The sequence below is a fragment of the Lepidochelys kempii genome, chromosome 14, assembly GCF_965140265.1.
Source record: "Lepidochelys kempii isolate rLepKem1 chromosome 14, rLepKem1.hap2, whole genome shotgun sequence".
Lineage (NCBI taxonomy): Eukaryota > Metazoa > Chordata > Testudines > Cheloniidae > Lepidochelys > Lepidochelys kempii.
Genome location: NC_133269.1, coordinates 31,016,499 through 31,155,557, shown reverse-complemented (window position 1 = coordinate 31,155,557; position 139,059 = coordinate 31,016,499). Strand labels below are relative to the sequence as shown.

The following is a 139,059-nucleotide window of genomic DNA, read 5'->3' as shown; positions in this document are numbered from 1 at the left end:
AGGTGGAATAGCTAGACATTAACCCTTCATCGGGGGTTTAAAAAACGCCATGGTTTGCTTCGAAAAAGCTCTAAAAGTCTTGAGCAGGTTTTGCAAAATAATGCCCAGAGTTCGGCTCCTAAATCCAGGTATAAATGGGCAGCGCCCTGCAAATCTGCAGAGATCCGCTTCGTAGCCGTGGATCGTGTGCAGAAACAAATGTTGTACTCGCACAGGGCTCTATAAACGTGGCCTGATGCACAAGAGTGTGAGACCCTCTCGCTCTAACTGCAGCTGCTGAAGGCCTGGCACTTCAGTGTCCTTACAGGACCAAGAATGGACGGAAAGACATGAGAATGATTGCATTGCATGCTTCCCGTTGTGCTGCCCTGCAGCAGAATTGCATGAAGTGCAATGGGTGGGGAGTGGAGGGTTGTCAAGGGGAGAGGTACCTTCAGGCACAAGACCACTGATGTTCCTGGGGTACCCATGCCCTCTACCTCCACAGGGGGAAGAGCTAAAGAGCCTAACGATGCATTAATTAGAGGATTCCCTACAATTAGTTCCCTGTGACTTAGGCAAATATTCCTCATTCCCACTGTTGGCAACTCCCCTGATCTTTGTCATGCATCTCACGGTATTTGGTGTTTGATTTTGTAAAAGCCCCAGAGACTGGAGTCCTGTGATAAGCACATCCATTTGTTTAAACCAAAATATGGGGTTTATGTAGGACAACTTGAAAAAAGTGACTTATAGAATCATAGAATCATAGAATATCAGGGTTGGAAGGGACCCCTGAAGGTCATCTAGTCCAATCCCCTGCTCGAAGCAGGACCAATTCCCAGTTAAATCATCCCAGCCAGGGCTTTGTTAAGCCTGACCTTAAAAACCTCTAAGGAAGGAGATTCTACCACCTCCCTAGGTAACGCATTCCAGTGTTTCACCACCCTCTTAGTGAAAAAGTTTTTCCTAATATCCAATCTAAACCTCCCCCACTGCAACTTGAGACCATTACGCCTCGTTCTGTCATCTGCTACCATTGAGAACAGTCTAGAGCCATCCTCTTTGGAACCCCCTTTCAGGTAGTTGAAAGCAGCTATCAAATCCCCCCTCATTCTTCTCTTCTGCAGGCTAAACAATCCCAGCTCCCTCAGCCTCTCCTCATAAGTCATGTGTTCTAGACCCCTAATCATTTTTGTTGCCCTTCGCTGGACTCTCTCCAATTTATCCACATCCTTCTTGTAGTGTGGGGCCCAAAACTGGACACAGTACTCCAGATGAGGCCTCACCAATGTCGAATAGAGGGGAACGATCACGTCCCTCGATCTGCTCGCTATGCCCCTACTTATACATCCCAAAATGCCATTGGCCTTCTTGGCAACAAGGGCACACTGCTGACTCATATCCAGCATTTCCCCCTCCTGCTCTGTCAGGCAGAGTTTTTAGTAGGTATAGACTTTTGTATTGTGTAAGTCCCAGCACGAGCATGGGCACAGAAGTGTTATAGAGGTAAAAGAGATTTATAAAGAAATATGTTTAGGCGAAAGGAGTCCCCTAAGGACAAAGCTCAAGAAGCGCAGAAAAAACTACCATTCATACAGGAAATGACTTCTTTTAAGACAATTTTGGAAAAGTTTGGGCAGAGCTCATGGACTGAACAAGCATTAGCTGATGTCCATACTATAGCTGTTTTGGAAGATAGATTGGCAAAATATCTGTTGGTCTACAGGCCATCGACCCCGATAAAAAGAGACTCGACTGCAATCTGGCTATTGTGAGAAGCATGCAATGAGGCATTCCTTCGCTTGGCTAGCTGCCAGGAGGAGCACGCTGCACTGCATGAGAAAATTGATGTATCTGAAGGAGAAACTGATAAATGGAAAATACTGGCCGCTGGAGTTCAAAGCCAGTTAGACATTCCCAAAGATACCCTAAGAGAAGTTAAAATAAAAGAGAGGGGATTATCTTAACAAATAGAGGGAAAAGATAAAATACAAAGAGAGAATCAGGTTTTGTAGGGAATGAAAAAGAAATTAACATTAGAACAAGGTTGAGCCCCTGCCCATCACAACCACTGTGAATCTATTATTAAGCATCTTAAAACAAAATTGGGGTTTGCCACCCACCAAGTAGCGGCTGTGACAGTAGGAGAATGGGGCCAAGCCCAAGATAGTGAGGTCCCCGAATGGGAGGGAGAATGGGACCGTAGTAAAGCTTGGAATGGAGATATATGGGATGAGCCCCAGGGATTGAAACCTATTGAACAAAACCCTGTCACAGCCATACGACGAACTATAGTCACAACACCCGCAGAGGGAGGGGGAAGTACAACTGTTACCACTGTCCCTGTATCAGCCTGACTTAAAAGCATGGCTGTTAGTTTGGGACCCCTAAAAAAGGACAATTTCTCTGGATGGTGTTCTAATGTGTTTTTGCTTGCTATAAGGGAAGAGCTGAACGCCATTGAAGTCCGCCGCTTGATGGGCGTCTGTGTGGCTTCAGAGATTTGGCGGGTCCTAGATAGGATTAGAGTCGATGAGAATAACAGCATATTGACTCTAATGGGACTTTTTGGAGAGCAAATAGACAGGGGCAATTTTACAGCACCAGCTGTAGCCACAACCCAGGAGCCCAATGAAAACCCCGAGAATTATTTAACCCGATGGGGTCTGATGCAGATAATGGCCGGCTTAACACCGTTGGGAAAGGCCATAGCGCTGGATATAGTGGCATTCAGTGTACAGTCCTTAAGAGACTGTGCTGCTTCCCTAACCCCCTACTATTCCAGGAGACTTGGAATTTGGCAAGAGGGTCGCCACCTCACACCACCTGGGACAAAATGGCTCCTAGACCCACATCCGATGCATCAGTCTGTAGCAGGAACTCGGTGAAATCGGGGCTGTGCAAGACGGGTTCTTCAGGGCTTGAAAAGCCTCCTCACAAGCTTTGGTCCACTGGATCATGTTTGGGCTGCTGTTCTAGAGCAGATAAGTGAGAGGGGCCACAACGGTTGAGAAAACCAGAATAAATCAGCAGTAGAAACCAAGCTAGTCCTAAAAACTGGTGTACCTGTTTCCTCAAGGAAGGGGCATGGCACGTCTGGAGGGCCTGAACCTTATTGACCAAGGGTTGCACCGTACCTTTTCCTAAAGTGTACCCGAGGCAGGTTGTTTCATCCTTGCCCAAGTGACATTCAGCAGGATTTGCTGTCAGGCCAGCCTCCTGGAGGGATTGTAACATGGCCATCACATGCTCTAGGTGGTCCTGCCAGTTTCGACTGTAGATACCTGCAACATCGTCTAGGTATATGGCAGCATATTGGCTATGGGATTGGAGGATCCGGTCTGCTAGCCGCTGGAATGTTTCCAGAGCCCCATGCAACCCAAAGTGCATTGTCCAGAACTGAAAGGGGACGGAAAAAGCTGTCTTTTCCCTGGATTCTGTGAGGGGGATCTGCCATCACCCCTTTGTCAGATCCAGAGTAGTGATGTACTCTGCTTCCCCTTGCTGGTCAAGAAGTTCATCAACATAAGGCATCAGGTACGCATCAAATTTTGAGACTGCATTGAGCTTCTGGAAATTGATACATGACCAGGTGGTCCCACCAGGCTTGAGGAGCAACATTACAGGGCCTTTCCAGTTGCTGCATGATTCTTTGATTACTCCCAGTTCTAGCACTGATTGGAGTTCTCACTTCATGGTTTCCCTCAACTTCAAGGAAAATTGTCGAGGGTTTTCTCTGACTTTAAGCCCTGGTTCCATCTGACTGTTATGGGATATTAAATGGGTCCATCCAAAGTAGGTAGAAAACATGGAAGAGAAGGTGGTGATCACCTGTCGAGCCTGGGTTCTCTGGTTTGGGGTGAGGGTGTTTCCAGTCTTGACCATCCCTGGCTCCGAGTCTTCGACAACCTGCAGGCCTAATTGGGGTTCAGGTGCGTAGGGGGCAATTAGTAGACTTCCTTGGGCTTTCCATGGTTTTAAAAGATTCACGTGTGCCTGTCACTTGTCTGGTTGTCAGATTTCATAACTCACCTGCTTCACTCAGCACACCACCTCATGGGGCCCTTCCCAGCGGGCTGGGAGTTTTGATTTGGAGCTGGGTAATAACAAGAGAACATGATTGCTGGGTTGGAACTCCTGGAGGCCAACCCTTTAATGATAGGTAAGGTTAAGGTTTTATCACGGACAAACATGGGGACTGCTCCAGCCTGGGCCCACCGAGCCCTGGGGGGCTGACCTAGCCCCAGCTGCTGCTCCGGCCTAGTTCCTTCAGCTCCTCCATCCCTATACTCATCCCCAGCTACTGCTCTAGTCCTAGCTCTAGCCGCTGCTCCAGCCCCAGTGACAGACTGCTGGCCACTGCTTCAGCCCCAGCCTCTGCCCCGGCCTCTGCCCCAGCCCTGGTGGCTGACCACCAGCCACTACTCCAACCCCACTACTACTCCTGCAGCGGGGCCAAGCAGGGGGCTGAAGCCAAAGAAGTCATTGAGGTCCATTAAAGTCACAGAAGCCCGTGATCTCTGTGACAAAATCATACCCTTAATTATAGGCTGAGTCCTGGGTGCTCTGGGTCTGTAGAAGGTTCTCCCTGGCAAATGAGCCCAGGGTGTCAAGCTTCTCCCATAGGGCCAAGACATATTGTATGATGTTACTGGCCCAAGATGGTTGTTCTTCCCACATGTTTTGAATGCTGGGATCCACACTAACGCAGGTCATTGTGTCTTTGCTTTTTTCACTGTAGTATCTGAACACCTCTTACCAAAAGGTGTGTTCACTCACCACACCCCCTGTGGGGCAGGGAGCGTGCACTGTCCGCACAGAGCATTCAGGGACCTTGCCCAAGGTGATCCAGGCAGTCTGTGGCAGAGACTCAAAATGCGGGGAAATAGCCACTGGGGGGCAGCAGAGGCTAAGGAAAGCGAAAGCGAAAGTTACATTTGTAACCAGAGGGGAACCGCCCCAGGAACTGCAGTGGGGTTGCTCCTGATCTGTGCGAGGTGAGTGCGGGAGAACCAGCCCCAGGGACTCCAGTGGGGTTACTCCTGATTTACACCAGGTGAGTGCGGGAGAACCAGCCCCAAGGACTCCAGTGGGTTACTCCTCATTTAAACTGGGGGGAGCGAGAGAGGAGGGCAGGACTGCCACGGCCCAGTTGCGTTCCACCCCTGAGGGCATTTGCTGAGGCTGGAGCCCACTTTCAGGACAGGCTCAGCAGGTGCATATGATGGGAAATCCTCCACCCGGTTCACAGGGATGGAAGACAACTGGCTGAACTGGGAGTCCTGGGCCCTCGGAGTGGCTGCAGACAATAATCGCCCCAGAGCTAGGCCTGGCCAAGAGTGGCAGTGGGGGACTGGGCGCACCCTCTCACGCACTAGGGGATCAGCTCCACTGCACTGCCAGGGGCTGCAGGTGCCGAGAGGGACTCCTGGATCACTCCTGATACTGTCTGTGCATCCCATACACCCGTCTGTCTGTCTGTGAATCCCATACACCCTGTCTGTGCATCCTATACTCCCCTCTGCCTATGCATCCCATACAACCATCTTTCTGTATGTGAATCCCAAACACCCCTCTATCTGTGCATTTGAAACACCCCTCTCTCTCTGCATCCCAAACACCCCCCTGTCCATCTTTACATCCCATACACCCTGTCCCTGTTTGTTAATTGAATACACCCCTCTGTCCATCTGTTCATCCCATACACCCCTCTGTCTGTCTGTGCATCCCAGACACCCTCTGTCAGTCTGTGCATCCCATGCACCGAGTCCCTGTCTGTGCATCGAATACACCCCTCTCTCTGTGCATTCCATACAACCCTCTGTCTGTGCATACCAAACATTCTCTGTCTGTATGTATATCCTATCCAACCCTCTATCCATCTGTGCATTCCATACACCCCTCTGTCTGCATGTATATCCCATACAACCCTCTGTATGACTGTGCATCCCAGATACCCCTCTGTCCATCTGCACGTCCCATACACCCTGTCCCTGTCTCTGTATCGAATACACCCCCCGTCTGTGCATCCCATACACCCTCTGCCTCTCTGTGCATCCCATACACCCCTCTGTCTGTCTGTACATCCCATATTCCCCTCCATCTGTGCATCCCATACTCCCCTCTGCCTATGCATCCCATACAACCCTCTTTCTGTCTGTGCATCCCAAACACCCCTCTGTCTGTGCATCTGAAACTCCCCTCTGTCTGTGCATCCCAAACACCCCCCTGTCCATCTTTACACCCCATACACCCTGTCCCTGTCTGTTAATTGAATACACCCCTCTGTCTGTGCATCCCATACACCCTCTATCTGTCTGTGCATCCCAGATACCCTCTGTCGGTCTGTACATCCCGTGCACCTAGTTCCTGTCTGTGCATCGAATACACCCCTCTCTCTGTGCATTCCATACAACCCTCTGTCTGTGCATACCAAACATCCTCTGTCTGTATGTATATCCTATCCAACCCTGTATCCGTCTGTGCATCCCATACGCCCTCTCTCTGTGCATCCCATATGACCTCTCTCTGTGCATCCCATACACCCCTCTGTCTGCATGTATATCCCATACACTCTTTCCCTGTCTCTGCACTGAATACACCCCCGTCTGTGCATCCCATACACCCTCTATCTGTCTGTGCATCCTATACACTCTATGTCTGTCTGTGCATCCCATACAACTCTCTGTCTGTCTGTGCATCCCAGACATCCTCTCTCTGTCTTTATATCTCATACACCTTCTGCCTCTCTGTGTATCCCATATGCCCTCTGTCTGTGCATCCCTTACACCCATTTGTCCGTCTGTACATCCTATACACCCTCTTCCTGTCTCTGCATCCCATACACCCCTCTGCCTGTCTGTGCATCCCATACACCGTCTTTCTGTCTGTACATCCCAAACACCCTCTGTCCGTCTGTTCATCCCACACACACCCCTGTCTGTGCATCCCAAACATTCCTCTGTCTGTGCATCCCATACACCAGTTTGTCCGTCTTTACATCCAATACACCCTGTCCCTGTCTGTGCATTGAATACACCCCTCTGTCTGTGCACCATCTACACCCCTATGTCTGTCCGTGCATCCCATACTCCCCGCTGTCTGTGCATCACATATACCCTTCTGTCTGTCTGCACATCCCTCTGTTTGTCTGTGCATCCCATACACGCTCTTCCTGCCTGTGCATCCCATACAGCCTGTGTGTGTCTTTACAGCCCATGCACCCCTCTGTCTTTCTGTTCATCCCATATACCCCCGTGTTTGTCTGTGCATCTGAAACACCCCTTCTGTGCTTCCCATACACCCTTTGTCTATTTGTGCATCCCAAACACCCCTCTGCCTGTCCGTGCATCCCAAACACCCATCTGCCTGTCCGTGCATCCCAAACACCCCTCTGCCTGTCTGCGCATCCCAAACACCCCTCTGCCTGTCTGCGCATCCCAAACACCCTCTGCCTGTCTGCGCATCCCAAACACCCCTCTGCCTGTCTGCGCATCCCAAACACCCTCTGCCTGTCTGCACATCCCAAACACCCTCTGCCTGTCTGCACATCCCAAACACCCCTCTGTCTGTCTGTGCATCCCAAACACCCTCTGTCTAACTTGCATCCCGTACAACCTCTGTCCATCTGCGTATCCCATACACCTCTCTGTCTGTGCATCCCACTCACCAATCTGTCTGTCTGTTCATCCCATACAACCTCTCTCTGTCTGTCTATGCATCCCATACACCCCTCTACCTCTCTGTGCATCCCATGCACCCTCTGCCTGTCTGTGCAACCCTATATTCACCTCTGTGTCTGTCTGTTCATCCCACAGATACTCAGCCTTCACGATACCACGCTCTGCCCACACAAGGGTTGAGAATCATGGCCCCAAACACAGCCCCACACAGCAGATTTGTTCTATCCATGGCTCCTGGGCCCCGTGTGCCTTCAAAACTCTGCAGCCACTCCAGCACAAAAGGCCGTCCAGCATCAGGCCTGGCTTAGCCCTTCCTGAAATCTGGGCACGCTGACAGGCCATGCGGTGGGGCTGGTTCGGGAGCCAGAATTTCCTTTCCATGGGGAATTCTGACAGGCTGAATAATGTTTCTGATCTAAACTGGTGTGACACCCCCCATTTCTCCCCTGCCCCAAAATCCCCATGAAATGAAAATTCTGCAAAATCTCGATGTGGGACTGTTGAAATATTTTGTTTCGTTCATCATTTCTTTTCTATACAAATGCCTGCATTTGGGATGTAAACTGGTTCATTTCAACCTTATTGTTTCAATTTGTTTCATTTAGAGTGTCCTATTGTATATTAAATTGACTATTATAAATATTGTTAGATTTATTATGATATGTATACTATGGTCTAGATTATATTATATTGACTAATATATAGTGCATATTACATTGATTATTATAATAAATGCTAAGTAGGCTCAGAAGGATTTGATTTGTAACTGTAAATGTCAGTAAACGTCGATTCACTAAACACACACACACTTATGAAAAAATATTTCCCTCGATGATACTGGAAATTTGCAGATAGGCAAAATAAGAATACTGCTGCTTGAGAACTTATTAGAGTTATTTAAACATGCTTACTTTGTATGTTTTGCCAAGTGATGTGAACAGTTTGTGTTTTACCAGTTATAAAGTGTTCACTTGCTATATCTCAGTGCCTACTGTCGTTAAATAATTATCTGACCCCGTCCCCAATAATTTCCCATTGCTGTGAAAATTAAAATAAATAAAAATGGGGAAAAATGTTTAAACCCATGATTTGGCACAACTGTGAAAAGTTAAATCGATAAAAACTGAAAAAAAATGCTTAAAAGGAACTTTGATTTCATCCATCGAAATTATAAAAGCAAAAATTGAATTGTCCCAAGCCTATATAAGTATTATTTTATAATATATTACATTTATTAATCTGTATATGATATACATTATTAAATACTGTGCATTATATGGAATATTAAATAATATATATTTGATTTCAGACTTTAATGTGATAAAAGTCATAGTGAAATTAATTGAAACAAAACATTTCCAAGGCAGTATTTGACATGTTGACGTAGAATCATAGAATCATAGAATATCAGGGTTGGAAGGGACCTCAGGAGGTCATCTAGTCCAACCCCATGCTCAAAGCAGGACCAATCCCCAATTAAATCATCCCAGCCAGGGCTTTGTCAAGCCTGACCTTAAAAACTTCTAAGGAAGGAGATTCTACCACCTCCCTAGGTAACGCATTCCAGTGTTTCACCACCCTCCTAGTGAAAAAGTTTTTCCTAATATCCAACCTAAACCTCCCCCACTGCAACTTGAGACCATTACTCCTTGTCCTGTCCTCTTCTACCACTGAGAATAGTCTAGAACCATCCTCTCTGGAACCACCTCTCAGGTAGTTGAAAGCAGCTATCAAATCCCCCCTCATTCTTCTCTTCTGCAGACTAAACAATCCCAGTTCCCTCAGCCTCTCCTCATAAGTCATGTGTTCCAGACCCCTAATCATTTTTGTTGCCCTTCGCTGGACTCTCTCCAATTTATCCACATCCTTCTTGTAGTGTGGGGCCCAAAACTGGACACAGTACTCCAGATGAGGCCTCACCAATGTCGAATAGAGGGGGACGATCACGTCCCTCGATCTGCTCGCTATGCCCCTACTTATACATCCCAAAATGCCATTGGCCTTCTTGGCAACAAGGGCACACTGCTGACTCATATCCAGCTTCTCATCCACTGTCACCCCTAGGTCCTTTTCCGCAGAACTGCTGCCTAGCCATTCGGTCCCTAGTCTGTAGCTGTGCATTGGGTTCTTCCGTCCTAAGTGCAGGACCCTGCACTTATCCTTATTGAACCTCATCAGATTTCTTTTGGCCCAATCCTCCAATTTGTCTAGGTCCCTGTGTATCCTATCCCTGCCCTCCAGCGTATCTACCACTCCTCCCAGTTTAGTATCATCCGCAAATTTGCTGAGAGTGCAATCCACACCATCCTCCAGATCATTTATGAAGATATTGAACAAAACCGGCCCCAGGACCGACCCCTGGGGCACTCCACTTGATACCGGCTGCCAACTAGACATGGAGCCATTGATCACTACCCATTGAGCCCGACAATCTAGCCAACTTTCTACCCACCTTATAGTGCATTTATCCAGCCCATACTTCTTTAACATGCTGACAAGAATACTGTGGGAGACCGTGTCAAAAGCTTTGCTAAAGTCAAGAAACAGTACATCCACTGCTTTCCCTTCATCCACAGAACCAGTAATCTCATCATAGAAGGTGATTAGATTAGTCAGGCATGACCTTCCCTTGGTGAATCCATGCTGACTGTTCCTGATCACTTTCCTCTCATGTAAGTGCTTCAGGATTGATTCTTTGAGGACCTGCTCCATGATTTTTCCGGGGACTGAGGTGAGGCTGACTGGCCTGTAGTTCCCAGGATCCTCCTTCTTCCCTTTTTTAAAGATTGGCACTACATTAGCCTTTTTCCAGTCATTCGGGACTTCCCCCGTTCACCACGAGTTTTCAAAGATAATGGCCAATGGCTCTGCAATCACAGCCGCCAATTCCTTTAGCACTCTCAGATGCAACTCGTCCAGCCCATGGACTTGTGCACGTCCAGCTTTTCTAAATAGTCCCTAACCACCTCTTTCTCCACAGAGGGCTGGCCATCTATTCCCCCATGCTGTGCTGCCTAGTGCAGTAGTCTGGGAGCTGACCTTGTTCGTGAAGACAGAGGCAAAAAAAGCATTGAGTACATTAGCTTTTTCCACATCCTCCGTCACTAGGTTGCCTCCCTCATTCATTAAGGGGCCCACACTTTCCTTGGCTTTCTTCTTGTTGCCAACATACCTGAAGAAACCCTTCTTGTTACTCTTGACATCTCTAGCTAGCTGCAGCTCCAGGTGCGATTTGGCCCTCCTGATTTCATTCCTACATGCCCGAGCAATATCTTTATACTCTTCCCTGGTCATATGTCCAACCTTCCACTTCTTGTAAGCTTCTTTTTTATGTTTAAGATCCGCTAGGATTTCACCGTTAAACCAACGTTCCTGCAAAATATTTCAGTTATGATTAAACTGCTTTTTTCTATGGAAAAGGCGTCCCTCCCCACAAACTTCCCACCCACTTTTCCGCTCAGGCCCCTGATTCCTTTCTGCTTCTTTGAAACATGCAGCCCGTAGTCCCAGACATGCTGCCTGCCCAGCACGGCTGTCCAGCATCCCCCAGCATGTAAGTGGACTGTGGGGTTTGACCCCCCCGGCCTTCATTGCTCGTAGCAGGAGCCTCATTTGCTGGAGCTGAAGGAGTAGCTCCTCCAGGTGGTGGCAATAGCAGGCTATTATCCTATTCCATGAAGCGGAGCCCAAAGGGACACATGCCCAGTGCTTGTGTGGGATCCCCGTGCAGCAGCTTTCCCTTGTGGGATGAACTGCCCTCCTGGTTCCCACTGGCACAAGAAGGAGGTCTTTGGGTGAGCAGCTATTCCCCTTCTCATCCCTTGTCTCCTTGGTTTCCCTTTAGTTCATTGGCTTCTGTCCAGCCCTGAGGCCAGGAAGAGCCGCCCTGCCAGATGCTGGGAGCCCGTCGCCCACACTGCAGTGCTGCCCTGCTCTCAGCCATCCTCCTCCTGCACGTTCAGGCTGCAGCGACCGGTAAGGAGGCTTTGTCCTTAACAGTGCTGGGTGGTCACAGGGCCCCAGCTGGCTCTCACGTATGGCGGGGACAGTCTGGGGTGACTGCCCTGGTAATGCACCAGGCTCGGGGGTAAGAGCGCAGGATCTAGTGCTCACTCATATGCACAGTAACATGTGACAAATGGAGTCTCTGTCCATCCCTCCTCCCATCCCCCCCACATCCATCCCCATACACACTCCTCTATCCATCCCCCACATTCATCCCCATATACACTCCTCTATCCACCCACATCCATCCATCTCTCCATCCATCCACCCACATCCATCTCCATACATACCTCTCCATCCATCCCCCCACATCCATCCCCATACACACCCCACCATCCATCCCCCACATCCATCCCCATAGACACACCCCACATCCATTCCCATATATACCCCTCTATCTACCCACATCCATCCATCTATCCATCCATCCACCCATCCATCTCCCCACATCCATCCCCATACACCCCTCCATCCATCTCCCAACATCCATCCCCATACACACAAGCCTCCATCCATCCCCATACACACCCCTCTATCCATCCACCCGCATCCATCCCCCCATCAATCCCCCCACATCCATCCCCATACACACCCCTCCATCCATCCACTCCTTCATTTCCCATACACACACCCCTTCACCTTGGCCTCCACATACACACCATCCCTCCCTCCCTGCCTCCTTCCCCCCACTCTACCCCTCCCCCTCTTGCTCACAGCTCTCCCTGAGCCCCTCTCTCCAGGATCCGCTGGGGTGGCAGGTCTGGGGTCTGAGTTGTGTGAGAGGCAAAACCACTTCCCGCCAGTCCCCTCTGACCCCAGGCTTGTCTCTCTGCCCCTTTCCCCAGTGAGTTTCCAGGTTCTGGTTCCCGCCGGTCCCCTCTCTGCTCCACTGGGGGGCACCGTGCTGCTGCCCTGCCACCTCTCCCCCGCACTCAGTGCCCAGGCCATGCAGGTGAAATGGAGCCGGCCCCAGCTAGGCCAGGATGTCCACGTGTACCTGCCGGACGGGAGCGAGGTGCAGGGTGAGAGGTACCGGGGCAGGGCAGAGCTCCTGCGGGATGGGATCCAGAGTGGTAGCCTGGCCCTGCGGATCTGGAACCTCACCCTGCGGGACGAAGGACACTACCTCTGTGACTTCCAGTCTGACACCTACTTCAGCGTTGCTGCGTTGGAGCTCCGCCTGATGAGTGAGTGATCCTGGGGTGGGGAGAGCCGGATTCAGCCTGCGCAGCTCTGTGATAGGGAGGGGTGGCTGGCGGTGGGGACCTTCCCACGCAGCCTGCTGCAGTCACAGGCCAGAAAACTTCCCCCAGTGACTCCTCCGTCCAGCCCAGAGCAGAGTCTGTGGGGCAGAGACATCCAGGCTGCATGTAAGGACCCCGAGGTATGTGGGCTCCACCACAGCCCAGCAGAGCCTCCTTCCATAGAGGACGCGCTGCAATGGCAGATATGTGCCCCCTATTTCCAGTGTGGATGTCTCAGCTCCAGTGCCCAGTCATCGGCTCACCCTCTCCTTGTGTCTGAGGAGCCTTCTACCCTGAGAAACTCTTCCTTGGGTAGAGCCCAGCAAGAGAAGTGTTGTAAGCCACGGGAGGTAACAGTCCCGTTCTCTGTGGCGCTGGTGAGGTATCAGCTGGAGGCCTGTGTCCAGTTCAGGGCGCCGCAAAACCGTGGACAAGCTGGGGAGAGACCAGAGGAGAGCAACAAAACAATCAAAGATTTAGAAATCCAGCCCTAGGAGGAAAGGTTGAAAGAACAGGGCATGTCTGATCTTCAGAAGAGAAGACCGAGGGGGACCTGATAACAGCCTTCAGATACGTGAAGGGCTGTTACAAAGAGGACAGGGATCAAGTGTTAGCCATGGCCACTGAAGGTAGGACAAGAAGTAATGGGCTTAATCTGTAGCAAGGGAGATTAAGGTGAGATATTAGGGAAAACTTTGTAACTCTAAGGGGAGTTAAGCTCTGAACCAGGCTCCAAGGGAGGCTGCGGAAACCCCATCACTGGAGAGTTGTAAGAACAGTTGGACAAACACCTGTCAGGGATGGTCAAGGTTTGCTTGGTTCTGTCTCAGCGCAGGGGGCTGGACATGATGACCTCTCAAGATACTATCCAGCCCTACATTTCTGTGACTCTAAGTCTTCTCTTGGGTAAACTAACTTACACAGGGGTGAGCGAGAGGGGAACCAGGCCCTGGTGTGACCAGAAGGAATGAGGAGAGAATGAAATCAAGGGAGAATTCCTGTTGATTTGTTTCCCCCAGACTCTGGCTCGGATCCTCTCCTCCACGTCAGTGTGTACAAGGACAAGGGGGTCTCGGTCACATGTCTCTCTGCAGGGTGGTACCCGGAGCCCAATGTGCTCTGGAGAAACAGCCATAAAAAAATCCTGAGTCCCGAGTCCGAACAGAAACTGCGAAGTGACAATGGCTTATTCAACGTCTCCAGCACCATGGTGATGACCAAGAGCTCGGATCCAGCACTGACCTGCGCCCTCAGCCCTGGCTTGCCCGGCCCAGAGAAAGTATCGGCCATTTTCATTTCCGGTGAGCTGCTGATGGAACAAGGAAACACAGAGCTGGAGCCAGATCTCCACTGGTGGAGAATGGCATTTATAGATAGTGAGAACTTTATGGCAGGGGCAATCTCTTACTGCGTATCAGTGCAGCGCCTGGCACAACAGGGCCTTGATCTCGGTCGCTGTGTGTCTGGGCAGCATCTGGCATGACGGGGCCCCGATCTTGGTCGCTGTGTGTCTGGGCAGTGCTTGGCGTGACAGGGCCCTGATCTTGGTCACTGTGTGTCTGGGCAGCGCCCAGCACAACAGGACCCTGAGCTCAGTTAGGCTGCTGGAGCCCTGGGACCCTCATCTATCATGCTGACCACTGTTGTCTCATTGTTCCATTGTATTCCACATCTGTCTTATCCATCTGTTTTGTCCTGTCTTATTCTTAGATTGTCAGCTGTTGGGGTAGAGACCGTCTTTTGGTTCCCGAGTTTGTCCAGCCCCTAGCACAGGAGGTTCCTGGTCCATGGCTAGGGACCCGAGGTCATATGAATAATAAATAATAATAGTGGAATATCCTGATTAGAGCTGGCTTGAAAATGTTCAAGGCAGATGCATTTTTGTTGGAAGCAAACTTTTACTGGGAATGTGTCTATTTCAACCAGATATTTGACTGGAATTAGTCAAATCGAATCATTTCAACATTCTCATTTTGTTCCAAAAATGTCAAAATGTTTCATTTCAGCGTCATCCTTTGGATTCAGTTTGTTTGGACTTTGATATTATATTGGCATATTCATACTCTACTAGATTAGAGTATATTTATATATTTTATATTAAACCCATAGGATATATTTGTATTTAATAGTTTGTATTGTAACCTTTTGACATTACCAAAACCAAAATGGTTTGACGTCATTGAAATGAAACATTCTGAGGGCTCAGAACTGGATTTTTTAAAATTTTCTTTCCGACATTTCACCGTCCATTCCAACCAGGAACACCATCAAATTTTGATATATCGAAATTTCCGGTGGAATGGAAAGTCCATTTTCCAATCAGTTTGCCGATATTTCTAATGTTAACAAACAATCTCAGGGAATAAATATTAACAAAAAAACTGATTCCGGCCTTTTCTGTCTATCACAAAGGAGCTAAAAGGGTCCCACCATCTGTTACTAGGTTTGTTAATTATTTTGTGTCACATCTGCATGGGGCAGAAGGGGTCATGAGAGTTAACCTGTGTTCTTCTCTTCCCCTGCAGACACTTTCTTCCCCAGAGTTTCCTCTTGGCGGGTCCCCCTCTATCTCATCCTGACGATATGCGTTTGCTTCCTCCCCTTGGCTTCCCTCTACCTATGGAGGATTCACAAAGAGAAAGGTAAAGCCTCCTGTTTAACCCCTTTGCCACCAGAAAGAAAGAAACGAGACATCCTTCAATAGATCTGCAGGTCCTTGGTGCTGTAGACCACATAGATCCTTGGATGCTCACATGATTTGACCCTCCCTCTTTCTACCTGGGCATATTTTTCCCATTGCCGGTAATTCATGTTAAGAGAGGAAAAGAAATTAATCTTCACTTGGGTGTCAAATGTTATAACGTTTCCCAGCCCTTCCGTTATCAGTATTTTCCTTGTGTGTACCCAAAGGCACTGACTTTTGTTTTTGTTGGTGGATGCTCCACCCCCTCTCTGCCCTGAGGACCCGCCCCCACTCTGTCCCACCTCCAAGACCCCCCGCCCCCCCGTTCCTCTTCATACCTTCCCCCGAGCACCTCCTGCCCACTCGTCTCCACCATCCCCTAAGTCCCCCTGCCTGTTCCTCTCCACCCCCTCCCCCAAGTGTCCCCCTGGCCACCCAGCCACTGCTTGCTCCTCTCCGCCCCTGAGCACTTCCCACACACGCTCGCTCATCTCTTCCCCTTCCCCGAATGTCCACCCATCTGCTACTCGCTCCTCTCCGCCCCCTCCCCCAAGCGCTTCCCACCCACTCCTCTCCGCCCCCTCCCCCTAGTGACCCCCTGCCCGCCCACCCACCGCTCGCTCCTCTCCGCCCCTGAGCGCCTCCCGCTTGCGCTGGCTACTCTCCGCCCCGCCCCCTAATGTCAGCCCACCTGCCGCTCGCTCCTCTCCGCCCCTCCCCCGAGCACCTCCCACCCACTCCTCTCCACCCCCTCCCTCGAGTATCCGCCAGCCTGCTGCTCACTCCTCTCCACCCGCAAGTGCCTCCTGCCCACTCTTCTCCGCCCCCTCCCCCGACTGTCCCCCTGCCCACCCGCCACTCTCTCTTCTCCACCCCCAAGAGCCTCCAGCCTATGCCCGCTCCTCTCCACCTCCTCCCCCGTGTCCCCCCATCCACCCACCACCGCTCACTCCTCTCAGCCTCCAAGTGCCTCCTCTCTGCCCCCTCCCCGGAGTGCTTCCCCCCTGCCACCCACACGGTGCTCCTCCTTTCCATCCCTGAGTATCTCCCACCCGCGCTCACTCCTCTCCGCCCCCCTCCCCCGAGAGTCTCCAGCCCACTCCTCTCTGCCCCCTCCCCTGAGTATCCCTCTGTCCACTCACCCACCGCTCGCTCCTCTCCACCCCTGAGCACCTCCCACCCACTCCTCTCCACCCCCTCCACCGAGTGTCCCCCTGCCCTCCTGCCACTTGCTCCTCTCCACCCCCAAGTGCCTGCTGCCCGCGCTCGCTCCTCTCCACCCCTCCCCAAGTGTCCCCCTGCCCGCCCACCCACTGCTCGCTCCTCTCCGCCCCGAGTACCTCCTGCCCGCGCTCGCTCCTCTCCGCCCCTCCCCAAGTGTCCCCCTGCCCGCCCACCCACTGCTCGCTCCTCTCCGCCCCGAGTACCTCCTGCCCACGCTCACTCCACTCCGCCCCGAGTACCTCCTGCCCACGCTCACTCCTCTCCGCCCCTCCCCCAAATGTCCCCCTGCCCGCCCACCCACTGCTCGCTCCTCTCCGCCCCTCCCCAAGTGTCCCCCTGCCCGCCCACCCACTGCTCACTCCACTCTGCCCCGAGTACCTCCTGCCCACGCTCACTCCTCTCCGCCCCTCCCCAAGTGTCCCCCTGCCCACCCACCCGCTGCTCGCTCCTCTCCACCCCCGAGTGCCTCCCACCTGCGTTCACTCCTCTCCGCCCCTCCCCAAGTGTCCCCCTGCCCGCCCACCCACTGCTCGCTCCTCTCCGCCCTGAGTATCTCCTGCCCACGCTCACTCCTCTCCGCCCCTCCCCCAAGTGTCCCCCTGCCCACCCACCCACTGCTCGCTCCTCTCCGCCCCTCCCCAAGTGTCCCCCTGCCTGCCCACCACTTGCTCCTCTCCACCCCCAAGTGCCTCCTGCCTGCACTCGCTCCTCTCCGCCCCTCCCAAGTGTCCGCCCACCCGCCGCTCGCTCCTCTCCGCCCCCTACCCCGAGCACCTTTTGTTTCCCCCACATCCACCCACCACCGCTCACTCCTCTCTGCCCCTAAGCACTTCCTGCTCACTCCTTTCCATCCCCTCCCCTGAGTATTTCCTGCCTGCCACTCACTCCTCTCCACCCCGAGTGCCTCCCACCTGCGTTCACTCCTCTCCACCCCCCTCCCCTGAGCGTCCCCGCCATCCACCCACCCACTGCTCGCTCCTCTCCACCCCGAGTGCCTCCCACCTGCATTCACTCCTCTCCGCCCCTCCCCAAGTGTCCCCCTGCCCACCCACCCACTGCTCGCTCCTCTTCACCCCCAAGTGCCTCCCACCCACACTCGCTCCTTTCCGCCCCTCCCCCGAGTGTCAGCCCGCCTGCCTACCGCCACTCACTCCTCTCCGCCCCCAAATGCCTCCCGCCCACGCCTGTCTGCTCTCCTGCCATGAGGGCAAGTGACGGGGGGAGAGTGCGGAGGGGAGCGAGTGGGGAGGCAGGAAGAGGTGCAGCACAGGCGGGGCCACGGGGGAAGAGACCAAGTGGGGGGCAGGGCCTTGGGGTGGAGTGCGGGTGGGGCCTCAGGGCAGGGCCACGGTCTGTGGGTATATTTTTTTTCCGTGGGCGCTTGAGCCCCGGAGCACCCCCAGTCATCACCTATGTGCGTACCACAGTAGCCTCTAGATACCCCTCCTGAGATCTGTGCCCCCTTGTGTCGGGCGCTGCACAGACACCCCGGAAGAGATGGTCCCTGCTGTCTTGAGAGTTAACAGCACCCTCAGGTGGCCAGTGCCCTGTCGGTGAATGTGTTTCTCCGTTTGTTTTACAGGTGCCATGTACACACTGCTAAGTAAGTTTCTTCTTCACTGTCAGCCATTCCAGGGGGTTGGGCCGTGTTAGCTCAGACTGGGTAATGACTCCTTTGAATCAGGCTCCACCCGGCGAGGTTTCTGGTGGCACCGGCGCAAGTGGCTCGGGGAAGGCAAAAGCCCTAGAAAATCTGGGGCTGGGGTATTACACCCAGAGAGGCAGTGAGTGGGTCCCCTAGGGCAGGGGCGGGCAAACTTTTTGGCCTGAGGGCCGCATCAGGTTTCTAAAATTGTATGGAGGGTCAGTTAGGGGAGGCTGTGCCTCCCCAAACAGCCAGGCATGGCCCGGCCCCCACCCTCTATCTGACCACCCCCTCTGCTTCTCGCCCCCTGACGGCCCCCCGGGACTTCTGCCCCATCCAACCCTCCCATTCTCTGACGGCCCCCGGGGACCCCTGCCCCATCCACACACCCCCGGTCTCTGTCCCCTGTCCATCCCCGGACCTCCCGCCCCATTCAACCCCCCCTCTCCTTCCTGACTGCCCCCTGGGACCCCTGTCCCATCCAACCACCCCTTTTCCCTGACCGATCCCGGACCCCCCACCCCTAACTGTCCCCCACCGCCCCATGCAACCCCCCCTCCTTCCTGACTGCCACCCCTGGGACCCCTGCCTATCCACCCCCCATGCTCCCTGTCCCCTGACCACCCCCGGAACCCCTGTCTCTGACTGCCCCCCGCCGCCCCATCCAACCCCTCCTCTCCTTCCTGACTGCCCCCCCTGGAACCCCTGTTCCCCGCCTTCTGACCGCCCTGACCCCATCCACACCCCCAGCCCCTGACCAACCCCCGAATTCCCCTGCCCTCTATCCAACCCCCCACCCCCCAGCTCCCTGCCCCCTTACTGTGCTGCACAGGAGCACCGATGGCTGGCGGCACGGCTGCACCAGGACAGGCAGCGACGCTGCGCAGCACAGGTACAGACTAACACAGCTACCCCCTGATACTTCCTGATGTGATCCGCGTGGATTTTTCCTCTCAGAACTGCCTTGAATTTCAAGTATACAAAAATAAGTTCAAAAAGGCTCGAATCCGGAACTGAAGGTTTTGTTTGGGTCGAGGAGGTTCTTCTGATGGGACAAGGGAGGTGGGCAGACCTTGGCTGCCCCGGGTATCTCTGAGCATTGGTTCTCCCAGCGGGGTGGGTTTAATGCTGGGCCCAGAGCGAGAAATGAACAGGTTTGGAACCCAGGCCCCTGATAACGTGCTGTCTCTTTGTGTCCACAGAGGGAAGCCACGGTAGACCAAGTGAGTGTGGATTTGATCTCTAGACTATATGTAACTTAGCTAGGCAGCTCTGCCCTGGCCTAATGTTCTCTTCTCATTTCAGGTTGGAAAGAAGCATTTCTCAAAGCCGGTAAATCCAAAATGGAGAGTTAAGTCTAGCAGGATATGGGTGGGCAACTAGGAGTCAGGACTCCTGGGTTCTAAGATTGGCTGTGGGAGGGGAGAGGAGTCTAGTAGTTAAGAAAAAGTGGGGGCTGGGAATCAGGACTCCTGGGCTCCATCCCCAACTCTGGGAGGGAAGTGGGGTCTAGTGGGTTATGGGTGGGCAACTGGGAGTCAGGACTCCTGGGTTCTATCCCCAACTCTGGGAGGGAAGTGGGGTCTAGTGGGTTATGGGTGGGCAACTGGGAGTCAGGACTCCTGGGCTCTATCCCCAACTCTGGGAGGGGAGTGGGGTCTAGTGGGTTATGGGTGGGCAGCTGGGAGTCAGGACTCCTGGGTTCTAACATTGGCCATGGGAGGGGGGAGGTGTCTAATAGATATGGGAAAGTGGGGGCTGGGAGTCAGGACTCCTGGGTTCTGTCCCAGCTCTGGGAGGGGCATGGAGAGTCGTGGTTTAAGCAGGGTGCACCGTGCTCCTAGGCGATGTTTCTCCCTGACTCCCAGCTTTTGCTGGAGTTTTGCTTTAAAACGTCTCATTCTCCAGCTGTACCAATTTAAGTCTTTGAAATGAGCAAACTGCCTTCCCTGAAACTGTCCCCACCCCCCGTCCCGCATCTGTCTGTCTCTAGCGGACGTGACCCTGGACCCAAGAACAGCTCACCCCAGTCTGGAGCTGTCTGCAGACAGGAAAAGCCTAAAGAACATAGGTACAAGACAATCACTGCCTAATGGCCTGGGGAGATTCGACGTTTACTCGTGTGTGCTGGGCTCCGATGGCTATGAGTTGGGGACACATTACTGGGATGTGGAGGTGGCCAGCACAGGGGGCTGGGCTCTGGGTGTCACCAGGGAGTCTGTCAGCAGGAAGGGATGGTTCAATTTCAGCCCCAAGCAAGGCACGTGGGCCATCCAGCTCTCCAGGGGCCAATACCGGGTAGTCACTGCAGAATGGAGCCCACTGGACCTGCTGCAGAGCCCTGGCAAGATCAGAGTGTATCTGGACTATGAAGGAGGGGTTGTGTGCTTCTATGATTCTGACACCATGGCCCCCCTCCATGCCTTCACTGCCCTCTTTACGGGGAAGATCTACCCATTCTTCTGGGTCTGGTCTGTAGGGACCTCCCTTAGACTATGTTCCTGAGCCTCTCCCAGCCAGATCTCTGCACATGCAAACCTGCCAATGCATCACACCAGCCACCACAATTGGGGTGGGGGGGGAAGACGCATGTTGTGTCAGTATGGGCTGTTGGCCATGTTTTATTAGTGAGGATCCCTTGCTGAAAGGCAGTTTTCACACTATATGAATGGAAATAAACCTGTTCTTCAAAAAAGAAAAGCAAATTTCATCACACGCAAATTTCATCACACACACAAGGTAACATCCCCCTCTGACAAAGTGGAAATCGTCTGTGATATTTTTATGACACCTTTTTGTACTTCAGTTTCCCCTCCATGTTGCATTGTTACCCAGTGGGGGAAAAAGGCTATTTGCTCTCAGGGCAGGCTAAGAGACATAGGTGTGGGTATCGCCCGGCTGTCTGGGCCTCAGTCCACATACCAGTGGAGTATCTGGGAAGACCATGGCAAATCCAATCACCAGGACATTGGCACCTACCATCCAAGGACCCAGAGGGAGATGGATTCCGTCTCTGCAGGGAGCTGAGCAACATCCACCAGCTGGAGAACAGAGGACTGAAGAGTGGGGAGGTGTGGGTATAAGTTGGCTGCTCACCTGATGTCTGACTAAAGAGGTCAGAGGGGAGACAAATGGAACTTGACCATGGGGGTTCACTACAGCTTGGCTGGGCTCTTGGCTGACCAGAAAGGTCTATGCTTTAATGTTCAGTTCTCTGTGCTAGCCTAAGGACTTCTTAGGCTGTGTCCAGCTGACCAATAAACCCGACTTCTTTGGACAATGCTATGTGAGTGTCACTGCAAATCCTGGCTGAGGTGCATGAGTCCCTGAAGCATGGACAAGTCTCTACCACAGGGCTGGATCCAGTCCACCAGCTGTTTTAATCCGGGCCTCGATCTCCCACTGTGGTGCGGGGTCTGAGGCTTGTCGCACTCCAGCCAGTGAGCAGGGTCGGGGGCTGCTCCACACAGCTTCCAGAAGCAGCAGCATGGCCCCCCTCCAGCTCCTATGTGTAGAGGCAGTCAGGAGGCTCCACTCTTAATACTGCCCCCGCCCCAAGTGCTGCCCCCTGCAGCTCCTGTTGGCTGGGAACCACAACCAATGGGAGCTTCAGGGGCAGTGCCTGCGGACAGGGCAGTATGCAGAGCTGCCTAGCCATGCCTCTGGGTAGGAGCCAGAGAAGGAACATGCTGCTGCTTCCGGGAGCCGCTTGAGGTAAGCGCTGCCCAGTGCCTGCACCCCTGAGCCTCTCCCCGTGCCACAACCCCCTGCCCCAGCCCTGATCCCCCTCCCACCCTCCATACCCCTCGATCCCAGCCCAGAGAACCCTCCAAACCCCTCATCTCCAACCCCACCCCAGAGCCCGCACCCCTTGTACCCAACTCTCTGTCCCAGCCCTGAGCCCCCTCCCACACTCCAAACCCCTTGGCCCTACCCCAGCCACATGAATTTTGTTATCTGCACCAATATGGAGGTGATGTGTCACACATCACCTTCATATTGGTGCACATAACAAAATTCATTCCACACATGGCTGGGAAAAATTAGCGGGAATGCTGGCCAGGTGCCCAGGTAACGGGATTCAGTACCCAGACTGCAGCGGGTCTGCACTCAGTTTCTCTCTTCTTTTTGCTGCTCTGTCACTTTTCCAAAGCTGGAGAAGTTTGGTACAGAATTGACAAAGATAAAGAACACCCCTGCCGCCCAGCTATTACGTGATTATATTTATGGCTGTGTTTGTAGCATGGCAGTGCCTAGGAGCCCCTGACACAGACCAGACCCTGTGATGCTAGATGCTGTCTGCAAAAAGACAGTGGAAAGATAATCAAAGAAAGTTTTAAGTGAGTCGTTTGGGCTCTTACATTCAGTGGCAAGAGAGGTGGTGAAACCTGGGAAGAACCACCCCCCCAAAAGTCTAAAATATTTTACAAACCCAAATGAAAACCGCCATTCAACACAACAGGAAAAGGGCTTCATTCCAAAATTCCCCATGGAAAACATCAACGACGACACCTTTTTGGGTGGGTTGAAACATTCCCAGTCATGGGTTGTACTAGCCCAGCCATGGAGTGAGGCCCACCAAGGGACATCTACACTGGAATAAAAGACCCACGGCTGGCCCAGAGCAGCTGACTCACACTTGTGGGGCTCAGGCTGTGGAGCTAAAAGTTGCTGTGTAGACGTTCAGGCGGGGGCTGGAGCCTGGCCCCTGGGACCATGCAAGCAGGGAGGATCCCAGAGCCAGGACGCCAATCCAAGCCTGAACATCTACACAGCAACGTTTAACCTCCAAAGCCAAGCCCTGTGAGCCTGACTCAGCTGACCCAGGCCAGCTTCAGCCATGCAGTGGGGCTTGTATTCCAATGTAGCTGAAGTCAATGGGGCTACAGCCGGTGTCAGTGGGCTATAGCTCCATTGGAGTCATGGGGCCAGATCCCCAGCTGGGGTCATAAAATCAGAGAACTGGAAGGAACCTCGAGAGGTCATCCAGTCCCCTGCACCCATGGCAGGACTAAATATGATCTAGACCAGTGGTTCCCAAACTTGTTCCGCCACTTGTGCAGGGAAAGCCCCCGGCGGGCCCAGCTGGTTTGTTTACCTGCTGCATCCGCAGGTTCGAGCGATCACGGCTCCCTGCGGATGCAGCAGGTAAACAAATGGGCCCGGCCCACCGGGGGCTTTCCCTGCACAAGTGGCGGAACAAGTTTGGGAACCACTGATCTAGACCATCCCTGACAGGTGTTTGTCCAACCTGCTCTTAAAAATCCCCAATGATGGAGACTCCACAGCCTCCCTAGGCAATTTATTCCAGTGCTTAACCACCCTGACAGTCGCTGCAATTTAAGCCCATTGGTTCTTGTCCTATTCTCAGAGGTTAAGAACAATTTTTCTCCTTCCTCCTTGTAACAACCTTTTATGTACTTCAAAACTGTTATCATGTCCCCTCTCAGTCTTCTCTTCTCCAGACTAAAGAAATCCAATTTTTTCAATCTTCCCTCATAGGTCATGTTTACCTATGTTTCATCATTTTTGTTCTCTGGACTTTCTCCAATTTGTCCACATCTTTCCTGAAATGTGGTGCCCAGAACTGGACACAATACTCCAGTTGAGGCCTAATCAGCGCGGAGTAGAACGGAAGAATTACTTCTCATATCTTGCTTACAATACTCCTGATAATGATGTTTGCCTTTTTTGCAACAGCATTTACACTGTTGACTTATATTTAGCTTGTGATCCACTATGACCCCCAGATCCCTTTCTGCAGTACTCCTTCCTAGGCAGTCATTTCCCATTTTGTATGTGTGCAAATGATTGTTCCTTCCTAAATTGAGTACTTCGCATTTGTCCTTAATGAATTTCATTCTATTTACTTCAGACCATTTCTCCAGTTTGTCCAGATCATTTTGAATTTTAATCCTATCCTCCAAAGCACTTGCAACCCATCCCAGCTTGGTATTGTCTGCAAACTTTATAAGTGTACTCTCTATGCCATTATCTAAATCATTTATGAAGATATTGAACAGAACCGGACCCAGAACTGATCCCTGCGGGACCCCACTCATTATGCTTTTCCAGCATGACTGTGAACCACGGATAACTACTTTCTGGGAACGATTTTCCAAACAGTTATGCACCCACCTTGTCGTAGCTCCATCTAGGTTGTATTTCCCTAGTTTGTTTATGAGAAGGTTATGAGAGACAGTACCAAAAGCCTTACTAAAGTCAAGATATACCACTTCTACCGCTTCCCCCCTATCCACAAGGCTTGTTACCCTCTCAAAGAAAGCTATCAGGTTGGTTTGACATGATTTGTTCTTGACAAATCCATGATAACTGTTATTTATCACCTTTTTATCTTCTAGGTGTTTGCAAATTGATTGCTTAATTATTTGCTCCATTATCTTTCCGATTGCAGAAGTTAAGCTGACTGGTCTGTAATTCCCCAGGTTGTCCTTATTTCCCATTTTATAGATGGACATTATATTTGCCCTTTTCCAGTCTTCTGGAATGTCTCCCATCTTCCATGACTTTTCAAAGATAATTGCTAATGGCTCAGATATCGCCTCAGTCAGCTCCTTGAGTATTCTAGGATGCATTTCATCAGGCCCTGGTGATTTGAAGGCATCTAACTTGTCTAAGTAACTTTTGACTTGTTCTTTCTCTATTTTAGACTCTGATCAATGGACCGTAGCTCCATTGGAATCAATGGGGCCAGATCCCCAGCTGGGGACAATCAGCGTCACTCCACTGGAGTCAGCATCCCTCTGATCAGAGCTTCCAAGCTTGCTCTGTAAGTGAGCTGGAGCTTGCTAGCTAGCAGCCGTCTCCTTCCCACAACCCTCCACCATCCCAGCCCTGCCCCAAGATTGCCACCAAGAGAGCGAGATACCATGCCCATTGCTGCAGCAAAGGCTCAAAATTCCACTGGGCAGGGGCCGTCGGGATCCAATCCCAAGGGGGCGGTGCTGCCCGTGCCCCTGCTCCAGAGGCAGCCCACAGGGAATGGAGCTGAGAGTGTGGTGGTGCTTTGCAGGACAGTGGGAAAGGTAGGTGCATCCAGCACTATAGCGCCTGCCTTGAGGATATTGACCGGGGTCCCGGAGGGGAGAGAAATTGCCCCAGGGCTAAAACCTAGTACAAGATCTAGTCTCCATTTACACACCCCAGGGGTGTGAGAATTCACTGCCCTGATACCTCCAATCTGCCCATCTAATTTGGGAGTACTCAGAAATCCCCTTTCCCTGGGCCCGCCAGAGGACCCCAAGATAATGAGTGATGCCCAAGACTGACTGCTCCCAGCCAGGAGACGGGTCGGTGGAAATGGAAGGGGGAGACATTCAAAATGCAGCCTGAGCAGATGGGGTGGCTGGCTCTCACTTTTCCCTCCTATTTCTGACATCTCCGACTCAAGGAATATTTCCAACACTCCTCTGAACAACATACTAATCCACAGAGACCTTCCTACCAACACTACAAAAAGAAGGATTCTGGGTGGACTCCTCCTGAAGGTTGAAACAACAGATTGGACTTCTACATAGAGTGCTTCCAGCGACGTGCACAGGCTGAAATAATGGAAAAGCAGCATCACTTGCCCCACAACCTCAGCTGTGCAGAATACAATGCCATCCACAGCCTCAGAAACAACTCTGACATCATAATCAAAAAGGCTGACAAAGGAGGTGCTGTTGTCATCATGAATAGGTCGGAATATGAACAAGAGGCTACTCGGCAGCTCTCCAACACCACTTTCTACAAGCCATTACCCTCTGATCCCACTGAGGGTTACCAAAAGAAACTACAGAATTTGCTCAAGATACTCCCTGAAAAAGCACAAGATCAAATCCGCACAGACACACCCCTGGAACCCCGACGTGGGATATTCTATCTACTACCCAAGATCCATAAACCTGGAAATCCTGGGCGCCCCATCATCTCAGGCATTGGCACCCTGACAGTAGGATTGTCTGGCTATGTAGACTCCCTCCTCAGGCCCTACGCTACCAGCACTCCCAGCTATCTTCGAGACACCACTGACTTCCTGAGGAAACTACGATCCATCGGTGATCTTCCTGAAAATACCATCCTGGCCACTATGGATGTAGAAGCCCTCTACACCAACATTCCACACAAAGATGGACTACAAGCCGTCAGGAACACTATCCCCGATAATGTCACGGCAAACCTGGTGGCTGAACTTTGTGACTTTGTCCTCACCCATAACTATTTCACATTTGGAGACAATGTATACCTTCAAATCAGCGGCACTGCTATGGGTACCTGCATGGCCCCACAGTATGACAACATTTTTATGGCTGACTTAGTACAACGCTTCCTCAGCTCTCGTCCCCTAATACCCCTACTCTACTTGCACTATATTGATGACATCTTCATCATCTGGACCCATGGAAAAGAAGCCCTTGAGGAATTCCACCATGATTTCAACAATTTCCATCCCACTATCAACCTCAGCCTGGACCAGTCCACACAAGAGATCCACTTCCTGGACACTACTATGCTAATAAGCGATGGTCACATAAACACCACCCTATACCGGAAACCTACTGACCGCTATTCCTACCTACATGCCTCCAGCTTTCACCCAGACCACACCACACGGTCCATCATCTACAGCCAAGCTCTATGATAGAAGCGCATTTGCTCCAACCCCTCAGACAGAGACAAACACCTACAAGTTCTCTATCAAGCATTCTTACAACTACAATACACACCTGCTGAAGTGAAGAAACAGATTGACAGAGCCAGAAGAGTACCCAGAAGTCACCTACTGCAGGACAGGCCCAACAAAGAAAATAACAGAACGCCACTAGCCATCACCTTCAGCCCCCAACTAAAACCTCTCCAACGCATTATCAAGGATCTACAACCTATCCTGAAGGACGCCCCATCACTCTCACAAGTCTTTGGAGACAGGCCAGTCCTTGCGTACAGACAGCCCCCCAACCTGAAGCAAATACTCACCGGCAACTACTACCACACAACAGAACCACTAACCCAGGAATCTATCCTTGCAACAAAGCCCATTGCCAACTGTGCCCACATATCTATTCAGGGGACACCATCACAGAGCCTAATCACATCAGCCACACTATCAGAAGCTCGTTCACCTGCACATCTACCAATGTGATATATGCCATCATGTGCCAGCAATGCCCCTCTGCCATGTACATTGGTCAAACTGGACAGTCTCTACGTAAAAGAATAAATGGACACAAATCAGATGTCAAGAATTATAATATTCAGTCAGAGAATCTCTCTGGTCACGCGATTACAGACATGAAAGTTGCGATATTACAACAGAAAAACTTCAAAACCAGACTCCAATCAGAGACTGCTGAATTGGAATTCATTTGCAAATTGGATACAATTAACTTAGGCTTGAATAGAGACTGGGAGTGGCTAAGTCATTATGCAAGGTAACCTATTTCCCCTTGTTTTTTCCTACCCCCTTCCCCCTCCCACCCTTCCTCAGACGTTCTTGTTAAACCCTGGATTTGTGCTGGAAATGGCCCACCTTGATTATCATACACATTGTAAGGAGAAAAGGAGGACTTGTGGCACCTTAGAGACTAACCAATTTATTTGAGCATGAGCTTTCGTGAGCTAGAGACGCTGTCTCATGCTGGGGAGCGAGGAAGGAATTAACCCACATGGGTGGTTTATCCTGCTAGAGCCCCGTCACCGGGCTGTTACAGCTGCCACTGCACAGCTGGCACTGTTGGAAACTAGACACCAGGCTGGCTGGACCCACTGATCTGTTCTGTGGAAGCGGAGGGTGAGATACCAGCTGGCTGGACCCACTGATCTAATGTGGGGTGGCAAGGGGGGCGGTACCAGACTGTGGGTCTGACCTAGGGTTGCCAACAGTCCCTTATTACAAGGGGCGCCCCTTACTTCGTCATCTCTGTAAAAGAAGACCGGCAGTTGCCAGCGCTGCAGAAAGCAGCAAGAAACGCCTCTGAGGAAGGGGAACGTGCTGCATCGTACACAGGGCTCACAGCTTGCTCCCTGGCTCTCAGCGCCCCCACCCCCATAGTCCCAGCGCCCCAGCTGCTCGGTATTCTCATTAATGGTCATAATCCTAGCGCGGAGAGGAGGCTAGAAAACAGGCCCTTGGTTTTGAAACCCAGCGTTGGCGCCGCTGGGGGCAGGGAGGGGGCAGAGTCCGCTGGGTGCAGCCCAGCCCCAGCCATGCGTTATCTGGCTGTCCCGGGGCGGGGCTCAGTGGCCAGGCGGGGAACGCCCCGGGGGGAGGGGAATTTCCTTGCCCTGCAGCGGAGTGGGCGGTGTCGGGGCCCTCTCCAAAATGCTCCGCCTGGTTCCCGTCCGGGTCTCGTGTTCACAAAACCCCAGGACATCCCGCCTGCTCCTGACCCCATGAAACCGCCCCCTGGCCCTGAGCACCCGGACACACTTCCTGGGCCAGCTGCTTCCAGAAAGGGGAGATTCTGAGACAACCCGGACAGCTGGCACCCCTGCTTCCCAGCCCCCCCTCCGCCGGTAGGACTGCGGGAGCCCTTCTGTCAGGCAAAGAAAGGGGGGATCGCTGCCCAGAAAGATGGGGGGCTGCGGGGGACAACGACAGGAAACGATTTGTTGCAGTGGCAACAAATGTGTCCAGTGGGGGTGCTGAGAGCTATGGAACCAAATTGTAAACCCTGAGAAACCACTTCGGGCCAGGGGTGCGGCAGACCCCCCCTCCAGTTCCAGCCCCTGTGCTTTGTTGATACATTATTCACCAGCCCCTGGGAGGAAAGGGCGATTTCTCCATTTCCCCACGTTTTAATGAGTTAATTAACTAGTTTCTCTCCTGCTGAATTATTTTTACCACCATGTTACTGTGTGTCACTTCCTCCAACTCAGAGAGGGAGATAATTAACGGCTGGGACGCAGTGCGGGGTGACTTTCACTTGAACATTTCTTCTTTCTTTCTTTCTGTACTAGGGAGGGGAAAAAGTCTGAAAAGCAGCCAAAAGCTGGGCTTTTTTTCTGCCGTTTCCAAGCAAAACACATTGTGGAAAAGCCAGGTAAACGCGGGGAGGAGGCGGTTCTTTCCTGGCAGGTTTTGGATCTGACAGTTTTATTTCCTGTGGAAAGCGAAAATAATTTCTTAGGAGAAAATGCTGATTTTGCAGGAGGCCCTGTTGTTTCAAGGAGAAAGCTTTTGGTTGAAGAACTGACCTGTTGGGGGGCTCACGGGTGTTTTGCCTTCCCAGGTCCCACGCGGATGAGGAGCCCGGAGCCCGATGCCCCCTCTGCACGGTGACCAATGTTCTGTGGTGGTGCCGGGAGACATCTCCCAGAGGCCCACAGGATGGAGAGCACCCAACGCCGCTATCAGGCCATACCAGTTGCCCTCTGCCTCCTCCTGGGCATTGGGATGGCAGCCCCAGGTGAGACTGGCGTGTGTGCAAAGGGGACACCGTCAGGATGTGATCCAGTCTGTTCCAAACCAGTGCTCCCCCACATCCGGTGCAATTTCACAACTGCTGCATCTTAGTTCCACATCCCATCGGTAGCACAGGGCACAAAACAACTCGGGTGGCCAGTGCCCACCGAGCCATGGGAGGCTCGAACCCTCACAAGGTGTTGGGTGCTAGAGAAGATGACCTGTTGGTTAACACGGGGCAGCTCGTCTACACCTGATTCACCAACGCAAATGGGTTAAAAGCTTTCTAGTTTAACTGGCCCTATCACCAGTATGGGCAACTCTCTGGTGGCTTCCCACTAGTTCTCCCAGTTGGCCTCAGGCCTGGAAATTGATGAGTGTGAGCTACGTGGCTAAGAGCCAAGTTTAAATCGGTTTAAGAGCATGAACACATGCAAACACACACCCGCTGGTCCAGTTAAAACTATTTCACATCACAGCTGTAGCTAGACCTCCTCTTTCTGGGGTTGGTCTGTAATAACACTCTTACACACTGGTTTTACACTTCTTCAGGATACGCCCAAAAGGGGAGCAGAGTTGAGGTTGTTCAAGCCTTCAGAAATCTGACAGCTCCTGGCTTTTGAATGCTTGATTAGCTACCTAGTGTTCTTTTGATGTAGTGTCATTGGAGGTAATTTCTGTTACAGTACCGCCTAGAGATGCCATAGTGTCTGGCACGGCACAGATGCACCGTGACCGAGATCAGGGCCCCATTGCACTGGGCGAGGCACAGACACACAGTGATTGAGATCAGGATCCCGTTGCTGCACAGACACACAATGCCCTGCCCCAAAGAGCAAATGCTCTAATAATAACATCTAGTTCTTATCTAGCACTTTACATCAGTAGATCTCAGGGTGTCTTGCAGAAGAGACCAGTATCATTATCCTCACAGTACACCTGGGGAAACCGAGGCACGGACAGGGAAGTTCCTTGCCCACATTCACTCAGCAGGCCAGTGCAGAGCCAGGAATGAACCCAGGACTCCTGCCTCCCAGGCCAGCACTCTAGCAACTTGGCCACAGTGCCTCTAAAGACGCCTGGATCGTTATCCCCGTTTCCCAGCAAGGGCGTTGAGGCAGAGAGGAATGGGGTGACTGGCCCGCAGATACACCAGAGATTGGTGGCAGAGCTGGGAACTGAGCCCGTCAAGCCAGTCACCCCTTGGTGGGGACTCACTGACCATCGGCCCCCTCCCCCTCCCATGCTCTCTGACCAGATGGTGTTTCTCCCCCAGAATCATTCCATGTGCTGGGTCCCGCCAGCCCCATCTCCGCCCCACTGGGGGGCACTGTGCTGCTGCCCTGCCATCTCTCCCCCGCGCTCAGTGCCCAGGCCATGCAGGTGAAATGGAGCCGGCCCCAGTTGGGCCAGGACGTCCACGTCTACTGGCCGAACAGGAGCGAGGAGCAGGGCATGGGTTACCAGGGCAGGACGGAGCTCACCACCCAGGGCCTGGCCCATGGGAACGTCTCCCTGAGGATCCGGGACGTCCAGCCATCAGACGAAGGGCAGCACTTGTGCGAGGTCCAGTCACCCAGTCACTACAGCACGGCCCTGCTGGAGCTCAGCGTGACGGGTGAGCAGCTCCGACTGCGTGCGGCTCACTCCCATGGGAACACTAGGCGTCGCAGTGCAATGGGGGATTGTGACACATCCTCGGACCCGTGTACTTCCTGCTGCATTTCACCTGCAGATTCAGAAGCGGAGATTTCCACAGTTGGCCTGGGGATTTGGATACCCAGCTCCCATTAAAATTCCCTGGGATGCCTCCCCAGAGTGCAGCCTTTAGAATTGCCATTCCCAGAATCAAAGGCTTAAAACTGTGGGGGGCAGACCCCCAGCCGGTGTACGTAGCTCCATTGGAGTCAATGGGGCCAGATCCCCATCTGGGGCCAGTTGGCCGTAGCTCCATTGGAGTCAATGGGGCCAGATCCCCAGCCGGTGTCAGAGGGCCGTAGCTCCATTGGAGTCAGTGGGGCCAGATCCCCATCTGGGGCCAGTTGGCCGTAGCTCCATTGGAGTCAGTGGGGCCAGATCCCCATCTGGGGCCAGTTGGCCGTAGCTCCATTGGAGTCAGTGGGGCCAGATCCCCATCTGGGGCCAGTTGGCCGTAGCTCCATTGGAGTCAATGGGGCCAGATCCCCATCTGGGGCCAGTTGGCCATAGCTCCATTGGAGTCAATGGGGCCAGATCCCCAGCCGGTGTCAGAGGGCTGTAGCTCCATTAGAGTCAGTGGGGCCAGATCCAAAGCTGGTGTCAATTGTCCGTAGCTCCACTGGAATCAGTGGGGCCAGATCTGCAGCTCGGGTCAATGGACCATAGCTCCATAAGAGTCAATAGGCCAGATTCCCAGCCGGTGTCAATCATCCGTAGCTCCACTGGAGTCAATGGGGACAGATCCCCAGCTGGGGTCAATGGGTCTCAGCTCTATTGGCGTCAATGGGGCATATCCCTGGCTTTGTAAAGTGCTTTGAGATCACCGCTATCACAGATGTGTTAATCATTCTTACCGTGTTAACTTTTTGCTTCTGATTCTCCATCCCCCAGGCTCTGGCTCAGACCCTGTCCTGCACATGGCTGGGCACAAGGACTGGGGGGTGTGGGTCTTGTGTCTCTCTGCGGGGTGGTACCCAGAGCCCCACGTGCTCTGGAGGAATGGCCGTGGGGAGACCCTGAGCCCCAGGTCTGAACAGAAACCGCGCAGCGACAACGGCCTATTCAACGTCTCCAGCTCCTTGGTGGTGACTGAGAGCTCGGACCCAGCACTGACCTGCACCATCAAAGCCGGCTTCTCCAGCCCAGAGAGAGAGACGACTATTCATATCACAGGTGGGCTGCCCGCACACCTCAGGTTCCTCCCTGATGCTTATCCACATGGCTTGGCCTCATTGCAGACAGGGGGTGACTCTGGATTGACCCCAGGGAAGCTGAGATCAGAATCCGGCCCTGCCCCCAGTGCAGACAGGGGTGACTCTGGATGAACCCCAGTGGAGCTGAGATCAGAATCCAGCCCTGTCCTCATTGCAGTTGGGGAGTGACTCCAGACTGACTCAAGGCAAGCTGAGATCAGAATCTGGCCCTGCCCCCAGTGCATTTGGAGGGTGACTCCAGATTAGCCCACGGGAGCTGAGCTCAAAATCTGGCTCTCAGCCCTCAGTACCTACACTGACTTCACCTTTCCCAGCTAAGTGCTTAGGAGTGCTCTTGCTGCTCCTCTGAGAAGTTGCAATGTGTGTTCTCCCTCAGGGCTCTTCCCCAGGCATGCCCCGGAAATGTGGGCCTTTCTCATCTTTCTACCAGTATGTCTCTTCCTTGTGCCCTTGGCTGTTTATCTCTTCCGAAAGCTCCAGGTACTCAAAGGTAACAATCTCACTCCAGGCAGTGCAGTAGGGAATGTGTTTCACTGAGTGGCCAATACTTTTTTCTAAGGGAACATGTGGGTTACAGACAGAAAATTCCATACAAACTACTTCTTTCCTGGAAGGTGGAAGTCATCCCTGTGCAAACAAGATCAGGGCCCCATTGTCCTGGGTGCAGCACAGACTCACAATGACCGAGATCAGAGCCCCGTCGTGCCTGGTGCTTCACAGACACACGGTGACCGCGATCAGGGCCCTGTCAGGCCAGGCACTGCAAAGACACACGGTGACAGTCTCCCTCCCCTACAGAGCAAAATAAAATAAAGAGTCAAAATAAACAAAGGGTGTGAGGGGAAACTGAGGCAGAGAGCGTGGCAGTATCTTTCCCAAGCTCTCCAAGCAGTTCAGCAGCAAATCCAGGAACCGAAATCAGCACTTCTAATGGCCTCTTCAGTGCTCTAACCATCGGCCCATGCTGCCTCTTTGGCTTAATTGGGGGAAAGCTGAGAGGAAGGAAAGAGATAAGCCCAAATGATTGTGCCTAAGCCCTGTCCAGCACCACGGATCCCAGGGAAACTGGCCATCAGGCATGCCAGTCCCTGCACTCTCCCTGGCCAGTCACGTGTCTCTCTCGGGCTTGCTCGGCCTATACGACCTCCTGGCAATGAGGCACTTTCTGGAGGGTTTCCGGGAGCACAGACTGGGCTAAGAATTCATTCCTAGAGGGTGCAAATGGACACCCACTGGAGGCTGGGCCAATGGATTCTCCCTAGCTGCCCCCTCTAGGAAGCACATACATTCCCCCAGAGCCACAGGCGCCCCTCGGTCTGTCCCAGGAGGTGGGAATGGGATGGGAATGGCATATGTGCTCAGTGGGAGGTGAGGGAGAAACAGCCGTAGTGGGACTATAGAGATGAGCCACACAGGGCGCAGGAAATCCCCCTTGAGTGTCGCTCCTGCTCACAGCCTCACCTCTTCCTTTCTCTTCCAGGTGAGGTGTCCAAAGAGCGCGGTGAGTATTTCCAGCACACGGTAACTCGTGTCTCTATAACATCGCCTCAGCACCTATCGCGTAATAGTGTATCAGGGCAGAACCGAGAGATCCCACCCGAGATCAGGACCCCGTTGTGCTGGGTGCTGGACAGACACACAGTGACTGAGATCAGGGCCCCGTTTTGCCAGGTGCAGGACAGACACACAATGACAGAGATCAGGGCCCCGTCATGCTGGGCATGGCACAGACTCACAGTGACCGAGATCAGGGCCCTGCACACCGGGCGCTGCACAGACACAGTGACTGAGATCAGGGCCGTGTTGTGCCAGGCGCTGCACAGACACATGGTGACCAAGATCAGGGCCCCATCATGACGGGCTCTGCACAGACACACGATGACCGAGATCAGGGCCACATTGTGCCAGGTTTTACACAGACACCCACATAGCCAGGAAGGAGGCTGAGGGACCTGGAAGAGGGTGAAGGATCAGAGATGCTTCAGAGGCTGGAGTGGGGAAAGCAAAAGATGCTGCCTAGGGTCAGAGTCAGCTGAGGTGGGGAGAGATGGGAGAGAAATCTGCAGGGGATGGCACCCACCGTGGAATCATAGAATATCAGAGTTGGAAGGGACCTCAGGAGGTCATCTAGTCCAACCCCCTGCTCAAAGCAGGACCAATCCCCAATTAAATCATCCCAGCCAGGGCTTTGTCAAGTCTGACCTTAAAAACTTCTAAGGAAGGAGATTCTACCACCTCCTTAGGTAACGCATTCCAGTGTTTCACCACCCTCCTAGTGAAAAAGTTTTTCCTAATATCCAACCTAAATCTCCCCCAGTGCAGCTTGAGACCATTACTCCTTGTCCTGTCATCTGCTATCACTGAGAATAGTCTAGATCCATCCTCTTTGGAGCCCCCCCTTTCAGGTAGTTAAAAGCAGCTATCAAATCCCCCCTCATTCTTCTCTTCCATAGACTAAACAATCCCAGTTCCCTCAGCCTCTCCGCATAAGTCATGTGTTCCAGACCCCTAATCATTTTTGTTGCCCTTCGCTGGACTCTCTCCAATTTATCCACATCCTTCTTGTAGCGTGGGACCCAAAACTGGACACAGTACTCCAGATGAGGCCTCACCAATGTCGAATAGAGGGGAATGATCACGTCCCTCGATCTGCTCGCTATGCCCCTACTTATACATCCCAAAATGCCATTGGCCTTCTTGGCAACAAGGGCACACTGCTGACTCATATCCAGCTTCTCATCCACTGTCACCCCTAGGTCCTTTTCCGCAGAACTGCTGCCTAGCCATTCGGTCCCTAGTCTGTAGCTGTGCATTGGGTTCTTCCATCCTAAGTGCAGGACCCTGCACTTATCCTTATTGAACCTCATCAGATTTCTTTTGGCCCAATCCTCCAATTTGTCTAGGTCCCTCTGTATCCTATCCCTACCCTCCAGCTTATCTACCACTCCTCCCAGTTTAGTGTCATCCGCAAACTTGCTGACGGTGCAATCCACACCATCCTCCAGATCATTAATGAAGATATTGAACAAAACCGGCCCCAGGACCGACCCTTGGGACACTCCACTTGATACCGGCTGCCAACTAGATATGGAGCCATTGATCACTACCCATTGAGCCCGACAATCTAGCCAGCTTTCTATCCACTTTATAGTCCATTCATCCAGCCCATACTTCTTTAACTTGCTGACAAGAATACTGTGGGAGACCGTGTCAAAAGCTTTGCTAAAGCCAAGGAATAACACGTCCACTGCTTTCCCTTCATCCACAGAACCAGTTATCTCATCATAGAAGGCAATTAGATTAGTCAGGCATGACTTTCCCTTGGTGAATCCATGCTGACTGTTCCTGATCACTTTCCTCTCGTCTAAGTGCTTCAGAATTGATTCCTTGAGGACATGCTCCATGATTTTTCCAGGGACTGAGGTGAGGTTCAAACCCACAGCTGCAGCCAATTGCTGTGATTATGTTCATCCAAATGGAGCTACAGTCGATTGACACCAGCTGGGGGTCTGGCCTCCTTGCTCCCAGTTTTCTCCAATTGCTGGAATCAGACTCCAGCCCAATGAGTGTGCGAGCTGTGGTTCAGTATAGGGCTGCTGAGCAAATGGGAATGAATTTCCCTCAGTAACGTTTCAAAAGATTTTTTTAAAACTTTTCATAGAAATTTTCCTAGTGTTTTTTTTAGCGAACTACTGAAAATATTTGCAAACCAAAACTGTTTCTTTACTTTAAAAAATTGTGGTTTTGTGTTTAAAAAAGAATTAAAAGAATGGAGAATTTTGAACAAAATAAAAACTTTCATTGGGGAGAATCATAGAATATCAGTGTTGGAAGGGACCTCAGGAGATCATCTAGTCCAACCCCCTGCTCAAAGCAGGACCAATCCCCAATTTTTTCCCCAGATCCCTAAATGGCCCCTTCAAGGATTGAACTCACAACCCTGGGTTTAGCAGGCTAATGCTCAAACCACTGAGCTATCCCTCCCCACAAAATAGTGGAGTTTTGTTTCAAAAACCCAAAAGTTTGGATGGGATTTGTTTCATCTGCTCTCACTGCTTCCCCAGCTAATTGTGACCTCCTTTTTTATCATTGCAGAATGGAGACAATTTCTTGATAAAGGTAAAAAAAAAAAAAAAGTTTTCTACTTATCTCCGGTACTCACATGGTTTTGACTCCTGCTGTCTCTGAGCCCCCTCCCTGTCTTCCATGTATTGACTATCACAGGCCAGAGGTAGGGCTCAAAGGAACAGATCCTCGAACGTGCTTAACTCCCTTTGGTGCCTAAGTACCTTTGAGGAGCTGGGCCTAAAAGACTTGACCACAGTCATCACACTAAAAGCTTGGATCTGAGATTCCCGGCTGAGCTTAGACAATGGCTTTCCCAGGCTAGGACCATGAGGACGGTTGTTATGAACTAGGGCATGGGCAGCCAGGCCTTGTGGCTGGAGCTGGACTCAGTGGCTAGAAACAGTGCTGATGGTCAGAGCCGGAGGCAGGGCCAAGGGTCAGGAATGGAGCAGACTGGGCAGGACAGTGGACAAGGCTGGGAGCAGGTCTGGCCCAGGAGAGATCGCAGCTGGGGACGCATGGGTTGAGCAGCCTGAGATCCGATATTGCTGGCGGGCTGACATCCACGGGTGATCAGGCGGCCCTGCGGTGGATTGGCTGTGCTCACAGGCTGCCTGGAGACCAGGGGACAAGTGCCCTGGGAGCTCTGCTAGCCGCACACAGACGCTGGGTAATACAAAGCACAGGACACCACTGCGATATCCTTCAGCTTTCCCCAGCAAGGGCATGGAGATGCAGTGACCTCTGTAGATGGCCCTGGTGAGATCCTTCCTGAGCACAGGGCTGGGTGGAAAAGAGGGGTCTGTTCCCATGGAAAAATCCAAGAAGAAAGATTTTTCTCTTTTTTTCATTTTTGTTTGTACTTTCTGTGGATAATTCCGACTCTCCATCAAAACCTGAAACATTCTAGCTGAAAATCACCCTAGTTTGGTTTTTGGATGAAAATTATTTGGCTTCTGACCAAAGTATTCTGCATTTTAGATTAAAATGATCTGGTTTGGGGCCAAAATATTTTGGGCAAACACTGGTTTTGAGGCCAAAACGTTCTGGATTTGGGGTGAACGTTTTCTGTTTTTTTTGGCCAAAATATTTTAGTTTTGGAGCATCTGTTTTTTCAACAAAGCATCCACTCTGTCCCCAGAAAGCAGACATAGAGTTTTAGAACATAAGAATGGTTTATACTGGGTCAGAGCAAAGGTCTGTCTAGCCCAGTATCCTCTTCCGACAGTGGCCAATGCCAAGTGCCCCAGAGGGAATGAACAGAACAGGTGATCATCAAGTGATCCATCCCCTGTTGCCCAATTTTTCCAGCCAAAAACTGTTCCCATGGAAAATTTCCCACCAGCCCTGGTGGATCCTGTGTCCCGTTCAGGGGTCTTCCCAGAAGAGGTTGACTACTTGGGTCAGAGAAGATCCAAAGGCTCATGGTAATAATCATGCTTAGCTCCATTTTATAGCTGGGGAAAACGAGGGGGAGGGAAGGGAAGTGACTGGCTCCAGGTCAGCCAGCAGGCCTGAGCTGGGAATAGAACCCAGGTATCCTAGTGCTCTACCCACTAGGCCCCATAGCGAGAGACTTGAGGAGCTGAGCAGAGAGGAGGTACTGCGGTGTCTTGCCCTAGCACCTGTATCCATCTGCCCGTAGTGTCCCTGTCGGCAGCAGAGGTGACGCTGGACCAGAGCACTGCCAACCCCTTCCTGGTGCTCTCAGCAGATGGCAGGAGTGTGACGTGTGGCATCCTCTGGCAAGACGTCCCCAAGAGTGACCGGAGATTTGACCCCCTCCCCTGCGTCCTGGCCTCCCAGTGCTTTGCAGCCAGGCAACACTACTGGGACGTGGAGGTGAGCCAGTGGGGAGACTGGGCCATCGGGGCAGCCCAGAGCTCCATGGAGAGCATGGGGGTGTTTCAGCTGTCCCCGGATGTGGGGGTCTGGGCCCTGCAGTGCCAGGAGGGGGAGTGGAGTGCTCTCACCTGCCCTGAGACACCGCTGCAGCTGGAGTCAGCACCCAGGATGGTCCGGGTGCACCTGGACTGCGAGCAGGCAAGCCTGGCCTTCTACAACGCTGAGGGCATGGTGCACATCTTCACCTTCACTGGCTGTTCCCGGGAACCTCTCTTCCCCTTCTTCTTGCTCTGGACTTCTGGGGCGCAGCTCACCATACTGCCTCCAGGGCACAGAAAGACTGTGGAGATGGACAGGACAACACGTACAGTAACACCCAAAATGGGGAAAAGACAGGGCAGTCTTATAGAACTTCTGATCATGCCAGGGCAGAGTTAAGGATTTTTGGCTGGGAATTCCCTTGTGTTCAAACGGGCAAAATTAAGGGTGTTAAATTCCTTTGTCTTCAAAGGGGCAGAGTTAAGGGTTTTTAACCAGGAATTTCCTTGCAAAGGGACAGTGTTACGGATGTTTTCCCAGGGATTTCCTTGCTTTCAAATAGCTGCTTGGTTTAATATACATGGCAATGCTGAACAGAGTTAGATCGTGCCTGCTTTTGGCGGTTGGTGATCCTCTGACTTTTGTATTGTGCCTTAAAACATCTGCCCAAAGTAGTTATTACTGAAACGAACCTATTTTACTGAGGGCTTAGAACTTACCTATTTTTTAAAAGGCATATTTTATTGCAGTATTTGAACCAATTTTGGCTACAGTCAGGGAACCAGGCACAATCAGACTTTCCTGTGGAGATGCAACTATTACTCAATATTACCAGCCGGAAAAACTCCAAAGCTTAAATGTTTAAACAGCAAACTTTATTTGTAAACTTGTTTCATTTTTCCCCGGAACCAACCTAAGTCTACATAAAGGGTATTTAACTTTGAAATTAACATTGAGATACACAGCTCATTCTTTCTTAGCATGGGAAGTTCCCATCTGAGATCAGGGCCCCATTGTGATGGGCTCTGCACAGACACATGGTGACCCAGATCGGGGCAGAGCTGGGAACTGTCCCCATGTTTATTAAGTCCCGATCCAATGCCTTAACCGCAAGCCCAGTCAGCATGCACAGCTGGGTGCACACGCAATTCCCCTGATTATGCAGAGAACCTGAGACATTTGTGAGGAAACCTCCTGGGCAGCTGTGATAGCACGGGCTGGGGCTTTGGGGGGGCTGATTTTTAATTGTCCCCCCAAAATTGTATATGTTCATAGTGGTGGTGGTGGGTGGGAGGAAGCACAAAGTGAAGATTTGTCTACGCCTGAACAGCTTGAGTCATGGCCCCGCCGGGGAGGCCCCCTGCCCCGTTATCCTCAGTCTCCCCTCCTGGAAAGCAGTGGCCTCTCCCCGCAGCACCCAGCCACTGCTCCTGTCTCTCCCCATGGGGCACAGCTGGCAGTTCACCTGGCCTCCAAAGGGGGGCCTACTCTGAGTCAACAGGAAACCCACACACGGGAGTGAGGCAGCCCCAAACGTACCCCATGGCCCTGGTTGTGACGTTATTAATCTGAACTGGCACCATATAGATCATTGTTGCAACCAAGGTCCTGAAGTGGCACAAAATTTTGTATAAAGGGGGTCAAATAAGGTGTCTAAGACAAGGTTATGGTTTGCTGGTTACGATTATGCTGTCTATATGTATGTATCATTTTTGTATTTAAAGTTATAAGTATTGGCTCTATACTGTCTGTATTTCAAACTTATGCTATGCTTCTGGGGGAGACCCCAGACAATTTGGTGTCAGCACTGCCTAGCCTGATTGATGGCCCATTAAGGACCATCAGCTGTACAATAGACGCATTGAGAGAAGGCACATACTCCTTGAGACTCAGCAAGGTATTCAGGGACCTGCCTATGGACAGAACACTAAGGTTTTTCTATGCCATGTGCTAGGTAGCTTGTCTTTGGGACAAAGAAAGCAGAGACCACATGACAAGAGACTATAAAAAGGCTGATGCATCTCCTCCATCTTGTTTTCCGTCCTGCTTCTTACTTCTGGAAGGACTTTGCTACAAACTGAAGCTCTGAACAAAGGACTAAATGACCCATCCCCACTGTGGATGTACTCCAGAGACTTGATTTGAACCTGCAGTTTGTTCCATAACTGGTACAAGCCTGAACCAAGAACTTTGCCATTACTGTATATAATTGATTCCATTTAACCAATTCTAGCTCTCATCTATATCTTTTTCCTTTTCATAGATTCATAGATATTAAGGTCAGAAGGGACCATTATGATCATCTAGTCTGACCTCCTGCACAATGCAGGCCACCAAATCTCACCTCCCCCCCCCCCCCGCAATAAACCTCTCACCTATGTCTGAGCTATTGAAGACCTCAAATCATGGTTTAAAGACTTCAAGGTGCAGAGAATCCTCCAGCAAGTGACCCATGCTGCAGAGGAAGGCGAAAAAACCCCAGGGCCTCTTCCAATCTGCCCTGGAGGAAAATTCCTTCCTGATCCCAGATATGGCGATCAGCTGAACCCTGAGCATGTGGGCAAGATTCACCAGCCAGATACCAAGGAAAGGATTCTCTGTAGTAACTCAGATCCCACCCCATCTAACATTCCATCACGGGCTATTGGGCCTGTCATAAATATAAAAGGGAAGGGTAAACACCTTTAAAATCCCTCCTGGCCATAGGAAAAATCCTTTCACCTGTAAAGGGTTAGGAAGCTAGGATAACCTCGCTGGCACCTGACCAAAATGACCAGTGAGGAGACAAGATACTTTCAAAGCTGGATGGGGGGAGAAACAAAGGTTCTCTCTGTCTGTGTGATGCTTTTGCCGGGAACAGAGCAGGAATGGAGTCTTAGAACTTAGTAAGTAATCTAGCTAGATATGTGTTAGATTCTGTTTTGGTTAAATGGCTGATAAAATAAGCTGTGCTGAATGGAATGTAGATTCCTGTTTTTGTGTCTTTTTGTAACTTAAGGTTTTGCCTAGAGGGATTCTCTGGTTTGAATCTGATTATCCTGTAAGGTATTTACCATCCTGATTTTACAGAGGTGATTCTTTTACTTTTTCTTCAATTAAAATTATTCTTTTAAGAACCTGATTGCTTTTTTCATTGTTCTTAAGATCCAAGGGTTTGGGTCTGTGTTCACCTATGCAAATTGGTGAGGATTTTTATCAAGCCTTTCCCAGGAAAGGGGGTGTAGGGTTTGGGGAGGATTTTGGGGAGAAACACGTTTCCAAGCGGGCTCTTTCCCAGTTATATATCTGTTAGACGCTTGGTGGTGGCAGCAATAAAGTCCAAGGGAAAAAGGAAAATAGTTTATACCTTGGGGAAGTTTTAACCTAAGCTGGTAAAAATAAGCTTAGGGGGTTTTCATGCAGGTCCCCACATCTGTACCCTAGAGTTCAGAGTGGGGAAGGAACCTTGACAGGGCCTATTTACCATGAATAGTTCAAGATCAATTAATTGCCAAAATCATGTTATCCCATCATACCATCTCCTCCATAAACTTATCGAGTTTAATCTTGAAGCCAGATAAGTCTTTTGCCCCCACTGCTTCCCTTGGAAGGCTGTTCCAGAACTTCACTCCTCTGATGGTTAGAAACCTTCATCTAATTTCAAGTCTAAACTTCCTGGTGGCCAGTTTATATCCATTTGTTCTTGTGTCCACATTGGTACTGAGCTTAAATAATTCCTCTCCCTCCCGGGTATTTATTCCTCTGATATATTTATAGAGGGCAAATCATATCTCCCCTCAGCCTTCTTTTGGTTAGGCTAAACAAGCCAAGCTCTTTGAGTCTCCTTTCATAAAACAGGTTTTCCATTCCTCGGATCATCCTAGTAGCCCTTCTCTGTACCTGTTCCAGTTTGAATTAATCCTTCTTTAACATGGGAGACCAGAACTGCACACAGTATTCCAGTACAAGGTCTCACCTTGTAAAACGGTACTAACAGCTCCTTATCTCTACTGGAAATACCTCGCCTGATGCGTCCCAAGACCGCATTAGCTTTTTTCACAGCCATAGCACATTGGAGGCTCATAGTCATCCTGTGGTCAACCAATATTCCAAGGTCCTTCTCCTCCGTTACTTCTAATGCATCCCCAGCTTATAACTAAAATTCTTGTTATTAATCCCTAAATGCATAACCTTATACTCTTCACTATTAAATTTCATCCTATTACTATTACTCCAGTTTACAAGGTCATCCAGATCCTCCTGTATGATATCCCGGTCCTCCTCTAAATTGGCAATACCTCCCAGCTTTGTATCATCCACAAACTTATAGCACGCTCCCACTTTTTGTGCTGAGGTCAGTAATAAAAAGATTAAATAAGATTGGTCCCAAAACCAATCCCTGAGGAACTCCACTGGTAACCTCCCTCCAGCCTGACAGTTCACCTTTCAGTAGGACCCGCTGTAGTCTCCCCATTAACCAATTCCTTATCCACCTTTCAATTTTCATATTGATCCTCATCTTTTCCAATTTAACTAATAATTCCCCATGTGGCACCATATCAAACGCCTTACTGAAATCTAGGTAAATTAGATTTTGATTGCATTTTCTTTGTCTAAAAAAATCTGTTACTTTCTCAAAGAAGGAGATCAGGTTAGTTTGGCACGATCTACCTTTTGTATTTTTTCCCATTTACCATTGATCTCAATGTCCTTAACTATTTTCTCCTTCAAAATTTTTTCCAAGACCTTGCATACTACAGATGTCAAAGTAACAGGCCTGTAGTTACTGGACCACTTTTTTTCCCTTTCTTAAAAATAGGAACTGTGTTAGCAATTCTCCAGTCATACGGTACAACCCCTGAGTTTACAGATTCATTAAAAATTCTTGCTGATGGGCTTGCAATTTCATGTGCCAATTCCTTTAATATTCTTGGATGAAGATTATCTGGGCCCCCCGATTTAGTCCCATTAAGCTGTTTGAGTTTCGCTTCTTCCTCAGATATGGTAATATCTACCTCCATATCCTCATTCCCATTTGTCATGCTACCATTATCCCTAAGATCCTCATTAGCCTCATTAAAGACTGAGGCAAAGTATTTGTTTAGATATTGGGCCATGCCTAGATTATCTTTAACCTCCACTCCATCCTCTGTGTTTAGCGGTCCCACTTCTTCTTTCTTTTTGATTCTAAAGGATTGGCAACAGCATGATTTGTGGGTAAGATCTGATTTGTATATTGACCTGGGTCTGGGGCTTGGTCCTTTGGATCGAGAGAATGTTTTTTCTTTTACTGGGGTATTGGTTTTCATAACCATTCGTCCCCATAACGAGTGGCACTGGTGTTGATACTGGGAAACTGGAGTGTCTAAGGGTATGTCTACACTATGAAATTAGGTCAAATTGATAGAAGTCGTTTTTTTAGAAATCGTTTTTAAATAGTTTATTGTGTGTGTCCCCACACAAAATGCTCTAAGTGCATTAAGTGCATTAACTCGGCAGAGTGCTTCCACAGTACCGAGGCTAGAGTCGACTTCCGGAGTGTTGCACTGTGGGTAGCTATCCCACAGTTCCCGCAATCTCCGCCGCCCATTGGAATTCTGGGTTGAGATCCCAGTGCCTGATGGGGCAAAAAACATTGTCGCGGGTGGTTCTGGGTACATGTCATCAGGCCCCCGTTCCTTCCCTCCCTCCGTGAAAGCAACGGCAGACAATCGTTTCGCTCCTTTTTTCCTGTGCAGACGCCATACCATGGCAAGCATGGAGCCTGCTCAGCTCACTGTCACCCTACGTCTCCTGGGTGCTGGCAGACGTGGTACTGCATTGCTGCGCAGCAGCAGCAACCCATTGCCTTGTGGCAGCAGACGGTACAATAGGACTGGTAGCCATCATCGTCATGTCCGAGGTGCTCCTGGCTGCACATGGGCGCAGGGACTACATTAGGAGTGACTCGACCAGGTCACTCTCTTTAGTCCTGCAGGCAGTCCTATTGTACCATCTTTTGGTGGGCAGGCAGGAGATGAGGATGGCTAGCAGTATATTGTACCATCTTCTGCCGAGCAGCCAAGAGATGTGGATGGCTTGCAGCCCTTCTGCACTGTCTGCTGCCAGCCAAAGTTGTAAAAGATAGATGGAGTGGATCAAAACAAGAAATAGACCAGATTTGTTTTGGCCTGCTAAACCCAGGGTTTTGAGTTCAATCCTTGAGGGGGCCATTCTGTGTGACAGTTGTTTTTGTTTCTCCTTGATATAAAGCCACCCTCTTTGTTGATTTTAATTCCCTGTAAGCCATGTCGTCAGTCGCCCCTCCCTCCATCAGAGCAACGGCAGACAATCGTTCCGCACCTTTTTTCTGTGCAGACGCCATACCACGGCAAGCATGGAGCCCGCTCAGATCACTTTGGCAATTAGGAGCACGTTAAACACCACACACATTATCCAGCAGTACATGCAGCACCAGAACCTGGCAAAGCGAAACCGGGCGCGTAGGCGACGTCAGCGCAGTGATGAGAGTAATGAGGACATGGACACAGACTTCTCTCAAAGCATAGGCCCTGGCAATGCAGTCATCATGGTGCTAAAGGGGCAGGTTCATGCCATGGAACACTGATTCTGGGCCCGGGAAACAAGCACAGACTGGTGGGACCGCATAGTGTTGCAGGTCTGGAACGATTCCCAGTGGCTGCGAAACTTTTGCATGTGTAAGGGCACTTTCATGGAACTTTGTGACTTGCTTTCCTCTGCCCTGAAGTGCATGAATACCAAGATGAGAGCAGCCCTCACAGTTGAGAAGCGAGTGGCAATAGCCCTGTGGAAGCTTGCAACACCAGACAGCTACCGGTCAGTCGGGAATCAATTTGGAGTGGGAAATCTACTGTGGGGCCTGCTGTGATGCAAGTAGCCAACGCAATCAAAGATCTGCTGATATCAAGGGTAGTGACCCTGGGAAATATGCAGGTCATAGTGGGTGGCTTTGCTGCAATGGGATTCCCTAACTGCGGTGGGGCCATAGACGGAACCCATATCCCTATCTTGGCACCGGAGCACCAAGCCGGCGAGTACATAAGTCACAAGGGGTACTTTTTAATAGTGCTGCAAGCACTGGTGGATCACAAGGGACATTTCACCAACATCAACTTGGGATGGCCGGGAAAGGTACATGACGCTCGCATCTTCAGGAACTCTGGTCCATTTCAAAAGCTGCAGGAAGGGACTTTATTCCCAGACCAGAAAATAACCGTTGGGGATGTTGAAATGCCTATAGTTATCCTTGGGGACCCATCTACCCCTTAATGCCATGGCTCATGAAGCTGTACACAGGCAACCTGGATAGTAGTCAGGAGCTGTTCAACTACAGGCTGAGCAAGTGCAGAATGGTGATAGAATGTGCATTTGGATGTTTAAAAGCACGTTGGCGCAGTTTACTGACTCGGTTAGACCTCAGCGAAACCAATGTTCCCACTGTTATTACTGCTTGCTGTGCGCGCCACAATATCTGTGAGAGTAAGGGTGAGACGTTTATGGTGGGGTGGGAGGTTGAGGCAAATCGCCTGGCCACTGGTTACGCGCAGCCCGACACCAGGGCGGTTAGAAGAGCACAGGAGGGCGCGGTGCGCATCAGAGAAGCTTTGAAGACCAGTTTCATGACTGGCCACGCTACGATGTGAAAGTTCTGTTTGTTTGTCCTTGATGAAACCCCCCGCCTCTTGGTTCACTCTACTTTCCTGTAAGCGAAGCACCCTCCCCTCCTCCCTTCGATCACCACTTGCAGAGGCAATAAAGTCATTGTTGCTTCACATTCATGCATTCTTTATTAATTCATCACACAAATAGGGGGATAACTGCCAAGGTAGCCTGGGAGGGGTGGTGGAGGAGAGAAGCACTGGGAGGGGTGGTGGAGGAGGAAAGGACAAGGACACACAGCACTTTAAAAGTTTAAAACTTTAAAACTTATTGAATGCCAGCCTTCTGTTGCTTGGGCAATCCTCTGGGGTGGAGTTGCTGGGTGGCCGGAGGCCCCCACACCGCATTCTTGGGCGTCTGGGTGAGGAGGCTATGGAACTTGGGGAGGAGGGCGGTTGGTTACACAGGGGCTGTAGCGGCAGTCTGTGCTCCTGCTGCCTTTCCTGCAGCTCAACCATACGCTGGAGCGCATTAGTTTGATCCTCCAGCAGCCTCAGCATTGAATCCTGCCTCCTCTCATCACGCTGCCGCCACCTTTCAGCTTCAGCCCTCTCTTCAGCCTGCCCCCTCTCCTCCTGGTCATTTTGTGCTTTCCTGCACTCTGACATTGTCTGCCTCCACGCATTCGTCTGTGCTCTGTCAGTGTGGGAGGACAGCATGAGCTCAGAGAACATTTCATCACAAGTGCGTTTTTTTCACCTTCTAATCTTCACTAGCCTCTGGGAAGGAGAAGATCCTGTGATCATTGAAACACATGCAGCTGGTGGAGGAAAAAAAAGGGACAGTGGTATTTAAAAAGACACATTTTATAGAACAATGGGTACACTCTTTCACGGTAAACCTTGCTGTTAACATTACATACATAGCACATGTGCTTTCGTTCCAAGGTCGCATTTTGCCTCCCCCCACCACATGCCTAGTCCCTCCCCCCTCCCTGTGGCTAACAGCGGGGAACATTTCTGTTCAGCCACAGGCAAACAGCCCAGCAGGAACGGGCACCTCTGAATGTCCCCTTAAGAAATGCACCCTATTTCAACCAGGAGACCATGAATGATATCACTCTCCTGAGGATAACACAGAGAGATAAAGAACGGATGTTGTTTGAACGCCAGCAAACATACACTGCAATGCTTCGTTCTGCAATGATTCCCGAGTACGTGCTACTGGCCTGGTGTGGTAAAGTGTCCTACCATGAAGGACACAATAAGGCTGCCCTCCCCAGAAACCTTTTGCAAAGGCTTTGGGAGTACATCCAGAAGAGCCACAAATGCCAGGGCAAATTAATCATTAAACATGCTTGCTTTTAAACAATGTATAGTATTTTAAAAGGTACACTCACCAGAGGTCCCTTCTCCTCCTGGCGTGTCCGGGAGGCAGCCTTGGGTGGGTTCGGCGGGTACTGGCTCCAGGTCCAGAGTGAGAAACAGTTCCTGGCTGTCGGGAATACCGATTTCTCCGCTTGCTTGCTGTGAGCTATCTACAACTTCATCATCATCATCTTCCTCGTCCCCAAAACCTGCTTTTGTGTTGCCTCCATCTCCATTGAAGGAGTCAAACAACACAGCTGGGGTAGTGGTGGCTGAACCCCCTAAAATGGCATGCAGCTCATCATAGAAGCAGCATGTTTGGGGCTCTGACCCGGAGCGGCCGTTTGCCTTTCTGGTTTTCTGGTAGGCTTGCCTCAACTCCTTAAGTTTTACGTGGCACTGCTTTGGGTTCCTGTTATGGCCTCTGTCCTTCATGCCCTGGGAGATTTTGACAAATGTTTTGGAATTTCGAAAACTGGAACGGAGTTCTGATAGCACGGATTCCTCTCCCCATACAGCGATCAGATCCCGTACCTCCCGTTCGTTCCATGCTGGAGCTCTTTTGCAATTCTGGGACTCCATCATGGTCACCTCTGCTGATGAGCTCTGCATGGTCACCTCTGCTGATGAGCTCTGGCCAGCGTGGCAAGCTGCAGGTGACCATGCAAACAGGAAATTGAAATTCAAGAGTTTGCGGGCTTTTTCCTGTCTACCTGGCCAGTGCATCTGAGTTGAGAGCGCTGTCCAGAGCGGTCACAATAGAGCACTCTGGGATAGCTCACGGAGGCCAATATCATCTAATTGAGTCCACAGTACCCCAAATTCGACCCGGTAAGGCCGATTTAAGCACTAATCCCCTTGTCGGAGGTGGAATACGGAAATCTATTTTAAGAGCCCTTTAAGTCGAAAAAAAGGGCTTCATCATGTGGACGGGTGCAGGGTTAAATCGATTTAACACTGCTAAATTCGACCTCAACTCCCAGTGTAGACCAGGGCTATGGGAATTGCTTGTGTGACTTGTGGTTAGCCAGTGGGCTAAAACTGAAGTCTTTTCTGTTTGGCTGGTTTGGTCAGCCTTGGGCTGTAACTGCCCTGCTTTATGCAATTTGTCCTGAATTGACACTCTCAGTTGGGTCCCACCAAAACCAACATCGTTACACTGGTTAAATTCCCCTCACCCTCCGCTTACCTGTGCAAGATCTGAACAGATACCAGGACAGGCGCCCAGCACAGCAGTGACCCTCTGCCGGCCCAGCCCTACAGGCCTTGGACAAGCTCGCAATTTGCCCCCCTACACGCAGCCCTGGTGGCCTGACTGGAGCTGCCCCCATACAGAAGTCAATCTAGGCCTATGTGTGCGCTCCCCAGGCCAGGAAATGGGGGGTGGAGATGGAGGATGGGGGGGCTGTGCGTATAGAAAGCCAGATTGCGCAGCACAGCCCAAGCCCGCCTGCCCCTGGCCATGAGCCACAATGGGGCAGCAGCTGCTAAGGGATGCGGGAGGGGCTGAGTTACTGGCGGCCAGGTGGGGAGGGCAGATGGAAGTGTGGGGAGGGGCCGGTCTGACGGAAGCAGCCACCCATCTCTGCTGAGCTGGGGCCAGTCAGGCTCCACTCTCAGACCCCCCTTCCCATATGTCACGCTAGGGCTCTCAACTCAGGGAACAGCCTGAGTGGGGTCGGAATCCAGGAGTCCTGCCTCCCAGCCCCCATCCCCCATTCTAACCCACCAGACTCCACTGCCCTCCCAGTGCCAGGCATAGAACCCAGGAGTCCTGCCTCCCAGCTTCCCCCGCTCTACCCACTAGACCCCACTGCCCTCCCAGAGCCAGGGATAGAACCCAGAAGTCCTGCCCCCCCATGCTATAACCACTAGACCCCACTGCCCTCCCACTGCCAGGGATAGAACCCAGGAGTCCTCACTCCCCGTCCCTGCCCCTGCTGTAACCTCTGGACCCTACTTCAGCAGCCCCTGGTCCTGCACCCAGGCTTACATTTCTCCTGGACTCTGCTCCCAGCCCTGGAGGGAACGGCCAACCCAGTAGCCTCCCACAGCAAATGGGTGGAGAAGGGGGAAACCTGCCATGCAGTCTAGCATATGCATACACCCCCCACACACACACATAAAAAGACCTGCACCAACCAAGGCAGAGACCCAGCAGGGCACTGGGGTGCGGGGAATGCTTGGGGGTTGTGTGACAGGGAGACCTGGAGCCAGGTGAAGGGATGGTGAGAGACGGGAAGGATGTGTATGGGGAGAAGGAGTGATTGGCTGAGTTGCTGACCAGACCCCCCCACCCCACAAATACAGCCCCCCAACAACTGAAGCAGACCCTCCCCTCCCAGAGTCCATCCCCAGCCCTTCCCCAGAGGCCCTGCCTGTCCCTTGTCCAGGCACCTCTGCGTGCCGGGTCTCTTCTCTCCTCACGTCCCTGCATGGAGCTCAGAGCTCTGTACAATGGAGGCCAGCAGAGCTATGAGGACACTGAGGCACAGGGCAGGGAAGTGACTGGCCAAAGGTCACCTAGCAGCCAAATGGGGAACAGACTCCCAGGGTCCCAGGTCCATGCTCTAGTCCTGTCACCCCCTTCTCTCTATGATCTGTCCAGCCCACACTGAATCTGGGGGTCCCATCCCAGTGTGGGGGGGGGGGGCGGATCTGTGGCCATATCTCCCTGTGGGGCAGGTGAGGGGGCCAAATCCCTGGGGACTGGGCATCCCCGATGCCCCCGGCACCATGGGCAGCTGAGCTGGGCTTCTCTGGCAGGGGCACAGGGACCTCCCTAGCATGGCTCTGTGCGTTCCCACCCGCCCGCCTGGCCTCTCCAAGGAGCCTGTCTCCCAGGCGGCTGGGGGAGCTGCCATGGGGCCCGCAGCCCATCAGTGCAGCCTGCGCAGTGTGATGTGGCAGGTGAGAGCATCTCTGGCCTGGGGCCCTCCGCATCTGGGAACACAGCAGGGACTCGTGTGTGTGTGTGCGTGTGCGTGTGCACGAGCATGTGCATGTCCCTGCTTGCGCTGCGGGTAGAGCCAGCATTCACAAGTGTGCAAGTATCTGTCTGGCTGGTGCTGAATTTGTGGCTGTGTGCATGTGTCAGTGTGTTTGTGAATGGTTGTGTGTGTGTGTGCAAATGGTTGTGGGGGATGGTATGTACGAGCGATTGTTGTTTCCTGAGCACAGGCAGTGTGTGTGGTTTGTGCAATGCGTGCTGAAGAAGATGTGGTGCAGTGTGTGAGCGTGCACGGTGTGCAGAGGGTGAGTACAATGGGATGTGTGTGTGCAGAGGCTGTGTGATGAGTATGTGTGCACGCACAGTGTACAATGCGATGAGTGTGCTGCAGTATGTGTATACAGTGTGTGCGCGCAGATCAAGAGGTCTCTGAGGCCAGGGCACGTGGACCGGGCTGTCACCCCCTGTGCCCAGCACATCCAGGGTCACTCACCCACTGGGGCGAGACGCAGACTCTGGGGACTGGCTAGACCTGGTGGGTCAGGGAGGGAGAGACCCCAGCTAACTCTGCAAAACCATCACTCCCCACCCCCAGGCTTCCCCCAGCACTCACCCAGGGACAGGACCCGGACTTGGGTATCAGGGGGCTGCAGGTGGGGAGTGAGGGGCACTGGCAGAGCTGGGGGGGAGAAGGGCTGGGGAAGCAGCGGCTGTGGGTGAGGGATAGGGGGGCACTGGTAGGGCAGAGGGCTGGGGTAGCAGGGGCTGCGGGTGAGGGTTGGGGGCACTGGTAGGGCAGAGGGCTGGGGTAACAGTGGCTGCGGGTGAGGGTTGGGGGCACTGGTAGGGCAGAGGACTGGGGTAGCAGGGGCTGCGGGTGAGGGTTGGGGGCACTGGTAGGGCAGAGGGCTGGGGTAGCAGGGGCTGCGGGTGAGGGTTGCGGGGCACCGGCAGAGCTGGGGCGGGGATCAAGGCTGGGCTAGCAGGGGCTGCGGGTCAGGGTTGTGGGGCACCGGCAGAGCCGATCTCTGGGCCCACAGGACAGGCCTCCCCTGCTCACCCCACCGCTGAGCTCAGCGGGCGCCAGGAAGGCAGATCAGAGCCGCTGCCTGTTCCCAGATCAAAGGCCCTTGGGCTCCTGCAGCTGAACAGGGCCCAGCGGGGAGTGGGGCTGGCAGCTGCGGCTCGGATTAACCCTGCGCTGCCCAGGGCCTCTGCCACTCCACCCTGGCATGGGGGCAGGGAGGAGGAGTTAACCCTTGCATGTGGTGAGGGGAAGAAGGATCCCAGCACTGGGCACTGCAGTGGCCAGGCCACAGTTGGGCTCGGTGTGCATCGTGGGGAGTCCCACAGAGGTCTCTTTGGGGCAGGGTCATGGAGGGGAGGGGTGGGATGTACCGGGTGGGAGGGTGTCAGGGTTTCTGAGCCTCCCTATGTCCCTCCAGGCCCAACACAGCAGCATCTGGGCCCCCTGCACTGGCCCTTCAGTGAACACTCTGGGGCATGGCCCCACCAAGATAGAGAGGGGAAACTGAGGCACAGGGAATGGGGCAATGTCTGGCCCAAGGTCACACTGGGTGTCTGGGACAGTGCTGGAGATAGAACCCAGGAGTCTGGCTCCCCAGCCTCTCTGGGCTCAGGTTGGTGGGCATGGGGCTGTAGCCATGGGGCATAGGTGCTGGGTGGGCAGGGGTGGGGGCAAGGATTGAGGGAGAGGCATTGCGTCCATGGGTGGGAAGGGAGTTGGGAGTGAGGAGTGGGGTGGGGGAAGGGTAGGGGGATGCTGTTGGGCAGACTGGGGAGCATCTCTGATATGAGGGAGGGGGGAACAAGGGCTGGGGGTGGGGATGGCTAGGAAGTGCCCCTAGATCCTCTGCAGAGCGCCAGTGGTAGGAGGGGGAGGAGGGGGAGCCGAACGTGAGGCTGGTGTGGGACCATGTGTGGGGAAGGGGGTGGAGCTGATGCGGAGGGAGAGGGGCTGGGGGTGGAGGTGGGGCAGGCTGGGAGAGGGGTTGGTGTGGATGGGGGGCTGACTAGGAGTGGGGGAGGGGATTGCGGTGGGGGAGGGACAGGGCCATCCTTGTGTCTCTTCTCTCTCCTCTGGGTGAGCGGTGCCAGGAGGGGATAATCCAGCGATCGCACTAATCCCCACCGCGGGCCAGGGGGAGGGGCGGAAAGGCCAGACACACAGACACAGGCGGACACACAGACACAGGCGGACGCACAGACATAGTCGGATACCTACACAGACACACAGACACAGGCGGACGCACAGACATAGTCGGATACCTACACAGACACACAGACACAGGCGGACACACAGGCACAGGCGGACACACAGACATGCACACATAAACACAGACACAGGCGGACACACAGAAACAGGCAGATGCATAGACACAGACGGACACCCAGGGGCATACCCAGACCCCAAGGGGTTGCAGATGTCATTGGGGGAGGGGAGGTGGAGACACACAGGACCTGTCCCCGCCATCTGATCCCCATACCAAGGGCTGTGGGCTACCTGGGCCACCTGGGAAGGCCGTGTGTGTGTGTGTGTGTGTGTGTCCCTGCTGCCCCTTGTTGGAGGTGATGTGTGTATGTTTTTAGGGGAGAGGATTGTGTGTGCAGGATGGGAGATTGTATGGATGTGTGTGTGCATGTGTGGGATGGGTGTGTGTGGGACAAGTTGTGTGTGTGTGTGTGATAGGTTGTATGTGTGCATGCCTGTCTGTGTGTGTGCATGTGTGATGGTGTGTGTGTGACCGGGTTGTGTGTAAGAGATTGTGTGTGTGCCTGTGTGATGGTGTGTGTGAGCACATGTGACAGTGCATCATGTGGAGGCTCTATATTTGTGTGGGTGCACATGTATGTGTGATGGTGTGAGTGTGTGTGTGCATGTGACAGTGACTGGTGTGTGCACATGCATTTGAGTGTGATGGTGTGTGTGTTTTTGTGTGTGCAGACTGTGAGTGTGCACATGTGTGATGGGCTGTGTGTGTTTCTCTGAGTGTAGGCTCTGTGTGGGAGTGTTACAGAGTGTGTGTGTAGGCTGTGCGTGTGTGACAGTGTGTGTGTGTGACAGTGTATGACAGGGAGGTGATTCTGTGTGTGTAAGCTCTGTGTTTGTGTGTGTGTATGACAGTGTATGATGTGTGTAGGCTCTCAGTGTGTGTGTGTGACAGTGTGTGATGATGTTTGTGTGTTTCTCTGTGTGTAGGCTGTGTGTGTGTGTGAGTGTGTGACACTTAGGGCTCAGGCCCAGCCATGTGTAGCTTTGTCCCTGGTGATTCTATCTGCATGGTTGTGTCACCCTGGCTGACACCGGCTGGGTGTGTGGGGGGGTAGGGTTGTGTGGGGATGGGGGTGCAGGGGCTGATGGAGACGGGGCTGAGCTGGGAGTGGCTGGGTGCATGGGCAAGATGGGTGGGAGGTGGGGCAGAGATTTGGTGCGTGTGGTCATACGGCGGGAGGGGGGTGTGGTAGAGGTATGGGGCGGGAACTGCATGTGTTGGTGGGCGGGTCAGCGGCAGCTTCTGGCCCACCAGCCCCCCCCCCAATACCCCTCCCCCACCAGCACCTCAACCGCCTGCAGTATCACAACACAGCCCTCCCCACTAACCCCTTCCCCTCACCCCCTGCCCCATTGCCTCCCCCTCCCCCTCTGCCCCATCGCCACCCCTCCCCTCACCCCCTGCCCCTTCGCCTCCCCTCCCCTCACCCCCGGCCCCATTACATCTTCTCCCCCCCTGCTCCACTGCCTCCCTTCCCCTCGTCCACCCCTGCCCTCCTCCCCGCCCCGCGCCCAGCGCGCTCAGCACCATGGCCAGCTCTCGGCCGCAGCGCGGGGCTGGCCGGGGGCGGCCGGTCGGTGGCTCCCCGGCGCGGCGGGCGCAGTGAGCTGCTGGGAGCGGCCCCCTCGGGCCGGGCGTCTGGGCAGAGAGGGAGGGAGGGAGGCTCCCCCGCCCCCACCACTCCACTCCCGCCGTCTCCGCCGCCTCCCCCGCCGGAGAGAGCAGGCGCCCGGCGCGGGCTGGGGAGGGACCGAGAGACCCACCGAGCCGGCTCCGCCCTCCCGGCCCGGCCCCTGCCCCGGCCGAGCGCCGAGCCCAGCAGCCCGCGTGAGTCCCGGAGCGCTTGGGCGCTGCGACCCCGTCCTCCGGGTCCCTGCGCCCCCCGGCCCCGGATCTCCCGGGTCCCGCATCCCCTGATCCCTCTCCGGGACCGCGCCGCCTCCCCCGGGCACCATCGGCGCCTTCCATCACTGCAGCCGGCCCCGAGCCCAGGTAGGGACACGCCGGCCCCGCGCCCCCGATCCTGCAGCCGGGAGGGACAGGGGGGCAGGCGGGGAGGGAGATCCGGGTACCCCCTCCCAGGAAAGAGGGGGGAGGGGAAGGCTCCTACCGGGGCGCGCTGGCTGAGATGGGGAGGAATGGGGCGCGGGGGGGGGGAACCTGGTGGAGGAGCTTGGGGAGAGGAGAAGGGAGGAGGCGGTGGGGAGAGCAGGGGCCAGGCCCTGGTGGGGAGAAGGAGGGGGAGGCCAACCAGGCCTGTGGGGGAGAGCGTGGGAGGGAGGAGGCCGAAGGAGGGGACAGCCCAGGGAGGGGAGCTGGGGTGGGGGAGAGCCCAGGTGGGGGAACCCTCCCCGATCCCCCCCGACCTGCGCTCCCCCAAGTCATCCATCACCCCCACTGCTGGAATCCCTCCCCCAATCCTCCCACCCAGCCTGTGCTCCCCACGCCGCCCACCTCCCTCTCTGCTGGAATCCCTCCCCCGATCCCCCCCAGCCCGTACTCCTCACGCCACCCACTTCCCCCACTGCTGGGAGCGCTCCCCACCCCACCCGCCCCCCTCTCTGCTGGGATCCCTCCCCCAATCCTCCTGACCTGTGCTCTCCCACGTCACCCCCCACACCCACTGCTGGGATCCCTTCCCCAATCCCCCTGCCCCAGCCTGCGTTCCCCCAAGTCGCCCCCCATGCCAACTACTGGGATCCCTCCGCTGACCCTTCTGGCCTGCACTCCCCACATTACCCACCTCCTGCTCTGCTGGGATCCCTCCCCTGACCCCCCTGGCCAACACTCCCCACACCGCCTGCCTCCCCCACTGCCAGGAACACTCCCACAATCCCCTCCGGCCTGCACTCCCCATACCGCCTGCCTCCCCCACAGCTGGGATCCATCCCCCAAGCCCCCCGACCTGGGCTCCCACATGTTGCCCCCCCACCCCAATTGCTGGGATCCCTCTCCCGACCCTCCCAGCCTGCACTCACCACACTGCCTGCCTCCCCATCTGCTGGGATCCCTCTCCTGATCCCAGCAGATCGCCCACCTCCCCCACTGCCGGGATCCCTCCTCTGTCCCCCCTGGCCTGTGCTCCCCACACCACCCTCCTCCTCCATTGCCAGGATCCCTCCCCCAATTTCTCCCCTCGGCCTGCGCTCCCCACGTTGCATGTCTCCCCCACTGCCAGGATCCCTCCCCTGACCGCCCCCACAGCCTGTGCTCCCCCATGCCGTCCGCCTCCCTCACTGCCGGAATCCCTCCCCCGATCCTCCCACCCGGCTTGTGCTCCCCACACTGCCCACCTCCCCCACTGCCAGAATCCCTCCCCCGATTCCCCCACCCGGCCTGTGCTCCCCACGCCACCCACCTCCCCCTCTGCTGGGATCCCTCCCCTAATCCTCCCAGGCCTGCGCTCCCCACGCCACCTGCCTCCCCCACTGCTGGGATCCCTCTGCCATCCCCCCCGGCTTGCACTCCCCATGCTGCCCGCCTCCCCCACTACCGGGATCCCTTCTCTGATCCCCCCAGCATGTGCTCCCCACACCGCCTGCCTCCCCCACTGCCAGAATCCCTCCCCCGATCCCCCTACCCGGCCTGTGCCCCCCATGCCACCCACCTCCCCCTCTGCTGGGATTCCTCCCCCAATCCTCCCCGGCCTGCGCTCTCCACACTGACTGCCTACTCCACTGCTAGGATCCCTCCCCCGATCTCCCCCTGATCTGCGCTCCCCACTCCACCTGCCTCCCCCTGTGCCAGGATCCGTCCCTCAACCCCCCAGGCCTGGGCTCTGCATGCTGCCTGCTTCTCCCACTGCTGGGATCCCTCCCTCTCCCGCCTTCCCTCCCACCCAGCCTTCACTTCCTACGATGCCCACCTCTCCCTCTGCTGGGGTCCCTCCCTGATCTCCTCGCCCCTGACAATCACTCCCCGTGCCCCCCACCTCCCCCACTGCCGGGATCCCTTCTCTCCTTCCCCTGCCCTGCCCTCACCTGCCAACTTGCACTCCCCACGCCACCTAGCTTCCCCACTGCTGGGATCCCACCTAGTATCCCCCCTGTCCTGTGCTCCCCAGGCCACCCACGGATGCTGGGGGTACCAGGAGGACAATGTGCGAACAGCCCAGGGCTGGGCTAACTGGGGGCTGAAGGTCAGGACTGAGAGGCAAAGTGGGGGTGGGGGTGTAGATCTATTTTTTGGGTGGGGGAGCGCAGCACTCAGGTGATGAAGACACTGAGTCCTGGCGAATTATTTATTCCTTTCCAAAGTGCTGAGTCCCACGTCTCTATAAATATCCTGTAGTGGATCTGTCTGCTCTCACAGGTCCTGAAGGGCAGGTGTGGGCATGGAGAGAGCAATGCCCTGTGGGGGTGCCATGCTGCGAGCTTCCTCGCTGCAGCAGTGCCCTGAGGGGGCATCATGCTGCAAGCTTCCTCACCTCAGTGCCCGGATGGGGTCCAGTGCTGTGAGTTTCCACACAGCAGCGCCTTGCCTGTGCCTAGCTGGGACTCCAGTGCACAGGGTTTGTTGAGGGGGGGGAACCCCCGGCAGGTGTGGTGGGAGGGGCCAGAGGCTGTGGGAGGAGCCTGTGTCCTGTGCTCAGGCCTGGGGCTGGCTGAGCTGGTAACTAGGCAACCAGCTTAGGGATTGTTGTCAACTTTGATTAGTACCTCGGCTAATTACCCCACTGGGGCTGGGAGGAAACAAACAGTGTGGGAGGAGGGGCATTGCCCCCCAGCTCTGCCAGTGCCCAACCCACAGCCCCTGCTAGCCCAGCCCTGGGATCCCCCCAGCTCTGCCAGTGCGCCTCACTCCTGACCCACAGCCCCCTGCTAGCCCAGCCCTGTCCCCCAGCTCTGCTGGTGCCCCCAAAACCCACGTTCTCAGGATTTATTCAGTGCAATAAAAAATTCATGAGCCACAATTGCTTCCATCCCAGTTTATCAGGGACTCCACTCACCCACTCCCCTTGCCCACCCCTGCCCTCAGCTCCTCCCAGCCCCCCGCTCCCCTCGCCCCTCCCCTCCACCCACTGCGCTCATCTCCCCCCGCCCGCTCCCCTCAGCTTCCCCCAACCCCCCACTCCCCTCAGCTCCCCCCATTTCCCTCAGCTCCCCCCATTCCCCTCAACCCTTCCCGCCCAGCGCCCTCAGCTCCCCCCTGCCCCCCTCAGCTGTGGGAGTGTGTGTGGTGTGTACAGTGTGTGTTTGTGTGACTCTGGATTAACTCCTGGGAGCTGAACTTAGGGTGATCAGATGTCCTGATTTTATAGGGACTGTCTCCATATTTGGGTCTTTGTCTTATATAGGTGCCTATTACCCCCCACACCCTGTCCTGATTTTTCACACTTGCTATCTGGTCACCCTTGCTGAGCTCAGAGCCCGGCCCTACCCCCATTTCAGTCAGGGGTGACTCCGGATTGACTCCTAGATGGGCCAGCTGAGCTGAAAGCCTGGCCAAGGTACCCTGCATTCCAGGCTGGGCCCCACCCAGCCATGGTGTGGTATCAATAATAAATGCTGGGGCTGACCCGCTGCAGGCCACACCCATCCGGGCTCTGGGATTTCCTGTGCAGTGTCTGACCTTTCTTCTCTCGCCCTGGGCCCGGCCCCGTGGCATTAACTGCTTCACTGCCCAGCCCCTCAGCACCCCGCCCTGGATCCACCACAGCACAGAGCCAGCCGGAGCAAGAGCACAGCGTGGACTGCTCCTCCCTGGCCAGCTGCGTCCAGCTTGGCAGGCAGCCAGCACCATCCCAGCAGTCGCCACAGTTCAGCACGTCACTCCTTGCTGCACCAGCCCAGCTCATCCCTGTGCTAGGTGGGGCCGCTGCTGAGATCCTGGGGGGTTATATTCCCCCTGGAACCAGGGTTCAGCCTGCACTGGCCTCAGCCTGCTACCCAGCTGCGATGCTGGCGGGAGCCCAGCCTTCAATTCCCAGCCCTGCATTCAGCCCAGGGCCACCTGGCTGCCCCAGATGCCCTGGTGGCTCCCTCTACTGGTGTGACTGTAGCACTGCAGCTGTCGTGCTGGCCCAGGACGGCTGGCCGAGTCGTGTGCCACCCTGATGAACCCAGCAGGGTTTCGGTTGCCTGCTGCTTCCCACCCTAATCCCCAGCTCCCCTGCCTGGCTCCCCCCTAGCTCCCCTGCCTCACTCCCCCCGGTTCCCCTGAATGGCTCCCCACCCCCGGTTCCCCTGCCTGGCTCCCCCTGGCTCCTGTGCCCAACTCCCCTTTGGCTCCCCTGCCAGACTCCCCCCCTGCTCCCCTGCCTGGCTCCCCACAGGTCCCCTGCCTGGTTCCCCCCCAGCTCCCCTGCCTGGCTCTCCCCAGCTCTCCAGAGCTGGCTGCTCTGAAGTACCAGGGGGCCCCATGTCCGCAGCCCAGCAGGTTGCCTGCTTGGCTGGGGCCTGTGCCCTCAGCAGCGTAGGGCACACCTTTCGCCCACACCTGTTCATTTTCGCACAGCCTATCCGTGGCCCCATGAAGTGGCGAGACCTACTCGTCAACTTCCTCCTGGCTCTGGCCAAAGTCTCCACCTATAACACCAGGAGGAGGATGCTGGATGAGGGGGCATGCTGCGACTGTGGGGCCTATTTCCATTCCTCCCTCGTCTCGCCTCCGGGCAGAGTTCCACTGGGCCACGTCCACTGGCTCCTGAGACGCCTTTGAGGAGCAGTGGGCGCTGTCCGGGGTCCTCTGCTCGGTGTCCCCGCCCAGTACCCTTGTTTTGAACCTCTGACCACCACTCCCGACCCTGTTTTTTAATTAGTTGTGTCCTGTCTTCATCTGATTCCCGGGTCCAGTGGTCCCTCCTGCGAGGCTGGGGGAGGCGCCTTTCAGAAGTGGGCGGCTTGGGCCCACCCAGCTCCCAGGATTCCCATAAGGCAAAGGGCACATGCCTCTGCTGCCTGGGCTAAACAGCCCTCGGCCTGCCCGTGGTTCATCCACAGGCCTGGGGCGCATGCTGGGCTGGGCTGCACAGGGGAAGCCCCCATTGCCATGGTAATGGGGAACAACAAACCAGCAACCTCTCTGGGTGTGCGCTGTAACACAGGGTGGATGGGGGGCAGGACTCCTGGGTTCTGTCCCTGGCTCGGGAAGAGCAGAGGAGATTTAGTGGTTAGAGCGAGGACTGGGGCAGCAGGTGGCCTGGGTTCTGCTATGGATTTTCTGAGTCGCTGTGCCTCAGTTTCCCCCGCTGTGAAATGGGGGGAGTGCCCCTTGCAGGCTGTCTCTGCAGTCTCCAGAGGGCCTCTGATTAGAGCTGGCTGAATGTTTCTGCCTTTGGTGTGAGAACCCACAGCAGCCACTGGGCGTAACCTGCCCCCACGCTGGGCTCCTGAAGCAGGAGTCTCACCACCCTTCTCCAAATGTTGTGCTCATTCCCGCAGGTCATGCCACATGTTGCCCTCTGAGGAACCTGCCCGTCACCCATGGACTCCTGCCCAGCTCTTGGCCTCGGCTGTGTCCTGTGGCAGTGGGTTCCACAGGCTCATTGCGCCCAGCAGGAAAAGCTTGGGATCCCCCCATCTTACAGTCATTGGGCCCCCTCTGGTTGTGATGTGGCCATGTGTTGGGCTGTTGCAGCCAGCTCTGGGCAGCGACCCTCAGAGTGTTCACCACCGCCGCCCCATCATCTAGGAGCCAGTGCGGCTGTGCCCCAGGCTCACACAGTGTGAGCTCAGGCTAGTGGCTGGGCCATGTGTGAAGGTAGTGCAGGTAGTGGGGGGTCCAAATACCCTGGGCTGATCCCGCCCCCTCAGGGATATTGCTCACTTTGCACCCAACCCCAAAGGAGGCCATGTGGTGAAATATGCAGGGGTTGGGGAAGCCATTTCTGGGGGGCTGGTGGAGCAGGTGGGGGGGAGGCCAGGTCATTTCTAAGAGGGGTTTTTGTGTTTCCAGCTTTCAGGTCTGGTTGGTGGGTGCTGCGGTGTTGAGCGATTGCCCTGTGTACGGATCCAGCCCTAGGCTGCGAAAGAGAACAGGCTGGCACTGCCCACCACACGCCTGCCGCAAGGTATGGAGGGACTGCGCCAGTCCGCCCCAGGGAGGGCTGGCTCGGGGCTGTCCCTGCTGCTCCCTGCTGGAGGGAATGAGTCCTGGGGTGTGCCTGTCTGTCTGTCTGTCCGTCCCTGCTTCCCCCTGCTGGATGAGAGGAGTACTGCTGCTCTGTGTGTGTGTGTGTGTGTGTGTGTGCGCGCGCAGAAAGTAACGCTGCTGCCTGTCCTCTGCTGGCATGGGTTGCTCCCCCTGTTGGACGAGATGAATCGTATACTCTGTGTGTGTGTGTTGTGTGTGTGTGTTTCTGCTGCCCCCTGCTGGAGGCAATGAGATTTACTCAGCATGTGTTTGTCCCTCCTGTAGAATGAGTCCTGCCTGTGTGTGTGTGTGTGTGTGTGTGTGTGTGTGTGTGTGTGTGTGTGTGTGTGTCCATCCCTGCTGCCCCCTGCTGGATGAGATAAGTCATGTACTCTGTGTGTGTGTCCCTGCTGGAAGAGAGGAGTCCTTCTGAGTGTCCGGTGGCACCTTAAAGACTAAGAGATTTATTTGGGCATGAGCTTTCATGGGTAAAAAACACCACTTCTTCAGATGCATGGAGTGAAAATTACAGATACAGGCATAAATATACTGACACATGAAGAGAAGGAAGTTACCTTACAAGTGGAGAACCAGTGCTGACAAGACCAATTCACTCAGGGTGGATGTGATCCACTCCCAATAACTGAGGAGGAGGTGTCAATACCAAGAGAGGAAAAATTGCTTTTGTAGTGAGGCAGCCACTCCCAGTCCCTATTCAAGCCCAAATTAATGATGTTAAGTTTGCAAATGAATTGTAGCCCTGCAGTTTCTCTTTGAAGTCTGTTTTCAAAGTTTTTTTTTGTTGAAGGATGGCTACTTTTGAATCTGTTATTGAATGTCCAGGGAGATTGAAGTGTTCTCCTACTGGCTTTTATACGTTACCATTCCTGATGTCAGATTTGTGTCCATTTATTCTTTTACATAGAGACTGTCTGGTTTGGCCAATGTCCATGGCAGAGGGGCATTGCTGGCACATGATGGCATATATCACATTAGTAGATGTGCAGGTGAATGAGCCCCTGATGGTATAGCTCATGTGGTTGGGTCCTCTGATGGTGTCGCTAGAGTAGATATGGGGACAGAGTTGGCAATGGGGTTTGTTACAGGGATTGGTTCCTGGGTTAGTGTTTCTGTGGTGTGGTGTGTGGTTGCTGGTGAGTATTTGCTTCAGGCTGGGGGGCTGTCTGTAAGCGAGGACTGGCCTGTCTCCCAAGGTCTGTGAGAGTGAGGTATTGTTTTCCAGGATAGGTTGTAGAATTGACTGAATTGGCTTTGTCAGCACTAGTTCTCCACTTGTAAGGTAACTCCCTTCTCTTCATGTACAGGTATATTTATGCCTGTATCTGTAATTTTCACTCCATGCATCTGAAGTGGGGTTTTTACTCATGAAAGCATATGCCCAAATAAATCTCTTAAGTCTTTAAGGTGCCACCGGACTCCTCATTGTTTTTATGGATACAGAGTAACACAGCTACCCTCTGATACTTCTGAGGGTGTGTGTGTGTGTGTGCAGAAAGTGACGCTGCTGCTTACCCTCCGCTGGCATGGGTTGTCTATGTGAATTCCTGCTGCCCCCGCTGGATGAGATGAGTCCTGTACTCTGTGTGTGTGTGTCCCTTCTGGAGAAGATGAGTGCTGCTGCTGTGCATTGGCAAAGGCGGGGGCATGTGTGCCCCCCTGCTGGAGGGGATGAGCCCTGCATTGTGTGTGTCTGCTGTCCCCTGCTGGAGGCTGTCACAGGGTCCCCGGGCGATGCTCTGGAACTACTCCCTACAAAGCCAGTCAGGACTCTGGTGAAGTCTCCTCTCTGTGAGCAGACTGTCTTCAGGGCAAGAAGCTCACACAACTTCCACCTTCCTGGATCTGACCTTGGAGCATTCAGCATCCTCTGCCCCTCCGAGCGCTGCCCACAGTGAGTCTGCCCAGGCGGAGTCCTGGGGAAGCCAGAGGGTCCTGCACCCCAACTCCGCAGTCAGACGTGACTCTTAGCCAGACAGTAAAACAGAGGTTTATTAGATGACAGGAACACGGTCTAAAACAGAGCTTGTAGGTACAGAGAACAGGGCCCCTCAGCTGGGTCCATTTTGGGGGGCAGTGAGCCAGACAACCACGTCTGCAATTCACTCCACATCCCCAGCCAGCCCCAAACTGACTCACCCTCCAGCCTCTCCTCCTCTGGGCTTTGTCCCTTTCCCAGGCCAGGAGGTCTCCTGATTCCTTTGTTCTCCAACACCTTTAGCTATCACCTTGCAGGGGGTAAGGGCCCAGGCCATCCATTGCCAGAGAACAGAGTGTCGGCCATTTATGTACACTGGCCCTTTGCTCTGCAACAATTACACACCCTTATCCCACCACCTAGAGACTTAAGAAATGCATAGGGGAAACTGGGGCACCCCTACAGTATTCAGAGGAAACACTGAGAACAGTCCCACTTCGTCACATCTGTCCCCCCTTCGTGACCGAACTGAGTGAGGTCACTTTGGCCAGTGACCTGGGGAAAGTTCGAACCCACCAACGTTCCCATGGATGCTCCAGCATCTCTCTCATTCCTTGGGGGGAGTTACACCAGGCCCTTCCAGTTTTACACGCTTCCTTGGGTCGGGTGTGCTTGATGGCACTTGCTGGCGTGGCGTGTGGGAAGGTTTATGCGGCCCATGCCCTTTTGCCATCCCAAAACCCCTGGGGTTCAAACTGAGATTGGGTCTTCTCCCAGCTGTCCAGTTTGGAGGGCTGTGATTTGAGCTCTCTTGGTTAACAGCCCCCATCTTGACCTTGGCCACCCTTTGACCAGGTGTCTCTGTCATCCACTGCTTGGCATCAGCCCCTTTCATTGGATGCAGCCATTTTCAGGGCAGAGGGGTCAGTATACACTGCAAAACACCACCCAGATAGATACGGCTGCAGCTTTTTAAGGGCCCGCATCATGGCCAGGCATTTCTTCTTTATGGCCATATAGTTCTGCTCCTGGGGCAGCAGCTTCTTGCTTGGGCACTCAATGGGGTGTCTCCCCACCTTAACATCGACCTGCATTAGCATTGTGCCCAGCCTTGCGTCTGAGGCGTCGGTTAACACTGTAAAGGGCATGGCACTGTCCGGGTTTACCAGATTTACCGGGCCCTGGATTAGAGCCTCCTTCCATGCACAGAGAGCCCTCTGGCGCTGCTCAGTCCAGACCACCTTGTCTGGCTTCTCCTTCTTACATAGCTCAGTGATGGGAGTAGCTAGGGAGCTAAAGTGGGGTACAAACACCCAGTAGTACCTCGCCATCCCTATAAAGGCCTGGACCTGTTTCTTGGTCTGGAGAATGGGCCAATCTCTGATCCTCTTCATCAGCCCGTTGGACTGAGGGTGATATGTAGAGGTCCAGGGCCAGACCCCACATTTCTCCTGCAAGCCTTGGAGCCGAGCTGACATGAAATTTGACCCCTGGTCTGTAAGGACCTCGCTGGGGACCCCTTCTTTGCTGAAGATGGTCAGCAGTGTGTCTGCCTCAGTGGAGGGCAGATCCCCCACCCCTGGGTAGCAGTTGGTGAAATCCATCACTCGCCTTGCTAAGGGGCCCCACTATATCCAGAGCCCCCTTCCCTGCCATGGGATCACTTCCCAGCAGCTTGTCTGGACCAGGAAAACCTGGTTGGCAGTCGTCCTGCCCTGCCTGTGTCCCCACCCACTCAGCTGGGGTCTTATCTCCCGCCTTGCTCAGCGCTCTCCTTGCTGTCCCAGTGGGGGCAGACAGCGAGCTCTCTGCTCTCCTTACAGCAACAGAGCCAGTGTGAGCCCCTTCTCCAGTGTGCAGTGGGGCAGGGAACATCTCTTTGCCCCACCCAGTCCCAGGGGTCTGCTTACAGGCAGGCAGGTAGTCTGAGCCTAGCAGCTCCTCCCCACCCCGTGCCAGCCAGGTCATCTGCATTTTCACTGACCATTTCTGTTTCAGCCGATTGGTTCCCTGGATTCAAATTCAAACCCTCAGCCATTACAGGAGCAGGGCCTGGATCCTGTCCCAAAGAGACACCGTCACCCCCCAACAGGAGGTCACAGCTGATATCCTGGAGAACCCCAACAACCAGCCAGCCCAACCCCTCCTGGGTCTGCACAGGGATCTGGGCCATAGGCAGGGTGAATGGTTCCATCCCTAGGACACACAGCCCCTCAGCGTCTGAGGCTGCACCACCCGGGGCCTGACAACAGTTCTCTCAGCAAGGGAGCTAGATACCAGGGCTTTTCTGCAGTGTCTCCCTGGTTCAAATCGCCAGCCTGCTCAAAGGCAGTGAGGTGGGCATCCACATCCCTCCACCTCCTTAACCAGGGGCAGCAATTCTCGAGGTTCCCTGCAGAACTGGCACTCCAGGGTCTATCCCCACTCACCCCTAGGAAGTCTCCTGTGCCTCTCCGCTCCACCATCGCCAGTTCATGCTGCTGCTGCTTCTGCAGTTCTTTCTTGGGCTCTCGCTGTCTCTTGCTCTCTCGGACTCAGCTCCAATCCCATCCGTCTCTGATCCCCTGCTGGGGAACCCAATCATGAAGACCCCCATCTGGTCGGGACAGGAGTCTTGGGGATGCCTGGCTACCACTCCAGCTGCTCCCAGATCCTGCTGTAGCCCCATTTGGGTCAGGAATCTGCTCCTTAGAGTGGTCATCATCCTCCAGCTGCACAATTAACTGTGCTTTGGTGAACTTTCCAATGTGTAACCCTCTCTTTTTGCACGGGGTTACAATGTCCTTCTTAAGAAGATGGTGACAGGCCATCACTCCACTGTTCCCAAGTTGTTGCGGACTCACAGGCCTGTGTGCTCTCAGCTCCCCATGGTTTCAAGGGAGAACCCCTCGTGTGCTAGCCCTTCTCGAGGTCACCACCTCTTTGCCAGGGTCGAGCTGCAGACTCCTCCGCCCCTGGGACCACTTGCTGCAATCCCCAGGGGACCCTCTTACTGCAAAAGTCCTTCTCACTGGTCACACACTCCCAGGGGTTAACAGCTCCCCAAAACCGCTCCTCTCTGAGCCTTCAGCATGCCTGGTCCTCATCAATCCCGCTTTTTACTGCTCCCCAGTCACTTACTGCAGGAAGCACCGTTCACGGGGTGCAGTGCATCCCACCGCTACCACCAGTTGTCACGGAGTCCCCGGGCGATGCTCTGGAACTACTCCCTACAAAGCCAGTCAGGACTCTGGTGAAGTCTCCTCTCTGTGAGCAGGTTTCAGAGTAACAGCCGTGTTAGTCTGTATTCGCAAAAAGAAAAGGAGTACTTGTGGCACCTTAGAGACTAACCAATTTATTTGAGCATAAGCTTTCGTGAGCTACAGCTCACTTCATCGATGAAGTGAGCTGTAGCTCATGAAAGCTTATGCTCAAATAAATAAGTTAGTCTCTAAGGTGCCACAAGTACTCCTTTTCTTTTTACACCCTTATCCCACCACCTAGAGACTTAAGAAATGCATAGGAAAAACTGAGGCATCCTTATAGTATTCAGAGGAAACATTAAGAACAGTCCCACTTCATCACAGAGGCAATGAGATTTACTCAGCATGTGTCTGTCCCTCCTGTAGAATGAGTCCTGCTGTGTGTGTGTGTGTGTGTGTGTGTGTGTGTGTGTGTGTGTGTGTGCATGTCCCTCCCGGCTGCCCCAGTGGGAGGGAACAAGCCATGCGCTTTGTGTGTTTGTGTATGTCACCCTCAGCAGCCTTTGTGGTTACTGCTGTCTCTGTTCTTGCTGGGACAGGGCATATCACACATTATCACTGCCACAGACATTTGGGATACTCTGGCAAGTACCCCTCCCCCCAACCACTAGACCACACTCCCCTCCAAAGAGCCAGAGCTAGAACCCAGGAGTCCTGGCTCTAAGACGTCCTGGGTCTCACCCACTAGATCCAATTCACAAACTGACAGGAGGGGCACTGATTGGATATGGTAGGCTCAGGGACAGGGACAGCTCTTCCCTTGTAGTGGGCATATAGGGGGTGGGGATCAGCAGTGGGGGCAGCTATTCCTATGTAATGGCCACATGGGGGCGCTGGGGACCAGGAATATTGTAGGTATTCACAGGATCTTCCGGAGCTTATTCTCTAACTCTGCCATTATGCCCAGAATCTTTAGCCTTTCCCTCTGTGGTGCTTACTGCGTCATTCAGACCTTTTTAAAGACCTGGGAGTGGGGTCTAGTGGTTAGAGAAGGCGGGCTGGGAGCCAGGACTCCTGGTCCTATCTAGCTGTGGTCTTTCAGAAAGGCTCCAGAGGTGATCTGGTAATTACAGGCCAGTGAGCCTAACCTCAGTACCAGGCAAATTGGTTGAAACTATAGTAAAGAACAGAACTGCCAGACACACAGATGAACATGACTCGTTGGGGAAGAGTCAACATGGCTTTTGTCCAGGGAAATCATGCCTCACCAATCTACTAAAATTTTTTAAGGGGGTCAGGAAGCATGTGAACAAGGGTGACCCAATGTATACAGTGTATATGACAGGGATCTGTAAAATCATGATGGGTGTGGAGAAAGTAAATAAGGAAGTGTTATTTACCCCATCACATAACACAAAAGCTAGTGTCACTTGGTGGAATGAATAGGCAGGAGGTTTAAAACAAACAAAAGGAAGTGTTTCTTCACACAACGCACAGTCAACTTGTGGAACTCTTTGCCAGAGGCTGTTGTGAAGGCCAAAACTATAACAAGGTTCAAAAAAGAACTAGATACATTCATGGAGGACAGGTCCATCAATGGCTATTAGCCAGGATGGGCAGGGATGGTGTCCCTAGCCTCTGTTGGCCGGAAGCTGGGAATGGATGACAGGGGATGGATCATTCGATGATTGCCTGTTCTGTTCATTCTCTCTGGGGCCCCTGGCACTGGCCGTTGGAAGACAGGATACTGGGCTAGATGGACCCTTATTTTGGTCCAGTCTGGCCGTTCTCATGTTCTTACCCCTGGCTCTGTGGGGAGGAGTGTGATCTAGTGGGTTAGAGCAGGGGGGCTGGGAGCCAGGACTCCTGGGTTCCCTACTGGTTCTGGGAGGGCAATGAGGTCTAGGGGGTTAGAGCAGGAGTAAGGTCTTTGGGAGCAAGGACTCCTGGGTTCTTGCCTTGTCATAACCCTGTGGCAGTTGGCCCTCTGTGTAATCATGTGGGGGAAGGTTGTATCCCCATCCCCATCCCCATTCTCATTGCCTTTTTCCTCCACCCCTGCAGATGCTGCTCCTGCTGCTGAGCGCTGTGCTAATTCCAGATCCTGGCTCTGGGGCACTGGGACTCAACAGCACGACAGGTAAGCTCCGCCTCCAGCCTCGCATGCTAGGTCAGACCCACCAGGCTTCTCTGCTCACCCCACCCCCCGAAAACCCCATAATCTATGCCAGGGCCTCCTCGTGCCAGCGGTGCTCAGTCCCCAAGGAGCCCCCCCCAGACTCCCATGTATACCCCAACGTGTACCCCCGTGTGCACGCAGACACGCTCAGCTCTGCACTCCTCTCCTCTGAGCACACGCATGCATGCGCTCACACACACTTGGCGACGCATGGGGAACCCAACAAAAGTATACATGTGCGAGGATGCCTCCCCCTGCACACACACTTGCTCTTCCCCCACCCACCCCACTCCTGTCCCCCCAGCTCAGCCGGAGGCCCCCCAACCTGACGGTGCCCCGCTCTGCGCCCCCCAGGCTGTGAGATCATCCACCCACCACGGGACGGGGGGATCCGGTACCGGGGCCTCACCCCAGACCAGGTGCAGACAGTGCGCTTCCTGCCCTTCGACTATGAGATTGAGTATGTGTGCCGGCCTGACCGTGAGATCGTGGGGCCCAAAGTGCGCAAGTGTCTGCCCAACGGGACCTGGACTGAGATGGGCCATGCCAGCCGCTGCCGTGAGTCACCACCGGCCCCCATGCCCACCTGGGGATGGGACACAGGGCCTTTCCACCCTAAGGGGCACCAGCTCCAATCTGACCCCAGGGTGGGTGGATTGGCTGGCTCAGAGGGGATAGGGAATGGGGCACAGGGCCTTTCCCCTCCAGGGAGTGCTGTGTCCAACCCAGGCCCATGGCAGGGACTGACTGGCTGGCTTGCGGGGGCAGGGGGTGTGGCAGGGAATGGAGCATGGGGCCTTTCCCCTCTAGGAGGCATTGGCTCCCATCTGGCCCCAGGCTGGGGGACTGGCTGGCTCAGGGGGCAGGGAATGGGGCAAAAGGCCTTTCCCCTCTAGGGGGTGCCGGCTCCCATCTGGCCCCAAGGCAGGGGCTGGCTGGCTCTGGGGAGCAGGGAATGGTGCACGGGGCCTTTCCCCTCTAGGAGTCACCAGCTCCAATCTGGCCCCAGGGCGGGACAGCTCAGGGGGTGGGGAATGGGGCCCAGGGCCTTTCCCTTCTCGGAGGCACTGGCTCCAACCCTGGCCGAGGGTGGGGTGTCTTAGGGGGTGGGGCTCTGGCTCTGACCATCCCCCACCCCGACAGTGCGGACCTGTCCCAAGATACACCTGAGCCTGGAGAACGGGCAGGCGGTGCCACGTGGCATGGAGCGGGTGCCCGTGGAGGGCACCTGGGTGGAGTATCATTGCAACCCTGGCTTCCGCCTGGTGGGTAGTGCCCGCAGCAACTGCACCAAGGTGGGGCGCTGGAGCTTCCCCAAACCTATCTGTGAACGTGAGTCAGGGCACAGGGGGGAGGTGAACAGAGGGGGCCCCTTAGGGGCATGTCTGGGGTGAGTGAGGCAGGGTCCATGTGTGTGGGTGTCTGGAGAGAGGGGTGTGTGGGGCAGGGTCCATGTGAGGGTCTCTGGAGAGAGGAGTGTGTGGGCCAGGGTCCGTGGGGTGGACCAGTGTCTATGGGAGATGTCTCTGGGGCAGGGTCTATGTGTGTGGGGGGTCTCTGGGGTGAGGGACATGTCGGGCAGGGTCCATGGGGTGGGGCAGGGTCCGTGTGTGAGGGTCTCTGAGGAGAGGGGAGTGTGGGGCAGGGTTTGTGGGGTGGGCCAGGGTCTGTGTGTGGGGGTCTCTGGAGTGAGGGGTGTGTGGGCCAGGGTCCGTGGGGTGGGACAGTATCTATATGAGATGTCTCTAGGGCAGGGTCTATGTGGCAGGGGGGGTCTCTGGGGTGAGGGGTATGTAGGGCAGGGTCCATTTGGCAGCCCAGAAGCTATGTGTGGGGGTCTATGGGGAGAGGGGTGTGTGGGGCAGCGTCCATATGTGGGGGTCTCTGGGGAGAGGGATGTGTGGAGCAGGGTCCATGGGGTGGGGCAGGGTCTGTGTGTGTGGATCTGTGGGGAGAGGGGTGTGTGGGGCAGGCAGGCCCTCTCAGAGGTCCAGAGAGGCCCTGGCCAATTTCCAGCTTTTGAGGCCCCTAGCCATAATAAAAATTAAAAAATGATGACACATGAAAACAAAATAAGGCACCAAAAAAAGAATGAGACATAATTTTTGAACATTTTTTATTTAACAAATGCTTTTCTAGCCTTTGTCTGTGCAAATGCACTAATTACTGAGGAAAAATCTAGCTCTCATGTAATGTCACAGTTGATATTAAGCATGGCGAGCCCATTGAAACGCTCTTGTCCCATAGTTGAATGGTGGTAGTTCTTTACCTGCTTCAACACGTGGAAGGTGAGTTCACCTGAAGCCATGATGCAGGCAAACTGACAAAAATACGCAATGCAATTGTGATATTAGGAAACACCCCAGAGACTCCAGGTTCGAGTATTTCTTGAAGCAATTCCTTTGGCTTGCAATCCAATTTAAAGTTTGTGGAATATACTCGTCTGAGGAAGATGACCTCGTCACTGAGATCTTTTGAGATTTCTTTGTTGTATTGTTGTTGAAATTGTTCAGCTGCAGAAAGTAGATCTTCATTACTCAGTCTGTTGAACTGCCACAGAAACCCAAAAAGGTACAAATTAGTCGCAGTGACTCAAATCAACGTGTAAGACCTCATTGAATAGAGTCAATGATGACAGGGGAGACATTGACCCTATAATGTTGCTTGGCATCAGATTCAGTAGATAAGTTGCAATCGGTGAAGAACTCATATGAAATGCCAATATTCTGTGTTACTAATCTGGACTCAGTCAGGATCACATCCCATTGTTCACAAATCTGTTGAATGTCATTGATAATGTTATCGCTCTCAACATCAAGTGCAGCATTGCGTGCTTCAATTACCAGATTAGTTTAGTGGATCATTGTAAGTAGCTTCCTTCACAAAGATGACACCAGAATGTATTCAAATTTGGACATATGCTTCTGAATAGACTGAAGTTCAGTTTGAGCTTGTTCAGTTAGATTGAGAGATTCAAGCTCATTTAAATCCTTTCTCACTGAATTCAAATGCTGCGCAACTCGCTGAATGCCATCAATCCTTGCAGACCATCTAGTTTTGGACATCACATGCAGTGAAATAGAAAGATATTGCTTCAGAATTTCCCACCTCTGTGGACTGCTACTGAAGAGATTGTACATTTGCTGAACAGTTCCAAAGTAATTGCCTCCTTGCATGATTCAGCACAGTCAACACCTACAAGGTTTAGTGTGTGGTTTCTACAGCTGGAGAAAATACAGTTTGAAGTATGCTCAAGCAGAACTGCTTGTACACCTTTGTACTTCCCAGCCATATTAGATCCATTGTCATAGGCTTGACCAGTGCAGACTTGAAAATCTAACTTAAAACCTTCTAGAATTGCTAGTACTCGAGCAGCAATTTCTTTTCCAGTTTTTCTCGTGAAATTATCAAACAAAATAAACCTTTCTTCAATTGAAAATTTTGAGCTGTCTACAATCTTAATATATCAAATAACCATAGTCATCCGTTCCTTGTGAGAACAATCTGGAGTGGCATCAACAATGATTGAAAATACTTGGCATTTTGAATATCATCAAAATTGTTGTTTGTACAAATGACAGACATAGCTCAATAAACTCATTTTGTCTGCGTGTGGAGAGATAATGGACTTGCATGCGCTTTTGACTCTCTTGCGATTCTTGAACACGTTTAACATGCTCTGATAAAAGTGGGTCATATTTGCTGAGGAGCTCAACTATGCCTGGAAAGTTTCCATTTGCATGATCACCAATACCTTGACTGGAACCAAAGAAAGCCAATCCCTGCTCAGAAAGAAAAAGGATGACATTCAGGATGCGCTCAAGAAGTTTTTTCCAGTTTTTAGTTTCTGTAGAGAGTTCAGTCAAGAGTAAATTCTCAACTGAACTTTCGGATGCTGCTGCCCTGCTGGCTGATTTCCATGCAACATAGTTTTCTTTGTGTGACATTGAACTCTCATGTGATGGTATTCGGCCTTTCAACTTCCTCCAACCTCTGCTGATGCTCCATCCCGATTGATCAGAGAGAACTAATGCATTTGCAGCACTTTTGTTCAAAATGAAGCTGGGTGCACAGTACAGAGATTGTTTTTCCGTACTCCAGCATAACCAGTCTCCTGTGCAGGTCTTACTATTTGGAAGAGTTTTTGTCAGAAGACGAGTAGGGAAAGCATGATTATCAGCATCTTGTGGAATGTTACTTGGAATTTCAAAACAACTAATTTGAAGAAAAGATTGCATTTGGGCAGCATTGCTCTTGTCACTAATTCCAATGTCAGTCATAGTCAAACCTGTAGTACTCAGGAATTGCTCTTGCTGCATAAGATCTACATCTTTCTGTTGCTGTTGAGTTTCTTGATCATACACAGGATCTTCTGCTGCATCTGTTACTGTTGGCACATCTCCTTCTTGACTACTGTCTTCATGTTCAGGTATTGGCACTGAAATAACACCTATTGCAGTTGCAGAGTTTTCATTATCTGTAGCATTGTTTTGTTGGGTAAGGTGTGTTTTCCAGTGATTTGAGAAATGAAGTTATTGGCTTTGAGCTCTTAGCTGCTGTGTCACTCAGTTGTTTTCACTGTCTCTTGCTTGCACCACTTTCAAATCTCCTCTTCATAGTGATTTATCTGGTCAATATATAACCTATCCATACTTGAAATAGTCTGCTGTAAATAAGTATCTTATCTACACTTGAAATCTTCTATTGTAAACATGTACATAAATGCTGAATGGTACACAAATGCTTAAAAGACTTAAAACGAAGAAATACTAATTAAGAACACAAAATGAAACAGTCAGACAAGTTATTATCCTTATCACTGAATCAAAACTCAAGCATGCAAGGTATAATATAACAGGCTGAGCTGAAGACAAAGGGATGACATGTATATAGTAAACACAGACATGGATACAGACAGTGGAATAACGTACAAAAATTTCAAATGTGTGCCCTCACGAAACTCACTGTACAAGACTGTCACAAATTTTCACCTTGAATCTGGGCCTATAGACTATGAAAGCCTATGATGATGACCAAGCTACTGAGCTAGGGGTCAACCAACCAACCAACCAGTCACCTCTTTTAGCTACTATATGAAGATAATAATGAGGAATTCTCACACATAAATAATTCCTTAGGCAACTAGATGTAAAACTATAAAGACACTAAAATGTAACAATTCTCCACCTTTCAACATGCACTTGATCTAGCACCAGCCACTAGTAGTGGTTTGTTTATATAATCAGCTGATCTGAGAGGACATGTTCATCACGGTCTAATTTGTGCCATCAGAACCAATATATTTTTATTAATATTTATGAACATTTTAAACTCTTTAATATGACAAAGTCTATATCAGTTAACAAAAAATTATGTCTTTTACCAAATCACATCTCTTATTTGCTTAAATTTGCAGCTCTAAGCTGAGAGAGTGTGTCACATTTTGGTCCAATAGGGATGCGCATAAAAATAAGCTGCAAAACTTATCAAATGCCAAAAAATTAACAAGTGTCTACATTTGAGGCCCCCTTTGAGCTTGAGGCCCAGGCCAATTGACTCTCCTGGCCCCCCCTCTGATTGGCCCTGGGGCCAGGATCTGTGGGGTGGGTCAGCAGCCATGTGTGTGGGTCTGTGGGGACAGAGGTGCATTGGGCAGGGTCAATGGAGTGGGCCAGGTATATATGTGGGGGTCTCTGGGTAGAGGGGTGTGTGGGGCAGGATCTGTGGGGTGGGCCAGGGTCTGTGTGTAGGCAGGTCTCTGGGATAAGGGGTGTATGGGGCAGTGTCCATGGGGTGGGCTGGGGTCTGTGTGTGTGTGGGTCTCTGGGGAGAGCTGTGGGGGGGCAGGGTCTGTGGGGTGGGCCAGGGTCCGTGTGTGTGGGTCTCTGGGGTGAGGGGTGTGTGGGGCAGGGTCCGTGGAGTGGGTCAGAATCTGTGTATGGTGGTCTCTGGGGTGAGGGGTATGTAGAGCAGGGTCCATGGAGTGGGCCAGGGTCCGTGTGTAGGGGTGTCTCTGGGTGGAAGGGTGTGTGGGACAGGGTCTGTGAGGTGGGCCAGAGTCCATGGGCAGTGTCTCGGGGCAGGGCTATGGGTGGGGCTGGGTCCTCTGGGCCATCTCTGGGGGGGGAGGTGGGTTCCTGTGGCATCTCCCTCTCTCATCAGTCTCAGCCCTCTCTCCTTCCCCCCACAGTGCGACGCCCCATCTCCACAGGTGAGTGGCTCTTGGGAGGTCCCCTTCCTCCATCTCCCCTACCCCCCGGGGCGGGTGCTGAGCTCTGCCCATTCTCAGCCGTGCACTTGGGCCTGTGGGCAGCTCCCCTGCTGCCCATGCCAGGTACCCCGAGGCTCTGAGCCTGGCACTGGTCACTCCAGGACATTTACATTCCTTGGTTCCCCCAGCCAGCTGCAGAACCAGGGGCTGGGACCCTCACTTCCCAGCCCCCCAGAGAGATCGGTGACCCCCTCAGGTTCCAGAGCCAACTGGCTCCTTCCCCTGCGCTCTCTCCCCTTACGTGCTCATTGTGCGGCAGGGGGGTGGACTCCTGGGGCCATCCTATAGCCAGTACCACGCTGCTGGTTGGGGGAGGATGAGCCCCACGTTCCCTTCCCCCACCCTGTCTTAACGGCCCTGCCAGTCGACCCATCAGGGCGATGCTGAGCCTCGCCTGAAACCTGCAGCCAAATGCCTCTGTCCCGGAGTCTGGCAGCCAGCTCGAGGGGGCTCAGGACTCCTGGGTTCCATTTGCAGTCCTGCTACAGGCCCCACATGAGAGAAAGTGACTTCCCCTGCTGGTACTTCAGTTTCCCCATCTGTAAATGGGCTCTACAGGGCAGGGAATGACTCCAAGTGCATTGCCGAGCACAACAAGACCCTGATCTCGGTCACTGTGTATCTGGGTTGCATCCGGCATGACAGGGCCCCAACCTCAGGATGTTCATTTGACTTTTATCTGGGTCACTCCGAATGCCCCTTGGGGTGGGGGAGGTTCTCCAGCAGACCCTGCATGTCCTGACTTGCACAAGCCCTCTGGGGATGGGCAGTGGAGTCCAGGAACTGGGAGATAGAACCCACGGGGCCAATCTTTGCCAAGGGACCTGGCTACGGTTAACTTCAGCCCCTTTTGTGTGTGGCAGATGTCCACATATGGTTCCAGGCTGGCGAAGGGCCTGGAACTTACCCCCTCCCACCCCCCCCCCACACACACTGCTGCCTGAGTGAGGGCAGGTGGAGCTGGGCAAAGTCTGCATTTCTATCTATCTATCTATCTATCTATCTATCTATCTATCTATCTATCTATCTATCTATTTCCTTATTCATTTTCCCAGCTATCTGTGTATCCCTATTATCTGTGCATCCTGTTGCCCAACTCTGTCCCTCCTTCCCATCCCGTTATCCATCCATCCATCCATCCATCCTTCCATCCATCACTCTGTTTCTTGCTGTCTATCCATCTGTCAATTTATCTGTCCATCTGTCGGTCCATCCCCTTGTCTCTCTAGCCACCTGCTCATCCCTGCATCCACCCGGCCTTCCAGTCATCTTTTGACCCATCCATTTCCCTAGCTGTTCATCCCTCTACCTGTTCATCCATTCATTCTCCTGTCTCCATCCATCCATATTTCTTTATCCATCCCTCACATCCATCTAGCCATCTCTCTCCATCCATTTTTCTAGCATCCATCCATCCACCCTCCCATCCATCTCGCTCTCTCCCTCCATCCATTTCTCTAGCTAGCTAGCCCTCCCTCTATCTAGACACCCACCTGTCCTCTGGTCCAGCTGAGGCCGCAGGAAGTGGGGTGGGTGAGGCCTGGGTGAAGAGCACCCCCTGTTGCTCCAAGCGTCCATGGTCCCTACACCCCTGGAAGATAGGTAGAGGCCAGCACTCTGCCATGTGCACACCCCGTGCCCCTCGCCTGCTCCGCAGGGGAGCTGCCCTCCTCCACACCCAGGGAGCTCCTGTCATGTGTCTTTGGGGTATGCCGTACCCCAAGTTCTGCTTCCCTCCAAGCATGCCCCCGCTGGTGTCCATCCAAGCGCAGCTGTGGGTTGTTACCTGGGCTAAGAGTGGGAGGGGGAGGGTGCTGCTCTTAGAGCGTGTTGATCTGGGGAAGGGGTGTCCCCACACTGTCCCTCCCCCACTCCCTGCGGGGATCCCTGCCCCGGTCTGTGGCCCCACTGGGTGTGAATGCAGCCAAATGCCAGGGGATGGTGGGAGGGAACCTCTGCCCTGCCCTTCCCTGACAGCCCTCTTCCCCACTCAACCCCCTCCCTGCCCCTCCCCCACAACCCCCCACCAACTGCTTCCGCCACTCCTCCCCCCACAACACACCCTCCCCCACCAACCCCCCTGCCCCACTCCCCCGTTGCTTTTCACCACACCCCCATCCTACCATCATTCAGTCTCTCCCCTCCCTTGCTCCTCCCCTCCATCCTTCTTTTCCCTCTACCCTCCCTTCCTATCCCTACATCTTCCCCCTCCCAGCGCCTCCCCTCTCTGTCCCTCTCCTCTCCACTCTCATCCTTCCTCCTCCCCTCCCCCTCCCATCCCTGTATCCTTCCCTCCCCCACATCCCTCCCCTGCCCACTCTCATCCTTCCAGCTCCCTCCCTCCATCCTTTCCCTCCCCTCTCATTTCTCCATCCCCTCTCCCCTCCATCCCTCTTCCCCTCCCCATCCCATCCCCTATTCTTCCATCCTTCCTTCCCCTCGCTCCTCTCCTGCCCACGCTCATCCTTCCCCTTCCCTCCCTCAATATTCTCCCTCCCCTTTCCATCCCTGCATCCCTCCCCCTTCCCTCCCTTTGCTCCTCCCCCACCTCTCCATCCTTCCCCCTCCCATACCTGTATCCCTGAATCCTCTTCCTCCTCCCCTCCATACTTCCATCCTTCCGCTCCATCTCTCCCCCTCCCTGCATCCCTCCATCCGTCCCCCTTCCCTCCCTCGCTCCTCCCACTCCCCTCCCCCCCTGCCTCCCTCCCCCTCGCTGCATCACCGCATCCCCCGCCCCCGCGCCGCGTCCCTCCCGGCCGGTCCCCCCGCCGCCGCAGAGCCGCGCGCCATGGCCGGGCCCCGGGCCGCCGCCGCCCCCCGCGCGCCCCAGCCCTGAGCGGCCCGGCCCGGCCCGGCCATGCGCCCCGCCGCGCTGCTGCCGCTGCTGCTGCTGACGGGCTGGCCGCTGGCCGCAGGCAGGCGGGCGGTGCACATCGGGGCGCTCTTCCCCATGAGCGGCGGCTGGCCGGGGGGCCAGGCCTGTCTGCCCGCCGTGCGCATGGCGCTGGAGGACGTGAACCGCCGCCGGGACATCCTGCCGGACCACGAGCTGCGTCTCATCCACCACGACAGCAAGGTGCGGGGGGCGCCCGTGGGGGGCGCAGGGCTGGGCACGGGGGGAGCCGGCAGGGGGCGCGGGGGTCGGCACCAGTGGGGGGCGAGGGGCTGGGCACGGGGGGCCCCTGCGGGGGGCGCGGGGCACCGGTGCGGGGCTGGGCACGGAGGGCACCAGCGGGAGGCACGGGCCTGGGCGCTGGACTGGCATGGGGGTGTGCGGCTGGGCACGGGGAGCCCCTGCGGGGGGCGCGAGGCTCGGCACCTGTGGGGGTCAAGGAGCTGGGCACGGGGGGTACCGGCTGGGGGTGCAAAGCACCGGCAGGGGTGTGGGGCTGGGCACGGAGGGCACCAGCGGGAGACACGGGGCTGGGCACAGGGGTCACGGGACTGGGCATGAAGGTTGAGGGGCTGGGCATGGGGGCACCGGTGGGGGCCACAGGGATGGGTTTGGGGGTGGGGCACTGGCGGGGGCAAGGGGCTGGGTATGGGGGGGTGCAGGACTGGGCACAGGAGGTGCAGGGCTGAGTATAGGGGGCGTGGAGCTGGGGAGCACAGATGACACGGGGCATATCGGGCACCAACAGCACAGGGAGCAAGGGGGCACCAACAGGGCTGGGCACACAGAGCACCAAATGGGGGGCATCAGCAGGGAGTGGAGGGCTAGCCATGGGGGGTACTGACAGCACAGGGACCTGGGGGGTAAGGGGGACACCAATGGGGTTGGGCACAGGGCTGGGCATGGGGGGCACCAACATCAAGGTGAGCTCAGGGGCACTGGGCTGGGCACATGGGATACCAGGGGTACAGAACCGGACAGTGGGGTACCCACAGCAAGGTGAGCAGGGCTCAGGTGGCACCATCAGGAGGGAGGTGGGCCTGGGGGGCACTGGTGAGGGGCAATGGGAGGAGGAGGCGGCATTCCAGAAGTGGGTGGGGGGGGCTGTGCTGGGGAGGCAAATGGCTGGAGGGGAGACACTGAAAGTTGCATGCCCCCTGTGCTGTGTCTCTTGCACACTCATCCTGCCCCTCTCACACTGCCCTGTGCTGCCCCTTGCACACTCACCCTGCTCCTCTCACACTCCCTGAGCTGCCTTTGGCGCATTCACCCTGCCCCTTCACACACACCCTTTGCTGCGGGGCCCCTCCCCCCCATTCCCTTGTGCTGCCCCTCCCACACTCACCCTGCCCCTCTCATACTCTCCTGTGCTCCCACACTCAGGTCTGCCCTTGCTGGCTCTGGTTCACACTCACTCCACTCCATGTACACCTGGCCTGTTACACACTCACTGGCTTTTTGTGCACTCGGTGCTCAGCCCTTCTCTTACACGCCCACTCCCTGGTTCCCTGGGGCACTCAGAGTCACTCTGTCCTGGCACACTCATCCCTGCTCACTCCATCCCTCACACCCACCTCCTTTATTCCAGTCCCTTCTTCAGGGACTGCCTTTAGGAGGGGAGTGGGGTCTAGTGGGGTAGAGAAGGGCTGGGAGTCAGGACACCTGGGTTCTATCCCTGACTTGGGGAGGGGAGTGGGATCTGGTGGGCTAGAAGTGGGGAGGGGGCTGGGAGCGACGACTCCCAGGTTCTATCCCTGCCTCTGGGAGGGTAGTGGTGTCTAGTGGGTTAGAGCAGGGAGGATGGGAGCCAGGACTCCTGGGTTCTATCCCTGACTGTGGAAGGGGAATGGGGTCTGGTGAGGTAGAATGGGTAGGATGGGAGCCAGGACTCCCACTCTGCCCCCTCATGCTCCCCAGCCATGCTCCCTCTTTGTGTCTGTCACCAGGAGAGCTGTCTAAAGTGTACCCAAGGAATTGGCTGGAGTGGGAAAGTCTGCAGAATATTCCTGTGGGAGGGGGTGGTTGTTGCTATTCTCTGCTCGGAAAGGTGGGATCTCGGTAGGGTGTGGGTGAACTGCTTTTCTCTCCCCCCTTTTTGTTCCCTGGGGAGCAAATATTTCAATAACATTTGGAAAAAAAATTCCCAAGAAACTAAAACTTCTCTTCTCAAAACGCACAGTATTAAGAGTGAAACCTGATGTCCCCTTACAGCTTTATTCCCTATACGCATCTATCTATCTATCTATCTATCTATCTATCTATCTATCTATCTATCTATCCCCACCTCCTTCTCTCTCTGATCTCTCTGCCTGTCCCCATGTCTCAGTATCTCCCCTGCCTTTGTGTCCTTACCTCTCTGTGTCTCCCTGCTCCCCCTTAGCTCCCCAGCTGCCCCCCCCATGTCCCCTGCTCCCTGTGGCTGACAGGTTGCCATGGCAGCACAAGCTGCTTCTCCTGCTGATAGGGTTGTCATGGAAACTGATCTCTCCCACAGCTGCCATGCCCTGAATAATTCATGGGCCCCTCCTGGTGTCCAGCCAGGATAGGGAAGGTGGGCTGTGACGTCCAGAGAGGAGTTGGGGCAGGGGGCAGAGGGCCAGGACTCCTGGATTCCATCCCTGGCTCTGGGAGGGCTGTGGGGTCTAGTGGTTAGAGCAGGGGGGCTTGGAGACAGGACTCCTTGGTTCTATCCCCAGGTCTGGTGTGGAGGGAGTGGGGTCTAGTGGATTAGAGCAGGGGGGATTCCTGGGTTGTATATCTGGCTGTGGGAGGGAAATGGGATCTAGTGGGGAGTCTGGGAGTCAGGACTCTTGGTATAGAGCTGGGTGAATTGGCAGTCAGGACTCCTGGGTTCTATCCTGGGGGTGGGAGCAGCATGGTGGGGTATGGGGTTAGAGCTGGGGTAGGGTATACAATGGGCGTGATGTTGGGTCTGTGCCCCACAGTGCGACCCAGGCCAGGCCACCAAGTACCTGTACGAACTGCTCTACAATGACCCCATCAAGATCATCCTTATGCCCGGCTGCAGCAGCGTCTCCACTCTGGTGGCCGAGGCCGCCCGCATGTGGAACCTCATCGTGGTGAGAGGGGCTGGGGGATTGGTGCGGGTGTGTCTCTGGGGTGTGAAGGGGCAAGGGGAGGTTACATCATGGGGAAGGGTTGTAAGGATTCGTATGTGTGAGTGTGGTGGTTGTGTGAGGGTTGGTGTGTGTGTGGGGAAGTTTCATGGATCTCACAAAGCTCTGGAATAGCCCCTGGGAGGACCCCTCCAGTGCGGCAGCCCCCTTAGGGTCATTCTCTCTCCCCTGGGTGAGCCCCTTGGCTTCAGTGCCTCCTGGCACTGAACCTCAGAGCCTGGAATACCCCTGCCTTGCACCGTGAGCTCCCTGCGGCGAGTCCACCTGGATTGGCTCCCCGACAGAGGGATACTCCTTCCCCTCAAAGGGAGCTATGCACCTCTGGTGTCCTTAAGCTGCAGTGCCTCCCCGCCAGCGTTGTGAATGCAGGAGGGTTGTTAGACATCCGGAACATAGCATGCCAAGTCTTTGGGTAGCACAGAGAACAGCACGGTCCATCTGGGTCAGTTCAGAGCCTAGAGCTCTCCTCTGACCCCTTCTTTGGCCCTGTCCAGAAACTTCTCCCGCTTCTCGCAACCCCACCGGGCCCATCCTCTGTCCTTTGTGCTTGTTCCCGGGCAAACATTGTCCTCCGGCCCTTTGTTCTCCAGCTGGTCAAACCTGGTTGGCTTCCTGCGGAGGGTCAGCCATGGTTGGTAGTCGCTAGGTACCGAATATCCAGGCAGTTGTCTTCTGTGACTCTTCCTGGCATGGGGCAGCCAGGTGTCAGTCATCCCTGGATCTCTGCAAAGAGTAAACAACTTTTTCCCCCACCTAGTCAACTGTGCAGCATATGGGGGAAACTGAGGCACACACTGTATTCATGCAAAACATTATGAAATATTCCCACTTGATCACAGGAAGTCGTGTCTTGGGATGTTGTGTGTGTTGGGGTAGGAGATGTTGTATGTACTGTATTTTGTGGGGAATAAGTGTCAGGATATGGTGTGGGTGTGTTGGAGGAGTGTTTGGGTGGGGGGCTGGGTGTTGGGGTATTGTGTGTGTGTGTTGTGGTGAGTGTGTTAGCGTGGGGGACTGGGTGTCGGGGTATTGTATTGGAGTGGGTGTGTTGGGGGACTGTTGGGGGAGGGGGCTGGGTGTTGGGGTATTGTGGGGGGGGGGCTGAGTGTCAGGGTATTGTTGGTGCGTGGGTTAGGGGGGTGTTGGGGTGGCAGGGCTGGGCATTGGGGTGTTGTGGGGGCATGTGCTGGGGTGCCCGCCCTGAGTCAGCTCTTCCCCCCACCCCCCATAGCTGTCATATGGCTCCAGCTCCCCAGCGCTCTCCAATCGCCAGCGCTTCCCCACCTTTTTCCGCACCCACCCCTCGGCCACGCTGCACAACCCCACGCGCGTCCAGCTCTTCAAGAAGTGGGGCTGGACCAAGATCGCGACCATCCAGCAGACCACGGAGGTCTTCACCTCGGTATGGCTGTGGCGCCCCAGCCCCCTGATCCCCACGGAGCCCCGGGCCCCTGACCCCCACAGGGATCTGCCTCCCACATCCTCCCAGACCCCCATGGCACCCTGGGCCCCTGACCCGCACAGGGATCTGCCCCCCACATCTTCCGTGACCCCCATGGTGCCCTGGACCATTGATCGCCGCAGGAGTCTGCCCCCAACAACCTCCTTGACTCCCATGAAGCACCGGGCCCCGACCCCCACGGTGCCCCAGATCCTGGTCCCCACCCCACCACATCCTCCCTGCCCCCCTCGGGGCATAGGACCCCTGCCCCTGCAGCCACCCTGGGCTCCCGATTCCCACAGTGACCCAGACCCCCAGCCCCCACAACACCGTGACCCACACAGCGCCCCTGACCTCGCAACCACCCCAGACTCCTGTGCCCGGTGCTTCTGACTCCTACAGCCACCCTGGATCCCACGGTGCCCCCTGCCCAATGCCCCTCATCCCCCCCCAGTACCCTCCCGGTGCCCCCAGCTCCCTTCTGACCCTCACTCCCTGTCCCCACCATGCCGCAGAGCTTCCTGCTCTCCCTCATATGCCCCCTCCCACTAGCTCCCCAGCTCTCCCTGACCCTCTCTGCTCTTTCTCCATGCCCCCTCCCCTCGCAGACCCTAGATGACCTGGACCAGCGGGTGAAGGAGGCTGGCATCGAGATCACCTTCCGCCAGAGCTTCTTCTCCGACCCTGCCGCACCCGTCCGCAGCCTCAAGGTGAGAGACCCCCGAGCTGGGGCTTGGGGGGATCTGGGGGAGGAGGGGCCTAGGGTTGGAGCGGGGTACCTAAGGGTAAGATGGTGGGGGCTTGGGCTCCTGGAGTGGGGGGAAGCTCAGAGCACGGTGAGGATGAGCCGATGGCTGGCGGGTGCCTGGGGCTGGGCTAGGCAGATGGGGGGCTCTCCCTATCTTCCCTGGTGGGAAACCCTGCCCCACCCCCATCCCCCCTGTGCTCCCCACGCCCCCTCCCAGCCGGGCACTCTGTCCATCCATCTGTCCATCTGCTGCTGGTTTGCCCTGGGACAGCACCCAGACACACAACAGGGCTCCCCTGGGATCTGGGGATCAGGGAGGGGGGGAAAGTGGTCAGGGACCCAGGGTGCCCCCAGGTTTGGCAGGACCCATAGGACACCTTCCATCCTCCCATGGAGGTTGTCACAGCCTCACATGGGGGTGGGGAATGCTCGGAGCCGTGCAAAGATATGAAAACGTATGCAAATGGGCAACTGCCTGTCAAGTGGTGAGTGAGGGTCTGGGGAGTGGAGTGAGCGGCAGTGAGTTGTTGTGGAGGTACATGGGGTTGGGGTCTGTGCTGGCGTGTCTGGAGGTAGAGCAGGGGTGTAACCGTGTCTACCCCCGGTTCACGTGGGTTGTGACAGTTCCCCCCCTCCCCCTTGGTGGCCTTCCCCACAGCGCCAGGACGCCCGCATCATCGTGGGGCTCTTCTATGAGACTGAAGCACGCAAGGTCTTCTGTGAGGTGAGACCTGGGGGTGGGGTTAAGTGCTGGGGGGCAGCCAGGTGGGGGGGGTGGGCTCTGTTCTAGGGGGGCAGCCACGGGAGAAGCGGGGCTGGGCTGGACTCAATACTGGGGGGCAGCCAGGGTGGAAGAGGTGGGGTCAGCACTGGGGCGGGGCAGCTGGGATGGGGGAGTCAGGCTCAGTGCTGGGGTGCAGCCATTGGGGGATGCCCCAGGTCTGGGGAGGAGCTGGGGGGCAGAGGAGCAAGGATGGCTACCTCCCATAGTACCAGACACCGGGGCCCTGTCCCCTCCAGTCCCCCAGAGGCCAGCACCAGAATTGCTGGGCTGTGTATGGTCCAAGTCAGGGGTCCCCCCTTCCCTGGGGAGACACTGCAGCCGCCCCACAAAGCCCTGCTGGGATGGGCCCCTGACTCAGCCTCGCCCCTCCTGCCCCATTGTGTGCCAGATAACTGCAGGGAGACACCCCACATCCCTACACACATCCACAGCACACACAAGCCCTGCAACAAACGCAAGCCCCACGCCCCGCAACACACGCACGCCCCGCAAAATGCATACACCCTGCAAAGCATGCGTGCCCTGCAGCACGCCCGCCCCACCCCCTGCAGTGCATGCACACACGCCCCACCCCCCGCAGCGTGCATGTGCCCCACAGCGCACACACACCCCATAACGCGCACGCCTCACAACGCCTCAACGCACAGGCCCCATCTCCCACAATGCACACGCTGCACAACACACACACCACACAACACACACAACAGGAGACTGCTGAGCCTAGCCAGCCAGATCTGTCTCTGCTCTCTCTCTTGCTCCTCACCCAGCTCCCCGAACATCTCTGGGGCTCCCCCTAGCGTCTCCATGGCTCTCTGGTGATGTGGGGCGAAGCCCCACGGCCTCCCATGACACCCCCAGTGCCACCCCCCAGTCCGAGATCTTGTCTGTGCCACTTCTGCTGTCGCAGCCTGTGGCCTGCATGTCTCTGCTGTAGGGACCCAGGCCTGCACTGCCGGGTGTCAGTGCCTATGTGTAATAGTGTCTCTTATGGGTGGTTTGATACTGGGTCAGTCACAGTTGCGCAGCCCCTCACCTGGCCCAGTTGTACTGGTCTCCAAGTGCCCTGTCTCAGTGGAGGTGATTCCCTTCCCCATCCGGGAGTCTGGGAACAGCCAGACTAGCCTCAGACCCTTGATAGCGGTGTAACTGTCCACCTAGTGGGCTGTACAGATAACTACCACCATAGAGAGACAGATGGACAGCATGTGTGTGTGTGTGTGAACAAGGCCTGGGGGGTGGGGAGGGGATGTGTGGAAAGTGACAGGTGGATCCAAACATAGAGGTACAGAGCTTAGCTAGATCAGAGGGGGGGCGGGGATAGATGGATGGAGAGGGGGTGTATGGGGATGGATGGATGGAGGGGGGCGCATGGGGATGGATGGATAATGGAGAGGGGGTGCATGGGGATGGATGGATGGATGGATGGAGAGGGGGCACATGGGAATGGATGGATGGATGGAGAGGGGGTGCATGGGGAAGGATGGACGGACGGAGAGGGGGCGCATGGGGAAGGATGGATGGATGGAGGGGGGCATATGGTGATGGATGGATGGATGGATGGAGGGGGCGCATGGGGATGGATGGATGGAGAGGGGGCGCATGGGGATGGGTGGATGGAGGGGGGCGCATGGGGACAGATGGATGGATGGAGGGGAAGTAGGGGATGGAGGGTTGGTTGGGTGGCTGGATGGAGCAGCGTGCTGGTCTGAGCTGGGAGCACGTCTCTCGGACGTGCCTCCCTGCAGGTGTACAAGGAGAAGCTGTATGGGAAGCGGTACGTCTGGTTCCTGATTGGCTGGTATGCCGACAATTGGTTTCGCATCAAGGACCCTGCCATTAACTGCACAGAGGCAGAGATGGCGGAGGCGGTGGAGGGGCATGTCACCACCGAGATCGTCATGCTGAACCCTGAGAACACCCGAAGCATCTCCAACATGGTGAGGGCAGGGAGACCCGGGCACCTGGGAGGCCCGGGGGTGGGGACGACACAGGAGGGGGCAGTTGCGGGGCATGAGGGACTAGAGGGGTGGGGGGGCCAAGGGGGACGCGAGAGCACGGGAGCTGGGGTGGAGGGGCAGCAGAGACTGGGAAGGAGAGGGGGATCAGAGAAGACCTTGGAGGAGGGCAATGGGACTGGGGGTCAATATGGGACAGGAAGACCTGGGGTGACTGATGAAGAGAGACGGAGGGGGCAGTGGGCCCCCATATCACTTCCGTTCCTTTGGCTCACTGTTCCCACCCCTTGGCCCTGCAGACCTCCCAGGAGTTCATTGAGAAGCTGCAGAAGCGGCTGGGCAAGAACCCGGAGGAGACGGGGGGTTTCCAGGAGGCGCCGCTGGCCTATGATGCCATCTGGGCCCTGGCCCTGGCGCTTAACAAGACCTCGGCCGAGCTGGTGAAGAAGGGACTGCGACTGGAGGACTTCAACTACAACAACAAGAACATCACCGACGAGATCTACCGCGCCCTTAACTCCTCCGCCTTTGAGGGGGTGTCGGTGAGTGACCCCTGTGCCCCTGACCCTGTGCAACCACAACCCTACGACCCCCTGATCCCGGACACCTATGCCCCCTACTACCCATCCCACGCCCCCTAATGCCCATCCCATCACCGACAAGATCTACCGCGCCATCAATTCCTCTGCCTTTGAGCGGGTGTCGGTGAGTGTCCCCTGCGTCTCTTGACCCTGACCCCATGCGACCCTGAGCCCACATGACCCCGCAAACCCCTGACCCCGACCCCATACCCCCTAATGCGCATCCCGCGCCCCCTAACGCCCACCCCATCACCGACGAAGTCTACCGGGCCCTCAACTCCTCCGCCTTTGAGGGGGTGTCAGTGAGTGACCCCCTCTGCCCCTGATCCTGCAACACCAACCCTGCGACCCCGCACCCCCCTGACCCCGACCCAACAACCTCTGATCTGACCCTGCGCCCCCAACCCAAATGCCTGCCCTGTCACCGACGAGATCTACTGCTCCCTCAACTCCTCTGCCTTCGAGAGGATGTTGGTGAGTGACCCCCGCACCCCCTGACCCTGCACCCCCGACCCTGCTGACCCCAACCCGGCCCCCTGACGCTGAACCCCTTAACGCCCACCGCATCACCAACGAGATCTACCGTGCCCTCAACTCCTCCACTTTTGAGGGGGTGTCAGTGAGTGACCCCCGCACCTTTTCTTGACCTGCTTCTCACAAACCGGGAAGAATTAGTGGGGAAAGCAAAAGTGGATGGGAATCTGGGAGGCAGTGACCATGAGTTGGTTGAGTTCAGGATCCTGACACAAGGAAGAAAGGTAAGCAGCAGGATACGGACCCTAGACTTCAGGAAAGCAGATTTCGACTCCCTCAGGGAACGGATGGGTAGGATCCCTTGGGGGACTAACATGAAGGGGAAAGGAGTCCAGGAGAGCTGGCTGTATTTCAAGGAAACCCTGTTGAGGTTACAGGGACAAACCATCCCGATGAGTCGAAAGAATAGTAAATATGGCAGGCGACCAGCTTGGCTTAACGGTGAAATCCTAGCGGATCTTAAACATAAAAAAGAAGCTTACAAGAAGTGGAAGGTTGGACATATGACCAGGGAAGAGTATAAAAATATTGCTCGGGCACGTAGGAATGAAATCAGGAGGGTCAAATCGCACCTGGAGCTGCAACTATCAAGAGATGTCAAGAGTAACAAGAAGGGTTTCTTCAGGTATGTTGGCAACAAGAAGAAAGCCAGGGAAAGTGTGGGCCCCTTACTGAATGAGGGAGGCAACTTAGTGACAGAGGATGTGGAAGAAGCTAATGTACTCAATGCTTTTTTTGCCTCTGTCTTCACTAACAAGGTCAGCTCCCAGACTGCTGCGCTGGGCATCACAACATGGGGAATAGATGGCCAGCCCTTTGTGGAGAAAGAGGTGGTTCAGGACTATTTAGAAAAGCTGGACATGCACAAGTCCATGGGGCCGGACGAGTTGCATCCGAGAGTGCTGAAGGAATTGGCGGCTGTGATTGCAGAGCCATTGGCCATTATCTTTGAAAACTCGTGGCGAATGGGGGAAGTCCCGGATGACTGGAAAAAGGCTAATGTAGTGCCAATCTTTAAAAAAGGGAAGAAGGAGGATCCTGGGAACTACAGGCCAGTCAGCCTCACCTCAGTCCCTGGAAAAATCATGGAGCAGGTCCTCAAAGAATCAATCCTGAAGCACTTACATGAGACAAAAGTGATCAGGAACAGTCAGCATGGATTCACCAAGGGAAGGTCATGCCTGACTAATCTAATCGCCTTCTCTGATGAGATTACTGGTTCTGTGGATGAAGGGAAAGCAGTGGATGTATTGTTTCTTGACTTTAGCAAAGCTTTTGACACGGTCTCCCACAGTATTCTTGTCAGCAAGTTAAAGAAGTATGGGCTGGATGAATGCACTCTAAGGTGGGTAGAAAGCTGGCTAGATTGTCGGGCTCAACGGGTAGTGATCAATGGCTCCATGTCTAGTTGGCAGCCAGTGTCAAGTGGAGTGCCCCAGGGGTCGTTCCTGGGGCCGGTTTTGTTCAATATCTTCATAAATGATCTGGAGGATGGTGTGGATTGCACTCTCAGCAAATTTGCGGATGACACTAAACTGGGAGGAGTGGTAGATACGCTGGAGGGCAGGGATAGGATACAGAGGGACCTAGACAAATTGGAGGATTGGGCCAAAAGAAATCTGATGAGGTTCAATAAGGATAAGTGCAGGGTCCTGCACTTAGGACGGAAGAACCCAATGCACAGCTACAGACTAGGGACCGAATGGCTAGGCAGCAGTTCTGCGGAAAAGGACCTAGGGGTGACAGTGGACGAGAAGCTGGATATGAGTCAGCAGTGTGCCCTTGTTGCCAAGAAGGCCAATGGCATTTTGGAATGTATAAGTAGGGGCATAGCGAGTAGATCGAGGGACGTGATCGTCCCCCTCTATTCGACATTGGTGAGGCCTCATCTGGAGTACTGTGTCCAGTTTTGGGCCCCACACTACAAGAAGGATGTGGATAAATTGGAGAGAGTCCAGCGAAGGGCAACAAAAATGATTAGGGGTCTGGAACACATGACTTATGGGGAGAGGCTGAGGGAACTGGGATTGTTTAGTCTGCAGAAGAGAAGAATGAGGGGGGATTTGATAGCTGCTTTCAACTACCTGAGAGATGGTTCCAGAGAGGAAGGTACTAGACTATTCTCAGTGGTAGAAGAGGACAGGACAAGGAGTAATGGTCTCAAGTTGCAGTGAGGGAGGTTTAGGTTGGATATTAGGAAAAACTTTTTCACTAGGAGGGTGGTGAAACACTGGAATGCGTTACCTAGGGAGGTGGTAGAATCTCCTTCCTTAGAAGTTTTTAAAGTCAGACTTGACAAAGCCCTGGCTGGGATGATTTAATTGGGGATTGGTCCTGCTTTGAGCAGGGGGTTGGACTAGATGACCTCCTGAGGTCCCTTCCAACCCTGATATTCTATGATTCTGTGATTCCTTACCGTGATCCTCTGCCCCTGGCCCTGCGCACCGTGACTCTGCGCCCCCTGACCCAACCCCTGTGACGTAGTAGGGAGTATTAACCTGGTAATGTTGCACTGGAGTTTTATTAGTTTATTGTCTTCTGCTAACAAGGGGCGTGCCTCCGTTTCCCTGGGGTACTTCACCAATAGTAGATGGTGATGGGAAATAAGGGTGTGACTTCACTGAGGGATAATACTTGATGGGCAGCATGAACGATGGCAATGGTGGCTGCCCTTCGTAACCTGAGCCCAGGAGGGGGATGGGGCCAGGTGACACCTTCTGCCCTGGAGGAAACTGGACAAAGGCTGGAGGAGGAGCTGGGGGTGTGTCTGGTGGAGGCAGCGGGAAGGTGTTTCAGTTTGGAGGTGGCTGGGGAGATTGGGGGAGGCCCAGAACCTGGATCTGGGCTCCCTGCCCCAAGATGGACCTGTCTGAGGGGGTCCTGTTTTCTGTACCTACAAGCTCTGTTTTAGACTATGTTCCTGTCATCTAATAAACCTCCTGTTTTACTGGGTGACTGAGAGTCATGGTGAACTGCAGGAAGTGGGGGGTGCAGGGCCCTGACTCCCCCACACTCCGTGACAACTGGTGGGAGAAGTGAGATGTACTTTGTCTCATGGATGGCGCTTCCTGCAGTAAGTGACTGGGGAGCAGCAAAATGAAAGGGGGATTAACGAGGACCAGGTGTGCTGAAGGCTCAGAAAGGAGTGGTTTCAGAAGGCAGAGGAGCTACGCTTAGGCCCTTGGGAGTGTGTGACCAGCGAGAAGGACTGTTGCAGTAATGGGGTCCCCCTGGGGACTGCAGTGAGCAGTTTCAGGGCCAGAGGAGTCTGTGGCTTGACCCTGGGAGTGAGGTGGTGAGCTGGAAAAGGGCTGGCACAGTAGGGGTTCTTCCGGGAAACTGTGGAGAGCTGAGAGCACACAGGACTGCGAGTCCACAACAACTTGGGAACAGCGGGGAGATGTATAACCGTTTCCTTAAGAGGGACATTTTAGAGCTGTGCAAGGAGAGGGGGCTTCGCAGAGGGAAAGGCATCAAAGCATAGCTGATTGCCCAGCTGGAGGAGGAGGATCGCTAGGTGGAGCTGATCCCTGTCCCTGAGGGAAGCAGCCCAGCAGATGCAGCGATGGCACTGGTATCTGTACCGGCTGGGAGTGGTCAGACTGCTGCCAAGGGCACTCCGAGGCCCTTCCTACCTATGGCTAGGGGAGGAGCTAGAAGCAGCCAGGCAAGTCCCAGGGGCACTGTGACCCCCATGGCCAGCAGGGGATCCTCACGGCCAAGCTCCCCATAGCTGGAGCTGAGGCAGCTGGAATGGAAGAGGGAGATAAAACTGAAAGAGCTGGAGAATCGGGAGAAACAGCTGCAGCATGAACTGGAGTTGGCAAAGCTGAGGAGCAGAGAGCCCCCTGCTGCAGTGAGTGAGGGGGGACCCAGGACTGCATGGAGCTTTGATAAGCACATCCTGTCCCAGTTTAAGGAAGGGGAGGACATAAATGAATTCCTGATGGCCTTTGAGAAGGCCTGTGGGCTGCACAGAGTTGACCCTGCAGACAGGCTCCGGTTTCTCACCCCCTTACTGGACCTCAAAGCCGCAGGGATGTACAGTCAAATGGAAGGGTGGAGGCAAGGGACTATGAACTATTCAAAAAGGCCCTGTTACGTAAGTTTGGGATGACTCTTGAGGCATACTGGAAAAAGTTCCAGAGACAGTGTAAAACCCCTGAGGACATATATCTGGAACTGTTCCTCCGAATGGATGGCTATGTCAACAAGTGCGCAGATGGAGCCCAGACTAAGGAGGACATGGTTAAATTGGTTGTACTGGAGCACCTGTATGAACATTGCCCATCTGACCTGAGGACAAAAAGCCGGAGGACCTGCAGAGCAGAGGGCAGCTGGCCAACAATTTTGTGGACAACCGGTCGGGGTGGAACGGAGGAGTCCCAAAAGAGTAAGCCCACCACGGTGCAGAGAGAGAGTTATCCCGGGACCCCACAAAGGGGGAATGTGAAGAACCCCCTCTCAAGGGGAACAACCGGTATCAGGACCAACCGACTGGCTCGAGGGGACCAACCGAACGTGAATTGTTATTACTGTGGGCAGAGAAGCCACATATAGCTCCAGTGCCCCAAGCTTAAGGACAGACTGAGCAAATCGAACCCTCACAGGGTTAACTGGGTAGGGACACAGTCGGAGGAGAGGCAGGCTTCCCAGGCAGTTGGGGCTGGCAGCTTACCAACTGCTCAGGAGGAGGAGTTTCCCAGATCCACTTCTCTGAGGGGCTTGATGCTCCGGACTCAAGGTTCTCAGTTTACAGGGTGGGCTCAGGGTTGTCCCTGCGGAGCGAGTGCCTTGTTCCCCTGGAGGTGGACGGGAGGAAGATAAGTGGATACTGGGACATGGGCACTGAGGTGACGCTGGCCCGGCCCGAGGTGGTGGCCCCAGATCGGGTAGTGCCCGATACCTACCTGACCCTGATGGGTGTGAGCGGGACCCCATTCAAGGTGCTCATGGCGTGGGTACATCTGAAATGGAGGGCCAAGGAGGGTCCCAAGGACATGGGGGTGCACCATCATTTGCCCACTGAGGTGTTGATGTGGGCTGACCTAGAGGATTGGCCAAGCAACCCTCAGAACGTCCTAGTCGTGACCCATAGCCAGAGCTGGCAAGGGGCACTACACCCTGACATTCGGGAGGGTACCTCACCAGAGGCGCAGGACACTACCCTGGAGGGGAGGGAGTGTCCAGGGACAAAGTTCAGAGGGGCTGAGGCTTCAGACCCAGCCAGTGAGAGAAAGCAGAGATCCATACCTTCCCCAGCTGATGAATTCCAGGCTGAGTTGCAGAAAGATCACTCCTTGCAAAAGCTAAGGGACCTGGCTGGCCTCAGTGCGGGAAAGGCTGCCAGGAGAGGTTTTTGTGGGAGAAGGGATTCCTGTACCGAGAATGGTCTCCCCCAGGGGATGTGGAGTTGTGAGGGATCCGGAGGCAGCTGGTGGTCCCCCAGAAGTATCACCGCAAGCTACTGTACCTGGCCCATGACATCCCTCTCTCAGGCCACCAGGGAATCTGGCGCACCAGGCAGAGGCTGCTACAAAACTTTTACTGGCCTGGAGTCTTTAATACTGTCCAACAGTATTGCAGATCCTGTGACCCTTGTCAGACAGTGGGGTAGCCCCGGGACAAGGGGAAAGCGGCTTTGAGACCTTTGCCCATGATAGAGGAGCCTGTTCAGAAGGTGGCTGTGGACATAGTGGGGCTTCTCAGCAAGACAACCCGGTCGGGGAAGAAATACATTCTGGTGGTGGTAGATTTCGCTACTTGTTACCCCAAGGCAGTGGCCTTGTCGTCTATCGAAGCAGACACAGTGGCAGATGCACTCCTTACCATTTTCAGCCAAGTGGTGTTCCCCAAGGAAGTCTTGACAGACCAGAGATCCAACTTCATGTCAGCCCTGCTCTGATGATTGTGGGAGAAATGTGGGGTCTGGCACATCTGGGCCTCAGCATATCACCCCCAGTCCAATGGGCTGGTGGAGAGGTTCAATGGAACTTTAAAGATGATGATGAAAACCTTTATGAACCAGCACCAGCAGGATTGGGGACAAGTATTTACCTCACCTGCTGTTCCCGTGCAGGGAAGTACCCCAGGAGTCTGCCAGATTTTCGCCTTTTGAACTGTTATATGGAAGAAGGATAAGGGGGCCCCTGGACCTGATGAGAGACAAATGGGAGGGGAAAGCCACTCCCGATGGAGAATCAGTGGTGGTGTATATCTTGACCTTCTGAGAAAGACTTGCTGAGCTCATGGGCCAGAGCCCAGAGGAAGCAGAAGGTCTAGTATGACTGCATGGCGCAGGCCCGCGCCTATGCCACCGGGGACCAGGTGATGGTTCTCATTCCTGTGAGAAAAAATGAACTACAAGCCTCCTGGGAAGGCCCTTTCAAAGTTGTCAAGCAACTAAATGAGGTAAACTATATGGTGAAGCTGTCTAACCAGGCACACCGCCACCGGGTGTACCGCGTTAACATGATGAAGCCGTATTATGACGGGGAATATGGTCTTGGCCGTGTGTGGGCATTGGGAGGAGCAGGGAGATGACCCTTTAGTGCATCTATTCCCTGAGACAGGAGCTGGCTCCTCCCTGGAAACAATTCCCCTCTCTGATCAGCTAACACCTGTCCAGCAAGCTGAGATCAGAGGGGTGCTGCATCATTACCGACAGCTGTTTTCCAACCAGCCTGGACGCACTAATCTGACTGTCCACCGGGTGCAGACAGGGTCGCATCTTCCTATAGGATGCTCCCCCTTCCGAGTCACAAAACTGCTCAGGACCTGGAAAGAGAGGTCAGTGACATGCTGGCTTTGGGGGTGATCCAGCCATCGGCCAGCCCTTGGGCCTCTCCTGTAGTGTTACTGTAGTCCCCAAAAAGGATGAGTCAATCCGGTTCTGTGGACTATCGGAAGCTTAATGCCATCACCATATCTGATGCCTACCCCATGCCAAGGCCTGACGAGCTCCTAGACAAGCTGGGAGGAGCTCACTACCTTACCACTGTGGATCTTACAAAGGGCTACTGGCAGGTGCTGCTGGATGCAGATGCCAGGCTGAAATCTGCCTTTATCACGCCTCTAGGGCTCTATGAGTTCCTGGCCCTGCCTTTCGGATTCAAGGGGGCATCTGCTACCTTCCAGCGCCGGGTGGGTCAGCTGCTGAGGGGAATGGAGAGTTTTGCTGTGACGTACATTGATGACATCTGCATCTTTAGCCAGACCTGGGAGGACCATGTGTCCCAGGTTAAACAGGTGCTGGACCGACTCCAGGAGGCTGGCCTGACCATAAAAGCTGAGAAGTGCAAGGTGGGGATGGCTGAAGTATCTTACCTGGGCCACCGGGTGGGGAGCAGCTGCCTAAAGCTAGAACTTGCAATGGTGGAGGCGATCAGAGACTGTTCTCCAAACCAAAAAGCAGGTTCAGGCCTTTGTTGGAATGGCTGGGTATTATCGAAAGTTTGTGCCACCCTTTAGCTCCATAGCCATCCCCATCACTGAGCTATGCAAGAAGGAAAAGCCAGACAAGGTGGTCTGGACCGAGCAGTGCCAGATGGCTCTCTGTGCACTGAAGGAGGCTCTGGTCAGAGGCCCAGTTCTGGTAAACCCAGACTTTAACAAGCCCTTTATAGTGTTCACCGACGCCTCAGACATGGGGCTGGGTGCAGTGTTAATGCAGGAGGAAGAAAAGGGGGAGAGACATCCCATCGTGTACCTGAGCCAGAAGTTGTTACCTCGGGAGCAAAACTATGCGGCCGTAGAAAAGGAATGCCGGGCTATGGTATGGGCCCTTAAGAAACTACAGCTATATCTATTTGGGCAACACTTCACTGTGTACACTGACCAGTATCCCTTGACCTGGCTACACCTGATGAAAGGAGCCAATGCCAAGCATCTTTTTTGCCTCCGTCTTCCCGAACAAGGTCAGCTCCCAGACTGCTGCGCTGGGCATCACAACATGGGGAATAGATGGCCAGCCCTCTGTGGAGAAAGAGGTGGTTAGGGACTATTTAGAAAAGCTGGACATGCACAAGTCCATGGGGCCGGACGAGTTGCATCTGAGAGTGCTAAAGGAACTGGCGGCTGTGATTGCAGAGCCATTGGCCATTATCTTTGAAAACTCGTGGCGAACGGGGGAAGTCCCGGATGACTGGAAAAAGGCTAATGTAGTGCCAATCTTTAAAAAAGGGAAGAAGGAGGATCCTGGGAACTACAGGCCAGTCAGCCTCACCTCAGTCCCCGGAAAAATCATGGAGCAGGTCCTCAAAGAATCAATCCTGAAGCACTTACATGAGAGAAAAGTGATCAGGAACAGTCAGCATGGATTCACCAAGGGAAGGTCATGCCTGACTAATCTAATCACCTTCTATGATGAGATTACTGGTTCTGTGGATGAAGGGAAAGTAGTGGATGTATTGTTTCTTGACTTTAGCAAAGCTTTTGACACGGTCTCCCACAGTATTCTTGTCAGCAAGTTAAAGAAGTATGGGCTGGATGAATGCACTCTAAGGTGGGTAGAAAGTTGGCTAGATTGTCGGGCTCAACAGGTAGTGATCAATGGCTCCATGTCTAGTTGGCAGCCGGTATCAAGTGGAGTGCCCCAGGGGTCGTTCCTGGGGCCGGTTTTGTTCAATATCTTCATAAATGATCTGGAGGATGGTGTGGATTGTACTCTCAGCAAATTTGCGGATGATACTAAACTGGGAGAAGTGGTAGATACGCTGGAGGGCAGGAATAGGATACAGAGGGACCTAGACAAATTGGAGGATTGGGCCAAAAGAAATCTGATGAGGTTCAATAAGGATAAGTGCAGGGTCCTGCACTTGGGACGGAAGAACCCAATGCACCGCTACAGACTAGGGACCGAATGGCTACGCAGCAGTTCTGCGGAAAAGGACCTAGGGGTGACAGTGGACGAGAAGCTGGATATGAGTCAGCAGTATGCCCTTGTTGCCAAGAAGGCCAATGGCATTTTGGGATGTATAAGTAGGGGCATAGCGAGCAGATCGAGGGACGTGATCGTCCCCCTCTGTTCGACATTGGTGAGGCCTCATCTGGAGTACTGTGTCCAGTTTTGGGCCCCACACTACAAGAAGGATGTGGATAAATTGGAGAGAGTCCAGCGAAGGGCAACAAAAATGATTAGGGGTCTGGAACACACGACTTATGAGGAGAGGCTGAGGGAACTGGGATTGTTTAGTCTGCAGAAGAGAAGAATGAGGGGGGATTTGATAGCTGCTTTCAACTACCTGAGAGATGGTTCCAGAGAGGATGGATCTAGACTATTCTCAGTGGTAGAAGAGGACAGGACAAGGAGTAATGGTCTCAAGTTGCAGTGGGGGAGGTTTAGGTTGGATATTAGGAAAAACTTTTTCACTAGGAGGGTGGTGAAACACTGGAATGCGTTACCTAGGGAGGTGGTAGAATCTCCTTCCTTAGAAGTTTTTAAGGTCAGACTTGACAAAGCTCTGGCTGGGATGATTTAACTGGGGATTGGTCCTGCTTTGAGCAGGGAGTTGGACTAGATGACCTCCTGAGGTCCCTTCTAACCCTGATATTCTATGATTTTATTCTATGATTCTATGATTCCTGAGATGGAGCCTGCTCCTGCAGGATTACGATATGGAGGTGGTCCATGTGAAGGGGAGTGCCAACGTGATAGCTGATGTGTTGTCCCGGAGAGGGGGCCCTGAACTTCCCCAGGTCACTGGTTAGAGTGACCCCGCTCAGTTCAGTCTTGAAGGGGGGAGAGTTGTGACGGAGTGGGGAGTATTAACCTGGTAATGTTGCATGGGAGTTTTACTAGTTTACTATCTTCTGCTTACACAAGACATGCCTCCGTTTCCCTGGGGTACTGCACCAATACTCGATGGTGATGGGAAATAAGGGTGTGACTTCACTGAGGGATGATACTTGACGGCCAGCACGTAAAGAATGGCGGCTGCCTTCATAATCTGAGCCCAGGAGAGGGTTGGGGCCAGGTGACACCTTCTTCCTAGAAACTGGACAAAGGCTGAAGACGGGGCCGGGGGTGTGGCTGGTGGAGACAGCGGGAAGGTGTTTCAGTTTGGAGCTGGCTGGGGAGATGGTGGGAGGCCCAGAACCTGGGTCTGAGCTCCTCACCCCTCAAAAGAGAGTTGACTGAGGGGTCTTGTTTTCTGTACCTACAAGCCCTGTTTTGGATTGTGTTCCTGTCATCTAATAAACCTTTTGTTTTACTGGGTGGCTGAGAGTCGTGGTGAATTGCAGGAAGTGGGGGGTGCAGGGCCCTGACTCCCCCACACTCGGTAACAACCCAGCACCCCCAATCCCATGCCCCCTGACCGCAACCCTACACCCCTAACGCCCACCTCAGCACCGAGATCTATCATACCCTCAACTCCGCCTCTGAGGGGGTGTCGGTGAGTGACCCCTGCACCCCCTAATTCACACCCCACCCCCCGACCCTGCACCCCCTATTGTCTGCCCCATCACTGACGAGATCTACCATGCCCTCAACTGCTCCGCCATCGAGGGGGTGTCAACGACTGACCCTGTGACCCTGTGTCCCCTGACTCTGCACCACTGTCCCCTCTAAGCTGTGCGCATGCACACAGACCCGAAACTCCACGCACACGGTGAAACACCGCGCGCACAAAAGTTTGCACAGAAGCACAAAAATTTGCACAGAAGAAATTTTTTGCACACACGGCCTGTCAGAAATTAGAGGGAACATTGCCCTGCACCCTCTGACCCTGACTGCACCCGCTGTCCCTGACCCTGCGCCCCTAACACCCACCCTATCACCAATGAGATCTACTGTGCCCTCAACTCCTCTGCCTTTGAAGGGGTGCCGGTGAGTGACCCCCTCGCCCCCCGACTCTGCGCCCCCGACCTTGCACCCCCTGAATCTGATCCTGCACCCCTAACGCCCACCCCATCACTGAGATCTATCGCGCCCTCAACTCCTCCACCCTCGAGAGGGTGTTGGTTAGTGACCCCCCCCCGTGCTCTCTTACCCCAACCCCGCGCTCCCAACCCCCATCCTGTGCCTCTAACACCTACCCCATCACTGACAGGATCTGCCATGCCCTCTACTCCTCCGCCTTCGAGGGGGTGTCAGTGAGTGACCCCTGTGACCCCTAATTCACACCCTGTGACCCCAACCCTGACCCTGCACCCCCAACCTTAATGTCATTCCCTGCACCCATAATTCTAACCAACTCCATAACCCCACTCCCTGCACCCCTAACCACTATCCCTAACCCCTGCACTCTCTTTAGCGCCCCCCATCCCCAGCAAGGCCCTAGTCCCATCCCCCAGCCTGTAGGCCCAGGGCTCAGCCTGGCTCTGTGGGCATTGAGCTCCATGCCAGGAAGCCAGTGTCCCTGCTCCCCAGCGCCCAGGTTCCCCAGCCCCCCAGCACAGCACGCCCTGCACATTGCTGCCAGCTCAGCAGGGCAGTCCCCCGTCAGTGAGCGCTGCCCACCAGGCGACAGCCCTAGTGCTGCTGCCAGCAAGGAGCGCCTGGTGACGCTGGTCTGTGTGTATTTCCCCCGCCAGGGTCACGTGGTATTCGACGCCAGTGGCTCCCGCATGGCCTGGACCCTCATTGAACAGCTGCAGGGTGAGTGACAACCCCGCCCTGCGCAACAGCTCGACAACCCCTGCCCCACACAACAGCTCAACAACCCTATCACTGTGCAACACCACAACACTACAGTCCCCTGCACAACATCGCACAGCTACCCCACCCAACACACCACACAGCACAACAACCCTCCACACTGCACAACACAACACCACGCCATGAAACAGCACCACAGACACAACAAACCCACCCCACAGAACAGCCCTCTGCTCACACCACACAGGGATTCACCACAGAGCAACACATGAATCCCGCACACACCACGCAGCACAGCACAATCACCCAGCACAACACAACAGCACTCCCCCAAGCACACCACACCACACAACAACTCCTGAACACACCACACTACACTAGGACACCCAAGACAACAATGCCTTTCTCCCACACGTCCTGGCATGCCAACCCCAGGACACTACACAACAACCCCTAGTTCCAGGATGACAGACAGCCTAGCGCTCTCCAACCCTCCTGCCTGGCAGCTCTCTTGGTCTTCAGCAGCACTTCGCTGACGGGTCCTTCACTCGCTCCGGTCTTCGGCACTGAAGGACCCTTCCGCCCTCGCAACGCCGCCGAAGGCTGGAAAGAGTGAAGGACCCGATGCCGAAGGGCTGCTGAAGACCCGGAGCGCCGCTGGGTGAGTCAAAATTGAAAAGGCGCCAAAGAATTAAAAAGGCGCCACTTCTGCTCAGTGGGGGAGCAGCCCCCGCCCCGCTCCCCTGCTAGCTACACTACAGGGTGGTGGCAGGGGGGAGCTCTGTGCACTTGGAGCTCGTCCCCCTGGTCTGACCCATCCCCCTCTCCCAGCAGGAGGGGTCTACAAGAAGATCGGCTACTACGACAGCACCAAGGACAACCTGTCCTGGTACAACAACGACAAGTGGATTGGTGAGCCAGGGCTGCTCACACCGCCAGGGGTTATGGGAACCGCCCCCCTGGGGTTCCTGTTCCTTGGCGTCCGGCACCTCCCGCCGCTGGGAGTTATGGGAACCGCCCCCCTGGGGTTTCCATTCCTGGGCATCTGGCACCTGCTGCTGGGGATTGTGGGAACCACCCCCCTGGGGTTCCCGTTCCTGGGCATCCGGCACCTCCTGCCGCCAGGGGTTGTGGGAACTGCCCCCTTGGGGTTCTTGTTGCCAGGATCTCTGGTCCTGCCCACTGCCAAGGATTGTGGGAACTGCCACCCTGGGGTTCTTGTCACCAGGGTCTCTGGCCCTGCGTGCCACTGGGGATTGTGGGAACTTCCCCCCAGGGGTTCCTGTCACCAAGGGATCTGGCCCCACTGCCGTCGGGAGTTTTGGGAATTGCTCCCAGTGGGGGTGGGGACAGACATGGGTCCCTGTGGATTCGAGGGCTTGTCTGGATGCTGGGACTGTGTGGGTCACTGAGGGCGTGAACCTCCCCCTGCCTTGAGCCAGGGCCTGATCTTGCGCTTGAGGCCCCTTTCCCTCCTCCGGGGCTGGGGGGACATGGGGGCGGTGCTGTGCTTAGGTCAGTCCCCCCTCTTACTGTGCTCTTTGCTGCAGGGGATGCTCCCCCGGCTGACTACACCAAGGTGATCACCACCTTCCGTTTCCTATCGCAGAAGCTCTTCATTTCAGTGTCGGTGCTTGCGAGCCTGGGCATCCTGCTGGCCATCATCTGCCTGGCCTTCAACATCTACAACGGGCACGTCCGGTCAGTGACCCCCACCCACCTGCCCAATGCCAACTCCCCACCTCCCCCAGCCTGGGCATCCTGCTGGCCATTGCCTGCCTGGCCTTCAACATCTACAACAGACACGTCCATTCAGTGCCCCCCACATCCCTAACCCATGGCTACCCCCCCACTCCCTGGACTGGGCATACTGCTGGCCATCATCTGCCTAGCCTTTAACACTTACAATGGGCACGTCCAGTCAGCGGCCCCCGACCCCCTGCCCCACGGCTACCCCCACTCCCCAGCCTGGGCATCCTGCTGGCCATCTTCTGCCTGGCCTTCAGCATCTACAATGGGCAAGTCTGGTCCATGCCCTCCTATGACTTTCCTCTCTGGTGTTATCTGGACCAGTGATCTGCTAGGTCACTCCAATCCTTGTCTCTGGGAGCCAGCCTTACCCTGCACTGCTGTGAGAACCCCCATTCCTGGGTTGTTCACATACAGCCTCTAGCATGTAAGCTGCTCCTTGGATTGTGCACCCAAATGAAGTGGGATACCAGGAGAAAGCATGAGCAGGAGCGCGTGAGAGGGGAAGGCTCCTGCCTCATACTGAGAAAGCGGGACAATCAGTGAGTTACTCAAGTGCCTATACACAAATGCAAGAAACCTGGGAAACAAGCAGGGCAAACTGGAAGTCCTGGCATAGTCATAGAATCATAGAATCATAGAATATCAGGGTTGGAAGGGACCCCAGAAGGTCATCTAGTCCAACCCCCTGCTCGAAGCAGGACCAATTCTCAGTTAAATCATCCCAGCCGGGGCTTTGTCAAGCCTGACCTTAAAAACCTCTAAGGAAGGAGATTCTACCACCTCCCTAGGTAACGCATTCCAGTGTTTCACCACCCTCTTAGTGAAAAAGTTTTTCCTAATATCCAATCTAAACCTCCCCCACTGCAACTTGAGACCATTACTCCTCGTTCTGCCATCTGCTATCATTGAGAACAGTCTAGAGCCATCCTCTTTGGAACCCCCTTTCAGGTAGTTGAAAGCAGCTATCAAATCCCCCCTCATTCTTCTCTTCTGCAGGCTAAACAATCCCAGCTCCCTCAGCCTCTCCTCATAAGTCATTTGTTCCAGACCCCTAATCATTTTTGTTGCCCTTCGCTGGACTCTCTCCAATTTATCCACATCCTTCTTGAAGTGTGGGGCCCAAAACTGGACACAGTACTCCAGATGAGGCCTCACCAATGTCGAATAGAGCGGAACGATCACGTCCCTCGATCTGCTCGCTATGCCCCTACTTATACATCCCAAAATACCATTGGCCTTCTTGGCAACAAGGGCACACTGCTGACTCATATCCAGCTTCTCGTCCACTGTCACCCCTAGGTCCTTTTCCGCAGAACTGCTGCCTAGCCATTCGGTCCCTAGTCTGTAGCTGTGCATTGGGTTCTTCCGTCCTAAGTGCAGGACCCTGCACTTATCCTTATTGAACCTCATCAGATTTCTTTTGGCCCAATCCTCCAATTTGTCTAGGTCCTTCTGTATCCTATCCCTCCCCTCCAGTGTATCTACCACTCCTCCCAGTTTAGTATCATCTGCAAATTTGCTGAGAGTGCAGTCCACACCATCCTCCAGATCATTTATGAAGATATTGAACAAAACCGGCCCCAGGACCGACCCTTGGGGCACTCCACTTGATACCGGTTGCCAACTAGACATGGAGCCATTGATCACTACCCATTGAGCCCAACAATCTAGCCAGCTTTCTACCCACCTTATAGTGCATTCATCCAGCCCATACTTCCTTAACTTGCTGACAAGAATACTGTGGGAGACCGTGTCAAAAGCTTTGCTAAAGTCAAGAAACAATACATCCACTGCTTTCCCTTCATCCACAGAACCAGTAATCTCATCATAGAAGGTGATTAGATTAGTCAGGCATGACCTTCCCTTGGTGAATCCATGCTGGCTGTTCCTGATCACTTTCCTCTCATGCAAGTGCTTCAGGATTGATTCTTTGAGGACCTGCTCCATGATTTTTCCAGGGACTGAGGTGAGGCTGACTGGCGTGTAGTTCCCAGGATCCTCCTTCTTCCCTTTTTTAAAGATTGGCACTACATTAGCCTTTTTCCAGTCATCCGGGACTTCCCCGGTTCGCCACGAGTTTTCAAAGATAATGGCCAATGGCTCTGCAATCACAGCCGCCAATTCCTTCAGCACTCTCGGATGCAACTCGTCCGGCCCCATGGACTTGTGCACGTCCAGCCTTTCTAAATAGTCCCTAACCACCTCTATCTCCACAGAGTGCTGGCCATCTCTTCCCCATTTTGTGATGCCCAGCGCAGCAGTCTGGGAGCTGACCTTGTTAGTGAAAACAGAGGCAAAAAAAGCATTGAGTACATTAGCTTTTTCCACATCCTCTGTCACTAGGTTGCCTCCCTCATTCAGTAAGGGGCCCACACTTTCCTTGGCTTTCTTCTTGTTGCCAACATACCTGTAGAAACCCTTCTTATTACTCTTAACATCTCTGGCTAGCTGCAGCTCCAGGTGTGATTTGGCCCTCCTGATATCATTCCTACATGCCCGAGCAATATTTTTATACTCTTCCCTGGTCATATGTCCAACCTTACACTTCTTGTAAGCTTCTTTTTTATGTTTAAGATCCGGTAGGATTTCACCATTAAGCCAAAGAATTATGATGTGTTTGGAATAACAGAGACTTGGTGGGTTAACTCACATGACTGGAGTACTGTTATGGATGGATATAAACTGTTCAGGAAGGGCAGGCGGGGCAGTAAAGGTGGGAGAGTTGCACTGTATGTAAGAGAGCAGAATGACTGCTCAGAGCTCCGGTATGAAACTGCAGAGAAACCTGAGAGTCTCTGGATTAAATTTAGACGTGTGAACAACAAGAGTGATGTCATGATGGGAGTCTGCTATAGACCACCAGACCAGGGGGATGAGGTGGACGAGGCTTTCTTCTGGCAACTAACGGAAGTTACTAGATCGCAGGCCCTGGTTCTCATGGGAGACTTCAATCACTCTGATATCTGCTGGCAGAGCAATACAGCAGTGCACAGACAATCCAAGAAGTTTTTGGAAAGTGTAGGGGACAATTTCATGGTGCAAGTGCTGAAGGAACCATCCAGGGGCAGAGCTCTTCTTGACCTGCTGCTCACAAACCGGGAAGATTTAGTAGGGGAAGCAAAAGTGGATGGGAACCAGGGAGGCAGTGACCATGAGATGGTTGAGTTCATGATCCTGGCAAAAGGAAGAAAGGAGAGCAGCAGAATACGGGGACCCTGGACTTCAGAAAAGCAGACTTTGACTCCCTCAGGGAACTGATGGGCAGGATCCCCTGGGAGAATAACATGGGGGGAAAGGAGTCCAGGAGAGCTGGCTGTATTTTAAAGAATCCTTATTGAGGTTACAGAAAGAAACCATCCCGATGTGTAGAAAGAATAGTAAATATGGCAGGCGACCCCAGCTTTGCTTAACAGTGAAATCCTTGCTGATCTTAAACACAAAGAAGAAGCTTACAAGAAGTGGAAGATTGGACAAATGACCAGGGAGGTGTATAAAAATATTGCTCAGGCATGCAGGAGTGAAATCAGGAAGGACAAATCACACTTGGATTTACAGCTAGCAAGAGATGTTAAGAGTAACAAGAAGGGTTTCTTCAGGTATGTTGGCAACAAGAAGAAAGTCAAGGAAAGTGTGGGCCCCTTACTGAATGGGGGAGGCACCCTAGTGATAGAGGATGTGGAAAAAGCTAATGTACTCAATGCTTTTTTCCCCTCTGTCTTCACGAGCAAGGTCAGCTCCCAGACTACTGCACTGGGCAGCACAGCATGGGGAGGAGGCGACCAGCCCTCTGTGAAGAAAGAAGTGGTTCGGGACTATTTAGAAAAGCTGGATGAGCACAAGTCCATGATGCTGGATGCACTGCATCCAAGGGTTCTAAAGGAGTTGGCGAATGTGAGTGCAGAGCCATTGGCCATATCTTTGAAAACTCATGGTGAGGGGGGGAGGTCCCGTATGACTGGGAAAAGGCTAATGTAGTGCCCATCTTCTAAAAAGGGCAGAAGGAGGATCCAGGGAACTACAGGCCAGTCAGCCTTACTTCAGTCCCTGGAAAAATCATGGAGCAGGTCCTCAGGGGGTCAATTCTGAAGCACTTCGAGGAGATCAGGAACAGTCAGCATGGATTCACCAAGGGCAAATCATGCCTGACTAATCTAATTGCCTTCTATGACGAGATAACTGACTCTGAGGGGAAAGCAGTGGACATGTTATTCCTTGACTTTAGCAAAGCTTTTGATATGGTTTCCCACAGTATTCTTGCCAGCAAGTTAAAGAAGTATGGGCTGGATGAATGGACTATAAGGTGGATAGAAAACTGGCTAGATCGTAAGGCTCAACAGATAGTGATCAATAGCTCCATGTCTAGTTGGCAGCCGCTGTCAAGCAGAGTGCGCCAAGGGTCAGTCCTGGGGCCGGTTTTGTTCAATATCTTCATTAATGATCTGGAGGATGGTGTGGATTGCACCCTCAGCAAGTTTGCAGATGACACTAAACTCGGAGGAGTGGTAGATACACTGGAGGGTAGGGGTAGGATACAGAGGGACCTAGACAAATTGGAGGATTGGGCCAAAAGAAATCTGATGAGGTTCAACAAGGACAAGTGCAGAGTCCTGCACTTAGGATGGAAGAATCGCATGCACCGCTACAGACTAGGGACCGAATGGCTCAGCAGCAGTTCTGCAGAAAAGGACCTAGGGGTGACAGTGGATGAGAAGCTGGATATGAGTCAACAGTGTGCCCTTGTTGCCAAGAAGGCCAATGGCATTTTGGGATGTATAAGTAGGGACATTGCCAGCAGATCGAGGGATGTGATCGTTCCCCTCTATTCGACATTGGTGAGGCCTTATCTGGAGTACTGCGTCCAGTTTTGGGACCCACACTACAAGAAGGGCATGGAAAAACTGGAAAGAGTCCAGCGGAGGGCAACAAAAATCATTAGGGGACTCGAACACATGACATATGAGGAGAAACTGCGGGAATTGGGATTGTTTAGTCCGCAGAAGAGAAGAGTGAGGGAGGATTTGATAGCTGTTTTCAACTAGCTGAAAGGGGGCTCCAAAGAGGATGGATCTAGACTGTTCTCAGTGGTAGCTGATGACAGAACAAGGAGTAATGGTCTCAAGTTGCAGTGGGGGAGGTTTAGGGTGGATATTAGGAAAAACTTTTTCACTAGGAGGGTGGTGAAGCACTGGAATGTGTTACCTTGGGAGGTGGTGGAATCTCCTTCCTTCGAGGTTTTTCAGGTCAGGCTTGATAAAGCCCTGGCTGGGATGATTTAGTTGGGGATTGGTCCTGCTTTGAGCAGGGGGTTGGACTAGATGGCCTCCTGAGGTCCCTTCCAACCCTGATATTCTATGGTTCTATGATCTCTGGTCCCAGACACAACCCTAGGAACCTCTGTCTTGCCATGTCCAGTTATGCCCACTGGACCCTGCAAGCTTATATGAGTTCATCAATTTAACAAAGAAATTGATATGTACCAGGCTTGTTATCCCAAGGGAAGTCTCTGACATGCTTCAAACCAAATGCACTGCTTCAGATAGAATAAACAAACAGATTTATTTACTACAAAGATAAATTTTAAGTGATTATAAGTCAAAGCATAACAAGTCAGATTTGGTCAAATGAAATTCCTATTCTAAGCTGATCTTAACACTTTCAGTGCCCTTACAAACTTAGATGCTTCTCACCACAGGCTGACTGGTTGCTCTTCAGCCAGGTTCTCCCCTTTGATCAGCGCTTCAGTCGCTTGGTGTGGTGTCTGTAGATGGAGGTGGAAGAAAGAGGAAGAGCATGGCAAAGTCTCTCCCTTTTATCATGTTCTTTCTTCCCTCTTGGCTTTGCCCCTCCCTTCAGAATCAGGTGAGCATTACTTCATCGCAGTCCCAAACTGACCAAAGGAAGAGTGGTGACTCATTGGAGAGTCCAACAGATCCTTTGTTGTTGCCTCGGCCAGTGTCCTTTGTTCCTGTGAGGCTGGGCTGGGTTTGTCTCATCCATGCCCTGATGAGGTGTGAACTGCCCCTGTTTTGCCTGGGCTTGCTTTAAGCCATGAGGATATATTTTCAGCCTCATAACTATATACATGACATTATAACCTATAACATCCCTATAACATTACTGTAACAGTTACTAGAACATCACTATAACAACAGTGCTCAGTGCATCATGAGCCTTCCGAAGACACCCAACATGACAAACTTTGCATTAGATACTACACAATCATATTATAAGGATGAACATGGGGGTGTATGGTGTTCCCACGAGGTACAGAACATCACACCTCTGCCCTTAGTTTACTTCAAGAGGGTTAGTCACTGACTAGCTTGAAGGCAGTTTGTGTTATAGTTCTCTTGGCATCCAGCCATTAAGGCCATGAGGCAGTGTGCCTCAGTTTCCCCATTCACACACAGAAAACCAGGGTTTTTTATGGTTTTTCTGCTGTGATAAGCTTTAAATCTGTTTACAGGTATTAATTGAAAATAGCATCATAAGGTTTAACATCCGTGTCAAAATTCTTATCCCCAAAACGTAACATTAATACCAAATTTTTTATCACAGATGTGTGTTTACAAGTATCTTTATGATACCACGCCCTCTGTTCAGATAGTGTAGTTTGAGGTTAGTTTGTTCATTACCCATGATGTCCTTTGACTCTCTTCCATGTAATCAGTCACTAGCCTTTCTTTCCCTCCAGTGTTCCCCTCTGTGTGGGTTCTTAATTTAATCATGTTTCTGGCATTTTGATATCTCAGGGTCTGGCAAGATAAGGGTCCAAGGGGGATCCTGCACATTGGCTGGCCCTTTGGGGAACAGTTTCCCAACCCCAGGACTGTACATACGCAGCAGATCCAGCTCGCCTTTTGGGTTTACCCTGTGTGTCCCCTCCCAGCACTGAGTCCTTCCCTGCCCCCTAGAGGGCTGTGATCTGGGCTCTCTGGGCGAGGGATGTTTACCCTTTGATCAGATGCACCTTTTCCCAGCAGCTTTTCCATAACTGCTCTCTGTGTCTCACCTGCCTGGGGGATCATGCCCCACCCCCATCAGTTGTGTCATTTGTGTTCTCACAAACTACCACCTGGCAATTTCCTGGTCTCAACTCCTCTGCTGTCACAGGTGTTGGAGCTGCATCTTGATGTAAAGAGAGACAGTTACTTTCCAAAAACTGATCAGAAATAGCATCCTGAAAAACTGGGACCTGGAATAGGGTACCCTCCATCACCCCTTTCTCTGTCCCTGAGAAGTCAGCTATGTGACGGCTCCCTTCCAGGAGGTCAGTGACACAGTCCTTCTCAAAACCTGGGTCACAGGCTGAGTGCCTGGGTGCACAGATGCTGACCCAGCCATCCTCCTAGTGTCCTGGGCATCCTGCCCCAAGTGACTAGTGAGGAGACATTCCTGTACCCCCACTATTCCTTCCCCAGTTTCCTCTTCTGGGCCCCCTGCTCAGACACATTTCTCTGTGCCCCCTAGGAAAGGTTCTATCTCTTGTTCAGCTGTAAAACTCTGCCAGCTAACCACTGGGACAGTTTCCTTAATCACCAACAACACCTCTCCTGCGCCTGAGGGCATGTTGCCTTCTGCTGGAAAGGAGCTAGTCTCAGCCCCCCATACTTGGAAGCACTCTGCTTCCCTGTGTTACAAAGCCACAGGAACCCTCACCACCTCAGTGGTTTCTGAGATCCCCTACCCCTTCTCTGGGCTCTCCTCTGGGACACATTGCTCTATGCTCCCTAGAGCCGGTTTTGCCTCTGGTTCAGCCGCAACCTGCTGGCAGCTAACAACCTGGACAGTTATTTCTCTGGCGGACATTACACCCCCATCCCTTCCTGATGTGGTGTTGCTTCCAGCTGCAGTGCAGGAGATGGTCTCACCCACCCTCCCACCTGGAAGCATGTGGCTTCTCCCTGCTGCAGAAGAATCAAGGAGACTCTCTCCCATTCTCTCAGCAGTTCCTGAGACCTTACCCTTTCCCTCGGGGATCCCAGCATAAAACTCCCTCCTGCTGCAGGCAAATACTTTAACCTGAGCTACACGGAAAAAATCGTTACCAAGGAGCAGGTCAAATAGGAGGTGTTCTATTACCCCCCCCAGTCAAAACACTTTCCAAACCTTCCCACACCACATGGATTTTAGCTAGTGGTATGAGGAATCTGCTTTTGCCCACCCCCACAATCTCTGCCATTTGTCCAGGCAACATAGTGGCCTTCGGGACCACACTCTGCTAACCAGAGAGATCTGGGCCCTGTATCCCTCTGCCCCAAGTATTCCCTGCCATCAATTTGGACAGCCTTAATATGCTCCAAATCTGGTTCTGCAGAGGCTAACCTCACAAAACCAATATGATAGGTTTCAATTGCTTGGGGGGTTTCTGTGTTGAGGACAGCAGAACTAACAAAAACTTCACAAAACAGTATCTTTACATTTACAACAGTCTAAAGCATCTTCAATAGGCATTCCATTGAATACATTTTGAGATTTACCAGTTAATTTTGCAGTCCGGGTAGGAACTCTCTTATCATCAGGGATTTCATGTATTACACACAGCCTTTCAAAGGTAGTCAGATATTCAGCAATATCATCCTCTCACTGTATGCAGGACATAAGTATTCCCAATTGTGGATTTTTGGAGTGTTGGGAGTCATTTGGGTCAGGGGGTTCTGGTTCTGCTTCTCTAGCAAGTCCAGTTGGTGTTTTCGCTCTCTCTCTCTTTCCCTTTCTTTCTTCTTTTTCTCCCCGCTCTCTTCCTCTTTCTTCTCTCTCTTTCTCTTTCTTTCCCATAGCTCTTCTGTGTGCAGCCTCCTCTCTGGCTGCCTCCCTGGCTGCCTCTGCCTCCATAGTTTCCCTGGCCGCAGCTCATTTCTGCCTGCCACATTTGAAACTCACAGTCCTTTTCCTTCTCTACTGCTTCCAGTCTGGCCAGCTCTAGTTGTGTAGCTGCCTCACTGCTAGTCATTTTTCTGCTTTCTTGTGCTTATTCCTCTCACCCGAAATAAACAAACAGAAAATAACAAAACTGTGACATCCTCCTGACTGTTCTTAGGCACTGCACTGAAGAATCACTTAAAATCACAAATATCAGTGCTTAAAGTGTAAACTTGGAGTAACAAGCCGCACATACACACCCTGCTCTCTGAGCCACTGTGACATTCCCCTCTGGTGTTATCTGGACCGGTGATCTGCTAGGCCACTCTGATCCTTGACTCTGGGAGCCAGCCTTACCCTGCTCTGCTGTGAGAACCCCCACTCCTGGGCTGTTCACGCACAACCTCTGACATGTAAGCTGCTCCTTGGATTGTGAACCGAATGACACTAGCCAATGTCTATGGTCCTAGGAACCCTAGGAACCTCCGTCTTGCAGTGTCCAGTTATGCCCAATGGATACTGCAAACTTATGAGTTCATCAATTTAACAAAGACATTGATATGTACCAGGCTTGTTATCCCAAGGGGAGTCTCTGACATGCTTCAAACCAAACACTCTGTTTCAGGTAGAATAAACAAACAGATTTATTAACTACGAACGTAAATTTTACATTATTATAAGTCAAAGCATAACAAGTCAGATTTGGTCAAATAAAATAAAAGCAAAATGCATTCTAAGCTGATCTTAACACTTTCAGTGCCCTTACAAACTTAGATGCTTCGCATCACAGGCTGGCTGGCTGCCCTTCAGCCAGGCTCTCCCCTTTGATCAGCGCTTCAGTCGCTTTGTGGTGATGTCTGTAGGTGGAGGTGGAAGAGAGAGGAAGAGCATGGCAAACATCTCTCCCTTTTATCATGTTCTTTCTTCCCTCTTGGCTTTGTGCCCCCCCCCCCCTTCAGAGACAGGTGAGCTTTACCTCATCACAATCCCAAACTGACCAAAGGAAGGGGAGTGACTCACTAGAGAGTCCAACAGATCCTTTTGTTGCTGCCTAGTCCTTTGTTCCTGTGAGTCTGGACTGGGTTTGTCCCATATGTTCCCTGATGAGGTGTGAACTGCCTCTCCGCTCTTGGAGAGTTTTTGCCTGGGCTTATTTTAGGCCATGAGGACCCACTTTCAACCTCATAACTATATACATGAAATTATAACCTATAACATTACTGTAACATCACTATAACGACAATGCTCAGTGCATCATGAGCCTTCTGAAGACATCCAACATGGCAAACTTTGCTTTGGATACCACACAGTCATATTATAAGGATGAACATGGGGGTTTAGGGTGTTCCCACAAGATACAGAACATCACACCCCGTGCTCCATCCCCCCCCCACACACACACACCGGGCATCCTGCTGGCCATCTGCCTAGCCTTCAATACCTACAAGGGGCACTTTCGAACAGTGGTGCCCATGACTCATGGCTACCCACCACTCCCCTGCAGCGTGGGCATCCTGATGTCCATTGTGTGCCTGGCCTTCAACAGCTACAACGGGCACGTCTGGTTAGTGCCCCCCTCCTCCAGCCCACTGCCCCATGGCTACCCCCCACCCTGCATCTGGACACCCTGCTGGACACCTTCTGCCTGGTCTTCAATACCTACAAGGGGCATGTCCCATCAGTGCCGCCCCATGACCCACGGCTACTTCCCACCACCCCCAGCCTGGGCATCTTGATGTCCATCGTGTGCCTCGCCATCAAAATCTACAACGGGCATGTGTGGCTAGTGCCTGCAGCCCCACAGCTACCTCCCACCCCCCGGCCTGGGCATCCTGCTTGGCATCATCTGTCTGTCCTTCTACACCTACAACAGGCACGTCCAGTGAGTGCCCCCCTCCACCACCTCCCTGCCCCATGTTTACCCCCCACCCTCTGCCTGGGCATCAGGCTGACCATCATCTGCCTGCCGTTCAACCTCTACAATGGGCACGTCCGGTCAGTGCCTTCCACTCCCCTGCCCCACGGCTATCCTCCACCCCTCCTGTCTTGGGGCGGGATCTGGGCTGTGGCCCCCACCCTCCAGGTGATGGCTGCGTCTGCAGGGGCTGGTCTTTGGGAGCAGGAAGGGGGAGCCGGTCTTTGGGAGCAGGAAGGGGGAGCCAGGCTTTGGGTCTGCTCCCAGGTGATGGAGGGGCTGGTCTTGGGGGTGGGGGGCGGGAGCCAGGCTGCGGGACACCCCCCAGGTGATGGCTACGTCTGGAGGGGCTGATCTCTGGGGTAGGGGGCGGGAGCTGGCCTGTGGGACACCCTCAGGTGATGGCTGTGTCTGCTCTGCAGGTACATCCAGAACTCCCAGCCCTATCTCAACAACATGACGGCCGTGGGCTGCACGCTGGCTCTGGCGGCTGTCTTCCCCCTGGGGCTGGATGGCTACCACATCAGGGCTGGGCTCTTCCCCTTTGTCTGCCAGGTGGGGCAGGGCACTAGGGCTGCGGGTGCAGCAGGGCGGGGAGGGCCCAGGACCAAGAATGGGGGGATGAGGGAAAAGAGCGATGGGGAGGAGGGAGGGCTAGAGTTGGGGTGCTGGCAGGGTGCGGGGGGGCATGGCTGAAGATGGGGGGCCGGGCAGAGGGTGCTGGCATGGGGCAGGGCTGAAGACGGGCCCAACAGGGCGCGGGGTGGGGGTGCAGGGCTGAAGACCGGCGACCCGGCAGGGGGCAGGGCTGAAGGTGCGGAGCAGAGCACAAGATGGGGGGCCCAACAGGGCTGAAGATGGAGCCCCAGCAGGAGGCAGGGCTGAAGATGGGGGGCCCAGCAGGGGCAGAGGCAGGGCCGAAGATGGGCCCAGCAGGGCATGGGGGGGACAGGGCTGAAGATGGGGGGCCCAGCAGGGGCAGGGCTGAAGATGGGGGGCCCAGCAGGGGGCGCTCTCACTCTGGTCTCTGCTTCCTGGCAGGCCCGGCTCTGGCTGCTGGGGCTGGGGTTCAGCCTGGCCTATGGCAGCATGTTCACTAAGATCTGGTGGGTGCACACCGTCTTCACCAAGAAAGAGGAGAAGAAGGAGAAACGCAAGGTGAGGGTCGCTTGGGGTGCTGGGCTGCAGGGAGTGGGGTGCTATGTTGGGGGGCACTGTGGAGTAAAGGGGTCCTGGGGGTGCTGGGGGCACTGGGAGGTGCTGTGTGGAGGCACTGGGGGTGCTAGGGGTCACTAGGGTGCACTATGGGCGGTGCTAGGAGGCGCTGGGGGGAAGTGTGTGGGGTGCTAAGGGTTGCTGGGGGGTGCTGGGGGGGCAGTGTGTGGGGGCACTAGGGGTTGCTGGGAGGCACTTTGGGGGGGTGCCAGGGGGCACTGGACTGCGGCGCTAACTCTGCATGCTTGGCAGACCCTGGAGCCCTGGAAGCTGTATGCCACTGTGGGGCTGCTGGTGGGGCTGGACGTGGTCATGCTGGCCATCTGGCAAATCATCGACCCACTGCATCGCACCATCGAGGTACAGCCCTGACATGGCACTGCTGTGGGGAAGCTCGCAGCCCCGGGGGCCCTGTGTCAGGGGCACACATTGGGGAAGTGATCAGGAACAGTCAGCATGGATTCACCAAGGGCAAGTCATGCCTGACTAATCTAATTGCCTTCTATGACGAGATAACTGGCTCTGTGGATGAAGGGAAAGCAGTGGACGTGTTATTTCTTGACTTTAGCAAAGCTTCTGACACGGTCTCCCACAGTATTCTTGCCAGCAAGTTAAAGAAGTATGGGCTGGATGAATGGACTATAAGGTGGATAGAAAGCTGGCTAGATTGTCGGGCTCAGCGGGTAGTGATCAATGGCTCCATGTCTGAGTGGAGTGCCCCAAGGGTCGGTCCTGGGGCTGGTTTTGTTCAATATCTTCATTAACGATCTGGAGGATGGTGTGGATTGCAAGTTTGCAGATGACACTAAACGGGGAGGAGTGGTAGATACGCTGGAGGGTAGGGATAGGGTACAGAGGGACCTAGACAAATTGGAGGATTGGGCCAAAAGAAATCTGATGAGGTTCAACAAGGACAACTACAGAGTCCTGCACTTAGGACAGAAGAATCCAATGCACCACTACAGACTAGGGACCAGACTAGCAGCAGTTCTGCAGAAAAGGACCTAGGGGTTACAGTGGACGAGAAGTTGGATAGGAGTCAACAGTGTGCCCTTGTTGCCAAGAAGGCCAATGGCATTTTGGGATGTATAAGTAGGGGCATAGCCAGCAGATTGAGGGACGTGATCGTTCCCCTCTATTCGACATTGGTGAGGCCTCATCTGGAGTACTGTGTCCAGTTTTGGGCCCCACACTACAAGAACGATGTGGAAAAATTGGAAAGATTCCAGCGGAGGGCAACAAAAATTATTAGGGGGCTGGAACACATGACTTATGGGGAGAGGCTGAGGGAACTGGGGATGTTTAGTCTTCAGAAGAGAAGAATGAGGGGGGATTTGATAGCTGCTTTCAACTACCTGAAAGGGGGTTCCAAAGAGGATGGCTCTAGACTGTTCTCAGTGGTAGCAGATGACAGGACAAGGAGTAATGGTCTCAAGTTGCAGTGGGGGAGATTTAGGTTGGATATTAGGAAAAACTTTTTCACTAGGAGGGTGGTGAAACACTGGAATGTGTTACCTAGGGAGGTGGTGGAATCTCCTTCCTATGAGGTTTTTCAGGTCAGGCTTGATAAAGCCCTGGCTAGGGTGATTTAATTGGGGATCGGTCCTGCTTTGAGCAGGAGGTTGGACTAGATGACCTCCTGAGGTCCCTTCCAACCCTGATATTCTATGATTCTATGAAGCTCGTGGCCCCAGGGTCCCCATGTCGGGGGCGTGCGTCAGGGAAGCTTGCGGCCCCGGGATCCCCATGTCAGAGGCGTGTGTGGCGGGGAAGTTCGTGACCCCAGGATCCCTGTGTCGGGGGCGCGTGGTGGGGAAGTTCATGGCCCCGGAATCCCCATGTCGGGGACGTGCATCGGGGAAGCTCACAGCCCCGGGTTCCCCGTGTTGGGAGCGCATGGTGGGGAAGCTCGCAACCCTGGGGGCCCTGACTGGGGGCTCTGACCTGCCCCCCAGCGTTCATCCCTCTGCCATCCATTGCTGTAGGAATTCACCAAAGAGGAACCGAAAACTGACATTGACGTCTCGATCCTGCCCCAGCTGGAGCACTGCAGCTCCACCAAGATGAACACCTGGCTGGGTAAGCAGGGGCACAGGCACAGGCAGTGGGGGGCAGGGGGATGGGCAGTATCTGTGGGGAGGGTTGCTGACTTGGTGTGGGGGAGGGGCCCAGATTCAGGTGGGGGATAGGCAGTGTTTGGGGGAGAGGGGCCCTGGCTCGGTGGCAAGGGAAGTGTCTGCGGGGAGTGATCCTGGGATAGTCAACCCACAGCTGCCTGCCCCCTGGGGCGGGGGCCACTTTTGTCCTGTCCTCTCCCACCCACATCCCTCCCTTTGCAGGTCTCCCTCACACCCCCCCAGTTTCTCGCGTTCCCATCCCGTCTCTAGCCCCCCAACAGGTCTGACCCATCCCCTGTGCCCCACGCAGGGATTTTCTATGGGTTCAAGGGACTGCTGCTGCTGCTGGGCATCTTCCTGGCCTACGAGACCAAGAGCGTCTCCACCGAGAAGATAAATGACCACCGGGCCGTGGGCATGGCCATCTACAACGTGGCGGTGAGTGAGTGCGCCCCGCTGTGACCCACTGCCCCCCAAACTTCCCCCCCACCTCACCATCACAGCGGTGAGTGGGTGCGCCCCGCTGTGACCCACTGCCCCCCAAGCCCCCCCCCCACCTCACCATCACGGCGGTGTAAAGGAGTGCTGGGGGCTCCCTGCTGTACTGCCCCCCAAACTCCCCCCCCCAAACCTCACCATCACAGCGGTGAGTGAGTGCACCTCGCTGTACTGCCCCCCCAAGTTCCCCCCCCCAAACCTCACCATCACGGCAGTGAGTGAGGGTGCCCTGCTGTGATCCACTGCTCCCCCAAACTCCCCCCCACCAACCTCACCATCACGGCGGTGAGTGAGTGCGCCCCGCTGTACTGCCCCCCAAACTTCCCCCCCCAAACCTCACCATCACGGTGGTGAGTGAGGGTGCCCCGCTGTGACCCACTGCCCCCCAAACTTCCCCCTCTGAACCTCACCATCATGGCGGTGAGTGTGCCCCACTATGCCCCACTGCCCCCCAAACTTCCCCCCCACCTCACCATCATGGCAGTGAGTGCGCCCCGCTGTACTGCCCCGCAAACTTCCCCCCAAAAACCTTATCATCACGGCGGCCCCACTGAGACACACTTCCCCCCAAACCTCCCCACTGTCACAGAGTCACCGGGCCAGTGCTCTGGAACTATTCCATATGAAGCCAGTCAGGACTCTGGGGAGCCTCCTCTCTCTGAGCATCCTGTCTCCAGGGTAAGAAGCTTACACAGCTTCAACCTTCCTGGGTCTGACCTCGGAGCATTCAGCATCCCCTGCCCCACCGTACGCTTCCCACAGCGAGTCTGCACGGACAGGGCTCCTGGGGAAGCCAGAGGGTCCTGCACCCCAACTCCTCAGTCAGACGTGACTCTCAGCCAGATGGTAAAACAGAAGGTTTATTAGTCGACAGGTACACAGCATAGGACAGAACTTGTGAGCACAGAAATCAGTGACTTTCAGCCAAGTCCATCTTGGGGAGTCCTGGGCCAGAAGCCCTGGACTCCCCCTCTTCCAGTCCCCCCAAGCAGACTGTAAGCTTCCAGCCACCTGACCTCTGACACCCCACCCCGCTCTTTGTTTCACTTCCCGGGCAGTCACCTGGTTGTCACCTGGTTGCATCCCCCTCCTGCGTCTCAGGTTACAAAGGGCACCTGTCATAACATATGTGCAGGCAGCTGGAGCAGCTTCACCCGTCCTAGAGGTCTAAGCCAAATTCACACACCCCTATTCCCACCACAAAGGTATTGGTGCAGCACACAGGGAAACTGAGGCACACACAGTATTCATGCAAAACAGTAAAACTCACATAGGCTCAACAGTAAGACACATACAACATAACAAGGGAAAATCCCCACTTTGTCACACCCATTGCCCCCAACCTCCGACCGCCCCCTCAGACCTCCCCACCACGGCACTGAGTGCATCCCGCTCTGACCCACCGCCCCCCACAAACCTTCCCACTACGGTGGTGAGTATATACCCCATGGTGACCCACTGCCCCCCCAAACTTCCCCACCATGGCGGTGATTGCACTCCCCTGTGACCCACTGCCCGCCAAGCCTCCCCACCATGGCAGTGAGTGAGTGTGCTCTGCTGTGACCCACTGCCCCTCCAAACCTCCTCACTGCCCCTCAACCTCCACACCACAACGGTGAGTGAGTGCACCCTGCCGTGACCCACTGCACACCAGCCCTCTAGCGTACCCCCAAACGTCCCCACTGTGCTGTGGCTATGGCCATTTACAACATGGCAGTGAGTGTGCTCCACTGCACCCCAACGCCTGACTGTACCCCACTGTGGCCCCCAAGCACCCCTTTGGGCTATGACAGTGCACGTGCATCCAGTATCCCCACATTGTGCCACAGTCATGTGAGGTCTGGGGGTGGGAGTGGCTACATGGACCAGGTTTGGGGTGTTGGGGCAGGTCTCTCTGTCTCCCCCTCTCCGCACAGTGACGCCGCTGGCTCCGGCTGTGCCGCAGGTGCTGTGTCTGATCACCGCCCCCGTCACCATGATCCTGAACAGCCAGCAGGATGCCGCCTTTGCCTTCGCCTCACTGGCTGTCGTCTTCTCCTCCTACATCACCCTGGTGGTACTCTTCGTGCCCAAGGTAGAACCCCCCCATCCCCGCACCCACCTGCACGGACAGGAGTCAGGATCTCCGCATTGGGAAAGTGCTGGGCTGTTCTCTCCCTGTCTGGTTGTTGGTGCAGGGAGCACCGGGGGGCTCAGAATCTTTGGTCTGGAGTTAGCATTGTGATGTTGTCTCTGACACTGAGGGGAGGGAGATGGAGGTCTGTGCTGTGGGTATAGCATTGGGGTGTTTTCTATGACTCAGTCAGTTGAGGGGGTAACTGGAGGTGTGGGGTCTCAGTGCCAGGTGCACTACTGGCTTGTTGGTTCTTGTCTGATAGCAGAGTGGGTAGTTGGGTTTTCAGGATATTTTCTGGGTATAGCATTGAGGTGATTGTCTCTGACAGTCAGGGGGCAGGTGTAGTATTGGGGTATTGTATCTGCGTGTCAGCCAGGGGATATAGTTGGGAGTCAACACTTTGGGTGTAGTATTATTTCTGTCAGTTAGGGGGTAGTTGGGAGTCAGTGATCCAGGTGTAGTCTTGTCTCAAACAGTTGGTGGGGGGTAGTTGGGAGTCAGTGGTCCAGGTGTAGTCATGTCTCTGACAGTCAGCAGGGGGGAGTTGGGAGTCACTGCTCTGGGTGTAGTCTTGTCTCCGACCGTCAGCGGGGGTGGAGGGGTTGGGAGTCGGTGCTCCAGGTGTAGTCTTGTCTCTGACAGTTGGCGGGGTGGTGGTTGGGAGTCAGTGCTCTTGGTGTACTGTTGTCCCTGATAGTCACTGGGGGCACTTGTTGCAGATGCGACGTCTCATCACCAGGGGCGAGTGGCAGTCGGAGCAGCAGGACACCATGAAAACGGGCTCATCCACCAACAACAATGAGGAGGAGAAATCCCGGCTGCTGGAGAAGGAGAACAGGGAGCTGGAGAAGATCATTGCGGAGGTGAGGCAGACATGCCTCCATCCCACGTCTTTGGGGGGCGGCTGGGACCTGATGGAGTGCTCCCATACTGTGATTATGGGGTGCAGGGTATAAAGTGGGAGTGAGACAGTAGAACCCTACACTGGTGGCGTCCTCTCCTCCACCTCCCTCTGAAGCTGGGGACTTTGGGGGGTGGGAGGGAAGGGGGCTCATCACCCACTCGGGGGTGGGGGAGGCGTTACACTCATTCACTCCTTCCCCTTCTTTCTGGCAGAAGGAGGAGCGTGTCTCCGAGCTCCGCCAGCAGCTCCAGGACCGGCAACAGCTGCGCTCCCGGCGCCGCCCCTCCAACCCCTCCTCGCGGGACGGGTGTGCCGCCGACAACCACTTCACCAATGCGGCCGGGCCCATGCCCACCCTCTACCAGCCTAGCCTGCCCCTGGTGCGCTGCCTTGTCTCCGAGCAGGCTGACAAGCTGGGCCGCAGCAACTGCGACGGAAGCCGCGTCCACCTGCTCTACAAGTGACCACCGTGGGGGCGGGGCCTGAGAAGAGGGTGGGGCCCGGGAAGGGGTGGAGTGGAGCTAAATAAGGTCTCTTTTTCCCCCCAATCACATCTCTTAGCTTTGTAAAATCTCTCTGTATCCATCCATCTTCCCTTCTCCCATCCAAGCTCTGAGTGCCAATTGACATCCAGGTGCAGAGTAAAATGTGCACCTTGCCTGATCTATCCTGAGTGTCTCTAGCTGGAGCAGTGTCAGGCGGGAGGGGGCAGCTGCTTGTAACCAAGGTGATGTGGGGAGGGCAGAGTGAATCGAGAAGGGAAAGTTACCCCTTGAGCATGCCAGCCAGGCGTGCAGTCTCACTGTAGCACAGAGTCAGACCTGGTGGCCCCCAAGGTACAGTCATGCACAGACGGATCTAGTTACTGGGACATACAATCAAGGTGTAGTGCAAAACTGGATTTAGTTATTCATATATACAGTATTATTGTAGCCTAGAACCAGGTTTGGGTACATGTAAGTACAATCAGACTGTAACACACAGCCAGATCTGGTGACTTGGATGTACGATCAAACTGTTGTGCACAGGTGAGTCTGATTACTGTAATGTACTGTCAGACTGTAGTGTAAAACTAGGTCTGGTTTACTTGTAAGTACAGTCAGACTGTAGTGCACAGCTGGGTCTGGTACAGTTGGACTGTAGTACAACACCAGACCCGGTTACTTGTATGTTTAAACTAGTGAACAGCTGGGGCTGGTTCTGTGTGAGCGCAGTCTGACTGTAGCACACAACCAGATCTGGTTGCTTGTATGTACAATCAGACTGTAGCACACAACTGGGTCTGGTTACTTGTCTGTACTATCAAAATGTAATGCACAGTCAGGTCTGGTTACTGTAATGTACTGTCAGACTGTAGTGTACAACCGGGTCTGGTTTCTCAGTTGCACTTTAGTGAACAACTGGATCTGGTTACTATTGGGTGCAGTTGTGTTGTTTATGTGCAAAATCCATCTGTTTCCTTTTGCGTACATTGGGCCTGGAGGTCACAGCCGCTCCTGGAGGCCCCGCAGTCAGATCACAGTGTAACACCAGTTCTAGCAACTCCCAGATACAGTAGGAGCATCATGCATAGAACGAGCTAGTGACTTTCATGTACTGACAGCCTGTATAGCACAATCAGCAGTGGATGTTGTCATCTGGCGGCGTACCGGCTGTAGGGGATGACCAGCCCTGGTTACCCATAAGAAGGGCCATGCAGACCTGGATATCTTGTGCACAGGGTCAGGTCAGGTTACTCTGGCTACACCCAACTGACTGGAAGTGGGGATACAGCTGCCTGAGGCAGGGTCACACTCTCCCAAAGATGGACGGGGCTTTCGCAGGGGGATGGGATTAACCTTATCTGAGCCCTGCTCTGACCAGGTGGGTCTGGGTGGAGAGCCCCGCTGGGGGCCAGTCTGCAATCTGACTGTAGCGTACAGCCATTTCCCCAGTCACAGCCGCCCCTGAGGGTCTCTTCCTGCCTGAATAGACGCGGCCTCAGCCATGTGATTTCACCGGGGGCGGTGGGGGATGGGGAGTGCTCCAGCTGGCTACAATGGACCCTGGAGGCCCAGAGCCGAGAGTCTGGACCCAGGGTGGTCCCCATGGCTCTCCTGACAGCTCCTGTCTGAGCTGGGCCCAGAGCTGCTGGAATGGGGGCCGGGGGAGGTTCCCTGGCTAGAACCCATCAGTGTTCAGATTGCCCCCATCTGAGTCCCAGGGACAGGCACCATGAGAATGGCAGGAGAGAGCAGCCCCACACGGGGAGTGAGTGTACCAGGGAGCACTGGTGTTTGTAAGACACAGCACCGGGCAGCTGCTCTGCGGGGGCAGCATAATGTGAGAACATGCAGCACACACAGCACAACACATGCATGGGTCACAACATGCAGGACAGCACAGTGTGTGCACAGCCCCATGTGAGCACACGCAGCACCGCACGGACCCACAGCACAGTGTGAGCACAACGCAGCATGCAGAACAGAGCCCCACACGTGCACACACAGCGTACACACACACACACACACAGCAGCACCTGGTACCCACATCCACATGCCACTCGGAGTTCAGTGTATGCAATGCATGGACAGCACCACATGTGCACACAGGGCACAATGTGCGCATACAGCAGAACACGCACCCACACACCTGCGTGTGCAAACAGGCTGAGCTCAGCGGGCCTGCTGCAGGGGCAGGGCTGGGCAGGATGGGCTGTCCTATCCCTAGGTCTCTCCCTGCAGTTTTTGGGAGGGGGTCCCCCCCGGCCAGGGCCCAGGTGGGCACATGGGGGAGGGTTGCCCCAAGACGCAGTCAGGCCAGGGCCTCCCCAGCCTTGTCTGACACTGTTGTGTGACTGGGATGGGGGGAGCTGCTGGGAGGGAAAGGAGGGTCCCCAGAGCATGGGCCGGTGGGGGTCTCTGGCCTGCCATGTGCTGGAGGATCAGACTCAATGAGCATGGTGGTTCATTCAGGCCTTAAAGTCTATGAGAGAGCGAGCCCCACCCAGCCCCAGAGACATCCTATACCTGTCCCCCCCAGTTCCCTGGAGGCAGACTGCTCCCAACAACAGTGACCTTCCCAGCCCATGAGACAGTCCTGTGCTCAGGGTATGGGGGCTGGCTGAGCAACTGCCAGCACCAGGGAAAGAACCCAGGACTCCTGGTCCCCAACCCCCCCCCCCCAACCCACTGGGACCCCTGATTGCCCCAGGGGACATTCCACTCCCCCCACACCCCAACACAGCCCTCCAGGGCTCCAAGCTGCCAGGAATCTGCCCAGCCTGGGACTTCTCAGCCCTGGCTGCAATGCTCTGCCCATGAGGAAGTAGAGCTCCAGGGTGCGCTTAGAGTGAATGCAGGACTCCTGGGTCCTGGCTCTGGGAGGGCCATGGGGTCTAGTGGTTAGAGCATGGGGGGTCTGGGAGCCAGGACTCCTGGCTGGGTGCAGACTGGCACTCCAGTGGCTGGGCCCCTCCTCTTCCAGCGGAGGCCAGTTGGTGACCGGACAGGTGAGGGTGGAGGAGTGTGCAGGCCCCAGCACCCAGGAAACATCTGCAAGCGGGAAACCTTGTAGTGCTGGGCCCCTGGGGCAAAGGAGAGAAAGTGCCATTAACCCTCCCTGCACTAGGAGCGGAGGTGGGGGAGGAAATTGAGCACAAGCTGTTCCCAGCACACAGCCCCCAGGCACCTGCTCTAACCACTAGGCCCCAGTCCCCTCCCAGAGCCAGGCTAGAACCTAGGAGTCCTGCTTCCCAGCCCCCACCTCCCCTCGCCCCACGTAGGGTCAAGTCTTGAGCCCTTTTTGGCTTTCCCCTGTTGCTGCCACAGACCCTTCAGAGCCTTCACCCATGAAAAATAAAATCATTTAATGAAGGGGGGAGGGGAGAAACAGGGGGAAGCTGGTGTTGGGGGGAGGGGTCCCTCATTGATTTCTTTTAGCAGCAAATCAGGGCCTTTGACCCCCCTCGATGGACTCGATCTAGGGCACAGTTTCCTGGGGGCTCAAAGCTTCTGCCCCCCCCCCAGCCACAGCCCCAAAACCTGGGGGAGAGGGTAGGAAGTCTGGAGGTGTCAGCTGAAAGAAGCAGTAGGGGGTGCCCCTGTGACAGTATCCGCTTGTGGCCCAGCCTCCACCTCCTAGCTGGGAGTTCAGGGCTCACGGGGGGCTAGGCCCCATGTCAGTTCCTGGGTGGGTTCAGTGTTGGGGGGCCCAGGCCCCTCCATCTCTTCCTTCTGATACCATGCAATGGAGGCTCCATCTCTCCAGCCAGCCCCGCAGCCCTGTCCCTGGGGATCTGTGCAGGCAGCCCTCTGTCACTGGGCAGAGGTGGCGGCACAGCGGTGCCATTGGGCCAAGGCACCTGCCAGGTGGTGTTGCCCAGCCCCACACCTGGCCCCAGCCCGTGGGTCGTCGGCAGCAGGAAGAAGATGTAGACAGCGGAAATCACCAGCCCCACGGTGACGGTTACAGCCACAGCCACAGCCACAGCAAAGGGCCAGCTGGAGCAGCCCATCCCCCGCAGCCCCAGGCCCACGCCTACGCCCCGCGGTGCCGGCCGCCCCACGTCCACACTCAGGCTGACCGTGCTGAGGGCAGGGCCTGGCTTGGGTAGCGCCAGCCCCCGGCCCTTCCGGTTCCCCCAGCCCGGCACATACAGCAGCCCGCGGCGCCGGCTGAAGCGCACGGAGCTGCAGGGGGCGGCGGGCGCCAGGGGCAGCCGGTCCAGCAGGTCCCGGCAGGTGGGCAGGCCAGGCAGGCCCTTGCGGGTGGGGAGGCAGGTCAGCTCCCGGCACACGGGGCAGCTGATGGCGTTGACCTGCTCCGAGGAGACGTTGATACGCGCCAGGCACTCGAGGCAGAAGGTGTGGCCGCAGCCCAGCACCTTGGGCACCTTGAACAACCGGTCGTAGGGCGAGAAGCAGATCACGCAGTCCATGGAGGCCTCGTCTTCATCCTCCTCCTCCTCAGGACCCCAGGGGCCCCCCTCTGCCAGCTCAGCGCCCCGGGGCCTCCCCTGCCCTACTTCCCCTGGTGCTGCCATGCCAAGGTTTGATTCCCCTGGCCAGTAAGGGCAGAGGTACAGCGAGTGAGGTCCCTCAGGCCAAGGTGGTGCCAGCCAGCAGACACAGTCCGGCCTGGCCCCTGTTGACGTCTCTGGGGAGGGAAGAGAGAAAGGACAATATTTACCCAGTGGAGATAACGCGCCCCATGGCCTGGCCAAGTTGGTCGCCGCCCCCCCACACGCCCAATTCCTCAGGGGTAGACTATCGACCGCTCCCCGGCTAATCTGGAGTCACCCCGATACGGCTCCACCTGGGGCTCGGGCACAGCACAGAGCTGCCAGACACTCCCAGCTGGCGGGGGGGAGGGGGGGAAGGAAAAGGGAGGCATCCAGGGGACGCACACCCCAAAGCACATCACTGCCAGCCCCCCAGCCTTGCCAGTGCCCTCACTTCCAAGACACAGCCCCTGCTAGCCCAGGCCTGGGCTCCCCCAAACAGCTCTGCTGGTGCCCCTCAGTCCCCTCTATCCTCCCCCAGGCTCCCCCAAGCCTTGCCGTTGCCCCTCACTCCTGACCCACACCCCCATGCTAACCCAGGCCTGGGCTCCCCCCCAGCCCTGCTGGTGCCCCTCAATCTTGCCCCCACTGCTATTCCAGCCCTGGGCTCCCCCAAACAGCTCTGCCAGTGCCCCTCAAACCCCCCCACCCATTCTACCCCTGCACTCCCCCCAGCCCTGCTAGTGCCCCTCACTCCCAACCCACAGCCCCCTGCTACCCCAGGCTTGGGTTCCTCCCAGATCAGGCAGTGCCCCTTTCCTCTTCCGCCCCCCACTATCCTACCCCTGGGCTCCACCCAGCCCTGCCAGTGCCCCTCACTCTGCCGGTGCCCCCCCAATCCTGAGCCCCAGCCCATGGAAGCTTAGCTCTGGGCTCAGTCCCAATAGTCAGGCTCACCTGATCCAGGCTTGGGTGCAGCCGGGATGTTACTGCAGCAGGTGTACTGGGGTTGCTCCTCCTGGTGCTGCTGGCCCCAGCAGCTCCCAGGTTCTGGAATCTGCCCCCTGCAGGGAGCATTTCCCCTAGTGGTGCCCGCCCTGCCGCCCCAGCCCGCCCAGTTCTTGTGGGGCTGGGTGCGGCCAGGGTGAGGAGCCGGTGCCACCGCATTCCCTTCCTGTGGCTACTGGCCAGGAATGTGACCAGCAGCTGGCTCTGCCAGGGTTAACCCTTCACCCCCCAGCCAGAGAGCCCCCCTGCTCAGCCCCCAACCCCACTCCCTGCAACAGAGGGCCTCCTGCTGAGTTCCCCACTACTCCCTGCAGCAAAGCACTCCCTCCCCTACAACACAGCACCCCTGCTGAGCACCCCCACCCCAGTTCACTACAGCCCATTGCCCCCTGCCGCTCCCCACCCCACTTCATAGAGACCAGCACCACCTGCTGAACCCCTGCCCTGCTCCCTGAAGAACAGCACCCCTGGACTGCTCCCTTCACTTCAGTGCCGTGCCATGCCCCCTAATGTATCCTGCCCCCACAGAACAGCACCCCCTTGTGCCATACTGGGGGCTTAGGCCCAGCCCTAGAAAGTGAATCCAACACATGGAGTGTTCCAGTCTAAACCCAACTCTTTGGGCAGCACAGCAGAGAAAGCCATAGGCCCCACACATGAGCTGAGAGGGCATCTGCTACGCCCCAGGCTAGCTCCTTCAGTAGGGGTCTGGGCAGAGAGATGTGTACAGCGGGAAAAGGAGGGGTGTGCATGCGGCTGGTACTCTCCCAGCCATACCCCAGAGCATAGCTGTGCTGTGCAACAGGCCTGCTCTGGGCCCAGACCCAAGCTGTTACGCCTGGACAAAAAGCAAGTGCTAAGTAGCAGGGTCTAGATACCATGGGGCTGGAGAGGTTGGCTGGGGAAGCTGGCAGTGCAGGGGAGGGCAGACACTCAGACCCTATGGGGGGGATGAGCAGGCAGGCATCCATGGGGTCAGATCTACTGCCCACACCCTGTAATGAGTTTGAGGCTCCCTACTCTGCTCCAACAGGCCTAGATCCTGCACCAAGGCCCAGCCCAGCAAACCTGCTCTGAATCCTGCACCTTGTGCCAGCCAGCTCTGGCGAGCTCAGAACTGGGGCCTCTGGCCCAGCCCACCTGGTCTAACCAGCCCAGCCAGCTTTGCCTTGGGGAACTGGCTTCCTCTGTCACACAAAACAACCCTCTCCCCGACCATTCCCTGTGGCCTAGGGCCAATTAGCCCTTCCCCACCCCAATCACCATGGGCCACCTCCCTGCTCTGTGACCACATGCTCTGGGCCCCTGGGAACAGAGATCAGCATCCAGCCTCGACCAAAGGACAGCCAGGGGAGTTTTGCTGGATCCATGCAGGAAGCGGAGAGCTAGGGCTGCCCCTGTTGTAGATGGAGGTGACTCAGTTTCAAGAGGGGGCCCTGCTCTTCCTCCATCCCCAAGAAAAGCTGCTGGAGCATGAGCAGGGCAAGCCCCTGCAGCAGCTCTCAGCCCATCCATCCCTTGTGGGCCCCCAGGGGCAACTGCTATTAGGGGATACATGGGGCAGAGCCAGGCCTGCAAGCAGCTGTCCCCACCCCCAAGATGGAGCAGGCTCTACTGCCCTGCCTCACTATGATCCCTGCAGTGCTCTCTGGGCTCAGGCAGTGGTGAGCAGGCCCCCCTCTCACATCCATCCCACAGCTGGAGCCAGCTGCGGCCCACCGCCAACCCCAAGCCCACTCTGGGGAAACCCACTGCCATCCACACCTCTCCAGGCAAGCGAGGCCATCTGCCCCCCACAACCCTGTCCCCAGCAAGGGCAAAAGAGCAGTCCGCAGGAGAGGGTGGGAGAAGGTCATGGAAGGGCAGCATCAAGCAGGGCTCACTCCCTCCTCCTGCAGGTGGGGGCCAGCAGCTCAGAGAGAACACACAGGGGGGCAAGTGGAATCACAGAGTTTATTGGGGCAGTTTCCACAGCTTTAACGGTTCGACTTGGCCACACGCTCCAGCTCATCCTTCTTCTTGATAGCGTAGGAGTTGGAGGAGCCCTGGGAGGGGGAAAAATGGTGAGATTCCCCTCCATGGTGGAGCCACCCCCACAGCCTAAGACCCAGCTCAGCACCCGCTAGGGTACATGGGCACCCCCCAGTGGTGACAGCACTGCACTGCAGAGGGACAATTGTAGGGCAGGGAGCTGCCAGCAGGGCTCAAAGGGTCATACTAATTGCCTGGGGCAGGTGAGGAAAGGGGGCCATTGGAGACCCTGGGGCAGGAGCAGTCCTGCAGCCCTTCACTGCTAGGGACACACATGGACTCAAAGCCAGGGGGGCAGCTGGAGAAATCTCCCCTCCTTCGGGTGTAGTTATCCACACAGCCCCCAGGAGGCACAGTCACCCCCCCGGCGGTGACCCAGGCTAGCAACGCACCAGAGAGGAAGCAGCTACATGGTACAGAAGCCCTTTGACACCAGTCTGTGTCAACACGAGTGGCTGCACTGGTGGGACCGTCCCTGTGCACAGCCAGCCCCTAAGCGACAAAGGGCTGAGCAGGCCACGGGAAGCAGGGGCTGAGCTGAGCCAGGCCTCAGACTCCAAACAGCACGAATCTGGGCAGGGTGCTGTCTGGGAGCCCAGCGCTTGGCCACCTGCTCAGAGCAGAGGATGAGGGCATCTCCCAGCGCAATGGGACAAGCCTGGCCCCAGTTCTCACCTTGGCAGCGTTGATGAGTTCATCGGCCAGGCACTCAGCAATGGTCTTGATGTTGCGGAAGGCGGCCTCGCGGGCCCCAGTGCACAGCAGCCAGATAGCCTGGGGGGGGAGGGGGAGGGGCAGAAAGGGGTTACCAGGTGCCCAGAGCCAGTGGGCACAGTGCCCAGCCCATACACACTGTGGAGTGGGCACCAGGCACAGCCACATGGGGAGGGGAGTGACGCTCAGGAACGGAGGAGCACACTGTGCGCACATGCATGGCCAGGGAGGGGTGTACCTGGTTGACGCGGCGCAGCGGGGACACATCCACGGCCTGTCTTCGGACAGTGCCGGCACGGCCAATGCGGGTTGAGTCCTCCCTGGGCCCGCTGTTGATGATGGCATTGACCAGGACCTGCAGGGGGTTCTGCACAAAGAGTTGCATGGACAGGTCAGCTAGGACAGAGCCCCACCCCCAAACCCTCCCTCCCACACCCCTGCCTGGCCAGGACAGCCAGCACCCCGACCCTGGACCACCCAGCAGCCCACCTCCCCGGTGAGCAGGTGGATGATCTCGAAGGCGTGCTTGACGATGCGCACAGTCATGAGCTTCTTGCCGTTGTTGCGGCCGTGCATCATCATGGAGTTGGTGAGGCGCTCCACAATGGGGCACTGGGCCTTGCGGAAGCGCTTGGCTGCGTAGCGCCCGGCGCTGTGGGGCAGGTACTTGGCGTACTTCTCCTTCACCGCAATGTAGTCCTGGGCCGGGGAGAGAGACTGGTTCATGGGCAGTCGGGGAGGGACACACACACACACCCCCATGCTGACAGGGACAGCCACAGTCTGAGAGCAATGGGGTGCCAGACACAGGCATCCTACTTCACTTATTATAAGGGTGCACAGAAGGCGTGAGCTGTGAGGAGAGGTGAGGGACCTAGATACCCCCCCACCCCTCCCCCTGACAGGGTACAGATAGGGTGTGAGCTGTTCACTCCCTGCAGCCCCTCCCGCTGCGCACAGAGGCCATGAGTTATAGGGGGACCCAGGCATCCTGCCTTACTCCCTGCAGCACTTCCTACTGCATATAGAGAGCGTGAGGTGTGTGTGTGGGGAACCCAGGCACCACTCGGGCTCCCAAAACCTGAAGAGAGATGTCATTGATCTGAACATCGTCCGTGCTCCATTTCCCAAAGAGCTTGATGTCGGGAGTCTCCGCCACAGCGGGCACAGTCTCCCACTCGGTCATTCTGGGGAGGGAAAAACAGAGGGTCAGGCAATGCAGCACCCACATGTCCCACACTGAACCCCCCCCACATATGGGGCACCCCAATGCCATGGCCCATCCCTATAGGGCAGACCCCCCCCAAACTCCACAGACCCCTGGCAGAGCAACCCCCTGGACCTCATCAGCAGCCCCCCTCAATGTCCCCACATTGGTGTGCAATCCCCACTGACACCCATGGGACAGCCCCCTCCCCAAGTCAAGGAATATCAGGGTTGGAAGGGACCTCAGGAGGTCATCTAGTCCAACCCCCTGCTCAAAGCAGGACCAATCCCCAACTAAATCATCCCAGCCAGGGCTTTGTCAAGCCTGACCTTAAAAACCTCTAAGGATGGAGGTTCCACCATCTCCCTAGGTAACGCATTCCAGTGTTTCACCACCCTCCTGAAAAAAGTGTTTCCTAATAGCCAACCTAAACCTCCCCCACTGCAACTTGAGACCATTGTTCCTCGTTCTGTCATCTGCCACCATTGAGAACACTCTAGATCCATCCTGTTTGGAACCCCCTTTCAGGTAGTTGAAAGCAGCTATCAAATCCCCCCTCATTCTTCTCTTCTGCAGACTAAACAATCCCCCTTCCCTCAGCTTCTTCTCATAAATCATGTGCTCATAAGTCATGTGTTCCAGTCCCCTAATCATTTTTGTTGCCCTCCCCTGGACTCTCTCCAATTTGTTCACATCCTTCTTGTAGTGTGGGGCCCAAAGCTGGACACAGTACTCCAGATGAGGCCTCACCAATGCCAAACAGAGGGGAACGATCAAGTCCCTTGATCTGCTGGCAACGCCCCTACATATACAGCCCCCCTGTGGTGGGGGACTGCGCAAAATGACTCCCAAGGAGGAATCTCTAGGATAGCTGCTGTGGGGAGCGCACTGCTCGGGGTGCACAGAGCCTGTGCAGCGCAACAACCACCTGCTGCCTCTGGCTGCTGCCACCTGGGGCGCGTCAGTGCGGTGCCCACTCGGCTCACTGCGCCCGTCGGGGGAGAACAGGCGGTGTCTGCACGGCAGGAATGGGACCCGGCACGCGTGGGGAATCAAGCCCCATGGGGAGGAGGCTACACCTGGGAACATCTCCTGTGGTTCCGGTCCTCCCGCCCCCAAGCGCGGTCCCGAGGTTCCAACGTCCCCGCATGGCTCCACGCGCCGCCTTGGGATTCCATCACCCCACGCGCGTGGCCCTCCCGCCCCTAGGGTTCCACCCGCCCCTTCGCCCCACGCGCGGCGGCACCGCCGGGGATCCATCCCCCCTCCCGTCGCCCCCCGCACGGCCCCAGGATTCCATCCGCCGCGTCACCCCACACGCGGGGCCCCAGCCCCACTCGGCTTCCTATCCCTTCCCCCCGCACTCACATGGCGGCAGCTCCAGCAGCGTCCAGCCCAGGAAAAAGAACTCTCCACGGGGTCTCCCAGGCTCTTAAGAGCGAGAGGGCCCCAGAAGAGCTTCCGGTGGGGAACTACGCATGCGCCATTCTGCGTACAGAGGCAGCACGCAGGTGCGACGAGGCGTCCCGAAGCCTCGCTTCCGCCCAGGTCTTTGCCCGCAAATCTGTTGCGTGCGTGCCTAAGCGTGCCCCCATTTCTACGCCCGGAAAGGTCTACATGTACGACCCCTCTCTGACGCATGCGTGCGCCGCTCACCCTTTCGTTTCAAAAATAGCCGCTCTAGCGAGCGCATGCGTAGTATGTCTTATGTACCTTCACCACTTCTGTCGAGCGTGGTAGCGAGGAACCACAAAGCCCAGGGCCGTCCGATTTGCCAGGTTGCCCTGCTATCGGGCTTGTGCACTGGCAGCTGCGAAGCGAACAACGCCATGTCTACTGAGGGCACAACTGCCCTATGTACCCTCTCCGCGGGCATTAGTGGGAAAGCAGCTGCAGGGTTCGTTCCTGAGCTCAGGCTTTTTCCTCCCCCGGAGACTGAGGCTGGGAGTCCACCGTGGACTGGGGGTCCACCTGAGACTAGGTGCTGTGGGTCCCCCTGGGGACAGGGGCTGGGGTCACGGCCAGAGAGTGTATAAAGCTCCATGGTGCTCCAATGGGCTGGAGAGAACGGCTTTGCGAGGCAGCAGGGGTGTACACACAGGGGTGTACACACAGGGCTGACCAAGAGCAGCAAGCTGGGCTGGTACTCAGGTGTAAGATGCCTGGGTGGTCTAGGGCAGAGTCAGTCTAGGGCCCTCACTGCCCCACCTGTAGCACAGGGGTAAACACACCTAGTGCTTGCAGCTGCAGATCTCAGAGCACTTTACATGGGAGGGGCATGAGTGTTATCCCGCTTTTACATGTAAGCAGTGTCAGGGTGAGCTCCACCCTGACATCTGGTGGTGAGGTGTGGCAAGTTGTGGAAAAGAACTTCAGGGGCCGATCTCATTTGCATAGGCACACCCACCCCGCCTAGAATGAGGCCATAGCTGCCCAAATGGTCACTTTGGCTGCTGTGGGATCCCCAGTGTCTCTGTTATTGGGGCAGGAAGAATAAATTGTTAGTACCCTGATTATGGGAACTGTGCTTGGAACTGTACTTGGCCTTTTGTTACGATGGAGGGAGTCACCATCAACTCAGTAGCACTCGCTAGGCAAGGGTCATGGGTTCTAAAACTCTGAATTGAGAGAGGTTGGTGATAAGTGGTGGTATGGGTCTCTTGGTGGGCTGGGCCTTACATGCTAATTACACTTCCTCCTTTCTCTGCTGTGGCATATCAGAGCTAATTTTGGTTTCATTAGGAGTCTAGTTACATGCTGCTGAGCTCACTTTGGGCTAATGGTTCACCAGCACTGGGGCTCCTCTATTACAAGCTGAATTCACCAAAGAGCTGAACTGACTAAGAGCTGAAATCACTGAGTGTTGTGTTAAGTAGCGGGGGGGCCTGAAGATATATTGTGGAGAAGTTTGCGGGACAGCTGGAGTGCCTTGTGGATAGGCTGGTGGAGCAGTTCATGGGAATGCGGGAGCTGCTGGTGGGAGGTGGAGCGGAGCAGTTTGTGGGACGGCGGGAGCTGCTTATGGGTCGTGGAGCTGAGCGAAGCAGTTTGTGGGGCAGCTGGCGGAGCGAAGGCCTATGGAGCTATGGGGCGGTCAGCTTCAGATCATGTAAGGTGCCTTTTACCCCCGCCTCCATCTCCACCCGGGTAGGGAGGTAAAGCTCTGCAGATAAACTTTTGAACTCTGGGGCTGCCCTGACCAGGGACATAGACTTTGGGGTCATTGGACTTTTGGGACTTTGGGTGATTTGGGGTTGCTGGACTCAAGAACCAAAGGGAAAGGGCATGCCCCAATTTGCTTGGGGTGGGTTTTTTTTGCTCATGGGTTGTGTTATGAATCCTGTTGGTGGTGTTTCCCCAACATAATGCCACATTGTTTCTCTCTGTTATTAAAAGGCTTTTTGCTACACTCAGACTAGGTGCTTGCGAGAGGGGAAGTATTGCCTCTGGGAGGCGCCCAGCGGGGGTGGTATATATTTGTCCCAGGTCACTGGGTGGGGGCTCGAGACGGTTTGCATTGTGTTATTGGAATGGATCCCCTAGATATTGAACCCGGCCCTTGTTGCTGCCAACTCTCGGGCAGAAGCGTTACATACATATGGGGAAAACTGATGCACAAAGGAGATGAGACTTGCCCATGGTCATCTAGCAGGGCAGAGACAGGGATAGAACCTGGTGTCCTGAGGCGTGGTGGCTCATCAGCCCAGGCCCAGGAGGTGCAGCCTAACCACTAATTCCCCAAAGCTACAAAATACATTTTGTGCACATACAGTTTTAAGGACAGTGACTCTTGTCTATATTACTCCTGAGGGAATTCCACACCACTGCTCAGGTGCAGAATTCATATTGTCCGCAGATTTCTTTGCTCCCCCACAGAAAAATGGGGAAGCAAAGAAATATGCGAGGACACATTACCCATGCTCGGAGCAACAGGCAGAGGCATAAATCACCATGGCGGGGAAGGAGCTGGGCGTGTGAGCATGCATGGGGGTGACTCTGTCCCTCTTGCTCACCCAGCCTGGGTGGGTAGGGCTTCGGGTTGTTTGGAGGTAGGGCGTGAGGCAGGCTCTGTCCTCTGAGGCAGTTAATTGTTCCCATTCTTAGTCAATTCCCCCAGATGCATAAAACACATGTAAAAGTTTTAAGGCTCCATTACATTGCCAGAGTGGAGGAAAGGAGCCTTATCGTAAATGGTCAGCTAGGAAAATCTAGGTTCTGTCTCACTTTTTTCCTGTGCCAGAGTGGCACAATGGGGTTAATTACAGGTCAGGATCTATTTTACTTATCTCAAAGAAGACTTTGAGGGCAAATAAAATGTTTATCAAGCAGTCAATAAAATGTCAGGACAATCAGAACCAAGCACTTCCCAAAGTAGCCAGCCAGGATTATAACTGGAACGCAGGTATTGGTTCCCTAGTATTTGTAATTTAACTTTCATATGTTTAGGAAATGCTGAATAGTTATCGTGACTTTTTTCTGTATTGTAGTTTAAATAAATTAACAAAATAATTGAAACTGGTGTGATTATATTGTATTATTTTGACAAATAAAATAAGCATAATTTTGCAGAATTTTTAATTTTTGGCACATAGTTCCTCCAGGAGTACTATGCGCAATAAGATAACACAAGGCCACAAGAAGTGCTTGTGATTTGATTGAAATCTGTCCCAACTCCCTCTCACAAGTAGCGAAACGCAACACCCAACCGTTCCAAGAAAGCAGCCCTGTGTGTGGTTCAGATCTCAGTATAGCTCCTAGCCTCAAGACACTGCCGTGTTCCCATGGCTGTTTACCATACCCATGCCATGCCGTACCAAAGTGCCTTGTTAATTTTGAATGAATGACTGTGATATTGTATTTTTTGTTTCTGTAGCGAATTGCCCACTTAAAGAACACGGGATTTTCCGGTCCTGATTGGCCGACTGAATATTTTTTTTACAGCAATGTTGTAAGTTACCTGTTGCCTAAAGTGCCAGTGTGCTTTTTTTCTCTTTTTAATTGCTGGCACTATAAGTGACCGCAGTCTAGTATTTGAATGCATGAAAATGTGCTAAGCAGAGGCACATGATGCAACTAGCTGAACAATGTCAATTTACACTGAGGCCTTTAACTTAAGCCGGCCCAGACTTTAAATTCATGTGAAAATATATGGGAATTTAAACTTTTTTGGTTTCCTTGCAATTATCCTTCTTCTTCTTTCTTGGTAAACGGATCCATTTAGATTCTTTTCCGTGCATTTAAAAATAACCTTATAATAATGGCTATTAAATCATACCATGGGCCAGTGGTTTTCAAAAAAATTTCTGGCAACCCAGTTGAAGAAAATTGTTGATGCCCGCAACACAACAGAGTTGAGGATAAGGGGTTTGGGCTGTGGGCTGGGCCAGAGGGTTGGAGTGTGAGGGTGAGGGCTGTGGGGTGAGGCCAGGAATGAGGGGTTCAGGGTGTGGGAGGGGGGTCTGGGCTGGGGCAGAGGTGTGGAGTGTGGGAGTGAGTCAGGGCTCTGGGCTGTGGGTACACGCTCTGGGCTGGAGCCAGGGATGAGGGGTTTAGGGTGCTGGAACGGGCTCCAGGTTGGGGGGGATCAGGGCTGGGGCAGGGGATTGAGATGCGGGGTTACGGTATGGGCTTACCTCAGGCGGCTCCCAGTCAGTGGCACAGCGGAGGTGCAAAGGCAGGCTTCCTGCCTGTCCTGGCACCATGGACAATGCTGCGCCCCGGAAACGGCCAGCAGCAGGTCTGGCTCCTAGGCAGAAGTGCAAAAGCAGCTCCATGATGCTGTCACCCGCAGGCACTGCTCCACCCCAGGTCCCATTGGCTGGTTCCCAGCCAATGGGAGTGCGGAGCCACTGTTCAGGGTAGGGGCAGCAGCAGCATGCGGAGCCCTGTGGCTCTGCCGCCTAGGAGCCAGACCTGCTGCTGGCCAATTCCGGAGTGCAGTGCCATGTCAGAACAGGTAGGTACTAGCCTGCCTTACCCGGGCAGCACCACCGACGGGACTTTTAACGGCCCAGTCAGCAGTACTGACCAGAGTTGCCGCAACCCAGTGCCTTACATTCCGCAACCCAGTACTGGGTCACAACCCACAGATTGAAAACCACTGCCCTAGGAGGTGACACAAAAGTCATGAGCCGCCGCTGGTCCTTACTCCCATGCCAGAGCTGTATCCACTGGGCTGCACTGCCCCCCAAACACAGAGATGGGAACACTCTCTGGACCTGGTGTCACTTGGACACCAGTGTGGCTATACCAGCAAACCCTCCTGGAGGAGATGCAGCTTAGCCTGGCAGAGAGGGCTCCTACCGGTACAGTTTATACCAGTTGCCCAGGCAAAATATAAAAGGAGTACTTGTGGCACCTTAGAGACTAACCAATTTATTTGAGCATAAGCTTTCGTGAGCTACAGCTCACTTCATCGGATGCATAAAGTGGAAAATACAGTGAGGAGATTTGTATACACACAGACCATGAAAAAATGGGTGTTTATCATACACATTGTAAGGAGAGTGATCATTTAAGATGAGCTATTACCAGCAGGAGAGTGGGGCATTGCTGGCACATGATGGCATATATCACATTGGTAGATGTGCAGGTGAACGAGCCTCTGATAGTGTGGCTGATTGGACTAGGCCCTATGATGGTGTCCCCTGTATAGATATGTGGACACAGTTGCCAACGGGCTTTGTTGCGAGGATAGGTTCCTGGGTTAGTGGTTCTGTTGTGTGGTGTGTGGTTGCTAGTGAGTATTTGCTTCAGGTTGGGGGGCTGTCTGTAGGCAAGGCTGTAGGTAGGCCTGTCTCCCAAGATTTGTGAGAGTGATGGGCCGTCCTTCAGGATAGGTTGTAGATCCTTGATGATGCATTGGAGAGGTTTTAGTTGGGGGCTGAAGGTGATGGCTAGTGGCGTTCTGTTATTTTCTTTGTTGGGCCTGTCCTGTAGCAGATGACTTCTGGGTACTCTTCTGGCTCTGTCAATCTGTTTCTTCACTTCAGCAGGTGGGGATTGTAGTTGTAAGAATGCTTGATAGAGATCTTGTAGGTGTTTGTCTCTGTCTGAGGGGTTGTAGCAAATGCAGTTGAATCGTAGAGCTTGGCTGTAGACAATGGATCGTGTGATGTGGTCTGGGTGAAAGCTGGAGGCATGTAGGTAGGAATAGCGGTCAGTAGGTTTCCGGTATAGGGTGGTGTTTATGTGACCATCACTTATTAGCACTGTAGTGTCCAGGAAGTGGATCTCTTGTGTGGACTGGTCCAGGCTGAGCTTGATGGTGGGATGGAAATTGTTGAAATCATGGTGGAATTCCTCAAGGGCTTCTTTTCCAGGGATCCAGATGATGAAGATGTCATCAATATAGCGCAAGTAGATTAGGGGCATTAGGGGACGAGAGCTGAGGAAGCGTTGTTCTAAGTCAGCCATAAAAATGTTGGCATATTGTGAGGCCATGCGGGTACCCATAGCAGTGCCACTGATTTGTCCCCAAATGTGAAATAGTTATGGGTGAGGACAAAGTCACAAAGTTCAGCCACCAGGTTTGCCGTGACATTATCGGGGATAGTGTTCCTGACGGCTTGTAGTCCATCTTTGTGTGGCATGATGGTGTAGAGGGCTTCTACATCCATAGTGGCCAGGATGGTGTTTTCAGGAAGATCACCGATGGATTGTAGTTTCCTCAGGAAGTCAGTGGTGTCTTGAAGATGTGCTGGTAGCGTAGGGCCTGAGGAGGGAGTCTACATAGCCAGACAATCCTGCTGTCAGGGTGCCAATGCCTGAGATGATGGGGTGCCCAGGATTTCCAGGTTTATGGATCTTGGGTAGCAGATAGAATACCCCAGGTCAGGGTTCCAGGGGTGTGTCTGTACAGATTTGTTCTTGTGCTTTTTCAAGGAGTTTCTTGAGCAAATGCTGTAGTTTCTTTTGGTAACCCTCAGTGGGATCAGAACGTAATGGCTTGTAGAAAGTGGTGTTGGAGAGCTGCCGAGCAGCCTCTTGTTCATATTCCGACCTATTCATGATGACAACAGCACCTCCTTTGTCAGCCTTTTTGATTATGATGTCAGAGTTGTTTCTGAGGCTGTGGATGGCATTGTGTTCTGCACGGCTGAGGTTATGGGGCAAGTGGTGCTGCTTTTCCACAATTTCAGCCTGTGCACGTAGGTGGAAGCACTCTATGTAGAAGTCCAGTCTGTTGTTTTGACCTTCAGGAGGAGTCCACCCAGAATCCTTCTTTTTGTCGTCTTGGTAGGAAGGTGTCTGTGGATTAGTATGTTGTTCAGAGGTGTGTTGGAAATATTCCTTGAGTCGAAGACGTCGAAAATAGGATTCTAGGTCACCACAGAACGGTATCATGTTCGTGGAGGTGGAGGGGCAGAAGGAGGGGCCCCGAGATAGGACAGATTCTTCTGCTGGGCTAAGAGTATAGTTGGATAGATTAACAATATTGCTGGGTGGGTTAAGGGAACCATTGCTGTGGCCCCTTGTGGCATGTAGTAGTTTAGATAATTTAGTGTCCTTTTTCTTTTGTAGAGAAGCAAAGTGTGTGTTGTAAATCATAGAATCATAGAATAACAGAGTTGGAAGGGACCTCTGGAGGCCATCTAGTCCAACCCCCTGCCCAGAGCAGGACCAATCCCAACTAAATCATCCCAGCCAGGACTTTGTCAAGCATGACCTTAAAAACTTCTAAGGAAGGGGATTCCACCACCTCCCTAGGTAACGCATTCCAGTGTTTCACCACCCTCCTAGTGAAAAAGTTTTTCCTAATATCCAACCTAAATCTCCCCCACTGCAACTTGAGACCATTACTCCTTGTCCTGTCATCTGCAATCACTGAGAATAGTCTAAATCCATCCTCTTTGGATCCACCTTTCAGGTAGTTAAAAGCAGCTATCAAATCCCCCCTCATTCTTCTCTTCCGTAGACTAAACAATCCCAGTTCCCTCAGCCTCTCCTCATAAGTCATGTGTTCCAGACCCCTAATCATTTTTGTTGCCCTCTGCTTGACTTTTTCCAATTTTTCCACATCCTTCTTGTAGCATGGGGACCAAAACTGGACACAGTACTCCAGATGAGGCCTCACGAATGCCGAATAGAGGGGAATGATCACATCCCTTGATCTGCTGGCAATGCCACTACTTATACAGCCCAAAATACCATTAGCCTTCTTGGCAACAAGGGCACACTGTTGACTCATATCCAGCTTCTCGTCCACTGTCACCCCTAGGTCCTTCTCTGCAGAACTGATGCCTAGCCATTCGCTAGTCTGTAGTGGTGCATTGGATTCTTCCATCCTAATTGCAGGACTCTGCACTTGTCCTTGTTGAACCTCATCAGATTTCTTTTGGCCCAATCCTCCAATTTGTCTAGGTCCCTCTGTATCCTATCCCTACCCTCCAGCATATCTATCTCTCCTCCCAGTTTAGTGTCATCCGCAAACTTGCTGAGGGTGCAATCCACACCATCCTCCAGATCACTAATGAAGATATTGAACAAAACCGGCCCCAGGACCGACCCTTGGGGCACTCCGCTAGATACCAGCTGCCAACTAGACATGGAGTCAATGATCACTACCCATTGAGCCCGACAATCTAGCCAACTTTCTAGCCACCTTGTAGTGTATCCATCCAGCCCATACTTCTTTAACTTGCTGACAAGAATACTGTGGGAGACCGTGTCAAAAGCTTTGCTAAAGTCAAGATATATCACATCCACTGCTTTCCCCTCGTCCACAGAGCCAGTTATCTCATCATAGAAGGCAATTAGATTAGTCAGGCATGACTTTCCCTTGGTGAATCCATGCTGACTGTTCCTGATCACTTTCCTCTCATCTAAGTGCTTCAGAATTGATTCCTTGAGGACATGCTCCATGATTTTTCCGGGGACTGAGGTGAGGCTGACCGGCCTGTAGTTCCCAGGATCCTCCTTCTTCCCTTTTTTAAAGATTGGCACTACATTAGCCTTTTTCCAGTCTTCCGGTACTTCCCCAGATCGCCATGAGTTTTCAAAGATAATGGCCAATGGCTCTGCAATCACATCCTCCAACTCCTTTAGCACTCTTGGATGCAACACATCCGGCCCCATGGACTTGTGCACATGCAGTTTTTCTAAATAGTCCCGAGCCACTTCTTCCTTCACAGAGGGCTGGCCACCTCCTCCCCATGCTGTGCTGCCCAATGCAGTAGTCTGGGAGCTGACCTTGTTCGTGAAGACAGAGGCAAAAAAAGCATTGAGTACATTAGCTTTCTCCACATCCTCTGTCACTAGGTTGCCTCCCTCATTCAGTAAGGGGCCCACACTTTCCTTGGCTTTCTTCTTATTGCCAACGTACCTGAAGAAACCCTTCTTGTTACTCTTAACATCCCTCGCTAGCTGCAACTCCAGGTGTGATTTAGCCTTCCTGATTTCATTCCTACATGCCCGAGCAATATTTATATACTCATCCCTGGTCATTTGTCCAATCTTCCACTTCTTGTACGCCTCTTTTTTGTGTTTAAGATCAGCAAGGATTTCACTGTTAAGCCAAGCTGGTCGCCTGCCATATTTACTATTCTTTCTACACATCGGGATGGTTTGTCCCTGTAAATGGCTTGTCTAGTTTTAGTAAAGTCCAGCCACAAGGAAGTTTGTGTGGAAGGTTGTTTTTTTATGAGAATATCCAGTTTTGAGAGCTCATTCTTAATCTTTCCCTGTTTGCTGTAGAGGATGTTGATCAGGTGGTTCCCCAGTTTCTTTGAGAGCGTGTGGCACAAGCTGTCAGCATAGTCTGTGTGGTATGTAGATTGTAATGGATTTTTTACCTTCAGTCCTTTCAGTATGATGTCCATCTGTTTGCATTTGGAAAGGAAGATGATGTCTGTCTGTATCTGTACGAGTTTTTTCATGAAGTTGATAGATTTCCACTCCATACGGCTAAATGCAGTGCCTTGCATGACAAAATAAGCTCTCCAAGGAGAAGGACTGGCATACCTGGTGCTGAACTAGGGCTAGGGGGCATGGAAATGCCAGGCGACAAGCCTAAGCAGGCAGAACACCTCAGCCTGGAAACGCTTTGGGGTTCTGCCTAGAGTGGCAGGGCCCCCCCGCAGTTAGCAGGGAAGGCCCTTGGAGGTGCCCATGCATGTGCATCGGTGATGGCCTCACTACGAGCCCTGCGCAGCCGGCCCAGCTCTGGGGGAGGGAGCCGCCAGCCAGCCTGGTTCGCACATCAGCCACGTGGTGAAAGGGTCAAGGCCAGTCACTGGGAGCAGGCAGCGCAGGCTGGGAATGTCCTTGCTGGGCCCCTCAGTGTTCGGCCAGCCTCTTGGCTGTGGGACGTCAGGGTGGCTCCGCCAACGTGTCCAGAGCTATGGAAGGAGGAGTGGGCTTGGCTCCTCAGAGCCTGACAGGGGGCTTGCTGGTGTCCTCCCCACCCCACCTTGCCCAGCCTCTCCCATGCCCCCCTTAACTCCCATCTCACCCGGCTTGGCTTTCCCAGTGCCCTT

General features: G+C 54.4%; 6 protein-coding genes across 16 annotated transcripts; 3 read left to right on the top strand and 3 right to left on the bottom strand.

Annotated features, from left to right (window-relative positions):
• Window positions 1-4,907: 4,907 nt before the first annotated feature.
• Window positions 4,908-26,498, top strand: LOC140897667 (butyrophilin subfamily 1 member A1-like). 3 transcript variants are annotated; one of them, XM_073310571.1, is made up of 10 exons: window positions 4,915-5,038; window positions 11,509-11,639; window positions 12,515-12,856; window positions 13,933-14,214; window positions 15,439-15,555; window positions 18,403-18,423; window positions 19,668-19,688; window positions 19,771-19,797; window positions 20,459-20,536; window positions 25,136-26,498. In XM_073310571.1, exons 2-10 carry the CDS (start codon window positions 11,558-11,560, stop codon window positions 25,231-25,233), a joined length of 1,068 nt encoding a protein of 355 aa, XP_073166672.1. In that variant the 5' UTR covers window positions 4,915-5,038; window positions 11,509-11,557; the 3' UTR covers window positions 25,234-26,498. The 3 variants fall into 3 exon arrangements, with proteins under 3 accessions (XP_073166671.1, XP_073166672.1, XP_073166669.1); XM_073310570.1 differs by lacking the exon at window positions 25,136-26,498 and having other exon boundaries at window positions 4,908-4,979; window positions 20,459-21,747; XM_073310568.1 differs by lacking the exon at window positions 25,136-26,498 and having other exon boundaries at window positions 20,459-21,747.
• A 2,210-nt stretch (window positions 26,499-28,708) lies between these two features.
• On the top strand, window positions 28,709-41,852 carry LOC140897453 (butyrophilin subfamily 1 member A1-like). Of its 7 annotated transcripts, none has more exons than XM_073310168.1 (8): window positions 28,709-28,983; window positions 29,700-29,876; window positions 31,149-31,490; window positions 32,462-32,743; window positions 33,161-33,274; window positions 34,265-34,285; window positions 36,880-36,903; window positions 38,498-40,783. In XM_073310168.1, exons 2-8 carry the CDS (start codon window positions 29,753-29,755, stop codon window positions 39,133-39,135), a joined length of 1,545 nt encoding a protein of 514 aa, XP_073166269.1. In that variant the 5' UTR covers window positions 28,709-28,983; window positions 29,700-29,752; the 3' UTR covers window positions 39,136-40,783. The 7 variants fall into 7 exon arrangements, with proteins under 7 accessions (XP_073166269.1, XP_073166267.1, XP_073166273.1 ...); XM_073310166.1 differs by having other exon boundaries at window positions 29,428-29,876; XM_073310172.1 differs by lacking the exon at window positions 28,709-28,983 and having other exon boundaries at window positions 28,990-29,876; window positions 38,498-38,694; window positions 40,691-41,852.
• A 4,669-nt stretch (window positions 41,853-46,521) lies between these two features.
• LOC140897830 (uncharacterized) lies at window positions 46,522-49,354 on the bottom strand. Its single transcript, XM_073310944.1, has 4 exons — window positions 48,892-49,354; window positions 48,237-48,352; window positions 47,735-48,140; window positions 46,522-47,155 (listed from the first exon to the last, which is right to left on the bottom strand). The coding sequence occupies exons 1-4, from the start codon at window positions 49,031-49,033 to the stop codon at window positions 47,091-47,093; spliced, it is 729 nt and encodes a 242-aa protein (XP_073167045.1). The 5' UTR covers window positions 49,034-49,354; the 3' UTR covers window positions 46,522-47,090.
• Window positions 49,355-54,556: 5,202 nt separating this feature from the next.
• GABBR1 (gamma-aminobutyric acid type B receptor subunit 1) lies at window positions 54,557-119,057 on the top strand. Of its 3 annotated transcripts, none has more exons than XM_073311979.1 (24): window positions 54,576-54,938; window positions 60,843-60,957; window positions 68,202-68,277; window positions 68,671-68,874; window positions 69,460-69,648; window positions 74,507-74,527; window positions 77,506-77,666; window positions 80,429-80,563; window positions 81,852-82,022; window positions 82,670-82,771; window positions 83,468-83,533; window positions 85,420-85,530; window positions 85,848-86,090; window positions 98,199-98,262; window positions 99,097-99,174; window positions 99,813-99,963; window positions 111,214-111,346; window positions 111,833-111,949; window positions 112,259-112,366; window positions 113,992-114,085; window positions 114,434-114,561; window positions 116,567-116,695; window positions 117,457-117,600; window positions 117,854-119,057. In XM_073311979.1, exons 3-24 carry the CDS (start codon window positions 68,202-68,204, stop codon window positions 118,103-118,105), a joined length of 2,877 nt encoding a protein of 958 aa, XP_073168080.1. In that variant the 5' UTR covers window positions 54,576-54,938; window positions 60,843-60,957; the 3' UTR covers window positions 118,106-119,057. The 3 variants fall into 3 exon arrangements, with proteins under 3 accessions (XP_073168081.1, XP_073168080.1, XP_073168079.1); XM_073311978.1 differs by having other exon boundaries at window positions 54,577-54,938; window positions 85,339-85,530; XM_073311980.1 differs by lacking the exons at window positions 117,457-117,600; window positions 117,854-119,057 and having other exon boundaries at window positions 54,557-54,938; window positions 85,339-85,530; window positions 116,538-116,627.
• Window positions 119,058-121,510: 2,453 nt separating this feature from the next.
• Window positions 121,511-123,823, bottom strand: LOC140897669 (RING finger protein 225-like). The gene is made up of 2 exons (XM_073310573.1): window positions 123,580-123,823; window positions 121,511-122,777 (listed from the first exon to the last, which is right to left on the bottom strand). The coding sequence occupies exon 2, from the start codon at window positions 122,662-122,664 to the stop codon at window positions 121,801-121,803; it is 864 nt and encodes a 287-aa protein (XP_073166674.1). The 5' UTR covers window positions 122,665-122,777; window positions 123,580-123,823; the 3' UTR covers window positions 121,511-121,800.
• Window positions 123,824-125,565: 1,742 nt separating this feature from the next.
• On the bottom strand, window positions 125,566-129,059 carry RPS5 (ribosomal protein S5). The gene is made up of 6 exons (XM_073310556.1): window positions 128,951-129,059; window positions 127,457-127,562; window positions 126,865-127,074; window positions 126,614-126,742; window positions 126,337-126,435; window positions 125,566-125,675 (listed from the first exon to the last, which is right to left on the bottom strand). Exons 2-6 carry the CDS (start codon window positions 127,559-127,561, stop codon window positions 125,607-125,609), a joined length of 612 nt encoding a protein of 203 aa, XP_073166657.1. The 5' UTR covers window position 127,562; window positions 128,951-129,059; the 3' UTR covers window positions 125,566-125,606.
• Between the last annotated feature and the right edge of the window lie 10,000 nt (window positions 129,060-139,059).

Excerpts from the sequence above, each read along its gene's own strand:
- LOC140897667 (XM_073310570.1), top strand. The coding sequence starts at position 11,558 with ATGCTGGGAGCCCGTCGCCCACACTGCAGTGCTGCCCTGCTCTCAGCC. Across the intron at positions 11,640-12,514 it reads CGTTCAGGCTGCAGCGACCG|TGAGTTTCCAGGTTCTGGTT; the intron begins GTAAGGAGGCTT and ends CCCTTTCCCCAG. Across the intron at positions 19,689-19,770 it reads GGGAAGCCACGGTAGACCAA|GTTGGAAAGAAGCATTTCTC; the intron begins GTGAGTGTGGAT and ends TTCTCATTTCAG.
- LOC140897669 (XM_073310573.1), bottom strand. The coding sequence starts at position 122,664 with ATGGCAGCACCAGGGGAAGTAGGGCAGGGGAGGCCCCGGGGCGCTGAG.
- LOC140897453 (XM_073310168.1), top strand. The coding sequence starts at position 29,753 with ATGTTCTGTGGTGGTGCCGGGAGACATCTCCCAGAGGCCCACAGGATG. Across the intron at positions 33,275-34,264 it reads AAAGCTCCAGGTACTCAAAG|GTGAGGTGTCCAAAGAGCGC; the intron begins GTAACAATCTCA and ends TTTCTCTTCCAG. Across the intron at positions 34,286-36,879 it reads TGAGGTGTCCAAAGAGCGCG|AATGGAGACAATTTCTTGAT; the intron begins GTGAGTATTTCC and ends TTATCATTGCAG.
- RPS5 (XM_073310556.1), bottom strand. The coding sequence starts at position 127,561 with ATGACCGAGTGGGAGACTGTGCCCGCTGTGGCGGAGACTCCCGACATC. Across the intron at positions 126,743-126,864 it reads TCCACCTGCTCACCGGGGAG|AACCCCCTGCAGGTCCTGGT; the intron begins GTGGGCTGCTGG and ends CTCTTTGTGCAG. Across the intron at positions 126,436-126,613 it reads CGCTGCGCCGCGTCAACCAG|GCTATCTGGCTGCTGTGCAC; the intron begins GTACACCCCTCC and ends CTCCCCCCCCAG.
- GABBR1 (XM_073311978.1), top strand. The coding sequence starts at position 68,202 with ATGCTGCTCCTGCTGCTGAGCGCTGTGCTAATTCCAGATCCTGGCTCT. Across the intron at positions 82,023-82,669 it reads CCACGGAGGTCTTCACCTCG|ACCCTAGATGACCTGGACCA; the intron begins GTATGGCTGTGG and ends CTCCCCTCGCAG. Across the intron at positions 111,347-111,832 it reads TCTTCCCCTTTGTCTGCCAG|GCCCGGCTCTGGCTGCTGGG; the intron begins GTGGGGCAGGGC and ends GCTTCCTGGCAG.
- LOC140897830 (XM_073310944.1), bottom strand. The coding sequence starts at position 49,033 with ATGGGGGCAGCTCCAGTCAGGCCACCAGGGCTGCGTGTAGGGGGGCAA. Across the intron at positions 48,353-48,891 it reads TCTGTTCAGATCTTGCACAG|CTTGCCACGCTGGCCAGAGC; the intron begins GTAAGCGGAGGG and ends GGTCACCTGCAG. Across the intron at positions 47,156-47,734 it reads AGGAGGAGAAGGGACCTCTG|CTGCATGTGTTTCAATGATC; the intron begins GTGAGTGTACCT and ends TTCCTCCACCAG.